The 121,896-nt window shown below is 38.9% G+C and overlaps 2 protein-coding genes across 3 annotated transcripts; both read right to left on the bottom strand.

The window, feature by feature from the left end:
- Positions 1 to 2,166: 2,166 nt before the first annotated feature.
- Positions 2,167 to 50,330, bottom strand: tmem184a.L (transmembrane protein 184A L homeolog). The gene is made up of 9 exons (XM_018236361.2): positions 50,045 to 50,330; positions 28,850 to 29,104; positions 22,719 to 22,884; positions 15,777 to 15,867; positions 11,927 to 12,002; positions 11,316 to 11,407; positions 9,369 to 9,538; positions 4,749 to 4,946; positions 2,167 to 3,162 (listed from the first exon to the last, which is right to left on the bottom strand). The coding sequence occupies exons 2-9, from the start codon at positions 29,102 to 29,104 to the stop codon at positions 2,906 to 2,908; spliced, it is 1,305 nt and encodes a 434-aa protein (XP_018091850.1). The 5' UTR covers positions 50,045 to 50,330; the 3' UTR covers positions 2,167 to 2,905.
- Positions 50,331 to 59,069: 8,739 nt separating this feature from the next.
- psmg3.L (proteasome (prosome, macropain) assembly chaperone 3 L homeolog) lies at positions 59,070 to 62,464 on the bottom strand. 2 transcript variants are annotated; one of them, XM_018233884.2, is made up of 3 exons: positions 62,355 to 62,464; positions 61,238 to 61,469; positions 59,070 to 59,278 (listed from the first exon to the last, which is right to left on the bottom strand). In XM_018233884.2, exons 2-3 carry the CDS (start codon positions 61,466 to 61,468, stop codon positions 59,126 to 59,128), a joined length of 384 nt encoding a protein of 127 aa, XP_018089373.1. In that variant the 5' UTR covers position 61,469; positions 62,355 to 62,464; the 3' UTR covers positions 59,070 to 59,125.
- Positions 62,465 to 121,896: the final 59,432 nt, after the last annotated feature.

Below are 121,896 nucleotides of genomic sequence, written 5' to 3'. Positions count from 1 at the left end.
TTGAAACGATTAATGCTGACAATAAGCGGTATTTATAACCCCCCCCATTCATCCAATCTATAGATCATTATCAGCCTAATGACATGAGGTCAGTTGATATCTCTGCTACCTATGCCCAAGCACCTATGACCTACCTAACTCTGGATCAATGCATTTCATATAATATACCCTGCTAACTATACCGCAGTGTGGATTTAGGGCAAAACATTCATGTGCCTTAAAGAGATAATAAGATGGAAAAATCCATATGATCAGCAGGAACATAAGCATTTTCCTTATGTTAACGCAACAAAAATAGTAATTTCCACCAAAGGTACATATACAAGTGTACTTCGCCTTGAAGTTATCCTTTTTATTTGCCTTCTTCTTCACTCCTTTAATTGTAGAGAACTTCTACCATAGTGGCTCCCTAACTTTGTAGCTGTAGTAGGGAGACTTATAAGTGAAAATTGGGGAGAATGGCTTTTTGCTCTCCTAGTTACACCTTTAAGGTCAGTTATGGTGTGATTTGGGGTAGATATGGATTTGCTGTCCTAGCTGTTCTTGTAACTTTGAATGGCTGATATTTTCATATATCTGTACTCTTTTCATGAGCTAAAAGGGCCCTGACAAAAGATTGGATTTTCAGTGGGTGCCCTGGCTAAATGTTGGGCCTTGAATTCAGTCTTGAACTGAAATCATTTACCAACCATTGCTTTATAGTCTAGCCCTATCTAAACATGTCTACAACACCCCTAAGAGTACAGTAAGTCACAAAAGCCTCTGTAATTGGGATCTCCTTCCCATAATAGTCCATGGCCTTCCCATAATTTGGAGCTTTTTGTATATTTGGTTTCTGGATAAGAGGCCCCTTACCTTACAGAATGATTGATATGACAATGTTTTAAAAGGTGTGAGAAATCTTGTTCTATATAAATAGTGATGGGCGAATTGATTCGCCAGGCGCAAATTAGCGGCGAATTTGCGCGATTCGCCGCCAGCGAATAAATTTGCGAAACGCCTGCGAAAATTTGCGGAAAAACGGGCGCCGGCGCCGGAAAAACAAACTTTTCGCCGTTTCGTGAATTTCGCACGAAATTCGCAAATTTTTCGGCGAAGCGAAACGGCGCAAATTCGCCCATCACTATATATAAATACTGAAATACAAAGCTATACCGGGTGCAAGTGGGTGAACTTAGCTATATTTTGCCATTTCAATGAATATTTTATGAAACCATAGGCTGTAGATCTACTGTAAGTTTATATCGCACTGTTTTCATGGAAGGAGGACTCCAGAACAAACAATATCCTAATTTCTATTGTGCAGACACAGGGCTACTGTACAAATAAAACTGATCTTGATCAGCAGAACAGTCTGGGAGTATCCAAAAGAATCTGTTCCCTTTAAAGGAGAACTAAACCCCCATACCAAAAAAAACCTTTAACTGCTTGGCATTGCCCCTCTCCCTCCGCATTGTGCACAGGGCTTAAGTTATCCTTTAACTGAGAATATTTAAGACTGAACCCAAGCCTAGCTTTTTAAGTCATCAAATGTTGAGGTCTTTAGTATTGCATTAGTACTACAGTGCAAAGATCTGTAAAGGTGGCCATACTCAGATTTAAGCTGCCAATTCAGACCAATGGCATCTTATCTGCCCATGTATGGGCCCTCTCATGGGCCTGCCCAACCGATATTTGTCTGAAAATCAGGCAGATGTCAATCGGACAGGATAAATAATCCAGTCAAGTGAGGACTGGATTATTTATCCCATAGAGTATGATCCAACCAACTGGCCAACAATCAGATTGGCCTGATATTGCCCACCTCAAGGTGAACATATCGATGAAAGGTCCACTTGGCAATCTCACCAATCAAGTGAATCTGTCCATGTATGGCTTTCCAATTGGTTTCTATGACAAACTGTCTTTTTGCAGCCACTGTTCTGGAATGGGGTGCAAAAGATTTGTGCCTGACAGTGTAATTGTACAAGGGGAAGGACCTATGTGTCCCCATAGGCGCCCCTTACCAGTGCTCAATGCACAAATGATATCCAGAGATCGAGAGAGCTACACCGCATTTACTTATTCACAATGAGCCCTTACGCCCCACACTTTAAAGTATTTACAAGGAAGATTCTAATATATGGCATATTCCCCATTCCAGCAAAACGAATTGACAAAGCATAAAACAGTGAAACAAATTTGCTGTATTTTAAGATTTCTACAGGTGCATTAAAGAAAAAGCTGCCCTGCACAGAGCCATAAGAACCAAACCGTTCCACCAGATAAACATTCTTTTGTGCGAGGCTTCCTCTGCAATCTCTCTCCAATGATCGGTAATGTGCTGTGCTGCTTGTTCCAGTTGAGATGAAATGACTTTGACGCATTGTCCCATTAGTATTCTGCATCTGCTATTGGAGAAAGTGTGAGGAGCATCTTAATGTAAACTGTTCACTTTGACTCTAGCGGTGACATTGACCTTCCATGCAGATCAGACACAATTATTGCCAGCCAGGGTTCTTGTATTTCCATTCCAATCATACAAAAAATATGCCATTCACAAAAATGCATTTTTTTTGGCAAAAGTGGAAATTACTGTAAAAAAACAATAACACAATTTCTATGTAGTAAAAGACAACACTAAACACAATGCAATAAATTATTGATATCAAGGCAGAGTCCGATTTTGGCTGAAGAACGTGTCAATATCATTATGTCGTCCCTCTGTCTTTATTTGAATTACTCGTCTTGTTGAAGCAATGAGTGCAATGATAAATTACTGCCAACAGCTGCTATGTACATTATTTACAGTCTAAGTGGAGACGCGTCCCTGGGTTATTCCGAAGGTCCTGCTCAACGTCCACTTGCTTTTTTAAAAAACTAGGTAAACAAAGACAGTCCACGAATAAAAAATAATAGCTGTGTTCTAGAGTTCATCATCGGAAATGATCAACATCATTTTCTCATTTTGTTTTTTCTTTTTGTTTGAGGGCCCGTTGTTGCTAGGATTGGCTGCAGGGTGCCCGTTCTGCCCGTTTGCTTTGTGTTCGGAGTCTTGCATGGATTGTTGCGTATATTGCTGGTAAGTGGGGGAGAAGTTGTGGATGGCGTCTTGGACAATGTCATGAGGACTCATTGTCTCTTTCAGGCCACTGGAGATGCTCTGCATCGGAGCCACATTTGCTGTGGAGGAAAGAGGACGGACCCTTATGAAGCAATGTAATGACAAGGACATGTACAGTGATGGTGCCTTAAACAACTAAAGCTTCAACGAAGAAGAAGCTAGAAATATTGTACATTTGGGTAATTAAAAGGTAAATAAATAAAATATACTGCATGCTATAAGATCATCATAGTAAAGTAGACATATTTCAAGATTGGGAAAGAAAACTCCTAATTTGTAGAGTAACTGAAGCTCATAGAAACATGAGTGTTGAAATCGTGTACTGTTTAAAGGGCTTACACGATCAGCCCAGAGACACAGCACCCTGATTTATAAAAGGAATCCAATTCATAAGTCTGGGACCAGTTATCCAGATGATCGGGACCTGGGGTTTACAGGATAAGGGATCTTTCTGTAATTTGGATCTCCATACCTTAAATCTACTAAAAAAATATTTGAACAAAATATAAATAGGCTTGTTTTGCCTCCAATACGGATAATTATATCTTAGTTTGGATCCAGCGCAAGGTACTGTTTTGGTACAGGTATGCAACCTGTTATCCAGAGTGCTCGGGACCTGAGGTCTTCCAGATAACAGATCTCTCTGTAATTTGGATCTTCATACGTTAAAGGGCATGTAAAGTCTACAATAGAATAAGGCTAGAAATGCTGTATTTTGTATACTAAATATAAACATGAACTTACTGCCTAATCAAACAAATAATTTATGCTTTCAAAGTTGGCTACAGGGGGTCACCATCTTGTTACTTTGTTAAACATCTTTGCAAGACCAAGACTGTGCACATGCTCAGTTGGTCTGGGCTGCTTAGGGATCGTCTTCAACAAAGCTGCTTGAGTTCTGCATGGCTGGGGTATAAGGCGGGGGCTCCCCCTGCTGTTCATAAGTATGATTGTTTCGCTGCTCAGCAGTTAGGGACCATCTGACAATTCCTATCCACAGCAGTAAATGAAGGGAGAATTTCACTGCATACAGTCAGGTTTCTTATAAAAACGGTACATATTTTTTAATTAAAGTATATTGGAGATAGGTTTCTTTTCATTAAAGAAAGTAAAAATTGAATTTTATTTTTTTTGCCTTTACATGCCCTTTAAGTCTACTAGAAAATCATGTAAACATTAAATAAACCCAATAGGCTGGCCTTGCTTCCAATAAGAATTACTTATATCTTAGTTGGGATCAAGTACAAGGCACTGTTTTATTATTACAGATAGAAAGGAAATCATTTTTTAAAATTTGGACTATTTGTATAAAATGGAGTCTATGGGAGAAGGCCATTCCTTAATTTGGAGCTTTCTGGATAACGGATTTCCGGATAGAAAGGGAATTGAATATAAATTGAAGACATTATAATTAAAGAAATGATATTGATAAAGTCACTTACAAGGTAAGACCATCAGAGGACAGAGGGAGAATGAAACAAGACACGGGCAGAAAATGAAAGTGTTACTTTTCTTCCTTGAGTATGGCTGCAAAATATTTTTTTTTTAGTTTAAATTTCAGGGGCTATTTACAGGGGTATTTAATTCTGTGTTCGTCATTATTGTTTCTGTGCTGTGATGTTCAGTACAAGTGCTTTATTCTCACCGGTGGAGTTCTCTTTCTTCTCCCTGTAGACTTGGCACGTGAAGGCATAGCGCAAGGCAATGGCTGCAAACAGCATCTCGATGCAGATGATAAAGTTCTGGTAACCTGCAGCCACGGTGCCAGCGCCCACCATGTTGTTATTGATGTTCTGCACTTCCGGAATTGCACCACATCTCTCCAATATAGCCAGAAGCATCCCTGTAGGGCACAAGAGATAAAACACATTTAGCGGTGTACCTATAAGGTACCTACTGTAACATGACAGTATACTTCGTATGGGGGGGTTTGTGGATGCACACCTAAGGCCAATTTCAAAAAGTATAATTTCAAAAAGTATAAAGCCCTGTCTAAGTAATTCAAGTAAATATGCCAATGCATGTAATTTTGAAACAGGGTTTTTTTGTTACAAAGTTATGATCATAATATTGATAAGCCACCATACCACGTCAAGGTATACTTCGTATACTTCCAACTGTTGCACATCAGGTACAAGGCAGACCTTTTGACTTCACTGACATTCTTAAATAAAGCATTATTTCACTTCCTTGATAGTAACATTGGTTTCTTATATATATGTATCAACCATGGGTGGATTTTAATAAAGGCATGGAAAGGCTAAGCCTCCTGAAACCAGCAGTCATAGTGAGTCAGAGCAGGCTCAGAACAGCCAAATAAGGAATCAGGAGAGAGCCGGGAAGGGAGGATAAATGAAAATATTAATGTCAGCATAAAATATACCCCTTTTATTTAGAAACCTACCTATTGCAGTTTATTTAACATGCATTTATTTTTTTTTCTTTAAGTAAAGGCTCCCAATTTGTGACTTCCAGACTTTAAAAGGGAAGTTAACTCCAATCAGTGCTCACCACATGAACCACGGTGTAAAAATTAAAACAGAAGATTTTATTCTTACAGGACAGCAGAGGGTTCTTCAGAGAGGCACACTTTACACACTCCAGCAATTACTTCAGTTACAATTATTCCATCGACCCAGTTCTGGGTAGGCACACCTTCCTTAGGACCTTGAATTCCACCCAACCTCCTAGTGGTCCGGTATATACTACACACGTACCCCCCCCCCCACTCTCCAATAATGGCCCGATACCCTTAGGGTGATACCCCTTCACTCTTCCAGGTTAGGACCCTTTTCCATCCAAGTCCTGGCCTGAAACCCAGGTGTCCTTCCTACCTTGTCCTTAACTATCACTGATTCCCCTACTTACGGAGTGCCCGCAGGAAACTAATTTTAATAAACATTTTCCTCCTTGATGGGGCCACAACTGGCCTTGCTAAATATCCTCACTATCTTGTGCACCTAGTGCTCGCTCAATTTAAGATCTTTCCTTCTTTAACTTCTCCTATCTACTGTTTGGGTCTTAACTCACAAGCCAGGTGATGCTCCTTTGGCCAGGCCCTCCCATCAAGACAGCTCACCTCTGGCACAGAGTATATTTTGCAGTGTAATTTGAGGACTTGACACATGGAATTCTGAACTTTATCTTGGATATCATATATAAAAAATCACATTTTATATCAAGCTTTGGTTTTAAGGGGCATTATTTATGGCACAGCATTTTTTAGCAATGTGTTTTGGGATGTTATACATGGAAATCTCATTGCGTTTATTTGACCATGTGGGGCATTATAGATGATAGTGGCTCTGTATCTTTGCTGTTAAGAGTATTGGGTGGAATTATACAGGATTAAAACTCTGCAAATAATCTACCATGTGTTCTCAGGGGGTTATACACTGAATTGAAACTGTATTTACTGTGCCATTCTTGGGGTGAAAAACATGGAACAACAGGGCCAGTCTTATGAATTGCAAGGCCCAATTAGGACTTGGTTTTGCTGGCCAGCAGGCCAAAGGTTTGGGGATGATGGGCTGGCAAATGACACCTGCTTCTCCATTTCAATTGCTTACTGAGAGAGGGAGGTCCTCCTTTCTATAATAACCCACTCTGAATAAGCTGCTGCTGAAATGTTTCTGTTGCTAAAAGAAACTTAGACTAGGACAGTATCTACTGCTGTCAGTTGCCATCTACTGGTCCAAATGGCTGTGGTGTGGGGCCTATAACCCTTATAATAGCTCCAAATCACAAGAAGGCCATCTCTTATAGAGTCCATTGTAACCAAGTCTAATTATTTAAAATAATTTTTCCTTTTTTCTCTGTAATAATGAAACAGTAGCTTGTTCTTGATGTTAACTAAGTTGCTTGGATCCATATTGGTGGCTAAACAATTCTGATGGGTTTATTTAATGATTAAATGATTTTTAGCAGACTGAAATATGGTGTTTCAAATTTTGGAAAGAGCCCTTATCAGGAAACTCTAGGTCCCAAGCATTCTGGATAATACATTTTATGCATATATGGTATTTGTACAAGGAGGCTATTAGCCTTCCCAAACACTGGGAATCACTTTGTTCCACTGCCCACTGTAATAACAAAAATACTACCTAATAGTATCATTATTATTATTAACATGTATTTATATAGCGACAACATATTGCGTAGCACTGTGATGTAAAGTGTTCCACCTGACTTGCATTCAGTGATGACAGAAGATGAAAGGACCATTTGAAAGTGATCACAGTTGGAATTGTTTTGCTGTTACAATTGTACTATTTACTGGTGCATTTTTCAGTGAAGAGGAGCACCAGCCCAAGGTACAAGGTCAGTGATTGTAATTATTGTAATTCTTCAATTAGCACCCCCCAGTGATTTTAACTTACTTATAATGATCTTGTAAACCTATACTATACCCCTAAACCAAAAAAAACTAATTTTATTTCATAATTACAGGGGACATGTTGTCCAGAATGCTCGGGCTTTGGGGTTCTCCGTGTAATGGATCTTTCCATAATTTGGATCTTCATACCTTAAGCCTACTAGAAAATCCTGTAATCAATAAATAACCTCAATAGACTGTTTTTGTTCCAATAAGGATGAATTATATCTTAGTTTAGATCATGTTCAAGGAACTGTTTTATTATTACAGAGAAAAAGAAAATCGTTTTTTAAAATTTGGATTACTTGGATAAAATGGAGTCTATGGGAGACAGCCTTTATGTAATTCAGAGCTTTCTGGATAACGGTTTCCATACCAGTATATGCATTTTAAAAATCTGCTTATGGAACACACAGACCCATAGTACAGCACCGCTGTAAATATTATAAATATAGTACTGTGATCTATCTGTAGTTTCCCCATTCATCTTGCTGTTAGTGGCAAGAATCTACTACGTAGGTACAAATTCATTGATGATATATGCAAGACATGAGTTTTGGACATGTTTTACTAGTCATACACAGACATTGCTAACGGCAGACGCCGCCAGTCGCTTATCATCTGTCAGCTTCCGTTGTGCAGAATAAATAGCATAAGATCTTGGTTTTGTGGTTAGCTCTCGCAGCTCTAAATGCAGAAAAGGCAGAGGGAGTTTTTGTAACCACTCTAACGTATTTAACGCGCTTTAAAAAAAGAGGAATTTGTACTGAAATTACCCAGCGAGCATGGGAAGTTACTAGAGAGTGAATATAATTGCTTTGCAGCTGTGACATATCAGCTATAGGGTTCTTCTATAGTTATAGTTGCTTTTTAGTAAAATGCTTGATGAGTTTGTATCATAGTAGCTATACATACATCCAACAAGTTCAACCTTTTGTCCTAGCAAAACCTGGGGTTCTATAAATAACTTGTACAGGGCACCACCATTTCTGATGGTGACTTTGCATACAGACATATTACTGCGCACCCTTTTATGGTTGAGGGCTACTTAGAAGCAACAACCAAGTGAGCATGACACCCAAAATGCAGGCAACCCATTTTCGTTTAGTGGGGGTGGTGGATGCTGCTGTGAATTTGGGCAACTAATATCAACAAAATTATCAAAATTCTTAAAATCCAAATCAACAGTTATTATGACACACATCTAACAAGGTTCAAGCATTACAGATTCCATCTAACTCCATCTAACAAGGCTCAAGCATTACTCCATCTACCAAGGCTCATCTAACTCCATCTAACAAGGCTCAAGCATTACAGATACTTGATCAGATCAAAAAAAAAAATATATAAGCAAGAGGTCATTATTTGTATAACTATATTTCAATACAAGCTTCCCGGCGAAGAATCCAAGATGGGGGCGCCCACAGCCACCTCGTGGGTAGCCCAGGACGCCGGTTCAATGCCCGATCGTAGGTTTTGTTTTGAACATTCCTGGGTGCTTTATTATTCCTGTCGAACTGATTTCTGGACTTAGACCCTGCCTGATTATCGACTTTGCTGTTTATCTGCCTGCCTTTTTGAACGTCTGCCTGGATATTGATTACGACAACTCTTGTACCCTATTTGTACTGCGAACTGGAACTTTGACCCCTGGGTGGTTTCCTCCTTGGTCCGGACTACTCCCGCTGGAAGCCGATAGGCCCCCTGACAGCTGCTACCCATAGCTGAATCATTGCTCAAAGACATCAGTAGGACATTTACTTTTCAAGAGATTTAACACAAAAATAGAATTATCAGGAAACCCTATGTATGAATATAGTGATTGGCTAGTGTACAACACAGCATATTTATCAGATGTTGGGGGTTTTTTTTGTTTGTTTTTTTACTTACCTTGCCAGAAGGATAGAAAAATGACAGCCTTGATAGTAAGAAATTTAAGAACTGGTTCAAATGGTTGCAGAAGTTCTTTGGTTGCAAAATAGAAAAGAAAGAGAGCATAGAGAGCCAGGCTCACTGAGATGTTGTAGATGATGGTGATGTACAGGTAACCACTCTGAACACTGACAAAAAAAAATAATAATCTGGTCATATACAAAAACAGGCATTGTTTTAAAATATCAAATTGGCACTAACTGTAGGCACCCCCAGTGATTGTCTTTCCTTCTCTGTTGAGGTCAGTATCATAAGTGAATTGACATTCAAACTTTTTTAATCACTATGTGAGAATTATCATGTAACTTTGAACTTGAAACACATGATAATGAGACAGTGTGGCTATATCGATTCTGGCTGTCAGCACCTTTACTGTGTATAAGGGTTGTGTTGTGTAGACAGACAGTGCTGGAAACAATATTTCTAGATATATCATCTTCTGAAAAGTATGGGGATTTTAACCAAAAAAACATAGTGACCGGGTGAGGGGCTAGGGCAGACTACCGTTTAGAAATGTTAGGGCTTTCTAAATGTTTTTAAAATGGATTTACTGTATATAAGGTGCTAAACATAGGGGAGTTATAATGAAGGATTGGGGCAAATGTTAAATGCTGTTTTTACACAATGTTTGGTATTTATTAGTACAGGTATGGGATCCATTATCTGGAAGCCTATTAAACAGAAACTCTGAATTTAGGAAAGGCCATCTCCCATATACTCCATTTTATCCAAATAATACACATTTTTAAACATGATTTCCCTTTTCTCTGTAATCATAAAACAGTACTGATTTGATCCAAACCAGTGTATACTTCATCTCTTTCGGAAGAAAAAACAGCCTGTTGGGATAACTTACTGTTTACATAATTTTCTAGTAGACTTAAGTCTTTGATAAACCCAGTTGCATTGATTGACACCAATATGGATTCATGCAGTTTAGTTAGGGTAAAGGACAATGTACTGTTTTATCATTACCGAGTTATTTGCTTAAAATTGACTCTATGGGAGATCGGCATCCTGTAATTCTGAGCTTTCTTAAATTCTTAATTATTGTAAACTCTGCTTTATGGGTGCCTATATTCTTCCTAATTCTCTTTCTATTTACATACACACACACTTGCACAAATACATTATAGTCATTCCTTGCCTAAACCAGTGCAATTATGGAAAGTTGATCACACATGAAAATGACCACTCTGTCCTAAGAAGTTTGTTATTTAATAAAAAAAAACACATTGTAGCTTAATGGTAGGGTTGTGCGGCTTATAACAAGGCTGCTACTTACAGCCAGCTACAAGCCATTTTTTAACCCTTTATTTCCCACACCATTAATGCAAGACTGACAATCTGTGGGTTCTGGCAAATGCCTGAGGGGCTGCTTTAAGATGCCATAGAAAGTCACTATATATTGGGCTGGTGGGGGGATGTTTGGGCCTCTGTGTACTTGAAATGCCAGGGCCTATTTTGAATCCCAGTCCAGGGCTGCATTAATGATTATATTTTGCTCGGACACTAATGAGGGGTCATTTATCTCAATATTTTCTAAAAAACACTTCACTGGTTTTTTTCCGGCTTATTTATTAATACACTTTCCCGAAAATTTTGTTTGTGGGAAAAATCCGAAAAAAGTGAAAATCGGATGAAAAATCCGTAAAAATCATGAAAATTAGATTTTTCACGATTTTTTTGGATGTTTCATCCGATTTTCACATTTTTTCCGCATTTTTCAGCCGAAAACTCTGTCTTATGTTTTTTGCCTGCAAACTTCGGGGTATTGCACAAACCCCAACGTTAATCTAAGTCAGATTTTATATAAAAAAAATCACGCATTTTTCGTGATTTTTGCATTCGGAGTTTAATAAATAACCCCCTAATTTGTATGGACTTTTGAAAAACATTCCTCACTTAAAGTCACCATCATGGTATTTTCCAAATGCCTGCAGAATAATCGTAACTATGGCCATGATGGGCTTCACGATGCAGAACTGCAGTGTTGCCTGTAAAATAAAAACAAGGTTAGCAATTAACTATTACTGATCCTGTTGCATGGTTGCTTGGGCAATTTTGAACTGGAGAACAAAAACCGAAATAACTCAAATACCACTAATAATAATAATATTACTCTCTAAATCATATTAAAAGTTAATTTAAAGGTGAACATTCCCTTTAATGTGGTTGGACTGTGGGCATTTTTCACCTTGGTTTGGGTGCCAGAGCTCCTTGGCTCCATGTATGGTTTTCACATGTAGATGGTCATTGTTATTACCTGTTTAGTTAAATACCTTGTAGAAGGTATTTAACTAAAAGCATTTTAATTGTCTATGTCCAAAGAGCTTACTATATTAATACTGCTTGATGTTTTCTGTCTAGATGGGCAAAAACATTCCTCACTTCCTGGTTTGTCAAAAAGTAATGGCTTAAAAGCAGGAAGCGAAGAGTATATACAGTATTAGTCTGAGGCTCTGCCAGCACAGCTGGGATTAGTCGTCTGTAACTTCCCTCTTGGTAACACCCACCTGTTTGCAGAATCGCAGAAATCCTATTGAATAAGACATCCCCTGTAGGCAACAAGTGCCATAATAACAGCTGGATCTGGAAAGACATACACTTGCTATATAAATTACCAGAATGTCTCTTGTTTACATAGCCACCCCTTACAGAACTGTACTTCCAGAAAACTAAACCAAAGATTAGTAATGAGCGAATTTTTATTGCTTCGCTTCACCAAAAAAATTCGCGAAACGGCAAAAAAATCCTGAAACACATTGAGGTCACCAGGCGACAAAAACATTTAATCGTACGCAACAAATTTTCTTGCTCCAAATGCATTAAAGTCAATGGGTGTTTTTTTCTTGTGGCGACTTTCTTGTTCAAATGCATTAGGTGAGATCTGGTCGCCAGCAATAAATCTTCGCTACTGCGGGCAACTAATCTCCCTGAAATACCTTCCCACTAGCAAGAAGGTGAATCACCGGTGGGATGGCATAAGCATTGCTTCGGTTTTCTAAAGTCGTCTGAAGTTTGAGTGACTTCGGGAAACCAAAGCGACGCTTATGGTATCCCGCCGTGTGCCACCACCCTTAAAGTCAATGGGCGTTTTTTCTTGTGACGACTTTTTTTTGTCTCTGCAACTTTTTCGTCCAAATGCATTAAAGTCAATGGGCGTTTTTTATTATGGCGATTTTTTATGTCTCTGCAAATTTTTTGTCCAAATGCTTTAAAGTCAACGGGGGTTTTTTCTTATGGTGATTTATTTTGTCTCTGCAGCTTTTTTTATTATGGCGATTTTTTATGTCTTTGCAAATTTTTTGTCCAAATGCTTTAAAGTCAACGGGCGTTTTTTGTTATGGTGACTTTTTTTGTCTCTGCAACTTTTTTTATTATGGTGAATTTTTATGTCTCTGCAAATTTTTTCTCCAAATGCTTTAAAGTCAATGGGCGTTTTTTGTTATGGCGATTTTTTATGCCTCTGCAATTTTTTTGTCCAAATGCTTTAAAGTCAACGGGCGTTTTTGCTTATGGCGACTTTTTTTGTCTCTGCAACTTTTTTGTCCAAATGCATTAAAGTAAATGGGTGTATTTTCTTATGGCTACCTTTTTGTCTAAATGCATTAAAGTCAATAGGCGTATTTTCTTATGGCGATTTTTTGTTTTTGTCTTTGTGACATTTTTGACTTGGCGACTTATTTGTTGCAGCAAATTTTTCCTGCAGTTTTGTGAAAAAAATTAACAGATGGCAAAATGCAGAATTTTGCCGCAAATCCATGGCTGCCAAAAAAATTCAGTCATCACTATCCAAGAGCCATATTGGTACCCACAAACATGTTTTCCACCCCAATACACATTTATTTTGTATTGCCTTTTAGCCTTTGTTTCCCTAAAATGTAAATATATACTCATAGATATATACACATATATGAACTATAGATGTGAGCTAATCATATATGTGCAGAGGTTTACACAGAGCTTGCCAACAGTTAATAAATGTTAATATTATAGGACACAGAAACCCCACATATGAAAATGAGGTTAATTTGCAAATGCCTTAAATAGCTTCAAAATCAGACAGTGTTTGAGTACTGTGCCTGCAGCAGTTACGGTAATCAACACATTTTAAAACTAGTCGTTTCTTTTCCCTGCATGGGGGAGCTTATTATCAGGCGCTTATTTGGAAACAAAGCCCTTAACTTGGGGGCAGATTTACTAAGCTCGAGTGAATAGTTTGAATGCAAAAATATTCGAATTTAGAAGTAATTTTTTGTGTACTTCGACCATCGAATTGGTCAAATTTGATCGAATTCGATCTAATCGAATGATTCAAACAATTTCAAGTAAAAATCGTTCGACTATTGGACCATTCGATAATCGAAGCAGTGTCTCTTTAAAAAAAAAAATTTGACTTCATACTTCGCCACTTTAAACCTACCGAAGTGCAATGTTAGCCTATGGGGACCTTCCAGGGCACTTTTCTTTTTTTTTTTTTTGATCGAATAAAAATCAGTTTTTTTTGATCGAATAAAAATCATTCGATCGATCACTAAAAATCGTTCGAATCGTTCAATTCGAAGGATTTTATCGTTCGGTCGAACGATTTATATCCGATTGTTCGATCTAACATTTTGCGCTAAAATCCTTCCAATTCGATATTGGAATTCGAAGGATTTTACTTCGAGGGTTTTTTAACCCTCGAAATTTGACGCTTGATAAATCTGCCCCTTACTGCCAGATACTTTCTGTCAAATCTAAACGAGAAACTGAGGGGTTGCCAGCTTTTTGCCGGATCCTTAAGGGCCAGGGTCGGACTGGTAAGGGCTATTCACTGGAGGCAAAATAATTATGGACTGAAAATTTATCAGCAAATACATTACCGTAAATTTGTAATTCTGGCCTTGGTAACCCTAGCAATATATATATATATATATATATATGTATGTATATATATATATATATATATATATATATATATATATATATATATATATATATATAAAATAGTGACTGACCTGCCTTATATGTAAATTCTTGCATAAAACCCAAATTGTGGACTTTGTGGCCTTATTATTAGTTCCAGCATGGATAGCCAAGTGACTCACTGCTTCTGGTCACACATGTTCACAATAAAAAAAAAATCTCCCTCTTCCTATGGATACAGGGCAAGATCACCCATTGTCTGAAAGGCATATTTACAAATACAACGCTGCTGCCTGGAATAGTTGTTTTCTCATTTAACTATGAATATACATTACCCAAGGGCTGTCAAAATACATGAACCCATCTGTTTAAAGAGGCCTATTCGATGTACCTTAATTAATCATTGCTGTATCAAAAATGACAAAGTGTTTATATAATCCTAATGTCTCAATTGTACCCTAACCTTTTAGTTTGTAAACCCTATTGTACTCTGTAATCCTTGTCTGTTATCCACCATTTATTCCCTGTTTGCTATAACTGCAGTAAAGCACTGCGTATCTTGACAGCGCTATATAAATAAATGATGATGATGATGATGATGATGATGATGAACTCGGAATCTTTAACGTAACACTATTAAAGCTTGAATTAAAAAGAGAAATGAAAATTCATAAAAAGGGGGTAATTATGTGACAACTGTATCTCGTTAAATGAACCACAGAGTTAAGAAACCCATTTAATGGGAAATTAGTTTTAAATTACATTTTTAGAAACAGTGATTTGATTAAAGGCATGTCCATAGGTTACTCTGCATAAAAAAAGCATTTTGAATGCGTATTAGTTTAAATGAACAAGAGATTACTGCTATGCTGCTTACTCAGTGATTATACAATAAAGCTGTTTACTGAAGTATGATAGATGGCAATAATTGTTTATGTGTCCTTTACTATTATTATGTATTAGCTGACGACAACCTCTGAGTGAACATCAGTCATATATCATGGCTGAATCTCAAAAAGTCCTTGCTGGGCAACTGAGCAATAACTGATGCATCTCTTCACCATGAGATGTGCCATGTTGTTTTGCCCTTAAGGACCAGTCATTAGTGATGGGCGAATTTATTCGCCAGACGCAAATTTGAGGCAAATTTGCACGATAAATTAGCGAAACGCCCGCGAAAATTCGATGGTGTCAAAAAGAAAATGTCGCCAAAAACTGACGCCGGCGTCAAAAATGAGACACCGATGCCGTTTCGCGAATTTCGCTGGAAATTTGTGAATTTTTTGGCGAATTGAAACGGTGCAAATTCGCCCATCACTACCAGTCATACATACAGTTATATATTTGAAAACCCCTTATTGGTCAGAATAAATATCCGTTAGAAAATAAAAAATTGAAAACCCCTTATTGGTCAGAATAAATATCCGTTAGAAAATAAAATAAACAATGTATAACCTTATCGGCTTCCCTCGGATCTCTGTCATAATCGCACTCTCCCCGCCAAGGTATTCAAAGCAGAGGCTGAGGAAACTATATATAACAAAAGCTGTGGGAATGAAACATAAATATTTATAAAAAAAATACTGTTTGTTTGTAGGGATTATATGCAGTGGATTAAATTCAAATTGTGCAACAAAAAAGAAATACCGGTAACTCAATGTTAGAAGAATACACTCATGAACAGTATGAATATGTAGGAAAACTCAGCTGATTCTTCACAACTCAATAAAAAATTTAAAAAAAACAAAAGGGGGGGAGGAAATCACTTTTTGACTGTGAAGTGTTTTTCAGGGCCTTATATTCTGAATCAATAATAACCACGGATGCTCAAAAATAAGGGCTATCTGGTGATATTATATGATTATATATATGATTTTTCGTTTTTTCGTTCGAACGAACGAATTGCGGTAAATCCTTCGAATTCGATATTCGAAGTCGAAGGATTTACCTTCGGCAGTCGAATATGAGGGTTAATTAACCCTCGATATTCGACCATAAGTAAATTTGCCCCTTAATCTCCTAAATATCATTTTGGGGCAGATTTATCAAGGGTCGAATTTCAAAGTACAAAAAACTTTTAAATTCAACCATCGAATTAAAAAACTTCGAATTCGAATATCGAATTGTGTAAAGACTTGTTGTAGGAGGTCCCCATAGGCTAACATAGCACCTCGGCAGGTTTAATTTGGCGAAGTATTGAAGTCAAAGTTGTTTTAAAGAGACAGTACTTCGATTAGCAAATGGTCAAATATTTGAACGATTTTTACTTTGAGTCGAAGGAAATTAGAAGTCATAGTATCCTATTCGATGGTCGAAGTATCCAAAAAATTACTTTGAATTTCGAATTTTTTTTAGTTCGAAAATTCCCTCGAATTCACTTCGACCCTTAAAGTTTAAATAAACCTAATATGATTGTTTTGCCTCCAATACAGATTAAATATATCTGAGTAGGAATCAAGTACAGGGTACTGTTCAATTATTACAGAGAATACGGAAATCATGTTTAAAAATCTGAATTATTTGTTTAAAATTAAGTCTATGGGAAATGGTCTTCCTGTAATTCTGAGGTTTCTGGATAACGTGCTATAATGTGCTAAAATTTCCGAATAAAATAAAATGTATTGGGCAAGCACGAACACAAATACAATCTTTAGATATCGACTTGTCACAAGTAATCACAAGTAATAAAAATATAACAGCATAATTGTACTGAGCAGTATGTAGAAAAATATTTAATATACATGTAGGGATGTGAAAATTTAGACACCCTTACACATTATTGACAGGCACATCCCTAGTAGTATGGAGGCCAAGTGGGTCCTGATGGGGACCTTGTGCTTATGTAACCCATGTTGTTCTCACAGTGTACACCAGATGGCATTGTGCAGTAGTATAAAGGTCTTGGGAACCATGCGGTCTGGTCCATTACTTTAGCCCAACCAAGTAGGCTGGAAGGGAATGGGTAGTGTGATCCTAGGAGCATTGGCTCTAGTAAATAGATTAGCATACTCTGTCATAGATGACTCTAGGAGTGATAGATAGCTTAGTTAGTTGAGCAGCTCAAAGCTCCGACAAGGAGACAGAGGAATTAAGATCCCGGGTACTAATAGCCCACAAGTAGGGACAAAGTGCTGAGACTAGGGATGATAGGAATTCCCCTAGATGCCAACTAAAGAGATCCTGAAAGCTGGCTGTACCTTTTACATAACTGCTACCTCTGCTGACATGAACCCTTGCCAGTAGGGATCCAGCCCAATGCATGGTGCTGTGAGTATTTGCTTCCTTTATGCCATCTGATTGTTCTGAATACTCCTTTGTGGATCTGTGCTATGTTTAAATAAATATACTGTTCTGGTTAAGCATTAAAGAACTACTGGCACCCATTTATTGTGCAATTGTACCTGGTTAGAGTTGCACTACACCCTGCCTCCACCCTGTTGTGAGTGCTTACCCCTGAGAGAGAGGGCCTCATTTGTGGTATTACCCCACACTGAAAGTAGCTAAAACTGACCACAGTAAAGTCAGTTTACTAAGCGCTACATACAGTATATTCCTGCTGTGATTACTAAGGCAATTGTGATTACTTACATACAACCTTTTGACAATTGTGATTACTTACATACAACCTTTTGACAATTGTGATTACTTACATACAACCTTTTGACAATTGTGATTACTTACTAAGAACTTGATAACTGTGGACATAAAGTATCCTAATTAGTTAAAGAAATTAACTATCTTGCCATACTATAGTTAGAATTTATTTTAAAATTCTGCATTTAAATGAACTACAGGTATGGGACCTGTTATCCAGAAGGCACAGGACCTGGGGTTTTCCAGATAACAGATCTTCCCATAATTTTGATGTTTATGCCTTAAGGGGTTTATTTATCCAAATTTTATCTCAACATTTTCTGCTGCAAACTCTGATCAAATCTGCTCGGGATTTTTACACTTATTTATTACATTTTCTCAAAAATTTTGTTTGCGGGAAAAATCCAATTTTCAAGGTTTTTTTTGATTTTTCACCCGAAACATTTTTCAAGTTTTTTTGTGATTTTTCACCCAAAAACATATATTTGCACGAAACCCATTGCACCTAAAAAAAATCATTGGGACCTATATGCCACCTTGGCAGGTCTGAGATGCCAGATTTTCTGATTTGGACTTTTCCATCCTCAGGGTTTAATAAATTACGCAAAATTTGTGATTTTTCAAAAGTCTGATTTTATGAAAAAAAAACAAACAAAATTTTCATGATTTTTGCATTCAGAATTTAGGAAATAACCCCCTAAATCTACTAGAAAATCATGTCAACATTAAATAAACCCAACAGGCTGGGTTTGCTTCCAGTAAGGATTAATTATATCTTAGTTGGGATCAACTGCATAGTCTTGTTTTATTACTACAGAGAAGAAGGAAATCATTTTAAAAAAATTAAATTATTTGATTAAAATTTAGTCTATTTTCGTTATTTAGAGCTTCATGGATAATCAGTTTCTGCATAACGGATCCCATACCTGTACTACGTAATATCCAGCATTGCTATGGATTTTCTACATCATAGCTTTTATACCATGAACAGATTGACCTTGCAGTGTTCTGTAACAGGAAACAATACTAAAAAAAGTATAAGATGAATGATGTTATTTTTAAAAAAAAAAAAAAAAAAAAGGCAAAATCCCAATACATTCCACCATATGGATTTCTAGCACAATGAAGAGATAATAACAGAAAATGTATTTCAATGTACCTTGAGACATATGTATTAATGGGGCTGTGATTTCATCTACGAGAGCTTGGCGGCAGTGCCAAATCTAAAATGATAATAATCTGTACTTATATTTGTGGCAGAGATCCCAGATAAAAATGCCACTAGGTCTGCTATATTTAGATACTCAGAGGAAAGGAATTCTCAGTTTCACTAACATAAGGGGATGCTACAGGAATTATGGCTTCAAAGGACCTTCATGCAAGGTTATACAATGCCCACGTGATGTTTCAAGCACTATTTTTCACAGTACACTGACCCAGTTATTGTTGTCATGCGACTGCATTGTGCAGTGCCCCATAGTTTATCTATATAGGTATGGAACCCATTTATCCAGAAAGTTCAGAAATAAGGGAAGCCCATCTCCCATAGACTCAATTTTAATGAGATAATTTAAGATTTTAAAAAATGATTTCTCTGTAATCACAAACTAATACCTTGTACTTTTCCCCAACTGAGATATAACTTATCCTTATTGGAGTCAAAACAATCCTATTGGATTTGTTTAATGTTTAAATGATTTTAAATCATTTAAGATTTTAAAAAATGATTTCTCTGTAATCACAAAACAATACCTTGTACTTTTCCCCAACTGAGATATAACGTATCCTTATTGGAGTCAAAACAATCCTATTGGATTTGTTTAATGTTTAAATGATTTTCTAGTAGACTTAAAGGGATACTGTCATGGGAAAAAAAAAATTCTCGAAATGAATCAGTTAATAGTGCTGCTCCAGCAGAATTCTGCACTGAAATCCATTTCTCAAAAGAGCAAACAGATTTTTTTATATTCAATTTTGAAATCTGACATGGTGCTAGACATTTTGTCAATTTCCCAGCTGCCCCAGGTCATGTGACTTGTGCTCTGATAAACTTCAATCACTCTTTACTGCTGTACTGCAAGTTGGAGTGATATCACCCCCCCTCCCTTTCCCCCACCAGCAGCCAAACAAAAGAACAATGGGAAGGTAACCAGATAGCAGCTCCCTAACACAAGATAACAGCTCCCTGGTAGATCTAAGAACAACACTCAATAGTAAAATCCCATGTCCCATCAGTTACATTGAGAAGGAAAAACAGCAGCCTGCCAGAAAGTATTTCTCTCCTAACGTGCAGGCACAAGTCACATAACCAGGGGCAGCTGGGAAATTGACAATATGTCTAGCCCCATGTCAGATTTCAAAATTGAATATAAAAAAATCTGTTTGCTCTTTTGAGAAATGGATTCAGTGCAGAATTCTGCTGGAGTAACACTATTAACTGATGCGTTTTGAAAAAAACATGTTTTCTGATGACAGGATCCCTTTAAGGTATGAAGATCTAAATTATGGAAATATCCTTTATCCAGAAAACCCCCCAGGTCCTGAGCATTCTGGATAACAGGTCTTGGGCTGGTGGCCGATATACTGGCAAGCACAGCCAACATAAAGTCCAATTAGAATGCACATTTATTTCAGTGGATACAATTGGAAGCCCAGCCTTATGTGCAATAAGAGAAAGATCTGGAATGCATACTTTTGCCATTCTAAATAGTGTATAGATATTGAAACAGTCATGATAATAATTATTATGAAATAAATGGAACCCGGACAAAAAGGTTTGAACCCCCCAAAAGGGACTGAACTGACCAGTTTGCTGACCAAGTGCTGGAGATGCCACGAGGCACCAGGTCATGGTCACTGCAAACTTTTTGTCTTAAAGGAGAACTAAAGCCTAACTAAAGAAGTAGGCTATAAATGTTGTACATTATATTTTGGCTTCTGTACCAGCCTAAGGCAACCACAGTTTTTTTTTAGCAGGGAAGATCTGTGTCTTTGAAGATGCCCCAGTAGCTCCCCATGTTCTTTTCTGCTGATGCACATGCTCTGTGCTGCTGTCACTTACTGAGCTTAGGGACCCACTCACAATATACAGTACACATAGAATAGAAATGTCACAATATAAGGCTGATTTGTCATTAATACAGATAATTACTACATGACAGCACAGAAACCAGTGCAATTAGCATCAATTCAATGAGGTTAAAGGCACAATCACTGGCTCAATGGTGGGGATAGAGATTACCAATATAGGTAAAATAAAATCCAGGTTTATTGTTTCATTTAAAATACATTAGAAAACTCAAAAATAGAAAAATTGATGAAACAGAGCAGGGGAGTGCATGGCTATACGCGTTTCGTGACTATAACGGTCACTTCATCAGAAGCCAAAAGCGCCCCCTGCTGACAACATATTTATACACACTTTATACACACTATTAGCATCAGAATATAATAATCAGCCCTGTAGCATCAGCTTAAATTACAGACCAACCTCATTTTCTGATGGATAATTAATGACAACCCCTAAGCTTAACTTCTCACCAGCTGCTCAGAGCCCACTGAGCATGTAATATGCTGTTATTACCAATATATTTATATATTTATATTTATATTTATTATTTATTATTAACATGTATTTATATAGCGCCAACATATTGCGTAGCACTAATATAATATTATAAACTAATTATAATATTTATAATTATTATTATTATATGGGCTGTATCAAGTTCCACCTGCTGCTGCTTAAATATTTATGATATATAACTCTAATTACCATTTTAATTTAAATGCATGATGTTTATCAATTATATCAATTATTGGAGATTTCTTCACTTACGTATGGTGACCATTTGAATTTAAACTAATATGCATTTTTAATTGGTGTGGTCTTGCACCTATAGGGGGCGCCTATGCTTCTGATGAAGTGACTTTGGTCACGAAACGCCTTAGGCTGGTTTCTCTGCCCGCACTTCCAATTTGTGTTTTAACCAGGACTAATAAAGATTCTATGTTTTACTACAAGTTTGGTTTCCCCGGCATCCTGCTTCATTGGCGCCTCCGACACAGTCAAGTTTTCTCCATATGAGCATGTAAGTGTCACAGACACTTTCCAAGATGGTGACCCCTGTGACAAGTTTGAAGTCCTAGACAATTGCTGCTATTGACAAGCTGAAACTTTAGGCTGGTGCAACAAGGTCAGTAATTAAAATTTGGCATTTTAGCCATATACATTTTTAGGGTTTCATTTTCCTTTAAGTGTCTTATGGATAGGGTTGTCGTTTTTCCTTAAATATTACTGTGGGGAGCCAAAGTTGAATGAGTAGATCAGGGTAGGTTACAGGAACTGTAGGATGTTGAAGCATGAACTGAGGGCTTAAAGGGCTGGGTTAGGTACTGGAGAAGGTCGGGGATTGAAGTGATGGACAGGAAGTTACAATTTTACTGGTCAGTACATTGCCAGTAAATTCGTAGTTCTGCCCCCAGACGTAGCTGGTGATTTAACAGATATAGGTATAACAGGTATAACATTACACATTTGACATTGCTAAACCTGCAAGATGAATCCTACAGAGAAAAAAGTCAGTAGGACAGTATTTAGCCCCTAAATATTTGCAGTGGTAGGGGACACATTCCTGCCTTTTTCCAGCAACATGAACATGTAGGCCAATTTATTTATTAACCATCCCACTGGTGTATGGTTAACCTTTTTCTTATAGCTCCAAATAACTCAAAAGGTAGCACATTGCCCCCTTTTGTGCTGTGAGAAATAATGGACACGGTATCACACTGTGTTATACTCACCTTCGTAGCAATCTCTTACAGAGTCGAAATACACATAGTACTGATCATTGCCAATCAGTAACAGGCTCAGCCATGAGTCAAAGGAGTATATTGGTACAATAAACAGGATCCGGATGATGTAGCGCTGCTCGTTGGGCATAGTGTAATTTCTAAGGTGGAGGTAAATCTGTACAAAAGAAAAAAATAGCAGTGGAAATGACTTTTTGAACCTTCTGTTGCAATAAGCAAGGTGATATCACTCACATGCTGGTCATTATGCAGTATAAACGTTTCCCATTATCAGCAGTTGTAATGCACCTCGTGAGATTCCATAAATACGTACGGATGTGATTAAAGAAGCAGCATCCTGGAACACTTATAGGCGTATGGTAAAAACAGCTATAACATTTTAGGGTAATGGGGGAAGAATTTTCAGCAATTATAGGGGAATTATTATCAGTCTGGGCCAATATTTTTATTAAATTAAATGTCTAATTTACCATGGCAAGAATAAGTAGTAGTCAAGAGTAAGTAGTGCAAGTAAAAGAAGCACACTCCATATCTAATTCTTATAGAACATTCCCAGCATGAATTCTCTTTATTTTGGACCATAGGTCTGTTTAACAAGAGGCGTAGGAGGAGGGAGACACCAGGCAGTCCACAGGCAAGAGGACAAGGTTCACTTCCTTATCAAATATCATTTGGGTCTGCGGCAGATGGAGATATCTCTCTCTCGATGATAACACAGCTCAGAAATGAGAAATAAGCAATAAACCGTGTGGTCCGAGCCATTATGCCCTGTTCCATATACATTAACTTATTAGTTAGAGATTAGACGCACAGCAAAGTGTCACATTCCCATCTTCTCACTGTTGACAGAGGTAGGTCTATGCAAGGGATGGTGAGGGGGAGAGAGAAAGAGAACAATCAGCATTGTCCTGTGAATCATTAGCTCAGTTAGCATACGGTAATGGCTCATGTGGACTGAGAATTCTGTAATACTGATTTCAGTTTTCAGTGCAGGGAAACACAAGAGTTTAGTCACAAGTTTCCAATACTCAGAAATTTCACAAATTGCCCGTACGGTGATATCACTGCATGACATTCTCTAGGATTTCCCAAGTTTTGTGACTCTGTTTATGATCTTTTTGCTGTCATCTACAAATTATACCCCACTCCTTTTACTTATAAGGAGTGCTGTCCACATTTTGTGGAAAAAGTGATAACAGGTGTAGGATCTATTATCCAGAATGCTGACCTGGGGGCTTTCTGGATAACTCATTGGATTTTTGGATTTGATTTTTCATCTGCTAATAATCATTTAAATATAAAACACCAATAGGATTATTTTGCCACCAATATGGATTCATGCAGCTTACTTAGGATCAGGTACAAGGTACTGTTTTATTATTACAGCGAAAAAGGAAATCATTTTTAAAAATTAGAATTATTTTGGGTCTATGGAAATGGCCTTCCTGTGATTCAGAGCGTTTTGAATAAAGGGTTTCCGGCAAGGGATCCCATACCTGCCTTACAGAAATAAGAGTTTCAGTGATTGAATATTTATTTCCAAAGTCAGGCTTTCTAGAGTGCTAATGTTGGCCATGCAATGGCTGATTTCATTGTGATACAAGCATTGACTTTATGGATGAAAAAAAACATATTACAAGCTATTTTGTCAATCAGTGATGGGCGAATTGTACAGATGGGATGACACAGGTAGGGTGGAGGGTAAGATGTGCTGTAACTTGTAACCTTCTACAGGGTCAATGGGTGTCATTGGTTGCCACAGTGCTACAAGTTTATTTGAAGAGTGGCCAACTACTATAACCTCTAAGTTGTTATCCTTAAAGGGATCCTGTCATCGGAAAACATGTTTTTTTTCAAAACGCATCAGTTAATAGTGCTACTCCAGCAGAATTCTGCACTGAAATCCATTTCTCAAAAGAGCAAACAGATTTTTTATATTCAATTTTGAAATCTACTGGTGCTAGACATTTTGTCAATTTCCCAGCTGCCCCTGGTCATGTGACTTGTGCCTGCACTTTAGGAGAGAAATGCTTTCTGGCAGGCTGCTGTTTTTCCTTCTCAATGTAACTGAATGTGTCTCAGTGGGACATGGGTTTTTACTATTGAGTGTTGTTCTTAGATCTACCAGGCAGCTGTTATCTTGTGTTAGGGAGCTGCTATCTGGTTACCTCCCATTGTTCTTTTGTTTGGCTGCTGGGGGGGGGGGAAAGGGAGGGAGTGATATCACTCCAACTTGCAGTACAGCAGTAAAGAGTGATTGAAGTTTATCAGAGCACAAGTCACATGACTTGGGGCAGCTGAGAAATTGACAATATGTCTAGCCCCATGTCAGATTTCGAAATTGAATATAAAATAATCTATTTGCTCTTTTGAGAAATGGATTTCAGCGCAAAATTCTGCTGGAGCAGCACTATTAACCGATTAATTTTGAAAAAAATGTTTTTTCCCATGATAGTATCCCTTTAAGCTTTATAGCTTTTGTTTTATAAAGTCTTGCAGATAAAAGTAGTTTATGGATTTGCTTTAGATGAATTACTAAAGTTGAAGAATTAGACCCGATTATTCTGATTGTGACATTCGCCAAATTTGTTGGATTTGGGACAATTAAAGTCTGTTTCAGATGGAGGGCCACTGATTGGCCCCAGGCTTCATGGGCCCCTGCTGACACAGATCTGCTACCTGTAGCTGCTGTGGACACTCAGCACACTCCCCCGTGGTTGCAAGTTAAGCAGTCTGAAAGAGGTAAAGTGTATGTGGGTGGGATGAGGACAGGTGGGGGATGGAGGGAAAAGGGAGCCAGGAGGTCACAAAGGGGGCCCTAGACTTTGCAGCCCTGGTAGGCCCAGCACACCCAAGTCCGATGCTGTATACTGTAAAAATAATTTTCATATAATTACAATTAAATGGTATCCATATTATTTTGTATGGGATCCGTTATTTGCCATAGAATCCATTTTAATCCTTCTGGGTTTATTTAATGTTTAAATGATTTTTAGTAGATTTGAAGTATGATCATCCAGATTACAAAAAGATCCCTTATCCGGAAAACCTCAGGTCCAAGAATTTTGGATAACAGGTTCCAAACCAGTACTTTCTTCTACTTCTGCCCCAAAAGGGTTCCTTTGATACAGGGATACTGCCCTGCTATATAAGGGATACACTCTGCCTAAAGCATAAATGGGGTGACAGGGGGACCTCTCCTCAGAAACGTTGAAGAAATAAAAAATTGCCCTGAGTGATATTAGCATAAAACTAAGCCTGAATATGATTATACCTGTGGAACTGTAATGTTATTTTTTACAGCCATATAGATAACTAATTGTGTGTATTATGTCATACACTATACACAAGGCAGGGAGAGCAAACCCACATTTCCATATTATAAGCCATGTTATGAAAATACAGAAGAATAAATAGCCTAGAATTACACTCTACCCCTTCCAAACAATCAGATCAAACAGCTGTTATGCACATTTTGACTGAGACCTGTTGAATCAAGAGCCTGTTTAGGGTAAGTCCACACAGGGCGTTTTGGGGAGATTTGGTCGCCTGGCGACTAATCGCCTAGTTTTTGCGACGACCAATCTCCCCAAACGCCTTCCCTTAATTATGCGCCAGCTAAAATGAAAAAAGCCGGCGCTAATCACACGCATCGGTTCATTTTCCGAAGTCGCCCGAAGTCGCCTCACGAGGAAACCTCGGTTGACTTCGGAAAACAAATCGCCGCGTGTGATTAGCGCTGGCATTTTTTTCATTTTAGCCAGCACATATTCAGGGAAGGCGTTTGGGGAGATTGATGGCCCAAAAACTAGGCGATTAGTTGCCAGGCGACCACCAAATCTCCCCAAAACGCCCTGTGTGGCCTGACCCTAAGTCTCAAGGTAGAGACTTTCTTGTCCCAATCAGGGTTCTGCTAGATATTTTAATGACTCTTTAGAGAATAAAATACCAGTATATAAGTTACCTAGAATCTGGACCACTTCTATATTTATAGCACAATACTGAACATGCATTTAAACATTGAAAAATAAATAAAATAAAACTGTTCTGTCTTCAGTTGGGATTTCTTCTGGGGCAGCCAAATCAGTTACAAGGCACTGAACTATTATTAGAGATTAAGAACAGAGAACCAGATGTGTGTTTGAGAAGCTGTAGATAAATTAGAGGGGAGCAGTAATTCCTTCTTTATACCATTTTTCCTTCTTGTCATATTTTTTGGTTATAAAAAAGTTTTATTACTCTCCAAATAAAAGTTTTTTCTGGGTCCATTCTTGGCAAGATTTCTAACGAAATTCTGGGAGAGGTTTGGTCACATTCAAGCACCCGCCTTAATTGATCTGCCAGAACCGTCTGTTGGAGAGGAATGCAGTTATGACTCAAGGAAGAGACCACAGACAGGCACGACTGCTGCAAACAACTCAATGTTTCAGTTCACTGTACAAATTTTTAAATGGAAGGAATGTGAATAAAATAGGCATTTCCCATTTGTAAGAGACAGGGTTGTACTGTAAGAGTAGCCTTATAATGCCCAGCTTCATTCCAATTAGTGGGATACATGCGAGGACGTAACATTTAACATGCTTAGGGTTTACAGTAATAACAAAGGAAATATCTCAAGAATGTTTTAAAAATAAAAATTATTAGTGAAATATATATTTTTAAATGTCTATTAAAAAGTGTTTTTTAAAATTACATTGAATGTCCAGGTTGCTCCAATTACCAAGAATGTTCTACAATACATAAGAAGCAGGTAGAACTGAACTTGGGACATGAGTTTGGTTCTGATCAGGTCACTACCTTCAAGGTTTGTAACTTGTAGAAAACCTTCGGCAGCTCCTTTTTTCAGCATTAAACCCCTCATGATTAGTATTCTTACTTGCGGCCCCTAAGGTTTCTATAAGGTGTGTGATGTATTTAGAGTTATATATTCAAAGAACATCTTTCACATCACTTGTACTTAAGAAAAGTTTTTATACTTAATAAACAAGCAGAACGTTTTACACAAATATCCATAAAAAGCCTTTACCAAATGATTTCAAGCGCCAAAGTTTACTTAGCATCTTCCATAACAAGTATGCCTGCATAATGATGGAGCGATGGAGCTTGCAAATTATTTGTAGCGCTTCATTTACAGGGAAATAAAGTAGAAGTGACAGTAAGGCATTTCTGACTGCACAGTCAATTTGCATATCAGAATTCTCAATTATTTGTTGAAGTACAAATAGCTTTTACATTCACAAAATCTACAACCATAGATACAGGTTTCAAGAAATACATATTAGCTATATAATATCAAATGTAACAGGGTCCAGTAGCCTATTGGGAAGCCTTGTTCTATTATACCTCTAATTTATGTAATGTAAGTGAAGCCTCAACAAGGAGGACAGACCTACTGAATATATCTTTTAAGCAAGTGAAACCTTTACATTTGTCACATGTAACATCAACACTGTCACTACGAAACCTCAACATCATGTTAATGAATGGATAATTCTTAAACTTTTTATCTGGAGCCCAAAGTAAGCATGAGGAAATCAGTTTCTCAACTGAGTTATGCCTCTCTTTTAGTGATTGTTTTCTATTTTGGGAGAAAATGTTACTGTATTGAAGGAGATTGAGACCCAAACTAAATATCATGGTTCCTCCCAACTGGATTAAGATTCCCTGTGCTAGTAGAATGCTGGTTTGGGCAAGGGCAGAGCACAGCATTCTAAGGGGGAAAGACACGTACATAAATTTGTAATTATTATAGAACAGATTGCAAATTACTGGCTTTTTGAACCTGTTATCTCCTAAACCCAATATTAAAATGTACTATAATGCTTTCACTACTTGTCTGGGTGACCTTAAAATCTATACTACATACAAAACATACTTTGGTAGGAAATCCCAAATACAGCAGCAATATTATGACCATGGATTTGTCAAACAACAGCTAGACAACTACATTTACTCCATGATGGATCTCATGAATCAACTAACCTCTAAATTCAGTCAATATTTAATTGATATGCTATGTTCCCAGTACTCATTTCTAAGTTCAGATAGCTTTATCCTTAGGCCACTCATGTGATATGCTGCCTGTATAGTTGGGCTCCTCTAAGTGGGGATAACCTCATTACCTGGTGGCAAGTCAATAACAGGGCTGTCCAAACAAACAGTCCAGAGATGCCTTTAGCAGCAGCTGTCGTCAAGAATATTTGGTCTTTGTCCTCAGAGGAATTATTTGTATCCCTCATTTGTGGAGCATTTTGAGCATCCGAAGTATAGGACATGATGAGGCTGGAGAGTGTAGATGGCCCAAGCGTTTGATTCATACTAGTAAATGAGTTGTTTGGCCCAGTAGTGGGAAATATGCTGGTTGTGGTATTATTCATCTGTAAAGAGAAGGACAGAGAGCAAAAGGTAAATAGGGCAGTATTATGAGATCTGGGACAGTGACAAGCAAAGGGAGTTTACACAATCAACACTGGGGTAATAAAAGGTGCAATAGGGATTGAACCCTTTCCTCATGTTGCAGAATTGACAAATTTGGAAACACAGTGCCAACTTCTAATCAGGGTCGGAACTAGGGCTAGGCAGAAAAGCCACGCACCTTTGGTGCAACAGAGTGGGGGTGCTATAACTCAGCTATCTGCCTACCCCTAGTTCCACCAGTGAGAGAGCAGCCTTGCAATGTGCACTCTAGTGATGGGCGGGTCAGGCTTTTCCTGACCCGCACCCGACTGTAACCCACCCTCCCTCAGTCCGCGCCACCCACATCCGACTTCCAGGTTCTTTTTATAGACCTGCCTCGCCGATGATGTCACAAAAGGGGCGGGGCGAGCAGGCGTGCGGCTATAAAGTCGGAAGCTGGCATTTGAAGGTGGTGGACGGGGAGAAGAGCTCAATCCGCACCCACCCGCGAAGAGGAATGCGAGGTCGGGCCTGAACTCGCCTGACCCGCGAGTCCTGCGGGTATCGGGTCGGCCCACACATCACTAGTGCACTCCACTTGTCTGTGCATAGCCGCAACCACTCTCACTCACCTCAAATTCCCCCCTTTCTCACATCACGGCATGCACTGGTTCCCATTAGAGCACTGGGAATTATGCACACAGGAGAATTAGAATGCTCCTGAAAAAATCATAATATAGATGGGTGGCGTGATGCCCTAAAATCTTGCTGCCCTAGGCCCGGGCCTTTGTGGCCTTTCCACAAATCCGAGTCTGTGTGAGTGATTGTGTCTGTGTGTGTGATTGTGTCTCGTGTGAGATTGTGTCTGTGTGAGTAAGCTTCTGTGTGTGTTTTAGATTGTGTCTAAGAGATGGAATTTATAACCGTTCCAGCTTGGATAGCCAAATAACTCAAATGTTTTAACACAGGTTTATATAAGGTGCTGAAATTTTAAAATTACCCCTCATTATGTCTTAGTTTAAAAAGCTAATGTGATGGTGTGATGGCCAAGTGAGAGTGTACAAATGAAACGTATTTTAACCCATATATGCCTGGTGCATGAACAATTTTTCAATACCCAATATTTAACACATAGCTAAATTGAGAATAAATTTATATATAGAGTAGACTGATGTTAAATATATTTGTTTCTACTTTTCTAGGGAATTCAGAGTATTATTTTAAGCTATTTTAAACTATTTGTTGCTTTTTGTGTTATTGATTTCCAATTTCCCTGTATGTTTTAATATAATAAAGTAAGAAGTAAGGTTATAGGAACTCTAAAATGCAATCATCATTACTGAATTGTTCTTTGTGCAAAGGAATACTTTTACTGACACTCCCCTCCTTCAATAAACATCCAACATGTAGGCCATGACCCAACCCAATGAAAAATATAAAGGTGCTAATGTAATAAGATTGCATTTACTGGTCCCCTGTCTGGGAGCAAATATCTCATTGATGGCTATGGGCTACCAGACATGGTGTAAACTTTGCTACTTTTTACCACAAAGCCGTGACAATATATAATCTACACATGGACAAAAAGGGCAATATATCCTTGTGTTTAACATAAGCAGTTTTTAATTACAAAAAAATCATTGTGTTGATCCATCAGCCTTCCCTGGTAATTACAGTTTATTTAAATAGAGATAATAAGCACTGCCTAAACATGCCCCACTCCTCCTTTAACTGCTGCCTACGTTTCAAGATTACAGATAAGTAGGAGCTCATACAGGACACTTCACAGTGACTGGTAATATAAATGCCTTATTTCTCCTGCTACAATAGCCCTGAATAATCAGGAAGCTGGAAAATACAAGTTCTTTCAGTTTCATGGTTTTGCTCTGTTTATTGTAATAAAAAAAATCACAAAAACCGTAATGTAGGAATAAAATGTACACAGTTTCTCTAGGCATTATCTATAAAACTGGCTCTAGTGGTTTGTGTGTACATTTGTAAATAACTCCTTATAAATCCATCAGCCTTTTAAAAAAAAATCCTCTGTAACTTGAGCGAGAACAAGGCAAACATGGCTCTGGTGGAGAAAGAACAATGACAATAGGAAAGCCTTACTAAACAGTGCATTAAACCTAAGTGACAGCCGCTGGGCCTGACTCTCCTCAACAATACTAGATAACTATGCAAATATTTGCATATATATATACATCATTTTTACACACAAAGTCTTTGAATAGTGACAAGGTGTGCATCCTAATGAGAAAGAAGAAATGCTGTTCACATGTTGCCTTATGCTTCACCTCGCTGAAGTTTGCATGCGACAGCCAAGACGTGTGTTGCCTAATCTTACTGGTAAACAAAAGCACATTCAATGCTCATCACATGAGAATGGAACTTCTGCCACAGAAACTACTGATACACAATGCAGCAACTGCTCAGCCTAAAGGTTATTTCCTAATGCATTCCTATTTTCTAATAACTTCTCCTCTGTTCTGAGCTCGGCTCACAGGCACAGGAGGTAGTCCAGGCATGGTGGTTCGCTGAGCTCATAGGTTTGGTGTATGAACATTGCTTCAAATAGAGCCAAAATGTCCCTGCTGTAGAATTCCAAATGGACGAAACCTCACCATCTTAGTTGTTGGGTTGCAAAGAGTAATAAGTATTACTAATAATTAACAGTATAGTCAAATACATAGGGGCAAATTTAGTTATGGTCTAATATCGAGGGTTAATTAACCCTCGATATTCGACTGCCGAATTGAAATCCTTCGACTTCAAATATCGAAGTCGAAGGATTTAGCGCTATTCCTACGATCGAACAATCAAAGGAATAATCGTTAGATCGAACGATTAAATCCTTCGGATCGAACAATTCAAAGGATTTTAATCCATCAATCGAAGGATTTTCCTTTGATCAGAAAATTGTTAGGAAGCCTATGGGGACTTCGATTCGAAGTCGAAGGTCGAAGTAGCCTATTCGATGGTCAAAGTAGCCATATTCGACCATTCGAAATTCGAAGTATTTTTTCTTCTAATCCTTCACTCAAGCTAAGTAAATGGGCCCACAAATGTCAACCCAAAAAATAATGTTTTGCCTAATCAAAGAAAACATAATTCTAAGTAACTGCAATATACATTCATTACGAATTTTCTACGGTTTTTAAGTATTTTTAATTTGCATTACTATTGAAAGCAGTGTTTGTTCCTTTCTATTCTCTGCCCTGGTGGCTCAGACTGTTGATACAATGTAAGACAAGGCAACTGATTAACTGACCTGACTTTGCTGGGGGACTAAGACTTTTGCAACATTGTTTAAAAAGTAACAACCACGAGTTAAGCAAACACTTCTTTCAATAGCAATTGTTTTTACAAATAACTTTAAAAGCACTGAACATTTTTAATAAATGTATATTGGAAACTTGCTTAGAAGTATGTTTTCTTTTGTTAGGCAAATTTTTATTTTGGGGCTGACTTGCCATTTAAACATTTGAAAAATCATTTTATTGCCATTTTTAATAAAGGTACATATAAGTTTCTTCTGCAGCATAGGGCAGGACACACAGATTTTTACAATATAATACTTTAATATAATAAATGTGAATTATGGAGTATAATAATAATAAAGTGCAGTAAGTACAGATATTTGTTAGAGTAATGGGCAGTTCAGTGAGATCATGAGGTTAAATAAGTCCTATTGGTTGTTGCTTTTTTCCCATAATCTGAACTCGCTTACCCATCATCTCGACTGGACCCGGTTCTGTCGTACACAGAATGACAAGTTAAAGGACAAAGATAGTAAAACTCAGTGGGGGGTACCTAGCAACAGTATAACAGGAGAATGTCGGAACTTGCTAGGTACACTAGGTAAGAAGTTGTTGCATGAAAAAAAACCCATTCTTTAAGGGTACTTGTGTCTAAAGGGGCTCCTTTTATTTCCGCCTATTTGCTTTAGGTCCCCACAGACGCAAAGATTTTTCTTTGATGAATGACCGATTTTAGTGCAATCCGACCAATCCGTCAAATTATCGTGATGTTAGTGGGAATTGAACGATCCCGCATCAACGATTTTCCATCCGACGTCGGTCAGAAAATTTATCAGCCAAGTAAGAAAATTTTCATCGGTCCCAGTGAAATCGATCTATGTTTGCAGGGCCAAGCAGGCAGCTCCCATCAGTTTTCCTGGCTTCAACTAGACAACATCGCTTGAAATGGTCTCTTTCGTTGATAGACAAATCGTACATTTAAACGATCGCTTCAAGATAAGCTTGGTCTAACGATAACGAAAAGATCTTTTAAAAATCTTTATATCTATGGCCAGCTTAAAGCTGTGCCGTCTGTCCCACCATCTCCATTAAATTGCACACTAAGCTCACTTGCGTTTAGAGAATCAGGTGCAGATGAGATGACGAACAATGAAGATTTTAATTGTGTGTTTTTTAAAGCATTAGCTGCAATTATTTCATGCAAATGTTACATTGTCATTTATAAAAATGGCTAAATTGCGCACTATGCTCATTGTTTCTGATAAACGAGCCCTTAAAATGATAGAAAATTCAGTGTCACAGTCATTAATCATTAATTACAGATAAAACTTTGCAGCATATTTTCTCCAAACTCTTTTACATGTAAGGGTCAGGGCACATGCTCAGATTCAGGGAGATTAGTCGCCCGGCGACAAATCTCCTCTTCTTCGGGGCGACTAATCTATCGAACTGCCTCCCGCCAGTGGGAATGTAAATCGCAGACGGGACAGCACTTGGAGTGCTTCGTTTTCTGAAGTCGCCCCTTGTTTCCTCGTGAGGAAACTTTGGGCGACTTCGGGAAACGAGTGCCATCCTGCCGGCGATTTACATTCTAGCCAGCGGGAGGCAGTTTGTGGAGATTATTCGCCCCGAAAAAGAGGAGATTTGTTGCTGGGCGACTCTGAGCGTGTGCCCTGACCCTAACCCCATGTTTTCTCTGCTGCCAATTTGTTGTTGCGTCCGTCACTTCCTGGTCGTTCCGTTGCTTTTTTTTAATTTGTAAGAGGGTGGGATGTGAGTATTGACACTAATTCAGCGGGAAAACTGACCTGCTGTGCGCCCTTCCCATTGGCTTTATAATCTGTTCTTACAGCATCAGTTTAAAATATCCGCAGGGTTGTAATTATTGGATCTACGTCAGCTAATGAGTGTATACTGGGATTTTATGTACCGTAAGCACAGTAAAAGCCAATGAAGCACCAAAGCAGGGAGTTAGTAGCACACACACAAGGACCTGGCAAAGTATAAAATGAGTAGTAGCTGTGGACATAGTGTCCCTTTAAAACATATCACATTTTATTCATGCATCTGTTAATGTCACTGCATTCTGTTTTGTACAGGCACTGGCTTTATCCTAATCCGTTTATAAAAACTGACAAGCAAGGTAAATATCAGATGGAAAAATTAACACAGCATATTAAACAAACAAGGGTTCACAAGTTTTTGTCAAGGACTAGTTTTAATACTGAGATTCGCCATTCTGAACATGTCCCTTCAATTCAAAAATAGTTGCTGTTTTTTGCCTAATGAAAGAAAATGGAATGCTAGCAACTTTCCGATATATATGTTTATTACAAAGTTTCAGTGTTGATTGTTGAAATATGTAATTGCTATTGAAAGGAGTATTTGAATGGCTATTTATAATGTTCTGACTTTTGCTGAGTTTTGTTTCAAGAGTCAGAACTAGGGAACAGTAAAGGCCCCCATACACGGGCCAATAAAATCTGCGGACAGGCCGAGTCGGCAGCTTATTGGCTCTTGTGCTTTTGGCGTCCCGAAAGTCAGAGTAAAAAATCCTTTTGGATCGTGCCCGCATCTGTTCGTTGATACGGTCCCACAATCTGACCGCCCGTATTGCGTTCATTCTGACCCGATCGTTGGGCCCTAGGACCCATGATCGGATCAGCCCGATATCGCCCACCTTGAAGGTGGGCATATCGGGGAGAGATCCGTTCGTTTGGCGAAACAGATCTCCCTGTGTATGCCAGCCTTAAAAGATAAGCAATAGTGACGTGGAGGTTTACAAAAAAGCTGAACTGCACCCGACCCGGTGCTCCATGAGTGGGCCCCTGATCTAAGGTTTTTTGGTGGACCCCTGGTGTCCCAGTTCAACGCTGCATGGAAAGAATGGATTGTTATGCCAGCGTGTAATGGTAACAGACCTGAATACATGAGCTTGGCAGTAGAAATAAGCTTCATTAATGTTTTAGAGAGAGTTCCCCTTTAAGTTGGCTACATAAATATTTGAGTACTCACTGTCTGTAAGTCACTGGCTATCATCTTCATCAGAGGCAACAAGCGTGAGAACCATTTCTTTCCGCTGCATTGTTTTACCTTAGATTTCAGTACAGAGGGAAGCCACTTGTGCGATGTCCAGTGTTTGGTAAACTACAACTCCCAGCAGTCTAAACGCTGCCTTTGTTCAGTGCTCAGCAAGCTAAGTTGGCCAGAGATCCTGCCGGTGAGCTGAGAGTCATCTGACTGTATTTGTATAATAAAAACACCAGCCTAAACACACCTCTGCATAAATAATAGACGTAGTACAATTTACAGGTATGGCAATGCTCTAGGGTGTTCCGGACAAGTAATCTTTACATAATTTGGATCTACAATTATTTGCCTATTAAAAAATATTATTTGAGTAGACTTTATTTAACATTAAATAAACCCAATAGGGTTGTTTTTCCACCAATAAGGATTAATTATATTACAGAGAAAAACCATTTTGATTATTATTTGAAACCATTTGACTAAAACGGGGCTATGGGAGTCAGCCTTCCCATAATTCATAGCTTTCTGGATAATAGATCCCATACCTGTATTATAAAAATATGTGTTCCAAGTTCTTTTGGAAGAACTAGAGTTCCCAGCATCCTCAGTCAGCCAGTGTCCACCATAACTGATTTTCAAAGCTGGTCTTTCAAGTATCGTCTAATCTAGGAAAGTCTAGAAAAGAATGAGGGACTCTCTTAGGGACAGGCCACACAAGCAGATTCGGGGAGATTAGTCTTCGGGGCGACAATTTCCCGAACTGCCTTCCCCCTGCCCTCCACCAGCTAAAATGATGAATCGCCTGCGGGAAGGCACACGCGGCGCTTCATTTTCCGGAGTTGCCCAAAGTTGCCTCACGAGGAAACTTCGGTCGACTTTGGAAACAGGGAGATTGTCGCCCGAAGAAGAGGAGATTTGTCGCTGGGGCAACTAATCTCCCCGAATCTGCTCGTGTGGCCTGACCCTTAATCTCATTTTAACTGGCCTTCAGACCCCCCTTACAGGGTCCCGCCTACCCAGACCCGCACCTGCCTACAGACCACGTTGCTCCCTGAACGCCCCCCCTGGCCCTAATCGATACCGCAACTACTACTAGGGGGCCTGGAGGAAGGTAGTGACTGGGGAGGGGACCTTTGGGGAAGGTGGGGAGCCAGAAGGGGAGGAGAGGGGCCCTGTGGCAGAAGCCCCAGGGTGCCAGCACCACAGTTTCGTAACCACTGGGCTCTATGGGTAATTCCAGTAATTCTAAGCTTTCTTGATAATGGGTTTTTGAATAAAGGATCCCATACTTGTATCACCTTATTTTTATTTGTAGGTAACATGAGTCAGGCTTTCATGCTTCCTTTTACTTTAGGATCAGTCTTTATCAAACAATAACAAATCAATTAAGGTTCTGTCAAATATGTTTAATTCAGAACAACAAAGCTATACATATTTAGTGTTGCTTTCATAATTCATAATGGGTCATATTATGTCCCATAATATTCATCCCTAAAGGGGATGTTTTATTTGGAATCTTATCCAGAAAGCCCGTTAGAGCCCGTTTTCAGCAAATCTAATTTTTAAAAAGAATTTCCATTTTCTCTGTAATAATAAAACAGTACCTTGTACTTGATCCAAACTAAGCTGCAAGAATCCGTAGTGGTGGCAAAACAGTCCTATTGGGTTTATTTACTGTTTACATTTTTTGCATAATTTGTGGAGATCCAAATTACAAAAAGATCCCTTATAAGGATCATTCTGCATAACAGATCCTATACGTTTTGCTGTATTGCTCATGATTTTATCCAGTGTATAGCTAACAGGGGATGATTCAACTGGAGAACTGGCTGCTGTATTTAGCCTTGAAATGGGTGTTTACGGAACCAAATGTGTCCAATAGTTGGTGAGAAAACTTTATTGTTATACAGTCCAGCCCATGAATATATTGCATAGGAAATAATACATAAGTAGCCTGACATTGATAAATCCAGGTAACTACTCTGAGGCAGATGACAGCAGATTGACTATGAATGTGCTGTGATCAATCAGAAAGGCCTTTAGCCACATACTGAGATCCTTTTAATTGTCATCTATTTTTTTTTAAAATCTTTCAAGACATTTCCAAATTCGGAGTGTCCTGACATTTATTTGGAACATACTGGACCGCAGAAAGAGAGGATGGCATTTTACTCTGTCAATTACACTTAAAAGCAGGACAAAACAATTGATTCTCCTTTTGCCAATAGATTTCTACGCATTTAGAATAAGCTCTGATCCACTAGAGTAAGCTTGTTTGGTGATTTCACCCTTTAACAGCCAGCCCAAATAGCAAGGCTGCAGCCGCTATACAGTAGAACCCCAATTCTACATACCAGGATTTTATGTTTTCCCAGAATTTATGCCTTATTGCCACCGTCCCCTGGGAAATGTAAAATCTACAGGTATGGGACCTGTTATACAGAATGCTTGGGACCTTGGGTTTTCTGCATAACAGATCTTTCCATATTTTGGATCTTCATACCTTAAGTCTACTAGAAAATCATGTAAATATTAAATAACCCCAATAGGCTAGTTTTGCTTCCATTAAGGATTAATTATATCTTAGTTGGGATCAAGTATAAGATACTGTTTTACTATTTAATTACAGAGAAAAAATTAATCATTTAAAAAATGTGTGATTATTTAGATGAAATGGAGTCTATGGGGCAAATTCACTAAGATGCGAAGTTGCGCCAGGCGCAACTTCGCCGCACTTCGCCAGGCGTAGTTTCGCCAGGGCTCCGCAAATTCACTAAAATCCGAAGTTGCGCACAGGGGTAGCGTAAGGTTGCGAAGTTGCGCTAGCGTTGATTCGTTATATAAAGCGAAGTTGCGCTAGCGAAGGTTAATTTGCATACGGCGCGAAATTCAAATTTCAATGGAGGAACACGTATCTGCACTACAAATGCCTAGAAAACCTTCAAATCTGCAAATAAAATTTTTATTGTGCCCTACACATGTGCCCACTGTCTAGGTAAGTTGCCATGAGTCAGGAAATGTAGGGGGGAGGAAGGGGAGCCCCAAAAAATGTTCGATCTTTTTCAGCCTATCAGCCATCATGTAGAAAACACGCCAGCGTTTTTTGGGACTTAGAAAAAATTTTGACTTTTTTTGAAACAATCCCTATCTATTCTATTGCGCTTCGCCAGGTCTGAGGTGGCGAAGGAAGTCTAGCGTAAAAGGTAGCGTTCACTACACTGTGCAAGTTAAGTTGAATTTGTGTAGTTTCGTCGCTAGCGAAGATTCGCCTGGCGTAAGGTTGCGAAGTAACACTAGCGAAACTACGCCAGCGTTCGTTAGTGAATTTGCGCAGAGGCGAAAATGCCAAACGCTAGCGATTTAACGCTAGCGTTCGGCGCTTCGCGCCTTAGTGAATTTGCCCCTAAGGTAGATGTATTTTCCATAATTCGGAGCTTTCTGGATAACGGGTTTCAGAATAATAGATCCAATACCTGTACTGTACTTTATGACTGCCTGAATGTACTGGATCTTGGCTTCCCTTTAGTCCATTGTTAAAATGAAAGGGTTCCAAATGATATGAATTCCAAACTGTACATTTTCAGTTCTAAATTACAGATTATTAGGAACAAATCTTTAAAATACATAGAAATGGAGTGGAGAGAGAGAGGCATTTCACTGCCAGTACAGGTATAAGATCCCTTATTTGTAAACCAGTTATCCAGGAATCTCCAAGTTACAGGAGGACTATCTACAATAGACTCCAGCAAATTATTCTAATTTTGAAAAATGATTCCCCTTTTATCTATAATAATAAAACAGTACCTTCTATATATGGGTAAGTAAGTTAAATGAAACCATATTAGTGGCAAAACCATTTTACTGGGTTTATTTAATATTTAAGCGATTTTTAGCAGACTTAAGGTCTGGTGATTCAAATTACAGAGGAATCCCTTATCCAGAAACCCGATTCTGGATTCTTATGTACAACATTTGTATAACTCTGAAAAGACAACCATGCTCAGTTTGTTGTATTACCTCTTAGTAAGTAAATTAAAGGGGTTGTTTATCTTCAAACTAACTTTTAGTTTGATGTAGAGAGTAATATTCAACAAGTTACAGTTGGTTTTCTATTTGTATTATTTGTGATTTTGGAGTTATTAAGCTTTTTATTCAGAAGCTCTCCTGTTTGCAGTTTCAGCAATCTGGTTGCTATAGTCCAAATGACCCTAGCAACCATGCATTGATTTGACTAAGAGACAGAAATATGAATAGGAGAGGGCCAAAATAGAAAGATGAATATTAAAAATAAACATATAGTCATACAGAGCATGTGTTTTTCATTTGGCATCAGTGACCCATTTGAAAGCTGGAAAATGTCAGAAGTTGAAGGCAAACAATAAAAAAATAAATAAAAAAAAAGACCAATTGAAAAGTTGCTTAGAATTAGCCATTCTATAACATAATTATGCAAAACCTTGTGCAATATATAGTTCTAAAAGGACAAAGACTCTGCCCAGTGATTATATTACCTTTCAGTAATTAAATGAATCATACATTTATAGCTGTATTCCTTATTTGAACATGTGTTTACAATCGTTTTTGATACTGCAGCAGCTCAGGGAAAAAATAGTTACCTAGTTACATAGTTAAATTGGGTTTAAAAAAGACAAAGTCCATCGAGTTCAACCCCTCCAAATGAAAACCCAGCATCCATACACATACCCCTCCCTACTTTTAATTAAATTCTATATACCCATACCTATACTAACTATAGAGCTTAGTATCACAATAGCCTTTGATATTATGTCTGTCCAAAAAATCATCCAAGCCATTCTTAAAGACATTAACTGAATCAGCCATCACAACATCACCCGGCAGTGCATTCCACAACCTCACTGTCCTCACTGTGAAGAACCCCCTACGTTGCTTCAAATGAAAGTTCTTTTCTTCTAGTCTAAAGGGGTGGCCTCTGGTACGGTGATCCTCTTTATGGGTAAAAAGGTCCCCTGCTATTTGTCTATGATGTCCTCTAATGTGTAAAGTGTAATCATGTCCCCTCACAAGCACCTTTTTTCCAGAGAAAACAACCCTAACCTTGACAGTCTACCCTCATAATTTAAGTCTTCCATCCCTCTAACCAATTTAGTTGCACTTAGTCTCTGCACTCTCTCCAGCTCATTTATATCCCTCTTAAGGACTGGAGTCCAAAACTGCACTGCATACTCCAGATGAGGCCTTCCCAGGGACCTATAAAGAGACATAATTATGTTTTCATCCCTTGAGTTAATGCCCTTTTTTATGCAAGACAGAACTTTATTTGCTTTAGTAGCCACAGAATGACACTGCCCAGAATTAGACAACTTGTTATCTACAAAAAACCCTGGATCCTTCTCCAACACACTGCCATTTAGTGTATAACTTGCATTTATATTATTTTTGCCAAAGTGCATAACCTGCATTTATCAACATTGAACCTCATTTTCCAGTTTTCTGCCCAGTTTTCCAATTTAGACAAATCACTCTGCAAAGTGGCAGCATCCTGCATGGAACCTATAGTTCTGCACAATTTAGTATCATCTGCAAAAATAGAAACAGTACTTTCAATGCCCACCTCCACGTCATTAATAAACAAGTTGAAAAGCAAGGGACCTAGTACAGAGCCCTGCGGTAATCCACTAAAATGTTCCATTTAGATACAACTATATAAAAGAAAACTATTTTATTATTGTATTAAAGCTGAATTTCTGTATCTGTGCTTTTATTAGCACTGTTTTCCAAAAGATATGTGTAACCTACCTGTATGCAAATATTTTCCACCCTGCCACATATCCTTTCAATGTGTCATGTGGTCCAAGTAAATCAGTGAAAATACTTGTAAAACAGCTCCAAAGTATTTTATATTCTGTCAGTTCCATTAATGATAAAACACAGCACAATATTACAGCACAACTGTGAGCCTCACACACAAGCTTAAGTACAGTAATTATGTCAAGTCTACTTGTTTTGTAATAGTGTATAAATTAGCTTGTCGGCCAACTGGATTTTCCAGCCTAGCTAACAGATAGCTTTGATGTGGATGGCTATTGTCTTGGATCCATGCAAGGGCCAGCAGACTGTCAACTCGAGTCAGGCTCTCAGCACACAATATTTGCCAACTTTTTTCTCCTCCCTATCTCCTATTTTCTCCTGCTCCTCATTTGTTGTCTCCACTTCCTTCTTCTATATGTTTTCTTATTGCAACTGATAATTACAAAGTCCCAATGTCATCATTGTGGTGTCTGTTAAATAGTGTGCAACGCAACAAAGTTGTGTGCGCTTTGGTAAATCATATGCAATAGCAGTCAATGTGTGCATGAATGGCATCACCTTCAGCACACAGATGTGCACATCTTCCAGAGCAGCACTTGCATGTAACTCTTTGGTACATGTGTAGGCATAACACACTAAGGGACCCCTAGAAGTAACAGCTTCTCAAGAGCCTTGTTCTTTGACCATAACTGTTTCCAATTCATCAGATTAGGCTGAGCCAGCACATTGTATCCCAGCACAAAGCGTAAGGTGTAAGTACCATTGTGAATACCATGGATGTTTTGAGCTTGCATTAATGAGCCTATATATATATATATATATATATATATATATATATATATATATATATATATATATATATATATATATATATATATATATATACACTGTATATATATATATATATATATATATATATATACTGTATATATATATATCCCTGCACATGTCAGACATGCTATGATTCCAAGTGCTCTCCTTCCAACACGATATGATACCAGATGCCCTCTGCCCAGCATGCTATTGTTCCAGGTGTTTTTTGTCCAGCAGGCTATGATTCCAGATGCCCTACCCAGCATGCCACAGTTCCATGTGCTCTCGGCAGCATGCTATGAGTCCAGGTGCCTTCTGCCCAGCATGCTATGGCTCGAGATGCTCTTTGCCCAACATGCTATGTTTTTTAGGCGCTATCTGCCCAGCCTGCTATGATTTCAGGTATCCTCTGCCCAGCATGCTATGATTCCAGGTGCCCTCTATTCAGCATGCTACAATTCAAGGTGCTCTTTGTCCAGCATGCTATGAGTCCAGGTTCCATCTACCCAGAATGCTCTGATTCCAGGTGCCCTCTGCCCAGCATGCTATGGTTCGAGATGCTCTTTGTCCAACATGCTATGGTTTCGGTGCTCTCTGCCCAACAAGCTATGGTTCCAGGTTTTCATTGTCCAGCATGCTATGATTCCAGGTGCCCTCTCTGCCTAGCATGCTAAGAATCCTGCTGCTGGTTGCTCAGATACATAAATATTCTCCAATGAGTATCCTATATGCTGCTAGGGTTTGTGTATACACATTCCTGTTAGTGCTGAGCACACTGCCTTTCTGCTCTCCTGATTGTCTTGATGAAAGCCATGAGAGCTTGCCAACAAGACACTGGAGCTTTCCCTATGTGCTAACAGGATCCACTTTTAATACAGGGAAGAGTACTAGGCCATGTTATCATGACAGTCACTCTACCTATATACAGCGGGTTAAGAAGAAGCCTGGAGGTTTAAACCAATACATATTTGCCTGTGGGTGCTAGGTTACCTATATACGCTAACACTAAGGCACAAAGGGCTTGAATACTTGCTAGAGCGACAGTGTCAGACTGGGCCTTTAATAGCTTAAGAGCAGCCCACTCTCACCAAATATGAGAATAGAGAGAGAGAGAGAGAGAGAGAGAGAGAGAGAGAGAGAGAGAGAGAGAGAGAGAGAGAGAGAGAGAGAGAGAGAGAGAGAGAGAGAGAGAGAGAGAGAGAGAGAGAGAGAGAGAGAGAGAGAGAGAGAGAGAGAGAGAGAGAGAGAGAGAGAGAGAGAGAGAGAGAGAGAGAGAGAGAGAGAGAGAGAGAGAGAGAGAGAGAGAGAGAGAGATTATAGTCTCCATTTTACTTCAACTGGTTAATTAGGAAATCCTTGGTACTCATGCAGCCAAGTCCAACCATAAGAACCGGCGAGTAACCCAACTAATTCCTAAAAATTTCAAATGCTATTTTAACCCAATTGTTGGTAAATATTAAAATATGCATGCATGTGTTCCATTGCTCAACTAATTCAGCCTGGTCCATTTTATTTCTGAGTGTCCATAACAACTAAGTGGTTTTTAGAACAGGAGCAAAGAAGCTGCCCTGAAGAAACCTAATCAGATGTGGATATGTGAGAGCTCCTGATATGTGTCTGGCTGCCTGGCTGTATATTTCTATGTATAGATACTGTCTGAATCAGTGTGGGTGTATGTGTCTATGTCTATGTATGTGTCTGTGTGCATGCTAAAGAATAGGGGGCATATTTAGTATACTGTGTAAAACGAAAACAACGTTGTAAAAAGTTATATAAAATAAATGGCGAATTTATCACGGTGTGTTTCATTTTACACCATGCGAACGCCAGATTTGCCTCCATTATTTGATATTGCTTCTGGCAGAAGTCACTCTAAGAAAAAATTAATAACATTTTCACTCTGTTTTTATGCCTGGTCTGGCTTATTATCCTGCTCTTTTATACACAGCATAATAAATATGGCCCTAGGTGTACACTCACTAGTGAAATATAGTAGTAGGAACCAGCAAGGAAGCCCCTAGGGATATATCTAGTGACAGGTGGCTGTTAAGTTCTGTAGTGATCTGGAGTGTTCCGTTTTGCACTTTAACAAACAGGACGTCAAGAAGAAGACGGATCAATGTTCAGGATCGATTTTCACAGCATGTCATAGAATCGTATCCCAAGGCATCTCTCTCGCTTGGGCTCATAGGAGTTCCATGCACCTGGCAGAAAATCAGCTCCTCTGATATTGGCTAGAGGATAACTGGGTCTACGCCCAGACAGGAACATACTGCCAAACTCATTTTACTTACACGTCAAATAAAATGGGAGGTCAGCATACAATGTCCTGGCATGGAACTGTAAGGGAATGGCCGGAACTAATCAGATGGAACTATAAATACTGTAGAGTAAATATTATTTATGGGCAGTAGTAATTGACAGTATGTAGTGTTGTTATCAAATTCATACTTTTGCCTCTTAGGCACAGTCCTGTAGTAAGGTATGTGCCCCCCTTGAAATACTAATCATACAAACTAGTAATTTACTACAATGGGTGCAGGTCATGGGTCTAACTTGCTTTAAGCAGATTTGCTTTTTCTGTTTGCTCTCCCCTGCAATAGATACCCTGGAACTGTTAGGTCACATGGTACCACATGAATTTATTGAACTCAGTCCTGTTGGTCTTTACCCCAACAGGACTGGCTACAGTAAAATGTTAGATCAATACCTACATTCTTCCTGCACACAGATCCACAGGAGTGATTGAGACCAGGAGGTGTGGGTGAAAGCAGTGGAGCACAACCACATGACAAGAGAACATAAAATGTCATTATGTGAATACTGTCTCTGTTAAAGGACTGTTTGCACATTAAGTTGCTTAGTGATGCAGCTACTTGCTTAAAGGAGAAGTAAACCCTAACAATTAATATAGCTAAAAAGTACATATATTATATACTGAATTTATTGCACCAGGCTAAAGTTTCAGTTTCTCAATAACAGCAATGATCCAGGACTTCAAACTTGTCACAGGGGGTCACCATCTTGGAAAGTTTCTGCGACACTCACATGCTCAGTGGGCTCTGAGCAGCTGTTGAGAAGCTAAGCTTAGGGGTCGTCGCAAATTATCCAGCAGAAAATGAGGGTTTGTATATCATATAAGCTGATGCTACAAGGCTGATTATTAAATTCTGATGCTAGTTGCACTGGTTTCTGTGCTGCCATGTAATAATTATCTGTATTAATTACTAATCAGTCTTATATTGTGACATTTCTATTCTATGTGTACTGTCTATTGTGAGTGGGTTCCTAAGCTCAGTAAGTGACAGCAGAACAGAGCATGTGCAGTACTGATGTGTGGTTCGGGAATTCCTCGACCCTAATGAACCCAGAAGTCGGAAGCCGGCATTTGACGGTAGCAGGCAGGGAGAGCAGAAGAGCTCAACCCACACCCACCGCCACCCCCGAAGAAGCGGGCAAGGTCGGCCTGAACCGCCTGACCCCAGGGTCTCGAGGGCATTGGGCCGGCCCGCACATCGCTAATGTGCAGTGAATCAGCAGAAAAGAAGATGGGGAGCTACTGGGGCATCTTTGGAGACACAGATCTTTACTGCTAAAGGGCTGTGGTTGTCTTGGGCTGGTATAGAAGCCCAAAACATACTGCACAACATTTCTAGTCTACATCTTTAGTTGGGCGTTAGTTCTCCTTTAAGGGATATGATCAATACACTATTGAAATTATATTCTATATCATCACAGTTGACCTTTTAATGCACGGTAAATGTCTTTGGAGATAATTACTGCAGTGGTTTGCTTTTCTCTCCTATATCTTATTGAATTAGACAACTCTATATGCAGTGCTGAAAAACAATGGGTTTCATTTTGGATTTATGACCACTGTGACTGTTTGTTATAAAGATAACTAGAGTTTCAGTCTCCCATAGACTCCAATTTAATCAAATAATTCAGATTTTTACATTTGATTTTCTTTTTTCTATAATATTAAAACAGTTTCTTGTACTTGATCCAAACAGGATATAATTAATCCTTATTAGGCAGAACAATCATTTTGATCCTTGTGATGCTCTGAACCCATTTGTAATTGGTTTCCTTTTTATTCGTGTTTTTTAAGTTGTTTAGCTTTTTATCCAGCAGCTCTCCAGTTTGCAATTTTAGCAATATGGTTGCTAGGGTCCACAAAATAAAGTTTTCCAAGGAACGATCCAGACTGCAGGATTAACTGCTCAATTAGGTGTTTATTGTTCAACACAACATGTTTCGAGTCTCCAAGGACTCTTTGTCAAGTGGGTCCAAATTACCCTAGCAACCATGCATTGATTTGAATAAGAGACTGGAAAATGAATAGGAAGGGACCCGAATGGAAAGATGAGAAATAAAAAGTAGCAATAACAATATATTTGTAGCACTATAGAGCATTTGTTTTTTAGATGGGGTCAGTGACCCCCATTTGAAAGTTGGAATGAGTCAGAAAAAGGCTGCAAATAATTCAAAAACTATAAAAAAGAAAAAAGGCCAGTTGAAAAGTTTCTTATACAGTAATTAGCCATTCTATAACATACTAAAAGTTAACTTAAAGGTGAACTATTTTTACATTCATAGACTATGGGGCACATTTACTTAGGGTCGAATATCGAGGGTTAATTAACCCTCGATATTCGACCGTCTAAGTAAAATCCTTCGACTTCGAATATCGAAGTCGAAGGATTTACCGCTATTCGTTCGAACGATCGTAGGAAAAATCATTCGATTTTAAAAAAAGCTAGGAAAGCCTATGGGGACCTTCCCCATAGGCTAACATTAATGCTCGGTACGTTTTAGGTGGCGAAGTAGGTGGTCGAGGTTTTTTTTTAAAGAGACAGTACTTTGACTATCGAATGGTCGAATGATTTTTAGTTTGAATCGTTCGATTCGAAGTCGTGGTCGAAGGTCAAATTAGCCAATTTGATGGTCGAAGTAGCCAAAAAAATACTTCGAAATTTGAAGTAGTTTTTATTCTATTCCTTCACTCGAGCTAAGTAAATGTGCCCCTTATTGTATGGAGATCCGAATTATGGAAAGATCCCTTATCTAGAAAACCCCAGGTCCCAAGCATTTTTGAATAATAGGTCCCATAGATGTATAAATGGTAATACTCTCTGATTCAAGAACAAAATTAACTTTTTTACAATATTACCTTATCGCTTGTTTCACTGTCTTTCTGTTTTGCTGAACATTGCACGTTGTATTCAGCTGCAAATAGCAAGATTCTATATTGCATTTCAAGATATATTGTATAAAAGGCATATCTCATTGGCAACTTGTCGAGTTACAACATCCAGGTGACAAGGGCCTGCTCAGTGCAAATGGCAACACACTCTTTCCAATAACCGCAATGTGTTGCTACTGTGTCTGTTGCTTCAAATGTGCATCCAGCAGAGACATGGGTGCCACACACCTCTGACATTTTAACTCAACCTCTCACAAACACACTAAACAAACAATAGAATTGTGCAAACACTAAGCACACGTTAACTGTAATGAGCGTGAATTGCTTCTCATGGAAAAATGAAGAAGTGCACTCACCCTGCAAACCAATAACACAATGAGAATTGTTTCCCATTAAACACACAGTATGATAGCAATTAACTATTTCCCTATCAGAGGTGCAGCAACTAGTAATGATTTTGCTTAAAATAGGAAAATAAAATAAAAAATTAGATTGATGTCAGGGGAGGTCCTGAACCAATGCTGGTCCATTGCTGGTACAGGTATAGGATCAGTTATCCAGAAACCCATTATCCAGAAAGCTCCAAATTACGCAATGGCGGCCTCCCATGGACTCCATTATAATCAAATAATTAATTTTTTTTTAAAATGATTACCTTTTTCTCTGTAGTAATGAAACGGTACCTTGTACTTGATCCCAGCTAAAATAAATCCAAATTGGATGCAGAACAATTCTATTAGGTTTAATACATGTTTAGATGATTTTTAGTTCACTTAAGGTATGGAGATCCAAATAATGGAAAGATTCCTTATCCGGAATATATACACCCACTGTAAAATATAAGGATATTAGAAGTCACCGAGGAGTTCCATGACCTTACAAAGAGGTCTTTTTTTTTTTTTACAAATGTGAATTATTTGATTCAAATTGACTCTGGTGAGAAATGGCCTACCCATAATTCAGAGCTTTCTGGATACCGGGTTTCTAGATAATGAATTCCATATCTGAATATATAAATACAAATATTATTATAAACTGTCCTTATGTGCGATGTCATCAGTCGTGCATTGCAATAAATATTGTACACCCTGTTGTAAAATATGAGGATATTAAAATTTACCTTGGAGTCCCATGACCATAGGGGCTGCATCATTATATATATATATATATATATATATATATATATATATATATATATATATATATATATATATATATATATATATATATATATATATATATATATATATATATATATATATATATATATATAATTGGCAAATAAACCGCACAACCAGGTCTTGCATAGAGTGTAAAAATCACAAACTTATTTATTTATCGACGTTTCTGCTCCTCCTGAAGACGGCTTAAGTTTGGAGCCGAAACGTCGATAAATAAATAAGTTTGTGATTTTTACACTCTATGCAAGACCTGGTTGTGCGGTTTATTTGCCAATTTGATATTAATTATTTAACCAGCACCTAGGCATTGATTTTGACTTGGGAGTGCTCCAGTTTATGCTTTCTGTATATATATATATATATACACAATATATATATATATATATATATATATATATATATATATATATATATATATATATATATATATATATATATATATATATATATATATATATATATGAATTTCTGGTGGAAGTAGGTGGGACATCCAAATCCATAGGGAGCAGAGTAAATGAGAATAAATGACATTACACTACATTCAGCCTATATTACTGTCAGAGGGTCCCAAAATCAGCAAATACAGTATACCATTTATGTCCCTTACACTACTGTTGATCTACAGCACTCATAAACTGTGCTAAGCAGGAGAGAGGTTGTTTTTAAATAACGTAGGAATAAAATGTCCTTCTTTAAACAACAGCTGATATACCAGAAGCAAACAGCCACATTGGCTCTCCCAGCTGAAACTGTGGATACATGACATGTAAATTATATCCTGTAAATGAAATCCTTATAAATGGTGCTTAGTGATGTCATCGGTTATAATCAGAGCTTAGTGATGTCAGCCTTGTGTTTTTATATGTTCATGGAACTTCTTGGCTAGCTTACAATATCTGTATATTTTACAAGAGGGGCTACTTTATTCACTATATATATATATACATATAATACACAAAAGCCATTAATATCCTGTAAATTATATCCTTATAAACGGTGAGTAGTGATGTCATCAGTTATAAACGGTGAGTAGTGATGTCATTTCTGTCACATGACTCACTAAAATTTGTGTATTATAATAAATAAAGTACCCCCAGTTGTAAAATATGAGGATATTAGAAGTTACCTCGGAGTTTCATGACCTGTATAAAAACACTCGGCCTTCGGCCTCGTGTTTTTATATGGTCATGAAACTCCTCGGTAACTAATAATATCCTTATATTTTACAAGAGGGGGTACTTTATTCACTATATATACATCCAATGAGAGTTACCCTTGCACTTGACCCAATAATATGCCACCAACACACTACATAATGCTGACTGCTAATACTAAATAGGGCACAGTGTGCAATCTTTGCCCCTCCATTTATCATTACACAATAACTCCCAGTCTCCCCCATTCAACTTTTAGCTGTCTTATTATAAAAAAAAGGTATATTTTCCCTTTAAAGGGGGGAGCGAGCTATATAGCACCACCACCATGGTGACTGTCACACAAATATACTTATAACAAGCACCTGGCTCTTGTGGACAGTTGACGTTGAGCTACAATCCCCTTGTGCTTTTAGGATGTGAGCCATAGAGAGCAGAGTAGAGGAGCAAATATTGCACCCAGGGAGCAGGGTGCTGCCCATACCTTTGCATGCAGGTGACAGTGTGGAACAGCTCGCTGACTGTCGATAAGAGTCCTAGCTCAGCGCCCGTTTTCTTGCACTTGGTCAGTCCAGAGACACCAGGAGTTTTTTGTAGATCTGCTCCCACACGGACTTCTTTTCCTAAAACAGAATCTTTTTCTCTTGTTTTAGTCCTTAATCCCGAAGTTCCAGTTGCTGCACTTCTTCCTTATTTTGTAATATCCCCGCCCCCCTCTCTCCTGGGCTTTACCTGCTTTACAGTACTTTAATCATGTCCCAGTCAGCAGCCCCGTAGCACTCCCACATTACCTGGCTGCTGGCTCCACCCCCCAAATCAAGCCACGCCTCACAGCCAAATAAACTTCTATTGTCAGGTGGCTTCAGAGCAGAGCTGAATGTTGGGTGTTGGTGCACAGAAGTGCTAAAAGACATGGGTACTCACTATTTGAAAAATGTGGCTAGTAACATTACTTACACAGTCACTTCTCTTTTGAGGTGTCTACTGGGGTGGGGGGCAAACAGATTGTATTTGTGACTGTAAGTGCACATGTATGTGTGAGTGTAAGTTGCTGTGCAATTTGGAGGTAAGGCTAGCTGTGGCTGTTAAATCCAAGTCAGAGCTCCTCTGTGTTTATTCTGTTAGGAGAAGGTAGGTCTTTACAGGTATGGGACCTGTTATCCAGAATGCTCTGGGCTTGGGGTTTTCCAGATAACAGATCTATCCGTCATTTGGATCTTCATACCTTAAGTCTATTAGAAAATGAACTTGTAAACATGAAATAAAACCAACGGGCTGGTTTCGCCTTAAAGGGATACTGTCATGGGAAAAAATTTTTTTTCCAAATGAATCCGTTAAAAGTGCTGCTCCAGCAGAATTCTGCACTGAAATCCATTTCTCAAAAGAGCAAACAGATTTTTTTATAATCAATTTTGAAATCTGACATGGGGCTAGACATATTGTCAATTTCCCAGCTGCCCCAAGTCATGTGACTTGTGCTCTGATAAACTTCAATCACTCTTTACTGCTGTACTGCAAGTTGGAGTGATATCACCCCCCTCCCTTTTCCCCCCCAGCAGCCAAACAAAAGAACAATGGGAAGGTAACCAGATAGCAGCTCCCTAACACAAGATAACAGCTGGCTGGTAGATCTAAGAACAACACTCAATAGTAAAAACCCATGTCCCACTGAGACACATTCAGTTACATTGAAAAGGAAAAACAGAAGCCTGCCAGAAAGCATTTCTCTCCTAGAGTGCAGGCACAAGTCACATGACCAGGGGCAGCTGGGAAATTGACAAAATGTCTATCCCCATGTCAGATTTCAAAATTGAATATAAAAAAATCTGTTTGCTCATTTGAGAAATGGATTTCAGTGCAGAATTCTGCTGGAGCAGCACTATTAACTGGTGCGTTTTGAAAAAAACATGTTTTCCCATGACAGTATCCCTTTAATAAGGATTAATTATCTGATATCTTAGTTGGGGTCAAGTACAAGGGACTGTTTTATTATGCCAGAGAATAAGGAAATCATTTTTAAAAAATGTTTTGGATAAAACGGAGTCTATCTGGGAGGCGACCTTCCCATAATTCGGAGCGTTCTGCCATCCCTATATAGATTCTCATAAAGAGGCATATTTATCAACTGTGAAAGTAGAACTTGTTTTGCGTTTAATTCAGTGCACACATTCAGGCCAGCCCTGTCCTTATCAGGCAGTGAGAACAGAGCCCCCCATTGGGATGCCCCCCTATACCCACCCCTCTTTAATAGAGCACTGACAAATGCAGAGAGCACTCTATTAAAGAAGGTAGCTGCAGGTCTCGCACTCTGTAATGGCACATTGCAGTCTTTGTTTGCACATTTCACACTGCGTTTGGTGCTGTAAATGATTAATTTAGTCCTGGGAAACAGGTTACTTTTGGTTGATGACTCCAAATCCCCCCCCCCCCCGGATGCCAATGTTGAAAAACAGCTCCGACAGCTGTTGTGTTGTGATACTGGGAGTTGCAGATAATTAAGAGCAATAGAGCCACAGGTTGAAATTCCTGATTTATATCATGTTATTTTTTAACTGTTACACAATATATTATAATTTGTGCAATTCTAATAACATGCCTTACCCAGAAATTACCACTGACAGAATGACAGTTAAAGGAGGGGGTTCACAGTTCTTTTAGCATGTAATAGAATAGGTAATTTTAAGCAACTTTTCAATTGGCCTTCATTTTTTCTTTTTTATAGTTTTTAAATGACTTCTTCTGACTCTTTCCAGCTTTCAAATGGGGGTCACTGACCCCATCTAAAACAAATGCTCTGTAAGGCTACAAATGTATTGATATCATCTTTCTATTCAGGCCTCTCCTATTCATATTCCAGTCTCTTATACAAATCATTGCATGGTTGCCAGGGTAATGTGGACCTTAGCAACCGGATTGCTGAAATGGCAAACTAAAGAGCTGCTGAATAAAAAGCTAAATAAATAAAAAACGACAACCAACTGCAAGTTGTCTCAGAATATCACTTCCTACATCATACTGAAGTTCATTTATAGTTGAACAACCCCTTTAATGCAATAAGCAGGGGCTTCTCTGAGTTTGCTGCCTCCCTTCAGCCCTTCACTTGTACCTACAGTACTTGGACGAGTGCATGAAATTATATTTGTGTCTATCGCCAGCTTATGGGAAGGTGTCAGTATTTGGAGATGGTGCTTAATGAATAAGAGCTAGACATTGGATTAGTATAGGGAGATTGTTGAAGTTAAAAAGGATAGGCCTGAGAAGCACAAATTGATAAATACATTTAGATCAGTGATTATGCACATACAAAAGGATAACTGAATAATGTCAGCAACTCAGACATTTAGGTGACAATCATTTGGTGTCATTACATAGTGCAGGGGGCAAAATGCAAAAAATGGGCACAATCTGTCATGTTATACACATCTTAGTCAAAAGAGGGCAGTCTTTGGCTGTTTTCAATAAGAAGAATAATAGGTGCAAACAACTGTCATATACAGTCATATGAACAACTTTAATTCTTTGCAGTTTTGTTTATCATTGGTTGAGCTTACAAAGTAGCAACTTCCTTTTAATATATAACTTGCCTTATGGAAACAGTAGTATTTCAGCAGTGATATTAAGTTTATTGGATTAACAGAAAATATAAAATATACATCATAACAAAATTAGACAGGTGCATAAACGTGAGCACCCCAACAGAGATATTACATCAATACTTACTGTAGTTGAGCCTCCTTTTGCAAATGTAACAGCCTCTAGACGCCTCCTATAGTCTTTGATGAGTGTCTGGATACTGGATGGTGGTATTTTTGACCATTCGTCCATACAAAATCTCTCTAGTTCAGTTAAATTTGATGGCTGCCGAGCATGGACAGACTGCTTCAAATCATCCCATAGATTTTCCATGATATTCAAGTCGGGGGACTGTGATGGCCATTCCAGAATATTGTACTTCTCCCTCTGCATAAATGCCTTTGTAGATTTCAAAGTGTGTTTAGGGACATTGTCTTGTTGGAATATCCAACCCCTGCGTAACTTCAACTTTGTGACTGATGCTTGAACATTATCCTGAAGAATTTGTTGATGTTGGGCTGAATTCATCCAACCCACGACTTTAACAAGGGCCCCAGCCCCTGAACTAGTCACACAGCCCCACAGCATGATGGAACCTCCACCAAATGTGACAGTAGGTAGCAGGTGTTTTTCTTGGAATGCGGTGTTCTTCTTCTGCCATGCAAAGCGCTTTTTGTTATGACCTAATAACTAAATTTTTGTCTCATCAGTCCAAAGCACTTTGTTCCAAAATGACTGAGGCTTGTCTAAATGAGCTTTTGCATACGACTGAATGGCGTGAGTGCAGAAAGGGCTTCTTTCTCATCACCCTGCCACAGATATTCTTTGTGCAAATTGCACTGAACTGTAGAACGATGTACAGATACACCATCTGCAGCAAGATGTTCTTGCAGGTCTTTGGGGGTGATCTTTGGGTTGTCTGTAACCATTCTCACAATCCTCTGCATATGCCGCTCCTGTATTTTTCTTGGCCTGCCAGACCTGGGCCCCCCAGCCTAGCTGCTACCCCGGGCAAATGCCCCTAACTTTTTACTTACCCCTCGGTGAAGATTCAGGGATCGGAGTTCACTGCAGCCATCCTCCGGGTCTTCGGTAATCTGACGAGACCGGCGTGTCGGCGCATGCGCAGTTGGAGCAATTTCCTGGCTCACAACAACTGTGCATGTGCCGAAATTGACGGAAATTGCAGAATCACCGGAAGACACAAAGACCCGGAAGATGGCTGCCGTGAACTCCAAACCCTAAATCTGCACCGAGGGGTAAGTAAAAAGTTAGGGTTATTTGCCAGGAGTAGCAGCTAGGCTGGGGGGGAGGTTTTTTTTTTTAATAAGGGGTTTATTTCTCCTTTAAAGTTTAAATCTCTGAGATAGCTTTTTGTAGCCTTCCCTAAATCATGATACTGAACAATTTTTGTTTTCAGATCTTTTAAGAGTTGCTTTGCGGATCCCATGCTGTCACTCTTCCGAGGAGAGTCAAACAGAAGCACAACTTGCAATTGGCCACCTTAAATACCTTTTCTCATGATTGGACACACCTGCCTATGAAGTTCAAGGCTTAGGGCTCTTACAGACGAGTGTTTTTACCTGCGTTCCGGTTTCATATGTTCAGCCGCATGGGAAGGGCAGGAGTAGACGCACTGACTGTACTCACACAGACGCATGTAAGCGCCTAACACAGGAAAAATGCAACATGCTACGTCCCAACCTGCGTTTGGCACTTACATGCGTCTCTGTGAGGACAGCCACATTGAAAAGAAATCAGTGCGTCTACTCCTGCGCTCCCCTGCGGCTGAATGCATGAAACTGAAACGCAGGGGAGCGCAGGTAAAAACGCTCGCCTGTAAGAGCCCTTAACAAACGAACCTATTTGGTGTTGCCAGTAATCAGTATTGTACAGTTACATGCGTTCAAATTAGCAAAATTACAATACTTTTGCACAGTCAGTTTTTCACATTTGATTTAATTCCATTCAACGGAATACTGTTTCACTAAAAATATTTATTCAGAAAACACCCCAGTGCTCAGATGTTCCTGGGAAATGAAAGCTATTGTTGAAGGTGGAGTAAATTATTATGCAGGCTGAGAGGGGTTCCTAAACTTTTTCATATGACTGTAAGTAAGGGATTTAAACAGTACAATATAATCAATTATAATTTGCGCATAAAATAATCCAAGCGACGGTGGTATTTGCAAAAGATGATCATTATAGAAAAAGCTAGTTAAGTGCAATAGAATAGAATGTTTAGCAAAATAATGCTTATTAAATGTAATACAAAAAAATTAAAATACACACCTCCAAATCAAAGTGCAAGCAGAGCATATATAAAAGCAGAAATCAATTCCCTGCACATTGAAATATTGCTGCAGCTCTTGGAGCTCCTAAATGGAGCAGAGACCTGCCCTCCCCTCCCAACAATACTTGTATCCTAACAGGTTCCTATATTTCCATGTGGTTGCCAGTGCCTCCATCTTGCCTCATCTGCTAAATGGTGCTCAACTGGGCCTATTGATGTTGGGGAATACTGGAACTGCCAACACCTGGACCTGGTTTTTGAACTGATGCTCTGAACAAACCCCAATCTGAAAACGCTAGACACAATTTGTACCTGACACATTGGGTACAATTAGGATCGGACTGGACTGCAGGATTCCAGGAAAAATCCTGGTGGCCCAGGTGGGGGGTTGCCAAAGTAGGGTTGTGGCTGGAGCGGGGGGTGTAGAGGCCCCTGATGCGGCAACCCCAATGGGCTTCAGACTCCCAGTCCAACGCTGGTCACAATTGTGCCAGACGCACCTTGAAACATGGCTGCATAATGCACTTGTGTATGTAATGACTCTACCAAGCTCTCTGGCATGGCCTAGTCCTTCCAATGACAGAAAGTCTTGTGATAACCTGAAAAAAACCCCATCATTCTCAGCGCTTCTCCTCCTATATAAATCCAACTGCTGTATATTAGTCGCCCTATTCATTTCCTCCCTGAGCCGCTATTAAATCATGAAACAGCATCTTATGGTATTTATAAAAGTTATTTCCCTTTTATCTGATTTTCATTTCATTCTGATATTATTTTATTGATTTAGGCTATCGTCTCGGGCTGTTTATTGTACAGAAGAAAACTTGCTTTTCGTGCCCTTCGGTGAAGAATAAGTTGAAACATTTTCTTAGATTTAAAGTGTTCTCCACTCACCCCCCCCTCACACCCCAAAGCTGCAAGAAACCAATACAATATCATTTACAAATGTATTTCTTTTGCAAATAGGCAGAAGTGCTTTATTGCTTATTGATTGTGCATCTATTTCTCTTGCTTCAGGTGAATATATTTCTTTAGCTGTTGCAGCAGTAGGTCGTGTATAAACTAAATCCTCCACTTACACAGAGAGCTGTAAAAAAAACTGGATGATAAACAAGAAAACTATAACTTCATAACAGGGCCAGTAGTAGGGTTCTGGGGCCCCAGCAGCCTCTAATTGTGAAATATTTTTATTTTACAAATAAGAGAAATCCAACCTGCAACCATGAAGTTGTTGAACTACAACTCCCTTAACCCCAACTCCACTGCCCTACAACTAAAGGAAGCCATGCATGGGTCGATACCATAGTCATCATGACTCTCCATAAAGGCTCACATTCTATTTCAGTCTCCCCATTGATTGCCAGTCCTAATCATCCCAATACATCTCTCAATATAAATCATTTATTCTCTGATATAAACCATTTAGTGAATGTGAATGTGAGTAGCAAAGGGAAGGCATTGGATCATGTATCTCAAGTGCACTGGGACCAGAAATAGGATTTTTGTATCAATACCCACTAACTCTCACTGCAAATAATGTTTTTACCATTCAGCATCTTGCTTAAGATTTGTATATTTAACAGTAATTCAATATGGATTTGGCTCTGGAAGTGGATTAACTGACAACCCAACTGTGGGCTTTCCACTTTAAAATCTATTACTTTCCAAATGAAGCATGTTTTTAGGTTCAACTCAACCATACAACTGTCATCATCATTTATATATGTAGCGCCACAATATGGATTTCTAAGGGGGTTATTTACTAAACTCCGAATGCAAAAATCTCGAAAAATTTTTGATTCTTTTAATACAAAATCGGACTTTTCAAAAAAATCAAGAATGTTTTCGGAATTTATTAAACCCAGAGAATGGAAAAGTCAGAATCAGAAAATCCAGCATCTCAGACCAATCGAGGTTGTATATAAGTCAATGGGAGAAGTCCCAATGATTTTTTGATGTGCACTGGGTTTCCTGGAAAATCCTGGGGTTTTCGGACAAAATTTGGAGTCTTTGGGTGAAAAATCCGAAAAACGCGAAAATCGGATGACAAATCCGAAAAAAACGTGAAAATTGTGATATTAGGATAAAATATTGGAATAAATTGTATTCGGACTTTGATAAATAACCCCCTAAATGTATAGAGGCTTGTATTATATTATTGCTGTGTCCCAACAACAGCTAACCCTTCTGTGGATGTACCCTACAAATAAGTCAAATCAAAAACCAAATACAGCAAGGGTCATTTAAACGGGTAGTTTACCTTTAAATTAAGTTTTGGTACGATGTAAACAGTGATATTCTGAGACAATTTGCAATTGGTTTTCATTTTTTATTATTTGTGGCTTTGAGTTATTTAGGTTTTTATTCAGCAGCTCTCCAGTTTGCATGGTTGTTGCGTAATTTGGACCCCAGTAACCAGATTGCTGAAATTGCAAACTGTAGAGCTGCTGAAAAGCTAAATAACTCAAAAACCACAAACAAAAAAAAAATGAAAACCAGTTAGAAATTGCTCTCTACATCATACTAAAATCGAACTCAAAGGTAAACAAACCCTTTTAATAAGTCATATGTCTGCTCCTGGTGTTTAGATGCAGTATGGTCTTGCAAAATGTCTTTATAAAAGTTTTGTCCAGTGGTCAGTTGGGAGGGTTGTACACTAGTTCGAGCCAAGGATAAGGAACAACAATGTAGTGGGATAAAGCAGTGAATTATAAGAATACATTCAGTCAGTGGAGTCTTGGGCAGTGGTACATAGAAACCTAGTTAAGAGTTATTTACTTAGGCCTCCAGGTGGATCAGTTTTCTTTTTTTTTAGAAAACCAGCCTGTTAAAAAAGCTTTCTGTTCTGTTTTTTTGGCTCTGATACTTCATTGGGTCATATTCAGTGACATGGAAGGTTTGTTTCAATAAGCCAGGTATCCCCAACCTTTTGAACCTGTGAGCAACATTCAGAGGTAAAAGGAGTTGGGGAGCAACACTACCATGAAAAATGTTCTTGGGGTGCCAAATAAGTGCTGTGATTGGTCATTTGTTAGTCCCTATGTGGATTGTCAACCTCCATTGAGACTCTGTTTGGCAATGCACCTAGTTTTTATGCAACCAAAACTTGCCTCCAAGCCTGGAATTCAAAAATAAGCATCTGCTTTGAGGCCACTGGGAGCAACATCCAAGGGGTTGGAGAGCAACATGTTGCTCCCGAGCTCCTGGTTGGGGATCACTGATAAGCATTACATTCGGCAATCCATAAAATGATTGTTGTGTTTGCCAGCAGGTGGAATATACATCAAGCGTTTCTGTACAGAGCAGACTAGTTGTATGTAGTTTAGGGATGCACCAAATCCAGGATTCGGCCTTTTACAGCAGAATTAGGCTGAATCCTTCTGCCTGGCCGAACCATATGCAAATTAGGGGCGGGAGGGAAATGGCATAATGTTTTGTCACAAAAAAAAGGAAGTAAACAAGGTTTTCCCCTTCAGATCCCCAATTTGCATATGCAAATTAGGATTCTGATTCAGTTTCGTATTTACCCGAATCTTTTGCAAAGGATTCGGGGGTTTGGCCGAATCCAAAATAGTGGATTCTGTGCATCCCTAATGTAGTTGAGATATTAGGACAGGGATCACCAAAAGGAATCTCTACCAGCAAGTATAAAAATATATTTATTATAGATAATGTAACTGTGCACAAAACACAATTTCATCACCAGACCTGGCAGCTTCGAATGACATCTTTTAATGTCTTAATACAGTCTACACTTTTGTCCTTTAATGCCATAGACAGAAGCACTGGTTTGTTCTTGGATTCTTCAGACACAAAAGTCACCAGATTCTTTGCGCACACATGGACAAGAGGCTATAAATAGAAAAGAGAATGCACATTAATACATGTACGGGTGAAATAGTATAAGGAATCTGTGCTTATCACACTCAGTGCAAATGCCTCGCCTTTTTAAAACTTTACTACCCATGTTAAGATTAGGGATCTGCTGCACAAGAATTCCTAAACACACCAAGAACCCACTTGGATCTAAGGGTTACTTAAAGGGATGGTTCACCTTCAGGTTACTTTTAGTATGGTATAGAATGTCCTATTCTTAGCAGTTTTTCAATTGGTCATTATTATTTTTATAAATAATTTTTTGAAGTACTGTATATACTCGAGTATAAGCCGTCCCGAGTATAAGCCGAGGTACCTAATATTACCTCCAAAAACTGGGAAAGCTTATTGACTCGAGTATAAGCCTAGGGTGAGAAATGCAGCAGCTTCTGGTAAGTTTCAATCAAAAAATTGAGGGTTTCTGCTCCCATTGGAGGTGCCGGCGTCTCGTTTTTGGACGTTGACGACCATTCTTGGATGCTGGCGACCATTTTTGCGCTTGACCCGAGTATAAGGCGAGGTAGAGTTTTTCAGCATATTTTGGGAGCTGAAAAACTCGGCTTATACTCGAGTATATATGGTATTAGCCATTCTCTTCTTTTTCTTTACAGCTTTCAAATTGGAGTCACTGACCCCATCGGCCCAAAACTACTGCCCTGTGAGGCTACAATTGTACGGTTATTGCCCATCTTACTATTTAGTCCTTATCCAATTCACATTATAGTCTTGCGTTCAAGCCACTGCCTGGTTGCTAGGATAAATTGTACCCTAGCAACCAGATAGCCGCTGAAATTCCAAACTGGCTGCGGAACAAATAGTTAAATAATTCAAAAACAACAAATAATAAAAATAAAGTCCAATTACAAACTGCTTCAGAACAGAATTCTCTATCTATACCATAGTAAAAGTTAATTTAAAAGTGAACAACCCTGCTGACTGCACCTGTTTTATAACAGTAAAAGCAAAGGACATCTCAAAATTAGAACTGTTTAAGCTCGATGAAAAAAGTGTTTTTCTAAGCAACTTTATATATATTCACTATGCATTTACAAAGGTTTTAATGTACGTGTCTGGCCTATATTGTAGGCAGTACTGAGCAACTCCTGATGACACAATGTAGCAGAAGGCAGTAATTAACAGACCTGTAGGAAAATGGCATTCTGGATAAAAGGTCCCATACCTGTACTGTAAAGCCGTTTAGAACTACATTTTCTTTCATTATGCAAAAAACGGTTATACGGTGGTGTTCCCAGCAAGTAGGTATGCGCCGAATCCACTATTTTAGGATTCATCTGAACCCTGAATCCTTTGTGAAAGATTCAGCTGAATACCAAACCCGAACCTTAATTTTCATATATAAATTAGGAGTAAAGGATGTAAACAGAACATGTACGGTTATAAAAAATCTTGACTTCCTTGTTTGTGTGATGATAAGTCTAGTGTTTTTTTGGATTCGGTTTGACCAGGCACTTGGATTCGCTGAAACAGTTTCCATCTGAAAAATCCTGGATTCAGTTCAACCCTACCAGGAAGTACAATGGGTAACTGGGTTTTATTAATGGTTGGATAACTTTGGCCTAATAGGAGCGGCAACAGCATTATTTTGTTGCAGTATGATTACCAAGCAATTGCTGGTTCTAGACTAGGGATGCACAGAATCCGGGATTTGGCCTTTTTCAGCAGGATTTGGACGAATCCTTCTGCCTGGCTAAACCGAATCCAAATCCTAATTTGCATATGCAAATTAGGGAGGCGAGGGAAATCGCTTGACTTTTTGTCACAAAACAAGGAAGTAAAAAATGTTTTCCCCTTCCCACCCCTAATTTGTGTATGCAAATTAGGATTCGGCCGAATCTTTCGCAAAGGATTCGGCCGAATCCAAAATAGTGGATTCGATGCATACCTATTGTAGACTATTTAGAATCCCTTTCTTACCTCATCTTGGCCTAACAGCACTTTGGTTGTCAGTGAGGGCTTTCCAAGATCACTGGAGACCAAGCTTGGTGTCACTGACACAAGGGTTCCCATCTTTCCATACTGAGTTACCACGACCAGAATTTGATTGGTAAATGCAGAGCACACCACCTGTGTGGCTACACCATTGATCACCACCTCGGCTTGCTTAGACACCACCGCAGGTTTTGTATCTGTAACTGGCATGTTCATTCTGTTCAACACAAAAGAGAGGAAATGAGACGGTGTGGTGTTTATACAAATGGCCTGTAGATGTCACTGTGCTCAGACATATACTGTGCATACTTCCTGACAGCTTACAAGTGAAAGCTTACTGTTGTGTAATGCCTGCATGACTCTGCTAATAAAGCACTGTTATACTCTCCTCATCCTTGACTACCCAAAACATAACAGATTGACGACAGGATGTCTCTTCTACCTCTGCAGCAGCCTGCAGCTTTTCTTCCAAACCCTGGTGAGCCTACCATACCTTTTACTGCTTGGATCCGTATGTTTGAAAATTACATACATAACAACGGGAATATTTCCAATATGGTTATTAGTCAGGTGCAACATACAAAGTAAAAGTGACCAATAATCTTTGATATTGGATATATATGTATATCTTCAATATCTGATATACCTAATTTACCTGCAAGACTAATAGACGGATATTGCATTAGTGGCACTACATGGTAAGACCACATCTGGAGAGATTTCTGGAGATGTTGCCCATGGCAACCAATCAGTAATTAGATTTAAACAGCCACCTATAAGTGAGAAAACAAAAGCAAAGATCTGATTGGTTGCTATGGGCAACACCTCCAGACACCTCAAATGTTAGTAAATATGCCCCCAAACCTGGTCCTACTGTGTAAATCAACTAAGTGGCCATGTCACATGTTATACATGGAAGTTGGCAACAACGTACATTATGGAGAATTAGAAAACACCTGCACAGGTATAGAATCCCTTATCCAGAAAGCTCAATACAAATGCCCTGTGTGCCATTACTGTATAGAGACAATAAGACATCTGTGGGGCATTGATAGGTGCATATATGAGCCAGTAACCATGTAGAAAACAAAAGGGAACGCACTTCCCCTTACATACCGCACAACAGCCCCGACTTCCTGAATCGCTGAACGATGTTTAAAAGTGCAGCGCCTTAATTCCTGCCGGAACTGATGGGACAAGCCTACTCTCGCGAGACTGAAACGTCACGACTTCACGTTACGTAGATAAGCGCAGTGACGCAGGCCTGCATGTGAAGATGCGGCGGGAGTTTTTTCTAGCGTAGACTTCATTCTGAGTCTGAGAGAGACAATGCACGGACAGTTAGGCAATCAGAATGTGAAGCTACTGTGTATCAGTTTATAAAGCAATGACAGAGCAGCCCCATCGTTTCTTATAGTTCTATTTACTTTACTACACCTCAGTGACTCCTGCTGGGGTTACACCTGTGCCATGTATCTGACTCTGGGCGCTTTAGCCTTACTGCAAACATAAAATCGTCAACTCAGACTCCATGGGCTGATATTTCTGTTATGACTCAGACCATCATTTACCCACGGAAACCCTTAGTTATGTCCCATTGGTTCCATTCAGCTCCCAGTAATGACTGAATGCCATAGTATAAGCCCTGAGCTCTTTATTGACTGAGACACACTTGTGCTTTAACTATACCCCTCAAACAATGTAGTCTCTATAAAATATATTGCAATAAACAGCTCTTATGTAAAACCTTTGTGTAAATATATAATTGACATAATACACTTTTAGTAGTATGTGCCATTGGGAAATCATAAATAAAAAAACTGCTATTTTAAAAAATAAAGTCCGCCCCCCCTGGGGATTGTATGATTTATGGTGCATTTATTACTCACACGCGACTGGTCCGCATCTATCCTCGTGGTGGCCCTCAGTCAGCCGGACTCCGCACCTGGCAAATTGGCAACATCCAAGAAAGTAATAGATAGACTGGAGCCAATAACCACGGGATATTAGAATAAAAGAAAAAAGTCTTTATTTCCAAGCATCTTTAAAAACACAGACAGGCATTCTCCTGGGACTGCACAACTAAACCATAGCGTGTCTAGTCACCTGACGCGTTTCGTGCCTCTCTTTGGCACTTCATCAGAGGTGGAGTCTGTTCCTAGCTCTCTGTCTTATATAGTGAGTACAATTAAAACAATACACCCATTAAAATTAGCATATTACACTCATGGTTTGTTTTCAGGCTATATTTTTTCTATTTTCTCTATACATCTGTGTGGGAACATTTAGTCAAAATTTATATAATTTATATAATAATCAGAATCTTCAGAAGATTCTGATTATTATATAAATTTTGACTAAATGTTCCCACACAGATGTATAGAGAAAATAGAAAAAATATAGCCTGAAAACAAACCATGAGTGTAATATGCTAATTTTAATGGGTGTATTGTTTTAATTGTACTCACTATATAAGACAGAGAGCTAGGAACAGACTCCACCTCTGATGAAGTGCCAAAGAGAGGCACGAAACGCGTCAGGTGACTAGACACGCTATGGTTTAGTTGTGCAGTCCCAGGAGAATGCCTGTCTGTGTTTTTAAAGATGCTTGGAAATAAAGACTTTTTTCTTTTATTCTAATATCCCGTGGTTATTGGCTCCAGTCTATCTATTACTTTCTTGGATGATTTATGGTGCACCCAAACAAACCATACATGTTAGGTCACATGAGCCAATTAACAGACAGAGTTCTGTCTTTTGCTTCCACACTTCTTCCTGTTACAGTTAGGGGTAAATTCAAAATCAAAAGAGTGAAGTTCCGCCACTAGAGTGAAATTCCGCAGCTCTCCATTCATTTCTATGGAATTTTGAAAGGCGTATTTATCAATGGGTGAAAGTGAAATTTCACCCTTTGATAAATACGCCTTTAAAAACCCCATAGAAATGAATGGGAAGTGGCGGAATTTCACTCTAGTGGCGGAACTTCACTATTAACTTCACTCTTTGATAAATATACCCCTTAGAGTTGTAGTATTTCTGGTCAGGTGATCTCTGAGGCAGCACACAGACCATTACTAAATGGTGGTTCAACCAGGACAGTCTACCCTCATAATTAGAATTTTCCATCCCATTTACCAGTTTAGTAAAATGGGATTACGATCTCAGCCTGGCAATTATAGGCCAGTAAATTTGACATCTGTGGTGGGCAAATTATTTGAAGGCTTGTTAAGGGGTCACACTCAAAATTTTGTCTTAGTGAATGGCATTATGAACAGCAATCAGCATGGCTTTATGAAGGATTGGTCATGTCAGACAAATTTGATTGCTTTTTATGATGAGGTAAGTAAGATGCTGGACAGTGGGGGGGGGGCAGTAGATTTGATTATGTGCCCCACAAATGACTGCTTTCTAAACTGAAGTCTGTTGGGCTTAATGAAGTTATTTGCACATGGATAGGAAACTGGCTACAGGATCGGGTACAGAGGGTGGTTGTTAATGGTACATTCTCTACTTGGAGTTAGGTTCTTAGTGGGGTCCCTCCAGGGCTCGGTATTGGGTCCACTTTTATTTAACGTGTTCATTAATGACTCAGGGGAGGGTGTTGTAAGTAATGTATCAGTGTTTCCAGATGACACAAAATTATCCAGCCCAATTAATTCCATCCAGGATGTGGCATCCTTGCAACACGATCTTGACAAACTGGCAATCTGGGCAGCTAAGTGGCAAATGAGATTCAATGTTGATAAATGTAAAGTTATGCACCTGGGATGTAAGAATATCCAAGCCAATTATACCCTTAATGGGACTGCACTAGGCAAATCCATTATGGAAAAGGACCTTGGAGTCCTTGTAGATGATAAACTTGGCTGTAGCAAGCAATGCCAGTCAGCAGCATCAAGGGCAAATAAGGTCTTGAGCTGTATTAAAAGGGGCATTGATTCATGGGAGGAGGGGGTCATTCTTTTACTGTATAGAGCACTTGTAAGGCCCCATCTAGAATATGCCGTACAGTTTTGGTCTCCATCACTCAAACAGGACATTATTGTATTAGAGAGGGTACAGAGAAGGGCAACTAAGCTGGTAAAAGGTATTGAAAATCTTAGCTATGAGGAAAGACTGGCACAATTGGGGATGTTCACGCTGGAAAAGAGGCGCTTAAGGGGTGATATGATGACTATGTATAAATATATAAGGGGATTATATAATAATCTCTCTAATGCTTTATTTACCAGTAGGTCTTTCCAGCTGACACAAGGTCACCCATTCCGATTAGAAGAAAAGAGGTTCCGCCTAAATATTCGGAAGGGGTTTTTTACAGTGAGAGCTGTGAAGATGTGGAATTCTCTCCCTGAATCAGTTGTACAGGCTGATACATTAGATAGCTTTAAGAAGGGGTTGGATTGCTTTTTAGCAAGTGAGGGAATACAGGGTTATGGGAGATAGCTCATAGTACAAGTTGATCCAGGGACTAGTCCGATTGCCATTTTGGAGTCAGGAAGGATTTTTTTCCCCCTCTGAGGCAAATTGAAGAGGCTTCAGATGGGGTTTTTTTGCCTTCCTCTGGATCAACTAGCAGTTAGGCAGATTAAAAAAAAACCTAAAAGGTTGAACTTGATGGACGTGTGTCTTTTTTCAACCTTACTTACTATGTTACACTACCATTTCGTGTATAACTTGCATTGATATTATTTATTTCAAACTACATAACCTTGCATTTAGCAATATTAAACCTCATTTTCTAGTTTGCTGTCCAATCCTTCAATAAAGTCAAATCACTCTGCAAAGTGACAACATCCTGCATTGAACTTGCAGCTGCTACATCCTATACAGGAGAAGATGACTATCTTTAATATAATTCTATTAATGGGATGCTTTCAGCTGGTAGCTAACTAAGTGGAACCTCAAAATTATATTTAAGCGTTCGTTTATCACTTTTGTTACTAAATTGCATGCAAATGTAGCTGATTTGGACAGGAAGGGTTAGGGTAGAGCCACGCAGTTACATGCCTTGTGCTTTCATGCAAAGGGAATGTTTAATCAAGGCAGCTGTTTCAGCTTTTGTTTTTAGCACCCCCTTGGAAGTCCAACATTGGGTCAGGGACCCTCTTAGTTCATAACAAGGTTACAGTATAGGTAAATATCTCAGAATAAGTAATTCAGTCACAGTGCCAAGTCTTTCATCCCAAATCTTGCCCCAATTTTATTTCAAACTGGTGTATATAGAAGAGCAAACCAGCTATCTGCCCAAATCTCATCTCAACTGGCCTTCCCACTTTGCCCCCTTTCCATAGTTACACCAAAATTGCACCAGTCTGGGGATCTTACTTTAAGTAACCGCCATCATATTTTCCTTGTGTCTATCTAGACTTGTGCATGCACATTATCAGACAAAAAGGGAATTTTCACTAACATGCACATGTGCAAGCCTTGAAATCCACTAGGAAGCCTTGGGAAATATACATTTACAAATGGCGGTGCACTCAACTAGTGATTTTGAAGATTTACACTACCCTTATTATTGGGTGGTTCGGTGCAGTCTTTTACCGGGTTTGTTAATCCGGCTTCTTAAACTGCGCTTTTCTGCATAGTTCCCCATATACTTTAATGCTCCCTTCGGTACTGCAATGATTGCTTTCATTAATAATAAAAGCAATAATCCCAGTCCCGAAAGGATCTGTAAAGTATATGTGCAAGCAAGGTGTAAAACCTTCACCCACATTTACACAAAAGGCCGGGTACCTATACCTATATTGCCAGCATGAACACAATGTGGTCTACCTTACTGTGTGTGAAATGCCCAACTACAGGGCTATATGTGGGTAAAACTGGACATACACTACACCAGCGGATGTCCTCTCACAGATCTAACATCAATTGTGGGAAAACGGATTTCCCAGTAGTAGCGCACTTCTGCAGTAATAACCACAGTATTGATGATCTTCAAGTCATTGTACTCATGAGTAACTTCAAAACACAACAGGAGCAAAAGGAATGGGAATATAAATTCATGCAGAAATTCAATACCATATAGTGAGGCGTTAACAGGGTTTGCACCCAGTGGACATACACAAAAGACTTACACCTGACCCAGGACTTCCGTCACCTCACAACTAGGTGTTAATTACATTAATTACACAGGAGGGACGCTGATCAATTTTTGTATGGGAAGGATTTCACATATCAGATTGATAATATTTCTTTACTCAGTACAAGTGTGTATAAATGTTCTGATCTTTTCGTTTCTGTGTATACCATGCCTGAAGCAGGAACCTAAGTAGTCCCGAAAGCTCACATTTTTTTAATCTACTCAGTTAGCCAATAAAAGGTATTACCTACTCTATGTTTTCTGGTTTTGAGCTATGGCTAACACAGTACAACCCTCTGCTACTAAGGCTAATACTTTTCCTTGTATCCATGCTCCTGTTCTGTAAAAATTGCACTGGTCTCACTAAGCACCGTGCCACTAATGTTGTAGTATTAGCCTAATTTTTTTAACTTTGTCATATTTATAAGGAACTTTGACAACTTTGCTTTTCTGGCCTGCATAACAGCAGTTCTCTCTGAAAGCTTTCTTGGTCTTTATGATCTGGCCTTTGGGTGTCAGAAATGTTATTAAACTCTGCACAACTAATCGCTGCTTGGTTGAATTGGCACCATTGTTATTAAGCACACCTCTTACAGGAAGCTAGCAGTGGGCATGGTTTGGCATTACTGGTGGTGTGGTCAGCCAAAGAAAATATAATTATAAGTATAATTCCAGCAGCAAAATATCTCCTCATAGCTGTGCAGAGAGATACTAAATCTATGTCAGTATACATGAATACTAAAGCCTGAGTAATAACTGGGACCCCATGTAGGGGACTCCATTTACATACACATAGCTGTTTGCTTTACTGAAATTGAGAGTAGTGGAGCTGGAATAGGGAGCATCATCTTGTGCTGCATTAGTCTGAGTATGCTCCATTGAAGCCAGGTCTGGATTGTTTTCACATGCAAGCAGGGCAGCCATCAGGGGGGGACAGGGGGGAGAGTTGTAGGGGGGCCCTGCCATGCCACACTTACTTGATTAGACGGGCCCCCCATCTTTCTGAGAGCTGCTGACTTCGGTAAGGCATGGACATTTAAGGGGCCCTGGCCACCAATTTTCTTATAATGTGGGGGGAGGGGGGCCCTGGCCACCAATTTTGGCCACCATTTTTTTTTCTCATGGGGGGCCCTGGCCACAAATGTTTTTTTATGGGTGGCCCTGACCACCAATATCTTTTTATTTTTTATTAACATGTGGGAACCCTAGCCACCAATATTTTTATTGTTTTTTTACTGTGTGGTGGGGGGCGGACCTGTAGGTGGGGCTTGCAGTGGGCGCAGCCCAGGGGGCCCAGGAAAATTTTGTGGTATGGGGCCCTGTGAATTCTGATGGCGGTCCTGCATGTAAGTGCTCCTATTGGAGGATTACAGAGTCAGTAGAGGACCTGAAGCAGTGCACAATGGTACATGCCAAGTACTATAGCAGCCCCTCTGGCATTTGCCAGAACCTACAGATTGCCAGTCCGGGGCCTGACTGCAAGGTGCATTGCCAAAATGGGTGCAAATTTGCATCCACCAAAATGCTATTGAGTTACTTGTATTTATGTATCCACATTACTGTAGAAAGTGCAATGTAATGTACAAACCTACCTGTGCTTATTGCATGTCCACACAGCACCTAAGGTATTGCATACTAACACAATTTCAGAACTGATGCAATTTGCACCCACACTGCACTAGGGGGCAGATTTATCAAAGTGCGAGGTTAGAGTTTAACACAGAAAAACTCACAGACTTTCTATTCATTCCTATGGGATTTTTCAAAGTGTATTTATCAAATGGTGATTTCTAACGTTCACCCACTGCTAAATACGTTTAGAAAAATCCCATGGGATTGAACAGAAGGTCGGTGAGTTTTTCTTTGGTAAACTCTAAGCTCATATTTTGATTAATTTGCTCCCAAGCAGCCAATACAAATCCGTAGGATTTATGCTTCCACTGGATGGCAGTACAGTACCATAAATGGGAAGAAAAATCTCCAGTTGCTAGCAGATATGCTTGGGCTAGAAATGATATATTTGTAAATTATATTTTTTAATTGCAGGTTAGATATTTTTGTTAAAATATTGCTGCCTAGAGATTAGAAAAACAAAATGCCAGCCTGGACCTTATCTCACTAAGGCAAAACAAATGTACAGCCTGTATCACATACAAAATGCTACAGGTAAGTCAATTGTCTGACCATTTATATTAAATAGCTGTGTATAGTTGATGTATAGTTTCGCTCATAAAAGAGATCATCTATTTGAAGTTTCTGAACTCCCCTGTCCATCTGGCTCACCTCCCCCCTGCGTCGTGGCTTAGGCAATGATATCGGGAAGAAGGCACTTTTCTAGTGTTTATGGTACATGTGATGAGTCCGGGTAAGGGAATGATCTCCCAATGAAGGGGCTACCCTAAAGTGGAAAGTAAGCACAAGAGAGATCATATAAATGTTAATTGTATGTCCATTTTGGGGTTTGAGCTAAATGAAGTCTAATGTTTTTCCATCTGATGTATAAAAAAGCTAACCACTGAATGATTGTTGTGGATTAATGAACTGAGGCAAATCTAGCTTTAGGGTTGCTACCAGGCCCGGACTGGCAATCTGTGGGTTCTGGCAAATGCCTGAGGGGCTGCCATAAGTTGCCATAGACAGTCACTATTTATTGGGCTGGTGAGGGGCTGTTTGGGCCTTTGTGTACCTAAAATGCCAGGGCCTATTTTGATTCTCATTCCATGCCTGGTTGCTACCCTCTCTGGAACAAATACTCCAGCCTTCCTATACCTCTTGTCTTTCTTTCTTATTAATAAGGTTAGCATCAAGCATCTTTTTACTTTCTGGGCCAATACCAGGTGACAACTGTTGCTGGTCTCTGTTAGTACAGTGGCTTTGCATCTTGTTATATAAAGAACAAGGTGTAAACGTGGGTTTTTATTCAGTATAGTAAAATAGTTGTATTGTGTTTTCAGCGGGCTAAACTATTTCCCTTTATTTTGAAAACCCCATGTTGCCAAGGATTCTAGATAACAGATCCTCATATCTGTGCAAGGTGTTGCTTTAGTGGGAAAAAGCTACAATACAAACCTATTTAGACTTACAAATGGGCAGTAGGCTGACAGGGGCAGGATAGCCCCTAGTATATCTCTAGTTGCTTCCGAGTAGCGTTGTGATGGAATCCGCAGCCATTTGCCCATGTGCCAACCTGCTTAGCAAGCCAATAACCAGCAAAATAGGCTAAACATTTCTGGCAAATGAAGGTTGAGTTCCTCTAGGAAGCTGCAGGGAACCTTTCTCCTGTATTAGCTCATGTCTGGCCCCTAGGGCGCTATTAGTCATATTATAGTTGCCTCCAATCACTATTGGGAAATTGCTTTGCCGACGCTAGCCTTGGGAGCCCTACAGCAGTATAACTATTTCCTTGCTGGTACATATAAGCAAAGACCACATGGCAGCTTGTTCACCAAAGGAGATAAAACCCCTGTAAAGAAAAAGTTTTAGATTTATTGGGCTGATTATTACATAATTTTAGCAATTTTGTTATGAAAGAGATTGTTATTAATTCCCCTGATAACATCCCTTTGATCTGCCATCTCTTCTGCATCTATGACGCATATATTCAAACAGCTGCCTTAAGAATCATAGTTAACTTATGTGCATTATTTTCAGGCTTTGCTTGGATGAAGCCTCCCCAACACTGGCGCCAAATTATTAATTAGACAAGTGTGATTTTTTTTTTCTGAAGTATTGCCAGAAACATTAAAAAAATAAATTCAAATTTTCTTCCCCAGGCCAGATAAAAATCGTACAAAATATTTCTGAATTAAATGTGACTTTCCTGTTGGATAATTAGCATCCTTGTGCACTATCTATGAGCCGTTCATTCATCTTTTGGATCTAGTTCCTTGTTGCCTCTTTTAACTTCTGTGTGCACTGCTGGCCTGACTCTTGCATTGTGAACCTCTTTTACCTGCCTTTGATCCTGCCTGTCCTTGACTGTTGACCAAGACCAAGATTTAATTAATTTGTATAGTGGAAGTTGATTTGCTCAACTAGAATACTAGACATACATTTGAAATTATTTCTTAGGGTGACAGCAGTGGCGTAACTAGATATTACTGGGCCCCACAGCAAATTATTTTTCAGGCCCCCAAAATGTTTTGGGGTTGACTTGTTTCTCCAATATTTATTGAAATTTTATATGAATTAGGGCCTCATGGGGCCCCTATACCTCCTGGGCCCCCCTGCAGCCGCAGGGTCTGCTTCCTCTATAGTTACGCCCCTGGGTGACAGGTCAGATGTAGGAGGATAAACTAAGAGGTTCAGAGCCAAGTCTGAAAGTAACATGTGCAGAGCTACATGGGGAAGACTTGGGGCAGATTTACTAAAGGGCGAACTGTCACCAGCGACCGATTCGCACCCATCGCACTACTTTGCCAGACGCAAATATATTGCAATGCGTTTTTTGTTCCGGCTGACAAACGCTGGCGGCTTTTCACTAGCGTTACTTCGGCTGTACGAGCATTACATAGGGAAGATGTGCTAGCCTTCATTTGTGACTTACGAAACTTCGCTAGTGATCTTGCGTTTAGGTCAATTTGCATAGGGAGGGAAATTTAAAGTTGTATGGACGTCTTTATTATAAATGTTGCTGCAAATGGTTTAAGTTACCGGTTTATATTACACAGGTCCGTGGAACCTTAATAAAGACAAGAGAGTTAATATAATGCCCTACACATGAGCCCACTGTAAAATGAATGTTCCATATGTAATAATGTGTGGAGAAAACCAAAAAAGTAAGTTAGGACTTTTGCAGCTAACCCCGCTTAAAAAAGGGAAAAGTCCCCAGTGTTTTTCGAACTTTAATGCATTTTCAGCAGACAGGATATGATGTATGTGATAGAAGATTGAGGAAGACCTAGCTGCTTTATAGCACTTCACCTGGTCTGAGATGGCAAAGTCAACTCTGACGAAAGAGGTAACGTTCAGTAAAATCCGCACTTTAGTGAATTTGCGGAGTAACGTCCATTCGCCAGATTGAAAAGTCACCTGGCAATAGAGTGTGAATGACCGATAACGAGGGTCCCGTTCACTAGCAAATTGGTGCTTGCACCTGTTAGTGAATTGGCAATGTCCCTGTGGGTGGCAACGCTGGCGAAACGTCGCTAGCATTAGCCACATCGCTCTTTAGTAAATCTGCCCCAATCTGCCCCAAAAAGGGCTAAGTGTGAAACAACAAACAGAGGTATAGATAGAAAAGCAATTATTACAGTTGTAGATGTAGAAACAAATATATGAAAGTATCAGACAGTGGGTTAAGGTAAATATATATAAAAGGAAAAGGTACAGGTATAAAAAAAATTCCAAGTATCAATCTGGTTCATGTATGAAAGTAACAAGTGAACCATCTTTTCTGCCACAGATTTAACAAGGCAACCAGAACATCTCTTGCGTTTGGCCTGTCAATCTCTGAACCCCATGGGCTTCTCATGGCATCCTGTGAGGAAATATCATACATCCCCCCACCCTCGACACAAGTGTTGCCTAGCAACACTTAGTGCAACTCTTCCCTGGCTTTGCAAAGGCTGGTTGATAGGAAACCGGGACGATTTCTCCCTAGCACACAATCATTGCATTTAGGCAACATCTGAAAGAATCACTGGATCTTTTTAATGTTGATGTCCTTTAGCTTCTTGGCAACAAGAGGGTCCTCCAGTAGTTGTGGCCCTGTAGTTCTCAGCAATTGTATTTCAGTAGCATGTGGAGAGCTGCGAGTTGCTTATCCCTAAATTCTATACGCACGGTATATAGCAAGGTCAGTAATTCACCATGGAACACCTGTTTATGAAACATTGATAAAGGAATTCATCATTTCACCTGTTGGAACACAGTACCTGCCAAGTGCTAAGACTGTAGGCCATCAGGGCACAGATCATCCAGCCAAGAATATTAAATTCAAGGTGAATAAAGGCTAAAAATACCTGACATGAAATTGTCCCTTTGGCACTTTCCAGTTTCAGCTACAGTGTGCCGCTTCCACCCAAGCGTACATTCTATGCACAACAATCTGCTCTCTTTTTCTTGGTAATAGAATCCCACACATTCCTTATCTGACACCTATTTGATCCACAAAGGATTTCATCTGGAGCTTGAGACACTTGATGGTCCCTGGAGCTAGAAAATGAATTGTGCACACAGCCTAGAATGCTACGGAATTACAGGGGCCCATGATAACCGCCACCAATGTTTAGTGAGGCAGCAATAAATTTATTTGCAGATTTCCCAGAATGGATGTTAAACATTAGTTGAGCACATCTGGAAACAAACAGCCATTGTCGTACAATAGACCACAAATCAGCAAGAGATTTCAATCTGATCTGAATCCACATTCCATCTGGCCGTCTCTCGGATTGCTAACTGAACATACTGTTTCATCGCCTGTTCCTAAAAGCCTATTCCTTGCTGGGTGGAATCAAGCAATTTTTCGGGTTATTTTTTCCTGCATGCTGTGTCTTTTTGCCTAATGCAAAGTAATTCTCCTCTTTTAGTTTGCTGATGATAGTCTGGATATAATTTGGCCTACAGAGAAGGGGCAGTGATTGGGGAATAGGTTAAAGCTTGTTAAAAGGAATTAACCTTCCCGCCAAATTATTCTGGCCCGGGCCTCCTTCATCTTGTTCAGGCCTTTGTATAATTTGTTTAGTTGGGGGTTGATCAGCTGGAGGTTAAATCAATACCCACGCCAGACTTTGCTAAGTGTCATTTCACGAGCAAGAGATGCAGATTATGGTTTATGAAATGGCCTCATCAGTACCGCTGGAACTCCATATGGAGGGAGACCTCTCTCTCTCTGCGTGGAGGAAGAATCATTGAGGCAATTAGAGGCAGTGACCTTTTCGCTCGTCTGATTTTCAGCAGCCTGTTGATTGCAGCCCAAAAAAAGTCAGTGTATTATCTATATTTCCTGAGATATTTACAGGGAACTAGAAACAAAACAGGCTTAAGGTCATTTTGTGATTCTGACAATTGACTTCAGAGAAAGTATTTTTTAAGATATTAAGAGCTCTTAAAGGCACAGGTAGGGATGGGGATTATGTTTGCCTAGTAGGTAGTTGTACATAAGGTTTTGTTTGTGAACCAGTAACCAACGTATGACTGTATGTATTGCCCAAACAGATACTCCCCAGTATCAATAGCAGCACTTGAGCACCATTCATTAGAAGAGTTAGGAAGGATGCAATGGCCCCATGTGGATTCGGACAAGGGGCAATCACACCCCCTGCACCCCCAGTAGCTACGCTATTGTTCATGCAAATGGTGTGACCCTCTGAATACCATTTAGGGCTTATGGTGGCTTCTTGTTGCTTGAGATTTGCTGGAATCTGGTTTTATCAGGCTGGATAGGAGAGGCCTGTCTAAGATAGATAGCATGTTTTAGGCCTGTACTCACAGTGTCCATCTTTATCCTGTTCTCTAGTTTATACAAATTAATTAACCTTTAGTTTTGTAGCTCCCTTATCTGAAAGTCTCAGACTGTGATTTTCTCTAGCTTCTATGTACTCACCATTCAACTAGAAGCTAATTTCAGCTTTTGATTTCATGTACAGGTATAGGAACTGCTATCCAGAGTGCCTGGGACCTGAGGTTTTCCCAGATAAGGGGGTTTTTCTGTAATTTACATCTCCATACCTTAAAGGGGTTATTTACCTTTGAGATAACTTAGAGTACGACGTAGAGAGTGATATTCTGAGACAATTTGCAATTTGTTTTCATTTTTTATTATTGAAAGAGTTATTTAGCTTTTTATTCAGCATCTCTTCAAACCAGTTGAAAAGTTGCTTAGAATTGGTCGTTCTATAACATAATAAAAGTTACCTTAAAGGTGAACCACCTCTTTTAAATCTGCTAAAAAATAATTTAAACATTAAATAAATACAATATGATTGTTTTGCCTCCAATAAGGATTAATTATATATTAGTTAGGAGCAAGTACAAGCTACTATTTTATTATTACAGAGAAAATGGAAATCATTTTTAAAAGCATGAATTATTTGAGTGGTAGATTACCTTTCCATAACTTGGAGCTTTCTGGATAACGGGTTTCCGGATAACAGATCCCATACCTGTATTGCATTTTGAACATCGACCTTGGTATGCTGCAGACTGTTAGTGTGTTTCGCCAATTAAACACATCTTAATTTTTATACTTTTGGTGTAAACATTTAAATATAAAAATGACCCGTTCATACATAACACAATGAAAGTGGACACGTGGAGAGACGGAGAAAATTTTAGTGAATTAAAATACACTTTCTATCAATTCTTACATGGTTTGAACAACAAACATAAAAGAGTCGACTACTTAATAGCATATATTTGACTGGTTTGATTGGATTTATAGTGGTTGTTTTTAACCAGCTATTGTGTAGAATATTATTTTGGTTGGCAGAGTTCATAGGCCCTATAACTTTTTGAACGTTTCAGGTATTAATTTGGTCAGGTATATGAGTTTATACCACTCCAACTGCCTATTAATCGGGGGGCTTCCACCTCCTGAGGGATGGAACAAATGTATCCAGTACATACCAATAGATTGTAAAGCACAAAGTGGGTTTGGGGACTTTAATGCTGGTAAAACAGTAAACTAGGATGGCAGGCATTGGCTCAGAGTGCAAGTAAATAGCTGAAACATGAGTTTAGAACTATAACACAGACAGGAGTGATGCAGAAATGAGACTTTATGTTCTATAGAGAATGAGGAACTAAGACATTGCCACAGGCAAAGAATAATATGCAAGGCCTATTGCTATCACAGAAATGGATATGTAAGAGTAATAAAGTAGCTACTAGTCGCAGTGTAACCTGGCAGGCAAGTGGCAACAGGGTCTCTCAGGACAGAAAAGCACAGAAAGAGGAATACAGAAATTGCTACAGCAGGTAAGTAGATAGTTGCAATGTGAACTAAATACAAAAGAGGGGGTTATGGGTGCACTCCAAGGCTAAAATTTGTTTAAATACAATGGAAATGCTATTGATTTGGCAAATAGATCAATGCACATTCCCTGGTTGCCGTCTCATAAATAATTAAAAAAACAAGGGTTTTTAGTTACAAAAATGGTGGTCCCTAACTTGTTTACCTCAGGTCATAGTATAAGAAGGCTTGTACCTCCCTGCATAGTAGCATTACTTGGGATAAGTGTTTCCCCTGTATAAGTCAACGAGGGAGGCACCTATCCCAAATTTAAGTTAGTGGGAATATATCGGTGGGTTTAGCCCGAAAATCCGTGGGTTTTATGGGCAAAAACTCTGAAAAATTGAGGGATAAGGAAAAAAAGTCAGAAAAGCTCGATTTTATTGAGTTATTCTGCAATTAATCTGAGTTTTTTTTATGCATAAATAATGTCAAATCGAGCATGGGAGTTTGGTTGTGGTTTTTTTTAATAAAATATGAGATAAATTTGGATTTTAGTAGATAACCCCCTCAATGTCTGGATATGTGTGCAACTAAGGGTTCTACTGACAAGACATAAAAAGGTAGAGAAGTAGGAGGCCCTAGTAGTGCCTTTGTTTACATGTATAGATACAGAGAATGTAGTATGATTATTATTAACAAATATTTATTAAGTGGCAATATGTTCTACAGCACTGTATGTAGATCAGAAATTGATTAGCAATACGTTGTATTCTGTAATACATAATCAAAACTATCAGGTAAGTACCACGTATATATTAGACTGAAATATCTGCTTTTTTTCCCCACCAGTTTAAGTCTGGGCAGCTCAGAGATGCAATATCCGTCTTATTTTTTCATTCCATCTTGTGCTGAAGGACATCAATTAGTTTGTAATAAATAAGAGATGCTTCATTTGGAGTGTTCCAGTGATACTTTACTGCTATTTTCTATTCAGTCTGAAAACAATTTAATTAACATTTTAAAAGTCTCAAAAGCTCAACAAATAAGATCTCTGTTTTAAACGATGGCAAACAATTGGTGCTGGAAAGCTTCTGCATAGAATTTCTTTGATAACCAGTTATTTCAAATGCCAAACCACACATTTCAGTATAACAAAATAAACAAGACAAACAAGATAATATCAATCAAATTAATTTAATCGGCTGTCATTTCAGTCTGGCATGTTACTAATGGAAAAAAAAATCTCTTTACGTCTCTGCTCCCCATCCATTTTCCACACTTAAACATTTCTGTAAATCATTTTAGCATACACTCGGTTTATGTTTGAAACATCAATATTTAATAGTCACACAGGGAGTCTCCTATTGAGAGATTTGGGATTTGGTCTGTTAGCACCAAACAAAGGTATGTCAGATTTCTACTCAGAAGCATTTTCTGTTGAAACACTGTTTGAATTTCATTCTACCAAGAAATCTGTTTATTTTTCATTTTAGTAATTAACCACTCAGCGGTTAATGTGGGGATTCTGGAGAGTTTGTGACTGTAACAGGTCACTGTTAAATCGCACAACACTCATAATCCTCTTTTAGAGATTCAACAGCAACATTATTCACTTAATTACAAGTGTTAATGCTGCTTATTTGATGTACCAGGCAGTCTGTTATAATTCACATTGAGGTATTTGAAAGGTTCTGATTGCATAGATACAAAGAAGTCTGAGCATTTTGGAGAGATGGTTAGACATTGACCTCAAAGCTGCTGATCTCCCATCATACTCAATGGGCTATTGGTTGACTGTGGGTAAGGGGAGGCTTGCCATTCATCAGCAGCCACAAGGAGATTTCAAATAATTGGTTGGACAAGAGAAATAGAAATACATCTTTGAAGCGGCTATATTGATTTTTGCAAAGTGTCCTACAAATCAAACAACCATGGAGGACTAACTTACGCACAGATTCTCATTTAGCTAATCACTTATTTGTTGTCCTAGATATTCTCTGGTTGAATGTATGATACACCAATATTTTCCAATAACTGTAATGACAACAGATATTGGAAATTATTGGTGTATCATACATTCAACCAGAGAATATCTAGGACAGCAAGTAAGTGTTCTCTCCTAATCTCATCCCTACCTAACTGACCACCTCTATGGGCTTTCACGAGTACTTTGGAGTGCAAATAGTCTTTCGCCAAAATCCCACCCTAGTTCCCTTTTGGCTGAGCTCCCACCCCTGCACCAGATTCCCTAGAGAGGACAACCCACTTTTGGGAACAATTGCCACAGGTAATCCCAAGAACCCATACAGACTATTAAATACGTAATTGCTCAGCTACTGTTTCTGTTGACCTTTCCCCATCTTCATTTTCCCCCACAATTCTTTGTTTTACTGTCAGATCTGAATGCTCTAAAGTATTCTACATGAACTTGACATGTTTCAGATGGTCTATTTTCAGATTCAAGGATCGGGGTATAATAAATCTCAAAAAACAAGTTGTTTTTTTTTTTAAAAAACCCCTGAAAATTTGATTTTTGATTCAGAAATAACCTCGAAAACGTTTAATTTTTCATGGAAAACACAACACAAACCTTAATAAATCTGCCCCTAAGGCAATGGCAGAGGTCCCTTGATGATGGTCAGCCTTCATGATGTTCGAGGTTTTTTTTGATGGGTTTTGCTCAAAAACTCGATTCTAACAGAAACAATTTTAGAATTTCCTGGCATTAAAGGCTTGATGGGACTCGAGGGATACAAATATATTTGACAGATGGATAGATACAGATATAGAAATACACATATAAGAGATAGAATGATATAGAGGTCAATGGATTGATGGATGGATAGATAGATATTTCAATCACAGTCTACTCTTTAAAGGTAGATGATTTTGTAGTTAAATATTGATGTGCAAGGAACAAAGGAAATAAAGAACCATGAAAACAGTGTGGACATCCTAATAATTAGGGATGTAGCGAATGGCGGAAAAAATGTTTGCGAACATATTCGCGAACTTGCGTCAAAAATGCGAACGGTTCGCGAACGTCGCGAACCCCATAGACTTCAATGGGAAGGCGAATTTTAAAAGCTAGAAAAGACATTTTTGGCCAGAAAAATGATTTTAAAGTTGTTTAAAGGGTGCAACGACCTGGACAGTGGCATGCCAGAGGGGGATCAAGGGCAAAAAGTATCTGAAAAATACATTGTTGACACAGCGCTGCGTTTTGTGCTGTAAAGGGCAGAAATCACACTACGTCACTCAGGTGATGTTTCTGGACACGGAATGTGAAAAAGCTCACACAGCTAGGTGGCACTTGGTTAAAGACTGGGCAAACAATGCCTGCAAGGGCAACGTATACAGTAGTGGGTACGGAATATATTATTGCTGCTTGGAAAACGTCACTCAGGTGGTGTTTCTGGAGACGGTATTATTATTGATATTTAGACAGAATGTGAAAAAGCTCACACAGCTAGGTGGCAGTTGTTTGAAGAACACACTGGGCAAACAATGCCTGCAAGGTCAACGTATACACTACAGCAGTGGATACGGAATATATTATTGCTGCTTGGAAAACGTCACTCAGGTGGTGTTTCTGGAGACGGTATTATTATTGATATTTAGACAGAATGTGAAAAAGCTCACACAGCTAGGTGGCAGTTGTTTGAAGAACACACTGGGCAAACAATGCCTGCAAGGTCAACGTATACACTACAGCAGTGGATATGGAATATATTATTGCTGCTTGGAAAACGTCACTCAGGTGGTGTTTCTGGAGACGGTATTATTATTGATATTTAGACAGAATGTGAAAAAGCTCACACAGCTAGGTGGCAGTTGTTTGAAGAACACACTGGGCAAACAATGCCTGCAAGGTCAACGTATACACTACAGCAGTGGATACGGAATATATTATTGCTGCTTGGAAAACGTCACTCAGGTGGTGTTTCTGGAGACGGTATTATTATTGATATTTAGACAGAATGTGAACAAGCTCACACAGCTAGGTGGCAGTTGTTTGAAGAACACACTGGGCAAACAATGCCTGCAAGTGCACTACTATTGGTGCACTACTATGAAGAACAGCAAACAGCACTGGACACGTTAAAGAACAGTAAGATAAGTAAAATAAAAAAAAATATATATATGTATATTAAAAAAAAAAAAAAATTACTCTGGTTGGTGCTGAACTACTAGGAGCAGCACACCAGTCCCACTCCCCAACACAGCTAGACTAATAGCACTGGGCTCTTATAGTAGCAAAGTAAAAAAACAAAAAAGAAAACAAAAGCAGTCCTTACAAGGACTATTGGGTTATTACAGCAGTCCGCAGATGAGATCAGAAGCAGTGCCCACAGCAGCTACATACAGAGCACTGCAGTAGAAGGTAGATTACTAGTCAGCAAAGCTAACTAACCTAAACTCACTGTCCTTCAAATCCCTGCAGAGTTCTGTCCCTACAATACAGAGCAGTATCAAGTAGATTACTAGCCAGCAAAGTTACTATCAACTGTCCCTCAAATCACTAAACAGCTCTCTCCCTACACTAGCTCTTCCAAGCACACACAGGCAGAATGAAAAAACGCTGTAGGGCTTCAGTTTATATATGGAAGGGGAGTGGTCCAGGGGGTGTGGGGGTGGTCCAGGAGGGAGAGCTTCCTGATTGGCTGCCATGTATCTGCTGCTCTGGGGTGAGAGGGCAAAAATAAGCGCCAGCTAAGGCGAACCCAAATTGGCGAACGTCGCGCGACGTTCGCGAACATTCGGCGGACGCGAACGGTCGATGTTCGCGCGAATTAGTTCGCGGGCGAACAGTCCGCGACATCCCTACTAATAATATACTGTTTTATAGAAATCTAACCCAGTCAGGTTTTCTGGTTACTGTTCTGTCACCTGCCTCTCCCCTGGGAGCCCTGTAATTTGTTCATTGCCATTCGTGGCTGTATGTACTCCCAGTGGAATGTAAAATGGGCTAGAACTATGGTTAGCTGTTGCTCATCTTCATCCTAGTGCTAGGCTATAAGTGGGAAATGGACAGAAGTGTTAAATCAGATGCAGTATATTGAATATAATGGTTTGCTAGCTGTTTCCCTGCAGTTGGTAGTAGACATGATCACTAGGACATAGCTAGTAAAACATTATATATGGTTTACAATACAATACAGGTAAGGGATCTGTTATCCAGGATACTCTGGGGTTATCTGGATAACGGATCTTTCCATAATTTGGATCTTTATACTTTAAGTCTACTAGAAAATCATGTAAACATTAAATAAACCCAATAGGCTGGTTTTGTCTCCAATAAGGATTATTTATATTAGTTGGGATCAAGTGAAAGCTACTGTTTTATTATTACGGAGAAAAAGGACATAATTTTAACAAATTTGGATTATTTGGATAAAATGGAGTCTATGGAAGCCATTCTATAATTCAGAGCTTTCTGGATAACAAGTTTCCGGATAACGGATCACATACCTGTATCTGCAATCATATGCATATCCAGAGGGATGTGCATATCAAATTATTAACTTCACCCTAGATTAGGGTGGTTATTTATCAAAGGTTGAGTTGTATTTTGCATGAAAAATTCGAGTTTTCAAGGTTATATTTTGGCCTAAAATCTTTAATTTTTATTGGTTAAATAAAACTAAAACAAAGTTTTTGAGATTTATTATACCCTGACCCAGGAAATAGATCAAATCTAAAAATACACCATCTTAAACCTGCTGAGGTCATGTAGAAGTCAATGGCAGAGGTCCTTTGAACCATTTGAAGATGTTAATAGCCCGCATGATTTTCTGTTTTTTTTTCACCGGATCAATTCAGGTTTTCAGGTTGTTAACCCTGAACTTGCTTATTCATTTTTTTCCATTCACGTTTTTTTTTAAATTAGAAACCATTCCATTTGTGAGTTCATTTGAGTTCGTTCAAGGTTTAAAAAAGCTCACATAGCTCTAAAATTCGACCTTTAATAAATAACCCCCTAGATGTAGGGTATTGCATTCCAGTTTAGACAGGGCAATTGAATATGGTGATTATAATCTGTTTTAGCTTTACTAATGGTAATAAAAGTAGGTTTTGTAAGATGGGATGTGTTTTTTTAAATTTTTCTCGACTTTCCCTGGTACCACACTTGCTTTGTAATACTCAAGATATCTACAACCTTGCCCCAAAACAAAAGCCCTCTGCAGTGTTTTCAGAATACACTTCTCCCCAATTCCTGTGATGTGTATATATCCTACAGACTCAACAGAAATTTAAATCATTGAAAGCCAGCATGAAGTATCTTCTCACCTTAAGTCCAGGTGGAATATCTTAAGTCCGGTATCTAAATAGATTAAAAGTAAAACACAGTCCCACCTTGTGGCTGTTGAAGTCCAGTGCTACATGTTACAATTTGTATTTGGATAGGATAAACCCTTAAAACTTCTAGTTCTCCAGGCAATTCAGTGACAATTTACAACCCTGTGATTGTCACCCATATTCGGCAGTCAGATGAGAAGCTCTCATTCCAGACACTGTAATACGGAACCATAAATATTATATTAAGGAGGCATTCTCGGCAAAGCTAAATTAATCTCTGCGTATTTCTAGTTATGCGTCCTTGTTTAGAGATATTGAAATCCTGGCACCTGCATTAAATGATGGGTTAAGATATCTGCTCAGTCTGGCTGCATTAATGTATGAAGAACTAATCTGCTCCACCGTACCAAAAATGTTTTAGGCAGGACTCCACTTGAACATAATCCTTATTTTTTTTTATTTACGAGTAACCCCATTTGTATTAAGGAGATCTGGCAAATTTACCATATTGCAAATCCCTTTTCTTTTTCACAACTTAAACCTTTTATTTCCAGAGACAAAACTTTAAACTCAAACAGTATGTTTTATACAGCATTTTACTTGTGATTAATGACGACATGAATCATAAATATCTTCTCCTGTTCTCAGTTTTGAAATTAAATCATGCTGCTGTCTGGGAGACCAGTGATTAACTCCCAGATATAAGAAATGATTTAAGAAATTGTGACACTGGAAGCTACTATAACAATCTTGGAGCATACTTTCAAATACAATGGATACCCAGCCCAGAGGACCGTTGCTGCCAAAATATTATTTGTTCATTAAAAGCCTTTCTTTCATAAAGAGATAAGAGGCTTATTTAAAGCTCAAGGCAAAAATAGATGTGCTTATTAAGGGAAAAGAAGTCCTGCAACCATAAATTCTATAGATGCACAATCAAGCATGATTTCAGTATGGGCGATAGAATGGTGTATACTGTACCTGTTTAAACAGATGTGGATGAGCACCGGGGGATGCCTAATAATTAGTGGCTAAGCCTGTAGCCTGGTCACAAGGAAGGGAAGCCATACTTTATTATATCAACTTCAATTATAACCCTTAATAAATTATGTGTGAAGAATGACTACAACTTTCATTAACATTCTCATTGCTTGGACACCCTGGACACCCCAAAGATTAAACCTAGCCAGTAATAAATGATCGACACACCTAAGTAAATTGGCCCTCCATTCTTAAAGAGGTACTGTAAATGCAGTATTGTGCTTACAGATCTTTGGAAAGGAGGGAGGTTGTTGAGTTTTATAATGTGCCCTAAGGAAATTAATAAAGTCTCAGGCAAGAGGGAAAAATGAAGGGGTGCATGGGGAGATTACAGTGCAGCTGTAGCCTCAAGTGGGGAGCAGATAGCAGGCAAGTTATACAGGCTTACCTACACGTCGTAAAGCAGAGGTGAAATACGCGCTGAACTGAGTAAATGACTAAAGATGGGGAGTGTCCAAAAGACCCCTAAAAGAAGCAAATGAGGCTCTCTCATCTGACAACAGTGAATGGGTTCCAATAATAGGCTCAAAGAGAGTTGTTCACCCAAAAGAATCTGTCAAGGTACCCACTGTCAAGGAGGACTGGGGACTGTAAGAACAGGAGAAGTAATGAAAGGCTCCTTCAGCCAATAATGAGCGGTACTGCTGTACGAGTAAGGGCAGGAATACACCAGAATGTAGAGAAACTCCAAGAGCAGGTGCCAAATGAGGTGCCACACTGCAATGGAAGCAAGCGATCAAGTGCCCTCTGAAAGATGCAGGGGGTGGCAAAAGTCCAAGAATGCCAGGGGTGAACAAAACAAGGTTTCAGAAGAGTGAGTAAGAGGGTGTATTTTTGGAATATGAAGTCAATGCCACCCTATCAAGCCATCCTAATCCTGCCCACCAGTGCTTGATGCTTCCAGCCCATTTTTAAACATCTACATAGGGACGCCATAAGGAATGTCATTTTAGAGATTACCGGGACTGACATTGAAGACGACCCCCTCGTAGCCTTACTTCACAATACACATCTTCCCTGTTCTACATACAAAAAATCTTTGACACCAATATTATTAGACTCCGCCAAGGCGCTAATTCCACTACACTGGAAACGGACCGATCCTCCAGTTATTAAAGACTGGTGTAACAAGGTGATGGAAGTCTATAGATTTGAGCAGCTGAGACCTACCTCGGAAAGAGAAACGAGGAATTTGACTAAAAAATGGTTCTATTGGACCCAATACGTACATTCTGACCAGTACCTGCGGCTTATCCAAACCTGAAGTCAGAGTAGGCAAAGGTGACTTTACCGGGCCGTCAAATGTTTCTTTTTATCTCTATGTGATATCTCTTACTAGCTCTCTCCCCCGGACTTCGGCCGCGCTGACTCAGGTAATGGTCTTGTTTTTGTTAAGGGGCGTTTACTGATTTTTCTGTGAATAATCCTGGACAGTTCCTCTCTTCCTTTCCCATTTCCCATTCTCTCCCTTCTGATCTTTTTCTCTTTTCCTGACTTCTTCTATCCTTTCCGTTCTATTTGTTTTTCTGTTGCGATAGCTTTTGATATGCAACAATACTCATTGGTTTCCGCACCACTAACTTCTGTCTACACTGTCATATCTGTACTTATTTGATATTGACCAGAAGTTTTTCGTTTGAAGGGTCGATTGTAGAACTTAGAATTCTCTTAGACATAATTGTGTCGGTAACTCCGAGCACATTTCCCTTTTGCTCTAGCTGATGTCATGTCTTAGTGGAAGCTCGGAAACTGGTCTGATTGTAGACACGCTACTATGTCATCTTATGTACTGCTGTGATCTGTTGCTTTTATTATGCCTTGTATTCTGTACTGTGGATTGTGTGAAACCAATAAAAATTTTTATTTAAAAAAAAAACAAAAACATCTACATAGTACCTCCTTCACTCATTATGTCAGGCCCCTCCCATATCCATGGCACCTACTTCAAGGCAACAACCTACAACGCACAGTTCCCTAAGTTTGATTCCCATCTAAGCTGCTCAGGGTTAGACAGCTAATTTTGATGTTGTGCTTGCAGAGACTAGCATAAAAAAGTGAGGGGGTTTTGAAAATTATTGTTAAAAAAACTGCTCACCTAAACACTGCACCACTGAATCCTTGCAATTGCAACAACACTATATGCTCTTTAAGGCTACAAATAAATTGTTATTGCTACTTTTTATTGCTTATCTTTCTATTCAGGTCCTCTCCTATACATATTCCAGTCTCTTTTTAAAATCAATGCATGGTTGCTAGGGTAATTTGGATTCTAGCCACCAGATTGCTGAAATTGCAAACTGGAGAACTGCTGAGTAAAAAGCTAAATAACTCAAAAACCACAAATAATATAAAATCAAACCCAACTGCAAATTGTCGCAGAATATCACACTCTACTGTACATCATGATATAAGTTGTCAAAGGTGAACAACCTATTTAAGGCAACTGACCTATGAAGCACATCAGTTCAATTCCAATCTAAGCCGTTCAGGTTAGACAGATACCGTAGGCTAGCGGGTTCTAAATTTTTTATGTTGAAGCTCTTGGTAACATGCATCAGATCCGCCGTCATGCTCACCATCCACTTGTTGATATCCTGTGTACAACCATGCCTATTTTCCGGATTTGCCTGAACTCTGCCTTGTCCTCCCATTGGACCTTGATGTTTTAGAATGGTCAAGGTATTGCATGATTATTACAGCTACCATTAACAGAGCCCCTTGCGGCACGCCATGGCATGAGGGTTGCTATCGTCAGTAGGTGTGCTTAACAAAAGTACACGGAAGCGCAAGGAGCACAAGTTCCCTATTTAAATGGTGTCAACACTTGCACAGATTTGCATCCATTTTTGCACACTGATATATGTAATTCAGAAATTACATTAATTTATAATGCTTATAAATATATGTCTATTGTCAGGACGTATTCCAATGTATATATTTAAGCCCTTTTTAATTCTAAATATGATAGACAAATGTAATAAAATGCACAAAATTTGCCTAGTTACCCGTAGCAACCAGGAATTTTGCCTTAAACTTTGTTTTCTATTTCTTGCAAAAATATCTTTTTACTCCTTTCTTTCAGTCAGTCAAATATGAAATCTCCCACAGGAGTGACAGTCATGTTGTTACTGAAGTATCTAGGGGGTCAGCTTGTGCTTATCGTTGTTTTATTTAATCATTTTCAGCTGGTTTAGCTCAATCCACCAGAGTCCAATATCAGGAAAGCTTGCTTAAATGGCTACTTAGTGGTGATGTTGCCTGTTGTTCTTTGGTCCCAGTGAAACCTTTTTGTGGTCTCCTCTCTACAGACAGAAGGTCATTTACAGTAAGACTGTTGCTTTATAGGAAGCCGCTCCTATGCACACGGGCTCAATGTAATGCTTCCATTCACCGGCAGAAATTACAGTACAGGTATGGGACCTGTTATCCAGAATGGCCTGGGGTTTTCCGGATATTGGATCCTAATCTGTAATTAGGATCTTCATACATTAAGCCTACTAGAAAATAATGGTATAATTTAATAAACCCAAAATAGGCTGGCTTTGCTTCCAATTAGGATAACTTATTTCATAGTTAGGATTAAATACAAGGCACTGTTTTATTATTACAGAGAAAAAGGTATTTATTTTAAAAAATGTGGATTATTTGGCTAAAATGGAGTCTATTGAAGTAGGCCTTTCCGAATTCAGAGCTTTCTGGATGATGGGTTTCCAGATAACGGATCCCATACTTGTATTTAAAATGATGAACTGTTTTAAACTGCATAGGATAGTATGATAGAAACACTACACTGGTTCTCTAGTGCCAGGTGGGTGTTAAAAATGGTAACAACTCCATGAGCTTTTAGGGATGCAGAATGTAACCCACTTGCACTTGGAGGATTGGTGCATCTAGTGCCAGATTAAAAATGTGACACACGGTGCACAATCCAGTGGGGTCAGATACAAGGGAGGGGTCTTGTACTTAAAGCCTGTTAATAGGCAAGTAATATGTGCAGAGATGCCCAATGCCTTGGGACCCCCCTTGCTCCCTGGCTCTGAATGATGTTCAAGCTAAAAGATGTTCCTGGGGGACACTCATGTGTTACCCACCTACCTGTATGGATGTAGCACCACTAAACAAAGGTAGCACTGCTTTCAGAAAAAGGGGCTGTTGCCCCACCTCTGAAACAAAATAATTTTTTTGTACTAATGTGCCTCTACCGGAAACAGTCTAGCCTCAAGGTTAACATAGAAAAGTTAGATGGCAGGGGCATTAATTTATCCCTACACTTAAAGGGCATGTAAAGGCAAAAAAATAAAATCCAAATTTTACTTTCTAAAAAGAAACCTAGAAAGAAACCTATCTCCAATAAAATGTGTACCGTTTTTATAAGAAACCTGACTGTATGCAGTGAAATTCTCCCTTCATTTACTGCTGTGGATAGGAATTGTCAGAGCATAAGCAAAAGCATAAATTATTTGTTTGATTAGGCTTGTGGTGCAGTAAGTTCATGTTTATAGTTAGTATACAAAATACAGCATTTCTAGCCTTATTCTATTTTAGACTTTACATGCCCTTTAAGTTAATAATGTTGAATTTTGCCCTGATTATTTTTCCTTGTTACCAAAGTGTCATCATAATCCCACTATATGGTCAATTATCTGTTTAAAATGACTCTCCTTTAACTGCCCCCTGCATAAGGTTGATTATGTGCTTAGAATTACTATAAACATGTTTTAAAATATAGTGTGTACCATGGCTGGTCATAATTGTATTTTAAGATGCTCTTGTTACCTTAATTGTTCTACTACTTTCAAGTATAGCCGGGTCTCTTTAAAGGCTCAAAATGTCTACAATTTAAGGCTTAATTATATGTGGTACTACAAACATCCTGGAGTACCATGCTTGGTTATGCAGAGCAGATCTATAAAATTTTAAAAAATACAGTATGTTAATATTAATCTTCTTTTTAAAGGCATAGTTACTATACCAAACAGACAGACATGGTGATATATTGTAGCAGCTGAATTTGGGAAAGGAAATTTTTCGATGTCAGCTAATTTGATCTGATGGGATCTATTATCCAGAAACCTGTTATCCAGAAAGTTCTGAATTTATGGAGTTCTATATAATTATAAAACAATATCTTGTACTTGATCCAAAATAAGATATAGTTAATCATTACTGTTCATGTTTACATGATTGGGTTTATTTCATGTTTACATGATCTTCTGGATGCAGCTCTGCTAAAAAAAAAAGGTCAAGTCAACCCCAAAATAATAACTTGCCTAATAAAAGAAAACATCATTCTAAGGAACTTTCCAATATATAATTATTAAACATTTCAGTGCTTTTAAAGTTATTTGTAAAAACAATTGCTATTGAAAGCAGCATTGGGCTGGTTGTTACATTTTTAATCAATGTTGCAAAAGTCTTGGTTCCCCAGCAAGGTCAGGTCTGTTAATCAGCTGCCTTGTCTTATATTGTATCAACAGTCTGAGCCACCAGGGCAGACAATGGGAAGGGACAAACAATTCTTTCAATAGCAACTTAAACACCATAGAAATATTGTAATAAATGTATATTGCAAAGTTACTTAGAGTTATGTTTTCTTTCATTAGGCAAAAAATATTTTTTGGGTTGACATTCCCTTTAAAAGAAAATACTATGAAATACTGTTAATAAACATTTGTTTGAACTGGGCAAATTTTGGAAGCTAACCCAGTCTATTGAGTTAAGGTATGAAGATCCAAATTACAGAAAGATCCCATATCTGGATAACCCCAGGTCCCGAGCATTCTGGTTAACAGGTCCCATACCTGTAACGGCATTAGCACGTGATTCACTTGGTGCAAGTCAGTAGCAGCTGGTGGAGCAACCTGCTAGTAGAACCCTGGAAACACCTAAATGATCAGACGGGTGGTACTTTTGGTTCTATCGTCTGTGTGTGCACTTGCATGGCTTGTATATGGGGGTCAAGTACCTTTTATGAGTGGTTTTAATGCTTGCAATTTTTTAAATGATCCATCTTATATAACATTATGTTCATGATGAAAAACAATTGTTTTTGTGGACTGAGATTTCTCTGGTGTTCCAACAAAGCATTAACAACCAAGGAGTCCGTTTACTAAAGTGCGGTAAATCTGACTTTAAGTTTCCGCATGTTATCGCTGAGAATATTTTTCCGTCAGAATATTCGCAGTGACTACGTTTACTAAACAGCGATGCGCTCAGAAGTCATTGCGATCACTTGCCGTAACTACGTTAACAAACCAGTTTACGTTAGCGGTAATTTTAGCGAGTTGCGAATTTTCTGGCATCTTCAAAACTCATAAACTTTATTGACTGATGATTATACCATCCAACAACATTACCAGAGTGACACCAATCAAACATGTCTGCATCATATAAACGCTTCTGCCAACAGAATCATATGAACAAGTAAATCATACCAGTCAATCTTTTTGCTTCATAGAAATGCACAGTTTTAATGTAGCCAATCACAATGAAACCAAAAAAGCGTAGACGCTGACGAATCCTTGGACTGTGATGCCCACTGCCAATAATTAGCCTCTGAGCTGAAACTGTTGCACCAGATAGAAGCAGAAGCCAAAACATCCTGCCAGCAATAGCTACAGATCTCTCTCCTGTCAGCAAAGAATGATGGGTAAAAAAAAAATTTCTGGTGAAAAAAATACTTTTACGCCACTACATAAGTGACGGTAAAAGTTTGCGAATATTCTGGCGTTAATTTTGTCTTTACCACATTTTGCTGTTTAGTAAACCGGCCGTTAATGTGTATGTAGCGTTATTTTCAGCGAAAGTGATAACTGGCGAACAATTATTCTTGCGCAAGAAAATTCGCAAATTTATATTTACCGCAGGTTAGTAAACTGGCGATAACATATTTGGCGAAAATTCTGTCTATATAGTGTGCGAATATTTTTAACGCACTTTAGTAAACGGACCCCGAAATACTCACAACCCTCTCCTCGCTGTCTTGTAACCCATTAACCAGCATCACATTACTTGACAATATTTACTATGTAGATTTTCTTTTCCACCTTAAACAGGAGATGTTAAATCAATAGCACTTCACAAAGTTCCCTCCAAACTCTACTGCAAACTTTTATCCAACCTTTCCTTCTTGTGCTATTCACAGGAGCATCAATCATTCGCTCCTCTTGTTAAGCCGGACCTCAGTTCTTCTTCCAGCTTTGCCTGGAGTTTCAGCTGAATTTCCATTCCCTGCAGTATTCTCCTTATTATATATTCCCCTCTCCCTTCCCTTCCTCATCCTTTGCTCATTTTCATAATTTTTCATTTTCTCCCCTAGACTCCACCTGGAATTTTGAAGGTTTCTTGCCGTTATTTTTGACTGAGGAGCGTTTTAAATGATGCCTAAAGTTCATTTCTGCTTTACTGCACGAGGAGGATTATATTATAATTCATAATGTTTAACAGCTGCGAATATCATCAGGAAATGAATGTGTGTGTTTGAAAAGAATATATACAGGAGAGCTAGAAGTAGAAGCACAGGTATGGAATGCTTTCAAATTTGGGGTTTTTGGATATGGGATATTTCTGTAATTTGGAACATCATGCTTTAAGGCTATTATGAGAATTAAAACATAAAATATAGCTTTGTATTGTCAATATAGCAGCAGGACAAGCAACAAGGAAAGTAGGCATCCATTTAAGTACATATCAACCAGTTTCAGCACAGGAGTGTAGAAGTGGGCCAAATATGTCAGATACAAACTTTCAACCTTGTGACCAATGATCCAGTTGTACATCAAAGGTTTTGGCTGCACATAAATTAAGAGGTGGGGTGGAGGCGCGCCAAAACTAGAAGACCTGATGAGTTAAAATTGTCTATAACAATTTTGAAACTAACCCAGCATCTATGTTTCATAAAGAGCCTATTTTGTCTTGCAGTAACAAGTGTAAGAATTAATACCAGCATTCATTTTTGGTAATGGCCTCAACTCCACCTCCAGAAATTAACCCAGAATGCATTGGTTTCCCCACAATTCCAGCATAGTTACAGCCCAAAGGGGGCGTAATGGCCGATTCTTGCAAGTGCATCAGTAAGCATAATGCATGCCCGTAGGAATCGGGTATTCTTAGTGCATTATGATTATTGATGCTGTACACTATGGGAAGCTTGGAGCTACCACCAGCTTAAAGGTGGTGTAAGGGCCCATTTGTGACTAAATGGGCCTAGTTGTTCAAAAATGGATGCAGTGGTTGCACCATTCATTAAAGGGCTTTGTGTCCAAAGCTGCTCCTTGCAATTTTGTACACTTTTCTTCGGCGGCTGTGTATCCTTCTCACCTGCAAGTGTGTATTGAAGCAGGGAAGACTTGGAGCTACCTACAGCAGCCAGTTTCTATATGCACCATGGACTTATGCCTAAAAATTCAGATGCAGATGTCACTTTCACATGTCGACTGCAACACCCACTCTCGGCCATAATGATGCTGCAATGCAGCATTCTGGGTTATTGCGATTTTGCCACAATATAATAATATAGTATATTGGACTCCGTAATCATAGTAAGAACAGATCTGTCGTTAGTGAGGGATAATGGGTTTGGGGGCAACTTGGTTAATGTGCAGCTCTGAGCAAATACTTCTTCAGAGGCTAGACTTTAAAATTAGAAGCATAAAAAGTGAGCGGGTTATGGAGTGGATCTATCACCTAGATTTTTAACTAAGGGCAAGACCAGACGTGGCATTTTTACATTGCGTTTTTAAAAAAGCTCCATCTGGCGTAAGTATGCATAAACTGCACTACCACTGAAACTAATGGAAAACGCACTATGGCAATTCTCACTGGGCGCTTGCAAGCTGAAATCCACCACGGGAAGCCAGTATTGGTGTTTTTTTATCAGAAACGCCAGTATGTCAAGAAATTACCAACTCGATAGACTCTATGCGTTAATACGCAGCGTATTTTAAATATGGTGTCCAAATTCTCGTGAGATAAATGACGCATATACGTTTTTACGGCCGGTGACGTAATTACGTTGTATATTGATGATCATTCCTGCTCCATTTTGCATGTAAATAGTTTTTCTATTTCTAAATAGCTTTTCTATTTTCTATTTCCAGCCAGCGGAATTATGGGGAACGATAACAATGAGAAGTGCATGTTGGGAAAATAAACCTATGTGCTGAAAAACGCATGAAAATTGCATGTTGACGGTCGTGTGTGGTTTCAATGACGTATTTACGCCCGACTGAGCTTTTTTAAAAACGCAACGTAAAAACGCAACGTAAAAACGCCATGTCTAGCCTTGCCCTAACCACACGCTCCTCATGCTTGATCATAAATCCACCGCAAAATGCACAGCTTCATGCTCTCTAGCATTGCCTGGGGGCATAATGATTTGCTGCCATGCCCCAACTCTCCTGTATGCAGAACTGCTAAATGTCATTATGGCTCCAGTGGGTTCTAGGAGCATATTCCATGGGAGTAAGATGCATGCAACACACTTTGAAAATTAACCACTTGCGAATATCTTTTTGTATTCTAACTTGCAAGTTGGTGGGATATATAGCAAGGATTATAAAACTGGTGGCCTAAAGATAGAGAATTTTATGATGATTTTTCTTCCCTACAAGTCTATGTCCAAGACAGAGTCTGCTTGTTGAGGAAGTAGATTAGTATGCAGAGGCTCAGGAACCGAGATACCACTGAATGAGAAAACTTCACCTAATTTGCTATTCTGTGGAGGACAACAGATAACTTGTGGAAACGCATCCTTTCCAGTTCAGCAGCTTAGAGCTCGCTTTCCCTTGCGATGGATAAATGTGTTGCTACTGTCTGGCTTTTTAAGGCACATATTGGCATGTAGGATTATACTGCAGTATTCTAGTAGTATGGGAATAAATATTTATGGAAACAATTTAATTATGGAAAAGAAATGTAAATTATCCATATCCCTGGAATAATAAACCCCATAGGGCTAAATACTGCAGTGTTTGGATACAGGTATACTGTCCTTGTACTTGTAGTTTCACCCAGTGAGCAAGAAGATATTATCCACATTTAGGGAAGGAGTTTTAACGGCAACTTCAATTTATTTTTATAGGTCCCCTTTACAAGTCGCACCCACAGTTGCAGTCCACCGCGGATGCAGTTGTTGTGTGAATTTAAGCCATTCATTAATTGCACCTTTTAAAATATGTTAAAATTAAGGGAAATTGCTGCATTGTGGGCAAAAAACATGGTGACTTTCATCCAAAGCTTTACATTGCATGCTGTAAATTATCCCATATATTTTCCTATTGTAAGGGGATCATATAATAATATCTCTAATGCTTTATTTACCAGTAGGTCCTTCCAGTTGACATGTGGGCATCCATTCTGATTAGAAGAAAGGAGTTTTCCGGCTAAATATTCAGAAGGAGATTTTTTACAGTGAGAGTTGTCAAGATGTGGAATTCTCTCCCTGAATCAGTCGTGAGGAGAGTAAGGAGAGTTAGTGGCAGGTTAGAGAAACGAGCAGCTGATGGCTCCTACAAGGAGGAAGTGAAGGACCAGTGGCCCAGCAGTATTCACCCAATTAGGGAACCAGTGGAAGAGGGACTAGGGCCTAGTGTGCCTCAAATCCAAGGCTGACCCCTCGTCTGAAAGTCTGCAGGGTCCCTGGAGGTTCGTAGGAGCAGGCAAGTAGGCAGGAGCCTGAGGACCAGTGGCCTGGGAAACCCTAAGGGCAGAGACACACGTGAAGATTTGGGGAGATTTAGTTGTCTGGCGACTAAACTAATCTCCCCAAAAACCTTCCCGCTGGCTAGAATCTAAATTGCAGTCGGGATGGCACTCGGATCTCTTCGTTTTCTGAAGTTGCCTGAAGTTTCCTCGTGAGGCAACTTTGTGTAACTTCGGAAAACGAAGCACCCCACTGGTGATCTCCCTGAATCTTTGCGTGTGCCCGTGCCTTTAATGTCAAGAATATCTGTGAAGAGAATACATTTGATAATTGTGCTGCATCTCTGGTGGCTGGCAATAAATATGTTCTTGAGTTCATCGCAAGTGAGTGTGGACCTCCTATTTATTCAGAGCTACAGTGTGGCAAAGGGGGGCCATGGTGTGTGTTACTCTGATAAGCATGCCAAAAGGAGCACAGGACACCACATTTCAGCCTGAAAGTTTGGATTTATGGCTCTAAATTACAACATATTAGGCTGTATCTATGCTATTAAACCAGCGGTTTTGGATGCAAAGTACGCCACAGGACAATTAAGGAGCAATGCGCATGTCTCCTCCCATGATTCCTCGAGGGAAAATGAAAATTACATGTTTTTGGAGCATTTAGATGGTACTTTTTTCCCCTCCCTAGTTTCCTATAAAATTTTTAGGTAGGCATATGACTTAGTACCATTAGCAATACTAACACCTCTCTAACTTCTTGTGAGACTATAATCTGTGAAATTGTTATGCGCTTTACGGCTCTTAAATGTGTTGTCTTTATTTTGTAAATATCATAAGAACGTTGCTTTATTATTCCCCAAACCGGCTGTGACAATATCCAGCCTCCATTAACACATTTGTAATCACTTTACAGTCAATGAAAATGCACTGAATGCCAAAAGCCAGGCTTCTCTTTCTCTTTGTAATTATGGCTTATTTCTTTTCTACAGGTCTGTTATCCAGAATACTTGGGACCTGAGGTTATCCAGATAATGTGAAATATCATGCCTTAAGGCTACTAAACAACATTTAGGGAGTTATTAACTAAAACTTGAGTTTATCTAATTTTTTTATTAAACTCCCAATCCACAAACTCAAAAAAATTTAAATAAATTAGCTCTGGAAAATAGTCTCGACAAAATCGTGCAGCAATTCGTATCGTACAAATATATTGAATTTGACTGGTGAATCATACAAATTTTTTGCGTTGTTGCCAGAAAACCCCAACTTTTTCGGATTATCATATGAAAACCAGCGCAGATCACATTGTCAAGAAACATCTTCAAATTGTAAAAGGGGTATCTGCCATGATCTTGACAGTTTGTAGATCTGGATTTGAATTTTTAGCAGCATTTGGGTATAATTAATCTCTAAAATTGAGATGTAACCTCAGTTTTTGCCGTTTTGTTGGTTTGCCACAACGCACCACAAAGAACACTCAACATGTACTGTGCCATTGACCCTCAAGGACTAACAAGATCAGAAGATACGGTTCTGGTGTGGGCAACTGTAAAGGCATGGATTGTAACTGTTATAGGGCTGCTAAACTTTTAGGCTGATACAGTCAGTTCAGTATATACAACATTTCTATTTTTAACTACTCTTCCTCCCCATCCGCAGCGCTGATCCAAGAGCTAACAGATACATCATTGGGTTAGACCAGCACTAGCAATTTCTTTCTGTGTTTCTTGGTTAGGAGTTCCCTGGAAGTTGTCATCACAAGTTGTCATCACAATTCTAGCCTAATATAAGGGGAATGATTGAGAGCCTCTTTGGCTTGTGCAATACCCCATAGGTTTCTATCATAGGACTAACTATAGACAGCTTAGGAGAAGTGGAGCTCACATAGGAGGAGACTGATAGAATGATAGCCAGGCTAATGAGCATGGGAAGCCCACGACACAACAAGGAGTTCAGCTGGGGCAATGACCATGTGGTAAAGCCATAGTTAGGGATAAAGTGTGTTGTTGTCAGGTGTGTGGAAACCCTGATGTACTGTTATTGTGCGTAGTGTTTTGAACACCAAGCAGCTTGCATACAACAGAAAGTGGAAGCAAATAGGACACAGCGGCACACTTGTTGGAACTAATCTCTACCATACAGGAAGTCTGTACAGATGCGCTGGACCTGAGAAGACTAAGATGTTCACCAACCACGCGTGACCCACATGTAACTCTGCTGAATGATCCTGTTAAAGGGCTCTAAATGTGATGTAAACAATGGATTTCCAGACAAAACCCTGATCCTAATGACTCATTTGTTGAACGACCCTGTCGAGGGAAAGGAAGGACATTTCAACCACGTGAATTGGTTCAGCTGGAATAGACCCCATAAACACTCCTCTGCTCTTTCAGCATCATTTTTCACCAGTCCTACACCATTTTTTACATTCACAAGTCTAAGCTAGAATTTCAAAGTTATTGACCTAAAAGTAAAGCAGAGTACAGATTTGTTATTTGATTTCCAGTTAAAATGGTAAAAAACAGGAGAAAGAAATGGTCAAGTTGCAGTCTACGGAGCACATTTGGAGGTACAAATGTGTCTTTTTTTTTCATTTTCTTCCAATGAAATTCCGTGCTTATGGCAGGGCTCTATAGAAGTTCAATTTGCTTTCTTGAGTATCAAACAGGATGCATTATCAGTATTGGACAGACAGTGAATGCAAGGTAATTACCATGTGTAGATTCAGCTCATAACACTTACAGTATATACAGTATTTTAGAAGCAACGGAGAGAAACTACTACATTACTCTAATAACATAAGAGGCGCTATTCCCTTTATAGTATTACTGAATGATTGCACCAAATATATAAATTACACAAGCACCCCAATAAATAAAACAATCATACTTTCTATTTGTCATTAGTTAGCATTGTCACAGTATTATCCCAATATGTCTTATTTTCACATTGTTACATTTATTTTTTTAATTTTGCACAAAATAAATTGCTGGCTTAAGTAATACAGTATATCAGCCAAAGTGCTATTACTTTTTAAAGAAATATTTTGCAAATAAAGTATAACATTATATAATAGTGTAACTATGGAGCACAGCAATTTTTTGAGTCTATAACCATTATGCTATTGTTCTGCAGCAACTGATCACTATCTGTGTGCCAGGCAGTGTTCTCCGGCACTCTCCAGAATCCAATATTATTCTAATAAGTTTGCTTTCGAAAATGCAGTTTAAATATGTGGGAGTTATACAGCTTTAGTACCTCTGAATAGATTTACAAATGTTGTCAGTTTAATATATTCCAGGTTTTTCTACTGTTAGTCCAAAGTATTAAAAAAATATGTTTTATTTTCTGCTATATGTGATTTTGCACTAGTATACCCTAGCTCAGTGCTGTCCAACTTCTGTGGTACCAAGGGCCAACATTTTACTGAGAATTTTTTTTTATATCAAAAGATATATGTCCCAAGGCTTGTATTTAGTAAAAATAATTTATTTATTAAAGTTCATATTTAAAAGTTAGATACATACCGACCCCACATGGCCCACCTTATGCGTTTCGTACCCTTCGGTACTTAGTCATAGGTGTCTCTATGTGTCTCTACTGGCCTATGTGGTGGAGGGCCGATAATGGAAGTCAGTGTTGGCCACTCCCCCTTTTAAACCACACCCACTGTAAACTACACCCATGTTACCATAAGAACTTTTAAGATCATATCCACATTAACGGTGGTAGCACACCAAAAAACCAAATGGTTGGTGCTCACTGCAGGGAAATCCCTCATCACTCAGATGTGAAAAATGGAAGTCATGTTAAAAACATACCCTTAAATCCATATGCCTCATCCTCCCCTGTGGATAATACAGCAATCACCCAACACATGATTAAACACCTTAGGGGCCCTTAACAACAATTTCCAAATGCTAACAAACCCCCCCAAGAACAAACCCCTAACAGGATTACATCCCACTGGTAGCATTGGGCAAGCAGAGAATGGCACACTCAAGCAGCACTTGGCAAGCAGAGAATGGCACACCCAAGCAGCACTTGGCAAGCAGAGAATGGCACACCCAAGCAGCACTGGGCAAGTAGAGAATGGCACACCGAAGCAGCACTTGACAAGCAGAGAATGGCACACCCAAGCAGCACTGGGCAAGCAGAGAATGGCACACACAATCAGCACTGGGCAAGCAGAGAATGGCACACACAATCAGCACTGGGCAAGCAGAGAATGGCACACAGGGAGGGAAGGCAGAACAGAGCAGGAGACAGGAAAAGCTATCATTCTAATATGTACTACATACAGTGACACAGTGCTGGTGCCCCATTAGCATTTTGAATGTGTGAACAGGTGAACAATGTGGGCAGTTTTAATCTGGGTCTCAGGTGTGAACAGTACAGGCCGTTAGGATATAAACAATAGAGGTGTCACCAGTGTGAACAATACAGGGGGTTCTAAAATTTGAACAATACTGGAGATTAGAGTCTGAATTTGAGGTTTTAACAATGCAGGGGCCAGTTAATCTCTGTAGTGATACCTTTTAAAGTTTACATATGGTAAGCAGACACAGCATGTGGGGGGCCACAGAAGGGGGACCCCAGGCCGCCAGTTGAACAGCCCTGCCCTAGCTCATGGTCATTTGAGTCCTCCTACTACCTTGCAGACTTCTACCACCTTAGCACCAGTGTCAGGCTTTTAATATTCAGAGTGTTAGCAGCTAAAAGTTAATTTATATATTAAATAATTTAAATCAAGCATTTATAATTTCATACAGTGAATCCTCAATTTTAAGTACCCTGATTTTAATATATTTTGTGGTCCAATTAGTATATAATGCATAGGGCATTTTCCTAATTTTCCCAGTTTGACATCAGGTTTTTTTTTGTCTGTCTCCCTTAAAAACATAACATGGGGGTTCTACTATATTACTATCCATATGTTGAAATTCTTCTTAGCCTAAGGGCAAGAAATCACTAAGGAGCCCTCCAACAGGTGTACCTTACGTATGCTCTGTGATGGTCATCCCAAATCAAGGCTTAAAACACAAATCTTAATATTTGTAAAAATATTTGATATGTAATCTTACAGTTTATTTATCATGAAATAAAAATTCCTGTAATAGCATTGGCTTAACAAATAAATCCTATCCAAAATTTGAGTTTTCGAGGTTTTTTTTGTTCAAAAATCACATTTTTGAGTTAAGAAAACCTCGAATTTTTAGAGATTTATTATACCCGACCCTGGAAATAGCTTGAATCCAAAAATAAACCATCTAAAACCCGTCAAGGTCATGTAGGAGTCAGTGACAGAGGTCCCTTGAACCATTTAAAGATGTTAACAGCCTTCAAGCTGTTCGATTTTTCAGAAGATTTTGCCTGGAAACAAGCAATCTGATTTTTTTTTCCCCACCAAAAACTTGATTAATTCAGTTTTCATGTTGTTAACCCCGAACTCGCTGAGTTGAGTTTTTTCCATTTTAATTTTCTCTTAAATTAGAAACTATTCATGTGAAATCATTCGAGTTCATTTGAGGTATAAAAAACTCTAAGTCTTGCCCTGCCAGTTGGTGTCAATTCCTGGCCACTGTGCTGCAACACTGTCAAACTGAGTTTATTATCTGAATGATAATTTGCTAAAATTAGCTAGAAAATGACTCAATACCACAACTTAATTATTTAACCAGATTATTTTAATTTAAAAGAACATTATTTCCGGTTATTACTTGTTCTTTATGCATCGCCAATCCTATTTCTATCCAGGATATTTGACACTGCGTAGGCTGCTATTGTAGATTACCTGCCCTTATTATTAATATCCTATATTTATATAGCGTTGACATATCCATTCATCCTACTGGTCCAAAGGAGTGGAAAGTGAAATAGAAAATTCTTTCTGAACTTGCTTTTATTAGCAAATCTCATAAATATGCGCGCGCCTCAAGCAACTTGTTGTGCATTATTAGTATTCTTTATTTAGAAATGCCATCTTATTCTTCACTGTACAAAAGGGAGATAATAATAACAATGTGTCATTACAATGTCATACAGTTCTGGCCAATAGCAAACAGCCAATCATCACTTTTATTGTCAATTACATAGGGGGTTATTTATTGAAATCCGAATGCCAAAAACTCGAAAAATTCTAGTTTTTTTTTTACTGTAAAATCAGAATTTTTAGTAAAAAAAAAAACCTCAAATTTTTCGGGATTTATTATACCCAGAGGATGGAAAAAGTCAGAATCCGAAAATCCAGCAACATGCCGAGGTTGTATATAAGTCAATGGGAGAAGTCCCAAAGATTTTTCGTGTAGATTTTAGGGCAAAAATCTGAAAAAATCTGAGTTTTGGGTAGAAAATCGGAAAAATAGTATGATTAGAATTTTCAGACAATTTTCTCGGGTTTCGGAAAATGTATTGATAAATAACGGAAAATAACCTGTACGGATTTGGAGTATATTTCAGAAAATGATGGGATAAAATCGGATTTTGATAATAACCCCCATAATGTGGAATATACTCTGCAGATTAAAAGTAAGTCTGTCATAGTTGTAGAAGTATGTAGCGGCACAAATAAGTATGCTATGCCCTCTTCCACAACATTATGGGGTCAAGCCCCACAGTTTGGGAACCAAAGATCATGAGGCAGAATTAACAATAGCTACACATGATTGTTGTTTCTATGTGTTGCTGCATACATACAATGTAAGGCAAATTCACTGGGAAGGGGGGTGCAGATTTGTTAGTCACCCCATAGTTACTCTGGTCACTGAGGTGGGCTATCGGGACAGAACTCTTCTGCTCTAAAAAACACAATAGCTAGAGCTGCTTTGGATTTGAGCACCATGCTGCCCTCTTCTTTGTTTTCCCAGCTACCACTTGTGTCTGCTTGGCACATGCACAGTGTTTTAAGCCATAAAATGATTATACTATACATGTAGGGTTGCCACCTTTGCCAGTGAAAAATACCAGTCACTTAATAGGAGGGGGAGCCTTAATAGCCAGGAAAATGATGTAAATGGGCCAGTCAGTGATATAAAACAGGCTTGATGACCCAGAGTGGGGCCACACAGTATTTTCGAGCAGGCTTGGATCTTACCAACCAGAGGGCAACCCATGCACATGTGCCATACACGTCAGACCTGAAGTTGAAGCTGGCTGGCGGACCCCCGCCTCCATAAATCATCTTCTGCTGTGCCTGACCTGTACTAATTTAAAGGATAAATATAGCAAAAAGGAAAATGTATTATAAGCTTTATCTCATGGAAATAAGAAACTCTCTATATATAATCAATTATAAATGTTGTCCAGTTTCTAAAATATTCAACTTACTCTTCACAATCTGTCTCTCTTCATTCTCTCTTCATGTAGAAGTTAGAGTGATCAGATTTTAATTGACAGGTAGGTCTAATACTTCTTTTAGGGGGCCCTCCCTTTCCTAGCAGATGTATTTGAGTTAAATTAAATAGCTGGTTCCAACGCAAACAAAATAACTGACCCCGACACAAATCCTGCAGGAAGAGAGAAAGTGAGCTCTAATACATCTTATAGGCAACGGGAGCCCCCCAAATGATGTATTAGACACCATTTTTTTACTCCAATTCCAGCATGAAGAGAGAATGAACAGAGACAGGTGCTGAGAGGGGGATAGAGACGAGTAACTTCATTATTTCAGAAACGGTACTGATTTTTTAATTGATTAGAAAGTTTGTTTTTATTTTGGTGAGATGAAGCTTTTATTAAGTTTTAACTTTCATAATTCCCCCTTTAAGGAACATAAATTAACATAGTGGTATGTCACTCTAATGAAAAGTACCATGGGTTTGTGCATTTTTTAAAATATAGGGAAACCAACTTCAGATCTCATATTAACCAATTGGCACCGCTCAGTGAATTTGCCTTTCGCCGTCCAACTGTATGTGATATAAACTCTGTTAGGAAGAAAGGGGTACAGGACCATTGCTCTCCAACACATAAACACTCGGTTAAAATAACAATTACTGTAAGACATGCATAAATAAAACTTAGCAGTGTTTATATAAAATTAGTTGTCAATTGACTAGTGATTTAGTGGGGCTCATTTATCAACACTGGGCAGTAAGCCAAAGCAACCAATCAGTGCTTGGCTTTTTTTTCAGGCAGCTGCAGGTAGAACAATGAATGCAACCATTGGATTGGTTGCCATGGGTAACTGCCCATGGGCAAATTTGCCCAGTGTTGATATATGACCCGCAATACGTCTTGAAAATCTCCAGCTCCCAGATACCTATTGTATGATATTTTAAGATTGTATTCACTTGGGGCACACAGCCTTAATTTATTTTTCCTTCTCAAATACCCAAATAGCAGGTAAATAGTATGAACACATTTTTGCAATTTCACACAGTTAATTTATGGAATTCTGAAACTGTATGTTCTCCCGGGGAGAACATTTTCAGTTTTCTTTAACAGCAAAGAAACCCTTTATTTCAGCAGGGAAAAAAACCTCTCTGCGACAGTGCAATAACTTAGCATCAAGCTCCTTATTAACTTGATAGACACTTTTACTGTGCAATTCCATTTCTTTTTCTGCAGTGACTCAGAGAGAAACAGAGCACAGAATGACTGTTCTTTGTTCGGAGGTGTTGCAGGGTGCTGAGAAAAATATACAGGAATTGTCTTTGGCTTTTCTGTTTTTAGCTTATTCTAAATATTTATTTTTTTGCTCCAAATAAATAACTTAAAAGTGCAAAAAGTTATAGTTATAGTACTTATGTGTTTTGAATCTCCACCATACAGTTAAGTATAAAGGCTTTCAGTACAGGCAGAAGCTACTTATTTTTTTCAATTTCTAAGCTACATTTTTTGGGCAGAAGTCCTGATTTGTTCTTGTGAACCCACCCCAAGCCTAACTGTAAAAATATGAAAAGGGACACAAAGCACCTGAAAAACATTGGTTGTTCCCCCATAAGGGGCAGATTTACTAAAGAGCGAAGTGGCTAACGCTAGCGACAATCCACTAGCATTGCCACCCACAGGGACATCACCAATTCACTAACAGGTGCAAGCACCAATTCGCTAGCGAACCAGACCACCCTAGCGAAGTTTCAGACTCTATCACGAGGCATATTTTTGCTCCGGCGAATGGGCACTACTACGCAAATTCACTAAAGTGCGCATTTTACTGAACTCTACCTCTTTCGCCAGAGTTGACTTCGCCAACTCAGACCAGGTGAAGTGCTAAAAGAAGCTAGATCTTCCTCAATCGTCTCTCACTTACATCATATCTTGTGTGTAAAAAATGCATTAAAGTTCAAAAAACGCTGGCGACTTTTCCTTTTTTTTAAATGGTATTGGCTGCAAAAGTCCTACCTTTTTTTGGGTAACTGGTTTTCTCCACACATTTTTATAACATATGGAACATTAATTTTACAGTGGGTTCATGTGTAGGGCATTATATTAACTCTCTTGTCTTTATTAAGATTCCCTGGACATGTGTAATAAAAAGTGGCAACTTTAAGCATTTGCACAAACATTTATAATAGAGACCTCCTACAACTTTAAATTTCCTGCCATATGCAAATTGACCTAAATGCAAGAGCACTAGTGAATTTTAATTTTTTTTCTTTTACTATCAGACAAAGGCAATGCTTTAAACTGCAACTGTAAAGAATTATTGTACTGTATCATAAGTCTTATATTTACAATGTGGAATGTTTGGTAATTACCATTTACTTGCTCATTTATTAATGCTGGGCAGATTTGTCAGGGGTGATAACTAATGAAAACCATGGATTAATTTTTGCTATCATGGGACAACCCACCGCTGGTTGAACAAAACAATACACTGAATGGTTGCTATTGGTTATTGCCCAGGTTAAAATTTGACCACTGTTCATAAATAAACTCTACTGTGTGCCAGAATCCGGGGTCGTAACAGTAGGGTCAGTAGACCAACTTCTAGTAGTTTTTCAGGCCTTGAACAGGACAACTGTCAAAAGTTCATGGAATGACATAGACCCACAACAGTCAGTCTGTTAAAGGAGAAGGTAAGGCACTGGGGTTGCCAAAAGTTATGCATCCCAAGTGATTGTATTTACTTAACTGACACTCCGAGCTGGTGCACATATCAGGAGAAAACTTTTCTCCTGATATATATTTAAATATTTGAATTTCGCGCCAAGCACTATGACATCAGATGCGACGCTGAACAAAAGGATGCACACGTATGGATGTGTGCGATAAAACACGAGCGTGACCAAATTGGAGATTGCTCCACTAGACCACTAGGTATCATCCAAAATAGTGTACAGGAGAGGAGCAAATCTTATAACTGTTCTAGGCCTACACGACAATCACAAATGAAATATAAGGGGCTTAAGTAATGGCAAAAACAATGAACAACAATTCCCATCACTAGCACTTGAAAACAGATATGCTATTCTAAATCTCAAAGGCCCCAGTCATGTTTCTAGTTTTTAGGATGCTGGCTCCTTCAGTTTTCTAATAATTCTCCTTGAAACGATAAGAAGCCAGTGATGAATGTGACTTTGAAGTGCCTCCTTGTACAGTTCTACAAGCTGTGGCAGGAAATGAGAACCGTGAGAGTTCCCAAGATTTCAAGAAACCACTTGGTGCTTGGAGATCTCTCCAGAGAAGCTTCAATAGGTTGGAAATAGTCATAGCTGTTGGTATCTAAAACCCTTATGTAATGTTTAGTAAGTGCTGTAATGCTTTAAAAGAAAGTTCACTTTTAATTTTTACATATAAAGTGAATGTTTGGGTTTACAAAACCAAGGTTGAAAGGACATAATGCTGTCTTTTGAAATGCCACAAACATTGTGTTGCCAAGTGAATCCGAGAATTAGCATTCTATTCTTTCTTAAAACATTAGAATTATTGAGAATCATTTACAAATACGCACAAGTATGAAGTTATTAAAGGAAATAACTATAAGGCAGAAGCTTAGTGGGACTAATTCTACTTCTTCGTGCTCATTTAACACAAAGTTACACAAAGTGCTAAATGGATGCAAAATTAAGCAAATATTGACATTGTCATATGTTTTCTTAAAAAGCAGATGGCCCTTGGACATAAGGGAGCCATGGAATTACTGCTCTTAAATGCCATAAGTTGCACAGGATTCACCAAAACAGAAGCCCTACATTATATTGGAATTCTGGGAAAAATGCTGCCTTTTAGGTAGAAACATAATTTTTTGCATCTGAATATTGCACTTGTGCCATTTTAGTATTTGATTCCTCATGTCTATGACGCATATGCTGGTCCATCAGAAAAAAAAATATGTTGGATTGGTTGATTTTCATTTCACTGAAACTGTCTCTTGTCTGGTACACTGTGCATTGATTGGAAGAAAGCAGGTGTAGACGGTAAACATCTAAAGTTAGGAAGATATTTGAAGGTTGCTCATCAATCATTTTCAGAATATGCCTTGTAGAATAGTTTCATAACAAGCAGCAGAACTACACTGTAGCTGCAGGGTCTATTTAAAATATACTAAGTGGTAAAAAACAACACTATCCATTCTGTTGTTTAACCACTATTCAAGTGTTAACTCAAAATTATATTATAATTGTGCCCACCATTATACTGTATGTTCCTCAGAATTCCATTGTCATTGTGTTGGCATGGGTCAGGAACACTCTATGGGCATCATGCAACTGCAGCAAGTGGGAGCATCTGTAGACACAACATGAATGTATAGAGCTCTGTGTGCACTTGAGCTTAAGTTAAGTGCCATATGCAATACCGCTGGCACAATTTTGCTCCCATTATTGTACCCAATGTTACATATAGTAATCATAAATGAACCCTTATGTCTCTTACAGAAAATCATAATAGATTAGCCCAACTTAACTCTCTACCGCCCTCCTGTAATAGATCAGCACTGTATCTTTTCCACGGCACCACCTCATAAGCATTCATTTCCCTTGGGCACAGGCTTATCCATGCAGAAACATAGAAAACATTAAGGGTGAGTCAGCTCTGAAGCTGCATGGAACCAGATTAGTGCAGTCATCTGATCACTTTCCATGAAGGCAGCAAATCTGCTGAAGTCTGAAGGTGCATGTAAGATTGTAGTGTTGTCTTTAATATTCAGCATCTTGTCCTTGAACTGGTTTGACAGTGGGTGACCCTCAGCATTGGCCTCTGCAATCTAGGAGGCAGAAAAACTATTTTTAACTGTCCGATACATCTTATAATAGTTTGTGAGTTGTACATCTGTGTTAGGGTTTCTAGTGAAGGTTAAGCAGTTAAAACATATACAAAGTTTGCCATTGTTCAATAACCATAGCAACCATTCAGCAATTGTCTTCTATTGATCTCGATGACTTGGAATAATGAATGTAATAGTTAGATTGGTGGCTACAGTATCATGGACTAAGACAAACTGTGCTCATTTCACAACAAAACTCTGCTGTTTATCTTAGAGACTCTTAATGCTCTTCAGGCAAACTGTGTAGCAACAACAAGACGTTGGCCAACAAGCTGTTGACCCTTTTGGCACAAGATTGAAGGATTTACAGAACACAGAGAAAACAAATTTTTTTATAAAGAAGAGAAGTGAATTCCCTGTCTTTAAAAGTGGCATGAATGATTTCTTGAACTTGGACTTTTGTTTTTAATCCAACCAAACTTGAATGAATGGAAGAAAACTAAACATGATAACGAGTTGGAGTGTTGTTGTGCATTAAGTTATACATTTGCTTTTCTTACCATTAGTTATGATTATTGTTTATATCATATGAGTGAATTAATTGGCAATATATGTTCATGCACCTAGGCCTATTTATCAAAATTCAAATTTGGGTAATTTTAGAGGTTTTTTTTCTACCTTGAATAAACTCACATTTAACAAAAAAGTTTGCTTATTTATTAAAAATATCAAAATCTAAAAAAACGTGATTGAATATAATTGTTGAAAAAACTCAAATACCATGATTATGCCATTATGAACTGAATAAATATTTAAATTTTCCCTAGGACAGCTCCCATTAGGGCAGCTCCCATTAGGGCATCTCTAGCTCATCGCTAGAGAAGTTTTGCACTTTCGGCAGGCAAATTTTTGCTCAGGTGAACGATCATTACTATGCAAACTTATCAAAGTGAGAATAATCCTTTTCATCACCCTTTTTGCCAGAGTCTGTTTCACCAGGTTGTACCTGGCGAATTGATAAGATGAAGCTACATCCCCAACATTATTATGTCAGTGACATCATATCCTGTATGCCAAAAAGGTCATAAAAAAAGATAAAACAATGGTACTTTTTATATTTTTTTTTCACTCAAAAAGTTTTTTATTTTACTTCCAGTCCACATAATAAAAACCATATTTTCACAATTGTACAATATCTCCATTGCAGATGTTTAAACATTATGTCTAAATGCGATACGGCTCAAATGTTGCTTACAATTGTATAATAGCGTCATTACAAATGCTTATACAATGCACCGAATAGTAATATAACTCAAATATTGATTACTGAACCGGATAAAAAAGAAAAAAGAAAAAGAAGATAAAAAAAGAAAAAGAAGAAAAGCAAGAAAAGAAAAGGAAAGAGAAGAAGATAGATCCCCCACTCCACACAGTATATAGGCAAAGCATAGCCCAAAATGCTACCCATTATAGCTCCACGATATTATTGGAAGGCAAGCTGTTTTGTAATTATATAAGTTTTCCAGGGTGTCCAAATTTAAATGTAAAATTATCCATATTATCCTGTATACGAGCGGTAAGCACTTCCATTGCGCATATTGCATTAATTTTGTGCAAAGTTTGTTGCCACGGTATTTCTGGAGATAACCAGCTGATTGCCAGAGTCCACTTAGCAGGGTACTTTTTATATTTTAATGTGGGATTATGTTTACAAGTTTTAACCGTTAAATATATGTTATATACACCTTTGTTAACCATTTGAAGCTCATGTCACATTTATTTTAGGGTGGGCTCATGTCCAGGACAATAGAAGATCTTTTGTCTTTACTTTGCTTCTTTGGGTATTTTTAATAATAAGTGGCCTCTTCCAGCAATTTCACCAACAACCACTAATAATGACATATGACAATATGACGTAAATTGACGTAAGCGTAAGTATGTTAATGAAGTTTCGCTAGGAAGAAAGTAACACTAGAGAAAATTCGCTTAGAAACGGTCGTGCGAGATGTTGGCGAGATGAAACTTTGCAGATAAATACGCGAGAAATAACGTCTGACGAAATTGTACAAAGTATGGCAGAGCCTTTTAGTAAATTTGCCCTATTGACTTTTACATGACCTTGCAAGCTTTTAGATGTCAAAGTTTTACATTCAATTTTTTTCATTATTTTTTATATTCTTATTAACTTCAAATTATATTTTTATTAAGGTAATAAATACTTGATTTGAAGTTCTCATTTGAGTTCATGAATTTGAGCACAAAAACACTCCAAATTCAACTAAAATTGAAACGTTGATTTATCATCCCCTTAGCCTTAATTGAGACTTCCGTTACAAACATTTCTCTCTGTAACATCCAAGAGACATTTATTTATCAAAATTTGGATTTGTGCAGTTGTAGAGATTTTTTTTTAACAATAAATAAACTCACTACATATTTATGAAAAGGTCTGAATATAAAAAGTGCAAGCAAATAAAAACGCAGAAGAAATCTGAATGAGAATACAAAAACAACCTCCTATGTGCAACTAATCTTTGTTACTATCCATAATTTTTAATTTGTATATATTTATTTTATTGCAATATTAGCCCCTCTTCATGCAAGAATGGGAGAAGACTGGCAGCACACTGATTCATCCAACAGACTTTTCGAGGGAGTATCGCCGGGTACATCTGCTTGTATTTCTCTCTGCTTTTAATGAAATACTGGTTGTACCTCTGCTTGTTTTTAAACTTTTTTTTAATTTTTATTTGTGTTCTTATTAATTTGTATTTTTTCAGTCAAATGAATGCGTCTTTTTCCTATAACATATTGGTTCAAATTATGTGAATTTGGATATGGCTTGTTTTGAGGCCTGGACAATTCTTTGTGATGCAGTAGTTACAGGTGCAGATTATCGATGGGGCATGATTTGTGTGTTAATCTCTGATCCTTACATGAATGAATTGTTGATTTGATAGCGTTATAGGTCATCTAGGTCATTGCCGTCACCGACATAATGTTCCTGTGATAAGGCTTGCAGGACTATCACCTTCCTATATAATAGGAAAATGAACAATTTCTTTCATAAACCCCAGACATCAATGCCCAGCTGCAAATATGGCAGTTATTAAATTACTTTTGTAATTCTCTTAATTTGTTCAAAAAGTTCTAAACAATGTGCAAAACTGTAGCACAGATCCCATTTTCTTAATGTGCTCATGTGTCCACCTGAGAAAATATGGACTGAACCCTAGATGCATTAGCATCTGTAGAATTATCTTATTCTGGTGCCAGACCCTTATAGTGGTGGGGATGAAGGGGGAGAGAGTTGCAAAATGTGAAACCAGCACAAAGCCCACTACCTACAAGAGCAATTATACTTCACTTGCTATCTATGTAGCATGCTACAGGTATGGGATTCGTTATCCTGAAAGCTCAGAATAACGGCAAGGCCATCTCCTATAGACTCCATTTTATCCAAATAATCCTAACTTTTAAAAAGGATTTCCCTTTTCTCTGTAATAATAAAACAGTATCTTGTACTTGATCCTAACTAAGATATAATTAATCCTTATTTGTAGCAAAACAATCCTGTTAGGTCCTGAGTGTTCTGGATAACAGGTACAATACCTGCATATGGACAGCATGTGGACAGAATGCACGCCTCAAGGGAACTCTGTTACTTGAACTGCCATTAATACATGAACACTCTCTCTGTCACATGCAGATGTCATGCGCACTGCATGCATCGTGACATAATGCAGTATTGTGTAATGCAGCATGATGCAGTATTGTGTGCATCCAGATGCTGCACATCTAGGGATTGGCTGATTTAAGGTTTACAGGCCTTAAACTTAAACTTTTTGCTTGGTTGTGAAGTTTGATTATTATTTTATTCTGGCTTTTGATTCTTCTAGATTTTTAGACTTGTCTGTTCTTACTCCATTTGATTTCTGCCTCACCTGAATTTTTGCCTGATTCTCAACTATAGTTACATAGTTAAATCGCGTTAAAAAAAGACAAAGTCCATTAAGTTCAACCCCTCCAAATGAAAACCAGGCATTCATACACACAGCCCTCCATACACTCACATAAATTACATATACCCATATCTATACTAACTATAGAGTTTAGTATCACAATAGCCTTTGATATTTTGTATGTCCAAAAAATGATCCAAGTCATTCTTAAAGGCATTAACTGAATCAGCATCACAACATCACCCGGCAGTGCATTCCACAACCTCACTGTCCTGACTGTGAAGAACCCTCTACGTTGCTTCAAATGAAAGTTCTTTTCTTCTAGTCTAAAGGGGTGGCCTCTGGTACGGTGATCCACTTCATGGGTAAAAAGGTCCCCTGCTATTTGTCTATAATGTCCTCTAATGTACTTGTAAAGTGTAATCATGTCCCTTCGCAAGCACCTTTTTTCCAGAGAAAACAACCCCAACCATGACAGTCTACCCTCATAATTTAAGTCTTCCATCCCTCTAACCAGTTTAGTTGCATGTCTCTGCACTCCCTCTAGCTTATTTATATCCCTCTAAAGGACTGGAGTACAGGTCCGCCATCAGAGGGGGACAGGGGGGACAAGTGTACCGGGTATGAAGGGGGGCCTGGCAGTGCTGCAGTTTTGAAAACTCCCGAAGCAGCAAAAAGACCCGAACTCACGAAAATAGCCGAAGTCCTGAAGCGGCGAAAAGACCCGAACTCACGAAAATAGCCGAAGCCAAAGTCCTGAAGCGGCGAAAAGACCCAAAGTCATGAAAGGAGGCTAAGTTGAAGTCCTGAAGCCTTGAGTTCAATTCTACTGAACACAAATGTGGGTTTTTTTTTAATCCCCTGGCCACCAATGTATTATTTTAATATTCTATAGGCCCCTGCCACCCCTGGGCTTGGGCGGGGCCCAGGGCACCCCGAAAATTTTATTGTACGGGGCCCAGTGATTTCTAATGGCGGCCCTGCTGGAGTCCAAAAAAGGCACTGCATACTCCAGATGAGGCCTCACCAGGGATCTATAAAGAGGCATAATTATGTTTTCATCCCTTGAGTTTATGCAAGGCAGAACTTTATTTGCTTTAGAAGCCACACTGCCCAGAATTAGACAACTTGTTATCTACAAAAAACCCTAGATCCTTCTCATTTAATGAAACTTCCAACACACTGCCATTTAGTGTATAGCTTGCATTCAACTATGATCCAGTTCTGCCTGCCATGACATCCAGCTTTTCTGACCATCCACTTGCCTCATTCCTGGTACTCCATTACATCTCTCCAGCCTCTCTCCACACCTTCTTGTCTCCATTTAGGATAGCTTGATGTTAGAATTTGCTACTTATGGGCAGGGCGCACCTGGGCCTGGGCCTTGGTGGCCTTTCCACAAATCAGGGCCTGCTTGTGGGTCATTGCCTAAGACTGATTCTCTGTAAAATTAGCTCCTGTATGCCACAGGCCTGTTGCTCCCTTTCTAGTAGAACTAATTATTACCCTCATAGCTCTACTAACTTGTACCATCACTCATGATAGAAATGTACTGTGTTTCATTACCAGAAAGGGATTTGGAAAGTATATAGAAGTCCCAATAATTTTAAATAGTTTCCATATAGCAAGTAGAAAATGAGATTGTAATTAAAGAAAAGTTTTACTGCATGATTTCATGACAGTTTCTCTTTTAGTTGTCTGGGTTACATTCAACAAAGGATTGAGTATGTTGAATTAGGACAGCACAGAGCATTTTAAAGCCTTAAGGATTTGTAACCCCAGGCAAATTTTATGCACTATATTTTCGCATTGACTTCATGGAATTCCATTTCACATTGAATCATGGCACTGCCAAGAGGGACCAAAAGGCCATAATTACTGCCATATAATATGCTCTGTCCGTGTGCTGAGAGCTATGCCTCTATGACTTGTCACATTGTGATTCGGGCCAGAGCAACAGCCGTGTGTGTTTGTTTGCGCCACTGAGATATGGATGTGCTTGACTCTCTCCAATGACCCTTCATCTGTCTGCGAGAGGCACTTAATTGTATCCACTGAGAAAAAGAAAAGATAATGAAATCTCATCCACAATTACTTGCATTCATTTACCTAAACCTTCTAACACTGTAACAGTAAAATGTTTATTGATCTTTTCATTTTAGCTTTGTTTACGGTTACATCAGGGAATTGAAAGCGCTGACAAAAAAAAGTGGTGAAAATGAAAGGACTCCTAAATATACTGTAATTAACATATTTTAATTCATTTCTAGTGTTTTCTTAATGGACCAGCATACTGATCTTAAATGAAAACTATCATTAAAAATTAACAGAAGCTTAGTTGCTACGCCGCTTACAGTGTGCGCCTGGTTTTTGAGGAAAGCCCCGTGGGAAATTAGGAACATGATAAATAAAGAACGTGCAAAAATGACAGCCATTCTGCTAAATCCTCCACTTTCTTTATATACCACAAATATCATGATTGTTTGACAAATATAAGCTAGGATATCTAAGCTGTTAGTAAAGGCTGCACACTAAGGCAGTGTCATAGGGTTGTGCTGAATTCAGGATTCGGTTTCATTTATCAGCAGGATGAAAAGAATCCTTCAAATCATGTGACTTTTTGGTGCAGAAACAAGGATGCGTTTTTTTCATGCGCTGCATGTGCGTTTATTTTTAACCCTTGCTTGCATATGCAAATTAGGGGCAGATTCTTCAGTTGAATCCTTCATGAAAGATTTGGATTTCTTTCTTATCCCAAAATTGTGGATTGGTTGCATCCCTAGTCATGATTGGTCTTCAAATGGTCAATCAGAAGACTTGACTCCCACAACCATTTGTAACAAATACTAGATGTGGAATGTTTAAAATGATAGAGTGTTATACAGGTGTAACACCTATTTGGGCCACTCGGGGTTAATTCACCAGCTAGAACACTAGAGCATGGGTTACACGCGACTTACACCCAGGGCAGGGCCTTCGTTAAGTGGAAGTGTTCCCTCTATGGTGTAGTGCAACTACATCCCCCCCAGGCTACTGTGCACACAAAACAACTTGGGCGCCAGGAGGTTCTTAACAATCAGGAACGGTTTATTATGCCAAAAAGGGCAAATGACCACAGGTTTCAGTACTCACGCAGGAGCTTGAGGAAAACAGCATATTGAGAGTTCACACAGATCAAAGGCAGGCTCACACAGAGAGTAACATGAAATAACAAGAAAGTCTGGAGAGTCTTTGCAAGTGTGTAGTTTTATTATCGCACTAAATGTTTCGGACCCATCTGGTCCTTCCTCTGGTGCATGTTATAAACAGTGTGAGAAAAAACAGCTTTTAAGCCCTCCATTACCCATAAGCCCCACGTGTATCTACAGCTCCATCTTGTGGCCAGTAGACAGCAATACAACAGTATATTTTAACATATGAATACTATGTTTCCATCGATTCACTTGTAACACCAATAGCAATTTCAGTAGTTAAACGATACAGTTACAATTATGTTTCAAAATAAGTTATCCTCACCATGGCAATTTAGTTATAATGTCCATTGTATCAGTGCCCTCTTGTTCGAGACAACTGCAAAAAATACATATACAAATTTTTAGTTAGAAGTTTGCAAATTTAAAGCAAAGCCATTTGTCTCGGCAGCATTTTTAGCAATTTCACAAAAAACATTTAAGACTCCAAGCTTCATTAATCCCGAAAGGTTCAATGCAATTTAGTCTTTCCATCCATCTGGCCTCACATTGTAACAGTGTTTTCTTTCTATCGCCTCCTCTTAGGGGGCGATCAACTTGCTCAAGGACCATCCACCTAAGGCTTGCTGCATTATGTTTAGCTTCAGAAAAATGTTTCCCAACAGGTGTTTGGGTTTTCTTTTCTGTTGGATTATATGAACTGATGGACCTTTTATGCTCCCCTATCCGTATTTTTATGTTACGTGACGTTTGTCCCACGTAAACCATACCACAGGGGCATTTTAGTGCATAAACAACCCAATCAGTGTTACAAGTGGAGTATTGTTTTATTGGAATCTTATTACCATTATGTGGATGGGTGATGTAGTCCCCTTTTATTATGGAGTTGCAGCAACTACAATTCAGGCAAGGGAAAGTGCCGTTTTTTGGGGTGCTCAGGAACCTTGTGTTCCGTTTTTTTACATAAATGTCAGCTTTAACCAGATGGTTAGCAATATTTCTCCCTCTTTTATAGGAAAAAAGTGGTTTGTCGCGAAAAAGTCTCCCAAACTTATGGTCTTTACTCAAAAGCGACCAATGTTTTTTTACAATGCCTTCAATTTGTTTGCTCAACCCCCCATACTCTGTCACAAACGGGATCCTTCTGTCCCTATTTGGTATTTTTTTTTTTTGCCTCACACAGAGAGTACACAGGCAAATGCAGTACAACCTTTCCCTCCTGGAAGTTGTCAGGCAAGCAGCTTCTACCCTACAGTCCCTCTTCACTGAGGTCCCTGACTGGAGGCAACACACAGAGCCTCTGGGAAGCTACTCCCGTTCTGCAAATCCTTGTTGGAGCTTCAGCTGCTCTTTCTCTCTATCCTATCTGCCTTTCTCTCCTAGAGAGACTATGACAAGTCTGCCCTAGTATATCTGTTCCTCATTCACGGGGTTACCTGGTCCCCGACTTGGACACATGCCTTCTTCTGGGCCTATTGCACTCAGTCCCCCTGAGCACATCCAGCTGGAATCACATCCAGAGGCAAAAGAGGAAGAGGCCACTCCCTGCACACACTATATAGGAGTGAGTCAGAGCAGTGTCATCAAATCTCTCAGCCTATCACTGTAAAGGTTATTCTGTAACAGGGATTCTACCCAATAACCCAAGGAAATGGTGAAAAGATTAACTCTATAGGGCCTGTATCCCTATAGGGCCCTACACAGGTTTATGTTGAAGGCCAGAAGGATCTCAGGCCAATTTGAACTATGGCCCACTAGAAAGTCCCATGGCAATTAGGCAGAAGAAAAGTCATGTATCATTAAACATATAGATGCACTGAAACACCATGGACTACTAAATTGCTGAACATGTTCCCATTGGTTCTTTCAAATCTGTATTAAAGATTTCAAATCAGTATCAAAGGAAAATAAGCCATAATAAATATATTTTCCCTGCAACAGCCTTAGGAGACCCTTTTTTTTGGAAAACAGCAAGCCAGAAGGAGCAGAATAGTAAAAAATAAGCAGAACATTTCTGGTTTTCCAAATATGGTTGCCTCAATAGTGAGTATGTTGCTTTCCAGAAATAAAGTTATTATTTTAATGACCTTTAGGAGTTCCCAGTGCATGACCTTATCAGAAATGATCACCATAAATAAAAAATCTGATTTACTTTCCCCACCAGTATGTATATAAGGTGATCTTGTACAATGACAGAGAAATATGTAGTCATCCACTACAGGAAAAACCCTGTGGTTACCTCTCATCAGTACTAATGAATACGGAAGTTTAGCCTTACAATTAACAAAGCAGGCATCAGTATTCTGATATCCACTTGTTCTCTTTCAATTATGTACACGAGGATCCAAATAAACTATTTTCTTTCACCATCTAAAACTCTCAGCTATTGATCATGCTAATTGTAGCGCTTTGCTATTGCACACAACAATGGAATGCAATTTACCAATTAAGCATGATAATTAGAATTTGAATGGTCGGTCCAAATTATTGTTAAAAGTTTTCATTACTGTGCCTTGAAAAGAAATTTTGAGCCTTGTATGACATTCATGTTGCATTACTTGATTTGGCAGGATTGTTTCCCCTTTTAAAGGAACAGTAACACCAAAAACTGAAAGTGTTTTAAAGTAATGAAAATATCATGTAGTTTTGCCCTGCACTGGTAAAACGGATGTGTTTGCTTCAGAAACACTACTATTGTTTATATAAAAAAGCTGCTGTGTAGCAATGGCGGAAATTGAAAAACGGCTAAATGGCACAGGATAGATAATGGATAACAGATAACACCATTAGACAGACAGAGCTTATCTGCTGTCTGCTGTGTAACTTGAGCTTTTTCTCCTGTGAATAGCTGCCCCCATGGCTACACAGCAGCTTATTTATATAAATAATAGTAGTGTTTCTGAAGCAAGCACAGCAGTTTTAATAGTGCAGGGCAACACTGCATTATATTTTTATTACTTTAAAACAATTTAATTTTTTGATGTTACTGGTCCTTTAAAACTAAATTTACCATGATAATTTGGTTTGTCGCATATACTGTAATAGTCGTGAATTTTGCCAAAAAGTTTGGGACCACACATGTGGCAAGTCTGGCCTGGCACAAGGTGTTACTAGGAAGAAGAGAGAAGATGGCATCCAAGAAAGATGATAGGATAGCGGGTAAGCCATTAAAGTCACTGTTGGCGTGTCCTGTATATATGTTTTCTTTCATTTCAATATTGAGATTTCTGTTGTAAAAAATATATCCAAGTCTTGCAATATTTTAAACTGAAAGGGATTTTCTTCATTTATCATCTGCCACAACAAGCACCCTGAGCCCTGCAAGTGACATACACCCATTCTAATCCTTTATTTCTAAAGGAGAATTAATACTTCTAAGGGTGAAACTGCCAAAATTCTATAGAGAGACTACCGTGGGTACTGGAAGAACAAAGAATAAAGGCAGGGGGATAATTTGCCAGATTTGCAAAGGACAAAGCTAATAAGATGCAGACATGACAGATCAGACTAAACCGGCAACAGCAGAGGGAACATTATCATGTTTATAAGTTCAGTTTATTTTGTTTTCTTTCATCCATATATATATATTATTTTAATATTTTGTTAAATAATATATAAAGCCTTGTGGCTGCAATAGAGTTGGTTTGGCAAAGGCAGCTTATGTGCTTAGCTTTATTCACTCTGCCAGGCAAACTACAAAGCCATTGTGAATACTCATGCCTTTTGCACTGTGTGGGACCTGCGGGTGCATTTACTAATGTGGTCTAAGCACCTCTAACCCAAAAGTACTGTATACCCACCAAAATGCTGAGAGGGAAAATATTGTGCTCTGTAAATGTACTTTGTACTGTAAAAGTAACAAGTCATTGACAAGTTAAATGGTCAACCCAAGGCTGCAGCATAAGTGTTTTTATATACAGGCATGGGAGCTGTTATCCAAAATGCTTGGGATCTGGGGTTTCCCCCAGTTCAGTTAAACATTAAATTAACCCAATAGGCTGGTTTTGCTTCCAATAGGGATTTACTATATCTTAGTGTCGATCAAGTACAAGGTACTGTTTTATTATTACAGAAATAAAGTAAATGGTTTTTAAAAATTGGGATAAAATGGAATCTATGGTATATGGTTTTCCCGTACTGCTGAGATTTTTGCAGAACGGGTTTCCGTATGACAGATCCCATACCTGTATATATGGCAACATTATCTATTAATATATTCAAGTGACTAAAACACATGTATAGGCAAGGTCACATTAAAACCCCTCTCTACACTGTGTCAGCCCCAAAATGTTCAGTTCTGGCATTTGAGAAAAAAAATACAAATATTACATTGTGAAGTCTTCATTCACATGAGGCCCCATAGTCTCATTTCTTTCTGCTGTCCATCAGTCAAAATGCATTTTGCTTTAGGTTAGTCTTTTATCTTTGCAATGTGAAGAAAGGCTACAAATCCCATGATGCCATACGAGATCTTGATGCACAGATGGGCTGCTGTTTCAGCTATTGCTTCTGGAATGTTATCACTTAAATACTCCAAATTCGGAGTTTAAGAATTGAAGAGATTAACTGAGCCAGTGGCGTAACTAGAAATGATTGGGCCCCACAGCAAATTATTTCTCAGGCCCCCAAAATGTCTAGAGATTGACTTGTTTTACCAATATTTATTAAAACAGTATATGAATTAGGGCCTCATGGGGCCCCTATACTTCCTGTGCCCCCCTGCAGCCGCAGGGTCTGCTTCCTCTGTAGTGATGCCACTGAATTCAGCAATGTTTATTTAGTTGTCCAACAACTCAAAAGCTGATATGTAGTGATGGGTGAATTTGGGGCGTTTCGATTCGCCGAAAAATTTGAGAATTTCCTGTGAAACTCCCGCAACGGCGAAAAATTCAGAAAACATCGTCGGCGTCTCGTTTTTGACGCCGGCGTCCGTTTTTGCCGAAATTGCACCGGCATCCAAAAAAACAGACGGCAGTGTCAATTTCGTCCATCACTGCTGATATGGGGTAATGTAAAATTTTGTGTTTTTGAGTTCAGATACTCAATAAAAGCATTGTGAATCTGTTGATCTTGAACCAATATTATAATATCTGATAAGATCAGATAAGATTAAATATAAGCATGCAGAAGAGGTAACCCCTCCCCCCTAAAAAAAGACCATACTGGGACGTCATTTCGATTCTCTAAACAATGTATCAAATAGTATAAAAAGAAAATCAGCAAGGAGAAAATATCAGATAACCTTGCTATGCAGAGTTAGACCTATCCTGAAAGGTTATTCAAGTACATAGTAGTAAAAATAAAAAGAAGCAGAAGGAGGAAACTGTAGTACCACTGAAAGATCATCCAGGCAGAAGATACATGGGGATAAGCAAAGCGGTTTATTCTCTACAGTATTTACAAAATAGCAACTACTGTGATTCCCAGCAGTTTAATATTTTGCTCTGCAGGCTAATGGACCTGTGCAGTAGTGCAAGAACACTAAGGGACTCAAGAGCATGACCCTTTGTGCTTGAGCATAGACCACTTTTGCTTGGGGTCAAGCTCAACAGGCTGGTCCTGTCCTTACCTGTGTCCATTGCTGCTCATGTCTTACTGATGTGTAGGTTAGGAGGAGGGTAAGGGGGCAAGAGAGGGGACACCTAGGTTCCTCGTCTCTCCCACTACTTATAAATACAGTGTATTGCGTCTAAATTCTGGCAGCTCTGCATTCATTGTGGGGTGACTCTGAACTAGATCAGAGCCCTGTGGCAAGTCAAAGAAAGTAGAATACAGTGTGAAAAGTTGAAACTGATTTTGTCCATTTTTTTGCACTTTTATGCACACACCCTTCCCAGTATTAAATGACCCTCAGTATAACTGGGTCCGAACTGTTTGTGAGGTATGAAAGGATGACCGGCCCAGGCCTTTTCAGTCTTCTATTATAGACTTATTTGCAGATAACATTCCACTTATAGAAATGTGAGATTCCACAGAGAAATGGCAGATGAGGTTCAATGTGGATAAATGTAAAGTCCTCAGTCTAGCCTGTAGTAACAAGAAAGGCAATTCTATTTGAAAGGTATCAATTTAGGCAGTAATGGAGAAGAATTTAGGAATACGTTTAGGAATAATAGTAGATGGAGAAAAGTTAATGCCAGGGATGTAAGTGTTATTCTGTATAAATCATGGATCGGTCTGTGCCTTGAGTATATGTTGCAATTTCAGGTAGCAATTTCCAAAGATTGTGGTTAGTTGTGGAATTAAAGTGAGATGAAGATTTACACTCAATGCTCGTTCAACAAACTGAAAGAATAGATCAACATTTCCTACCCAGCTGCTCAGGGTTTAGTTCCCATGCTGTTACAAAGACAGTTGTATTTTCAGCAAATAGGGATCCAGCGCTACACTGATGAAAATATTGTGTTGATATCACTTTAGTTTCCATTATTTTGTCCATAGGTGATTGAGTGCAACAACTGTGAGAATACCTGGTGGTCTAGTGGGGTGGTGGGCCATTATGTGGCACTTTTGCTGGCACTTTTATGCATTTTACCTTTGTTATCTACAATGTGCTTTACAATGCAGTCAATCCAATGCAGTATTTGCACAGAGGATCCAAAGCAAATAAAGCGCCTGGAATTCCTGCCTTAATATGCTAATACTAATAACATATGATACACCCGGTGATAGGTTTGTAACTGTACACTGTGTGACTATGCACTTAATATGAAGTTCATTCTACATAACCTTAAATAAAGGGTGCCACAAATCCTACGGTCAGCCTTTTAATTATAGGCAAGATTATTCACTGGGGGGTCACTGTGGGAAATAGCTGCAGGCTGAGCAGGACAAATACTGCGGCAGTGCTGCACAAATACCCGGCAGTGCTGCACATTTGAAAGAGCCGGGCCCCCTTTAGAGCGCCGAAGCCTGCGGCCATTTTTGAAGTCCCGAATAGCCGAAATGCGGAAGTGCCGAAAAGCCGAACAGCCAAAGTCCCAGAACGGCGAAAAGACCCGAAGCCACGAAAACAGCCGAAGCCGAACTCCTGAAGCGGCAAAAAGACCCCTGGTGCCGATGTTTTTTTTAAAAAATTTTTTTGGGGGGCCCCATTTTTTTAACTTGTAAGGGGGGCCCTGTTTTTTTTTTTAATTTTTAAGGGGGCCCTGAACATCAATAGCTTTTTATAACTCGTTTGTGTTGGTGGGTTATTTTTTTAGCGCTGATGTCTGTATAGTCTTTTAACTGTGATGTGGAGTGGGCGGGATCTGGGGTGGGGCTTGTGCGCCAGAATGGGTTGAAAATGTTGTTCTACAGGGCCCGTGGTTTCTTATAGCGGCCCTGACTGCGTTACTGTTGGTTTTGACACTGGCCTGTGACCTCGACTACGTCTTTGACTCCTGATTCTGTACTGCATTACCTGATTGGTATCCACCTCGGCCCGATCTTCGACTACACTCTCTGTTCCCTGTCCTACCAGTATACGTTACAGTCCCTTGTCTGCCCAGAACTTCCCCCTTGGTCCTCTCACTTCAAGACCTGACAGCATCCAAGTAGTGGTGGACTCCTCCCAAAGTGAAAGGAGGTTGTTTTTAGCGGAAACGTGAGCCGAGTCCCAGGACCTTAGGGTTTGTTCTGGGTTTTGGGAAGCCATACGTTACAACAACATTCCTTCTATATATATATTTGTATTTATACTTATCCATACAAGAATGGTCTGTCTCCTTTGAGAAGTTCTTTGTTTACTTCCACAGAGCTCTCTCATTTATTTATGACCACAAGGGACTGTATTTAAGTTAACAAAGAATGTACAGTATCTGCTGAGATTAGAAATGTTGCAGCAACTACAGTATTTATATTTATATATGCAGCCGAAATTTTTAAAGCATGCAGTTAAGATTCTCTTCATGTAAAGCAAAGAAATGAATGCTGGGCACCCAGAGCACCCCAGAGAAATCCATATCACCCAATTAGATATTTGCTTTTAAACTAATGACCATGCTACCTTCTGATTACAATGGGATACTGGTCTTGCCACAAACTTTTATTACAGTATTTCCCCCAGATGGCTTATAATGGTGTATGGAAGTGATCTAGCACCCATTTTTGCACTCAGGATAGTCTTAGTTAATGGGACCAGTATGTTTTCTTTTCATCAAGGGCAGTATTTTATCACTTAAGTGTGCAGCCACCTTACAATTTGCATTGATCGCCATGTTACATTGTAAGTGAGTCATTGTGCAGAAGTCACATTAAGGGATGCAACTGGAAACTTCTGGTGATTGTGAAACCAGCCTGAGGTTAGCTATTGATTCCCATACCCATATCAACATCATTATTAGCCTGTACAAACATGTGCTATGAGTTTCCATGAAGGATGCATTTGATTAAC

Source organism: Xenopus laevis, chromosome 9_10L, assembly GCF_017654675.1.
Source record: "Xenopus laevis strain J_2021 chromosome 9_10L, Xenopus_laevis_v10.1, whole genome shotgun sequence".
Classification (NCBI taxonomy): domain Eukaryota; kingdom Metazoa; phylum Chordata; class Amphibia; order Anura; family Pipidae; genus Xenopus; species Xenopus laevis.
This window is presented reverse-complemented; position numbering and strand designations above follow the sequence as displayed.

Excerpts from the sequence above, each read along its gene's own strand:
- tmem184a.L (XM_018236361.2), bottom strand. The coding sequence starts at position 29,104 with ATGAATAATACCACAACCAGCATATTTCCCACTACTGGGCCAAACAAC. Across the intron at positions 22,885-28,849 it reads TGTTATTGACTTGCCACCAG|ATTTACCTCCACCTTAGAAA; the intron begins GTAATGAGGTTA and ends TCTTTTGTACAG. Across the intron at positions 3,163-4,748 it reads GAAGAAAGAGAACTCCACCG|CAAATGTGGCTCCGATGCAG; the intron begins GTGAGAATAAAG and ends TTTCCTCCACAG.
- psmg3.L (XM_018233884.2), bottom strand. The coding sequence starts at position 61,468 with ATGAACATGCCAGTTACAGATACAAAACCTGCGGTGGTGTCTAAGCAA. Across the intron at positions 59,279-61,237 it reads TGCTGTTAGGCCAAGATGAG|CCTCTTGTCCATGTGTGCGC; the intron begins GTAAGAAAGGGA and ends TTCTATTTATAG.